Here is a 144,179-nt window from a genome sequence, read left to right on the forward strand (position 1 = left end):
GGTTTCAAAGAAAACGCCCAATCCTGGGGATGGCCGCGCAGCAAAGAGAAGACAATTTTAACCTGCTGCGCGGAGCTCCCCGATGAGTTAGGCTTCAAGGCAAAAAATAATTTACAATTATTCTTAAAATTCAGAAATTTAGACCGATCCCCAAAAAACACATCAGGAGTAGGGATCTTTGGCTCAGCAGCATGTGAATGAGCAAGATAGGCGGAAATTCCCCGCACTTCAGCAGTAAGCTGCTCCACACAATCAGACAATTGCTTAATTTCCATTGAGAAAAAATTCCCCCTACGGCCTCAGAGAAATAGAGGAAAAAATATACACACACAAAAAAAAATTGACACTTTTTTTTTTTTTTTTTTTACAATTCTTTCCTGCTATTTAGTACCCTAGAATCTGCGGTATGGCTGGAGATTCTGTTATGAATGAGTCACTGGAGGAGGAGAAAACAAAAATACAAGCTAAGTCCAGAAAACCGGAGAGGTTGGTAGCTATCGGATTGCAGACCCCTGATCCTATACACCACAACTAACAGCAGCCATGGGGGGTTCCTATGGTGCCCTAGACCCCTCGTCACAGCCGGAGAACTACATAAGCCTAAAGAAGGAAAGGGGAAATCTAAACTGCCCCAGAGCAGACCCCAAAGCAATAGACAGCCCCCAACATGTATTGTCGGTGAAAAACAGATGAAAACACAGACAGAAAGACAGGCTGAGCAAACGATGGGGCCCAACTAACTAGATAGGACAGGACAGAAAAGATGCTGGCTGCAATCCGCAAAAAACCCCGCCAAAAATGTCCCAACCGTCTGATTGGGAAAAGGGCCCTGAAGTCGCTAGACTTCAAAATCACTATATCAGCACTCAGGTATATTCTGAAAACAGAGCAAAGAGATCAACTGATCCGAGACAAAAATGGAATTCAGACAGTCCCAACCGGGACTGGCTGAATACAAACACTAATGAAACCAGACAAAATCTCATGGAATAATAGCAGGGCAAAAACTTAGCTTTTAGTAGACAGGAGCTAAGCTGGATGCAAGAGCTCAGAGCAGAAAGGATCACCAGCAGCCCTGCAGGGCGTCGGCTGCCTGATATCCACTCAGAAATTCCAGATGTCCAATCACACTCCGCCTGTTCAGATGACAGGTTCTTCCCATCCCAATCAATTTCACTACCTCTCTTCACCAGCAGAGGGAGTTCATCAGACATCAAAGGTGAAGGGGAGAATGAACTCACAACAGCTGTATATACATCACATAGGAGACACTGGGACTGCTGTACATGCATAACATAGGAAATATTGACACTGCTGTATATACATCACAGGAGACTCTGGGGTCATATAAATTACAGGAGTGGCTGGGGGGGCATAGACATCACAGGAGATGCTGGGACATATTCATCACCGGGGAGGCTGGGAGGAATGGACATCACTGAGGGGCTATATACATGACTAGGAAGCACAATACAGCACTGGGGATGTATATATCCCTGGGGGAATATACATCACTGGTGGGGTCAAATACATCATTGGGGATATATACATCACAGGTGTGAGGATATACAGCAATGGGGGCGATATACAGTACTCAGTGGTATATACACCACTTCTGGGGCAAATGCATCACTGGAGAATATACATATCACTTGGGGCATATACAGTCCTGGAGGAGATATACAGCGCTTGGGGAGGGGGGCTATACACTGGGGGGGAGAAGCATCGTCAGGGAGGCATATAGATCACCGGGCAGGGCTCATAGATCACCGGGGGGACACAGCCATCACAGGAGGGCACATAAATCACAGAGGGGACAGAGATCACATGGGAGCATAAATATCACAGGAGGGTACATAGCAGGGGCACAGGGATCACGGGGGGCATATAGCTGGTGGGTACAGAAATCATGGGGCAGAGAGATCACACGGGGAACAGAGATCACAGGGGGGCACATAGCTGGGGGCACAGGGATCACTGGGGGCACATAGCTGGGGGCACAGGGATCACAGGGGGACATATAGCTATGGGGCACAGAGATCACATGGGGCACATAGCTGGGAAGCAGAGATCACAGGGGGGCATAAAGTTGGGGGGCACAGAGATTATATTGGGGCACATAGCTGGGGGGCACATAGCTGAGGGGCACAGATCACCAGCAGAAAGTCACAGAAATCACCAGGCACAGAAATCACCAGCAAACAGGCACTGAGCTGCCAGCACAGAGATCGCTCTGGACTCTCTGACAGCAGATCCTCTTCTGGGTCAGGATGGGATAGCATTGGGCTCTAACCCCACCAGCCCAATCATCATTCATGTGCAGGCAGCGTTCTGTAATGAACGCTGCATGCACTTGGGGGTTAAAGGGCTGGCATCTGGCAGGATATAGCTGTCGCCCAAGCATTGCAGACTCCAGGGACCTGCCCGCAGGCCACATGAAAAGTCACCACATGTGGCCCGTGGGCCGGAGGTTCCCCACCCCTGCCTTAGCTGATGTAGAAATACATAAATCCATGCGACACATTCATTCGTACTCTGAGTGTGTCAAAGGCTGTGATAAGTTTATACTCCCAATTTTTTGTCTCTCTGAGATTTGAAGTTACCTTTTAATATAATGTAACCATAATCAGAGGACAATAAAACTTTCACACTCAACTGTTCAAATATTTACAGACAACTGTTTTCTCCCTGTCCCACACTGATAGTTCTGCATCATGTCACTTGTCTTATCTATTGCATTATTCCTGTGTCCTCTTGTGCATAAATATGTAACTCTTCAGACTTTGTTTTTCTATGCCTGATGAAGTGAACTGAGTAGTATTGAAAACTTGCAATTTGTTACCATCTTTTCAGTTAGCCATTAAAAGGTATCAAACACTAAAGGCTCTCAAATTGTAATATTTTTCTATTTACTGGCTTACACGGTACAAAGATATATATACCATATTTTTCGCTTTGTAAGACGTACTTTTTTCCTCCAAACTTGGGGGGAAAATAGGGCTGCGTCTTACAAAGCGTACATGCCTTACTGATTTCGGGAGTAGGCCGCAGGCTGGGATGAGGGGGTGTCCGGGTGCCCATAAATTTAGCAAATCTATATACAGTATGTGCAGAGTATCAAAATAGTGCAAAAAGTACAGGCTAAATGCTTAAAAAAAGATTTAATAAAGTGGAAAGCAAAACAGGAAAAAAAAGGTAACCAAAGGAAAGTATAAAGCTACTCGTGAAATGCGCGTCGGGGTACCCAGCCTGCTCACATAGTTAATGTGCCTGCACTATTTGCGCTATATTTTCCTTTGGTTACCTTTTTTTTCTTCCACATTTTGCTCTCTACTTTATTAAATCTTTTTTAACCCCTTCCTGCAATATGACGTACTATCCCTTCCATGTGCCCTGGGACTTAATTCCCAAGGATGGGATAGTACGTCCTAGCCGATCAGCGGCGCTCTCGGGGGAGCGCCGCTGATCGCGGCCAGGTGTCAGCTGATTATCACAGCTCACACCCAGCACTGCGTGCTTCCCTAAGACCCTCGGAGCAACGCGATGTGCTCGCGTTACTCTAAGGGTCTCCTCCCTGCAGGCCTCCAGATCCAAGATGGCCGCAGAGGCCTTCGGGGTCCTGCAGGGAGGCGGTTTTCTCAGTGCCTGCTTAGAGCAGGGGCTGAGAAAGCATCTGCAGTACCTGTCAGATCGCTGATCTGACACAGTGCACTGCAAAGTGTCAGATCAGCGATCTGACACTTTATAGTAATGTCCACCCCGGGACAATATAATAAAGTAAAAAAAAAAAATCATGTGGAAAAATAATTTATAAAAAAAAAATCCTAAATAAAAAAAATTCCCTAATAAAGTCTTTTTTTGTAAATAAAACAATAAAAATACACATATTTAGTATCGCAACGTCCGCAACGACCCGCCCTATAAAAAACTGTCCCCACTAGTTATCCCCTTTAGTGAACCCCTTTAAAGCATTGTTTTTTGCCTTTTTTTATCATCATACTGCCTAGCAAAAAGTGCAATAACACGCGATCAAAAAGACGAATATAAATAAACATGGTACCGCTGAAAACGTCATCTTGTTCCGCAAAAAACGAGCCGCTACAGATCATCAGCAAAAAAATAAAGTTATAGCTCGCAGAATAAAGCGATGCAAGAATTATTTTTTATATAAAATTGTTTTTATTGTATAAAAGCACCAAAACATTAAAAAAATGATATAAATGAGGTATCGCTGAAATCGTACTGACCTGAAGAACAAAACAGCTTTATCAATTTTACCACGCGGAAAGGTGTAAATGCCCCCCCCCCCACAAAAAAAAAATAAAAACTTCATGAAATGTTGGTTTTTGTTCATTCTGCGTCCCAAAAATCGGAAGAGAAAGCGATCTAAAAATGTCACGTGCCCGAAAATGGTACCAATAAAAACGTCAACTCGTCCCGCAAAAATTAAGACCTCACATGACTCTGGGTCAAAATATGGAAAAATTATAGTTCTCAAAATGTGGTGATGCAAAAACAATTTTTCCAATAAAAAGCGTCTTTTAGCGTGTGACAGCTGCCAAACATAAAAACCCGCCATAAATAGTAAACCTTTATCACCCCCTTAAGCTGGTTTCACATTTGCGGTTGTGTCCACAGTGTTTCTGCTGCATACATCCGCATGCGTAGTGTTTTCCTATCTTTAACATTGGGGACGCAGGTACATGCGTTTGTATGCTTTTTGCGTCGTTTGACGATGCATGCGTCGTTTCGTCTGGCTGGGCGTGGTAAACGCAACATGTTGCAATTTTGGAGGCATCGATTTGCCGCCTACAAACGTATGCAGTTGTTTGCGGAAGGAATGCGTCAAAACAATGCATTGCAGTCTATAAGAACGCATGCGTTCGCAAGCACACGCGTTTGTTTGCGTTTCTGAACGCATGTGTTTTTCCTGATTAAACCTGTCTAGACACTAATTAGCCACCTCCCACACAAAAGATAGATAAAAAGAGGGTGTGGGCATTGGCAATCCACAACTCTGCAGACTGGGAACAAGAAAAGAAGCTCTGAACCTGTGAAGAATCTCCACTTTGGGCAATGTAACTATAAAAGCCAATGTCTGTATTTTCTTTTTTCTCTCTTTATATGTACTAATAATTTCGGTCTCTTTTTTTCTTGCAGCATTCATCAGAATGTCTACTTCAGAGGAGTGCCCTGGCCCCGAACATACTGGACAGGAAAGTGAAGTGAGTACTCATCTCTATAGATTGGTAAGTATTCTCTGTCACATCTACACAAGTGGCAACATTTTTTTTTTCTTTTTCAGAACAGTTCTTCAACTGCAGCAGAGGCTGAGCAGGAGCAGCAAGGACAAGTTCGGGTGGCAAGGTGGCGTGTAAGTATACCTGACTGATTGTACTGTTTATTGTATCCTGACTGTACTATTCTTGCCTGTCCATTTCTTCACTTTGCTTATTTCTTTACCTTTTTGGTCTTGACTACTGTTGTTCTTTTTTTCTTGACTTTACTTATTATTGCCTGTTTTCTTTCTTTTCCTTTTTTTAATCTCTCCAACATTAATGTCTTCCTTTCTTTTCTAGGTTCCAGAACGGGATGAAGACCTCATTGAGAACGACGTCCTCATTTCCCTGGTCCATGAGTGAGTCCTGTTGTGGGATACCCAGGTTTCGCAGCACTTGGACAACGTGGTGATCCGGCGACTATGGAATGAGGTGGCCTAAGCGATGATGGATGGATGGGATGACGGCTCGGCTCAGGTCCGCAAGGCATTTCGTAAGTATTGCAATGCTGTGTGATGCAGCAGTGACCTTGACCGGGATCACACAACTGTGTGTGATGCGAGAAACTCCTATCACACACAGTTGTGTGATCCCAGCCAAAAGTCCATTTTTTAAATTTTTTTTACAGTGCTCAAAGTCAGAACACGCTGGCGTTCGATGAAGGATCGCTTCAACAAGTACCTTCGTCAGGAGGGCCGGGTTCCCAGTGATTCTGGAGCAAGGATCAGAAAATATAAATATCACCGCATGCTGGCATTTTTGAGACTGGTCCTTGCACAGCGAACGTATGTATTTGTGGCTTTGTGGTCTATTGGATTGTGTTGCATTGCCTAATCTGTATTTTTCTATTCCACAGGAGTTGGCACTTTTACTATTGTAAATGTTTGGTACTAGTGTTTTTCATTTCTTTTCACAGCACCTGGAGCAGCACCCTTGACCCTGGTTCCGGAGCGGTCCTTCATCGAACAGCCATGGACCCATCCCAGCCATCCACCAGCGAAGCAAGTGGGCCGGCAAAACAGACTGGAGACCAGGAAGCTGGTCAATCAGGTGTTCCCCTGTCCCAGGCCTCTGCCATTTCTTTTTCGGCGTATCCCCGCAAGCGGCCGAAGGCCTCGGACAGGACACTGATGCCCAAGTTTTTGCATTTGAGCTCGATCTTTCATGATGGACTCAAGGCGATGGTAGACAGACTGGATAGTTGCTTCAACCTTATGAAGACACTTATCCAGGATGTCAACCGAAGCCTTGACCAAGTGAAATCCAACCTCCAGAGGCCAGCACATCATTTTTTCAATCAAATTGAACAGGGCATGTCAGAACACCTTACTCCTGATCTCCAGCTGAATGTCATGCAGGCCTGCAGTGCTGCTTACGTGCAGGCTATGCAGCAGACTCGGTATTTTCAGCAGTCAGTGGTGGCATTTCCACCTGTGCCAACACTGGCACGCTTGACCTCATTGTCGAGCTCTGCTGCATACCACTGCATGGCCACCACCACAGCGCCACCACCATGCTGAGTGCTGTTGGACAGCCCACCGCCACCACCATGCCAAGAGCTGTTCCTGCTTGGACATCCTCCACCGCCACTAGCATGCAGCAGCACCAGTACCCGGACTCTGGCAGGACATCCTCCACCAGCATGCATGCAGCAGCATCAGTACCCGGACCCTGGCAGGACATCCTCCACCACCACCAGCATGCAGCACCTAGACCCTGCCAGGACCTTCACCATCACCACCAGCAGCACCCGTACCCTGCCAAGCCGGCCATCAGCACCAGGTCCCAGCAGCAGCACCTGGACCCTGCCAGGACCTTCACCATCACCACCAGCATGCAGCACCCGGACCTTGCCAGGCCGGCCATCGGCACCAGGTCCCTACCAGGCTGTGCACCAGCACCGGGCCGCAGGAAGACACCACACCGATGCTCCCCAGACACCACCGCAGATCCCAACAAAGGAGGAAAAAAATAGCTTAGTTACTCACCGATAACGGTGTTTCTCGGAACCCATGACAGCACCATGGAGAGAGGGGATCCGCCCTTCAGGGACAGGAACCTACAATAAAAATGGCGGTACCTCTCCTCCGCCTTCAGTTGGTTACAGAGCATCAGAGGGTCTCCAGGTTAGTTAAACAACAGAAATATATACACATTATAATATTGCTTATTTATCAAGAAGCACCGTGCCTAAACGGAAACACTCTACTAACAGTAAAACGTGCTCACCACACTCGTGAAGGGGAGGGGAATAAGTGGGTGCTGTCATGGGTTCCGAGAAACACAGTTATCGGTGAGTAACTAAGCTATTCTCTCTCACCCATGACAGCACCAGAGAATTACAGAGATTGGTAGCTTAGGGAGGGACCATCGCCTGAAGGACCCTTCTTCCGAAGGTCAGGTCAGACGTAGAGACTAGATCTAATTGATAGTGCCTGAAAAAGGTCAAAGGTGATGACCAGGTGGCCGCCTTACAGATTTGTTCTAGCGATACCTCAGATCTTTCAGCCCATGAGGTCGCCATCGCCCTTGTGGAATGGGCTTTCAGCCCTTCCGGGATGGTATTTCCACTGGATGAATATGCCAGGGCAATCACATCCCTTATCCACCTTGCCAGGGTACTCTTAGATGCCTTGAGCCCCTTCCAAGGACCCTGGAAACACACAAAGAGAGAGCCTTCCTTCCTATATTTTTTGGTGGCCTCTAAATACTGTACTAGGCACCTCTTTACATCTAAGGTGTGGAATTTTTCTTCCCCCTTATTTTTTGGATTTGGGCAGAAGGAAGGAAGGACTACCTCTTGGGACCTATGAAAATGCGATGATACTTTAGGTAGATAGGACGGGTCAGGTTTTAGGATGACTATCCTCTAGAATTTTTGTAAAAGGTGGCCCTGCTGATAAGGCTTGAATATCGCTCACTCTGCGAGCTGATGTTAGTGCCACCAGAAGCACCGTTTTAAATGACAGGATTTTTAGGGATCCCGAGTGAATAGGTTCGAACGGAGGGCCTGTCAGTGTGGAAAGTACAAGATTCAGGTCCCATGAAGGTAACTTTTGACTAGCTATTGGCCTAGATCTGGTTGCGGCCTTAATAAATCGTGCCACCCAAGGGTTACCTGCCACATCATGGTTATAAAGGGCGCCTAACGCCGCTATTTGTACCTTTAATGTGTTGACTGCCAGACCCTGTTCTAGGCCCTTTTGTAGAAATTCTAGGAACCTGTCAATCTGAACCCCGTCCTGAACCTTTGCCCCCGAAATGGATAAGAATTTTTCCATGTTCTGCCATAAGCTCTCATCGTAGCCGGTTTCCTACTTTTTTGTAATGTAGTTATCAGGTTCTCTGAGAATCCTCTGACCCTCATCAGCGCCCTCTCAAATTCCATGCTGTTAAATGGAGGTTCGCTGCCCGAGGGTGTAATACTGGGCCCTGCGATAGCAGGTCCGGGAGATCCGGTAGAATCCATAGGTCGGTTACCGAGAGCATTCTTAGCCAGGAGAACCAGGTTCTTTTGGGCCAGAAAGGGGCTATCAGTATCATTCTTTCCCCATCCTCCCTGACTTTTCTTAGGACCGCCGGAATGAGCATGATCGGGGGAAAGGCATATATTAGACTCTGTGTCCATGGGAGCATAAATGCGTCCAAAGCTAGAGGATTCCCCCTGGGGTCTAGGGAGCAGAAGGTTTCCACTTTTTTGTTTCTGAAATCGGCAAACAGATGTATATCTGGGGTCCCCCACATATTTACAATCTGCCGAAAAACGGACCACTTTAGGACCCATTCCCCTTGTCGTAATTGGGTGCGGCTCAGAAAGTCTGCCCTTTGACTCTCCGTGCCCCGGATGTGTAGTGCTGACAGAGATAGCAGGTTTGCCTCTGCTAGCTTGAGGACTCTGGAAGATGTGTCCATTAGGGCTTGGGACCTGGTTCCCCCCTGATGAATTATATAGGCCACTGTGACTCGATTGTCCGAAAGAATGCGGACATGATGATTCTGGAGCAGGGGTAGGAAAGTATGTTAGTGCGTAGCCCACCGCTAAGAGCTCTTTTTGGTTTGAGGAGGCTTCTAAATTTTGACCTCCCCACGCATTCTGAGCCACCTCTTTGTTCATGTGTACTCCGCATCCCGTGGGACTGGCATCCATGGTCACTGTGTGTTATTTTTGTTACCCAGGGGATCCCTTTGGACAGATTTTCTTGGTTTCCCCACCAAGCTAGGGAATGAATATTTCTTGAATTTAGGGTAATACGACCCTCTAGGTATCCCCTTATTGCTGACTGGTTGGCTAATACGTCCCACTGGAGATCTCTCGTGTGTAACTGAGCCCATTGGACTGCTGGCAGGCAGACGGATAGAGAACCCAGCAGTGACATAGCTTTCTTAATGTCATGGAGGGATTTTGGATTGCTCTTGCTATAATTTGAGCGATTTTCTCCTTCTTGCGGTCTGGGAGGCGACACTTTTGAATGTTTGAGTCTAGTGTTAGACCCAAGAATTCCTGTACTCTGCTGGGCTCCAATCTTGATTTTTTTCAGATTTAGAAGCCAGCCCAGGCCCTGTAGAGTTTCCATCACCCTGTCCCTCTGTTCTCGGCATTTTTGAGCCGAGCTGCCTGCTATTAAAAAATCGTCTAGATACGGGATTATTAGTATGTCTTGCTCCCTTATATGGGCCATCATTTTCTGCTACTATTTTGGTAAATACCCGCGGGGCTACCGATATTCCGAACGGCAGGGCTCTGTACTGGATTTCTTTCACCCTGCCCTTTATTGAGACGGCTAACCTGAGATATTTTCTGGAGTCTTTGTGGATGGAGACGTGATAATAGGCGTCGCTGAGATCTAACACCGTCATGAAGCAGCTCGGGAACAGGATTTTGGTGGTGGACCTGATTGACTCCATCTTGAAACTTTGATTCTTGACGTATTTTTAATTTTTTTAAAATTTATGATCGTCTGAAAGGTGCCGTCTGGTTTGGTTACCAGAAAAAGAGGGGAGTAGAACCCTCTGCCCATTTCCTGCAGGGGAACCTCCTGGAGGACTCCTTTTTTCACTATGAAAATTGAGGATGAATGAACTCATGGAGATCAACATCCAACACTGCGGAGACACCATCACATGTTTCTCAACGCAGTGATTCTGGAGCAATGCCCCCATCCCTTATGGGAAATGTGTAAAAACATGCAAAACACAAGCCGTGGAGACACCATCACATGTTTCTCAACGCAAGCAATGACTAGCCAGGTCTTTCCCCGGGAAGGAACAACCACGGGAAGGGCAGTCTCCAATGAAGGAACCCACCTATGCCAAAACATAGTATCCATCCACAGACAGCTGTTTTGGGGTATTGCCCCTCATCAGTGTGGAGTAGGAAACTGGCCAGTAGGAGCAATGAGTAGTAGAAGACAGTGAAAATTGAGGATGAATGAACTCATGTGTTTTGCATGTTTTTACATGAGTTCATTCATCCTCAATTTTCTCAGTCTTCTACTAGGCATTGCTCCTACTGGCCAGTTTCCTACTCCACACTGATGAGGGGCAATACCCCGAAACAGCTGTCTGTGGATGGATACCATGTTTTGGCATAGGTGGTTTCCTTCATTGGAGACTGCCCTTCCCGTGGTTGTTCCTTCCCGGGGAAAGACCTGGCTAGTCATAGCTTGCGTTGAGAAACATGTTATGGTGTCTCCGCGGCTTGTGTTTTGCATCCTTTTTTTACTAGGCCTAGGACCTCGCTTTCTAGAGCTTCCTGCTCTTGCGTACTGGATCTCAGTGGCGTTATTACATACTTTTGAGGTGGGAGATAGAGAAAGTCTATTCTTTGGCCCTCCTGGATTAGGTTTACTATCCATGGGTTGTTTGAGATTCGCCTCCAGGCTGGAAGGAAAAGGGTTAACCTTCCCCCCCCACCCTGGGCGAACTGTCACTTAGAGGGCTTTTTGTCTCGGGATGTGTTACCAAAGAAGAACCCTCTATCTCTTCTTCTGTCATCCCACTTTTGCTCCCTCGGTGGTCTCCTCTGAAAAAACTTCCTATTCCGAAAAGGCCTCTTAAATGCTGCCGGCCCCAAATTTGGGAACCCTTTCTTTCTTGTCCCCTGCTTTCTGGAGGTCATCTAACGTCTCCCCAAAAAGGAATTTCCCTTCATAGGGGATTGAACACAATTTCATTTTGGTCTGTAGGTCCCCTGGCCAACTTTTAAGCCACAGTGTTCTTCGGGCTGCATTTGAAAGTGCCGCTGTTTTGGACGATAACCGGACTGAATCGGCCGATGAGTCCGCTAAGAAGGCAGTCGCTCCCCTTATTACTGGGAGAGTCTAAGATCTTATCCCTTGGTGTCCCTTTCCTCAATTGCTTTTCAAGGTGGTCCACCCATACCATTAGGGCTCTTGAAGTACATGTCACCGCTATGGCTGGCCTGAGGTTACCTCCTGCTGACTCCCATGCCCCTTTAAGGTATGTGCCTTTTTTTCTAGGGGATCCCTGAGGGTGCCCATGTCCTCAAAGTGAAGGGCGAATTTCTTTAAGGCCTTTGCGACTGCTACATCGAGCTTCGGGGCTTTATCCCAAGATGTAGATGCATCTTCCTCAAAGGGATATTTTCTTTTAAGAGAAGGGACTGTAGTGTTTTTCCTGTCCGGCTTGTCCCATTCTTTTTTGATTAGGCCCTTAACAATTTCGTTTAGCGGGAATACTGTTTTTTCTGGCCTGGTCCCCCGAACATTATGTCCTGGACTGTTTTATCGGGCCTAGGGTCCAACACCCCCATGGTAGACCTTACAGCCTTCACGAGTTTGTCTACCTCTTCTAGGGGAAAGCAGTGACGCCCTCCCATTTCCTTGTCTGAGGAACCGGACTCCGAGGTTTTAGACGTGATTTCTCCCGACGTCGAAGAGTCCGACTGGGAAGTTACTAACGTGTCTTTCTTCCTCGTTTTGTCCCTATGCTTAAGGGATAAAAGGGCACTCTGAACCTCCGATTTGATTGCGGCCCTTAGATCGAATGCGAAATCCGGAGTTTCCTGACAGAGAATTTCTTTTGTGCAAGACTCACATCGTTTTTTCTCCCATGATATAGGTAGGGGTCTAGTGCAAGTAGGGCATTCCCTGTTCTTTTTTCCCTTCTTTCCCTAATAAGGGAAAGGAATTGTATTACAATGGTGAACATTCACGAACATCACTTACCCCAAAAGTACGCGGCTGCAGGTACCGATTCGGGAGATGGAGTCAGGTCCTGTATAGGCTGATCTCCTGGTGGCGATTTGCTCCTTGCCGCTGACGTACTGCGCCGCGTGGAATGACTGCTGGAACGGCCATCCCTGTCTCGTTCCTTTTGTCGGTGTTGGTGATGATGCTGCTGCTGCATGGCATGCTGCTCCTGTTGCTGGTCGCTATCCCCCATTGCTCAGGATCAGTTCCAGCCAGGAGTGTTTCTGAATCCACCATTTTAAATTTCCGGCCCCTGCGACGTCACCGCTCCCATCCTGCACCGTGTCTGCCCGGGGAGAGCGCTCCTGCGCATGGGCTGGTTCCAGGGACCCGGAAGCCGGTTCTGTTTCTAGGGCAGCGGCCATCTTGGTACATTTCTGTACCATGGCGCTGCCCGCACCTTTACCGGGTCCCCGCGAGCCCCGATCTCCTTTCCAGGGCGGCGACTCTGACGTCTCTCCGCCCCCGCTCACCTGGCAGCCCGCATCGGCCCCGGCGGCTTCGGGCACCGCACCCGCCGCGACAGGGGCCTCCCCGCTGCCGTGTACCGGTCAGGTCAGCCCCGGATCCGGACTTCAACACACGCAGGTACTGCCGTACTGTGGGTCACCCGTCAGGGACAGGAACCCAATTGAAGGCGGAGATGAGGTACTGCCCTTTTTATCTGTAGGTTCCTGTCCCAGTAGGGCGGATCCCCTCTCTCCGTGGTGCTGTCATGGGTGTGAGAAAAAACGCAGACTCTCGCACTCCCTCCCCCCTCACCTCCCAATGTGTCTGTGATGTCAGGTTTGTCTCTCCCTTCCAGTATGTCTCTCCCGTCCCATGCCTCCAGTACCATCCCTGACCACACTAGTTTCAGCGCCCCTTCTCCTGCAAACCCTGCGTCGTCTTGACCCAGCCAGGTGTCCCAGGTCAACACCCCCCAGTTCCGTCACTCTACCCCAATCCATCGCAGTCAATTTTTTATTTTTGTAAATAAATTTAATTTCTTTCTGCCCCTGATACTGTTTGGTTCTTTGTGTATTTTGCCGCCGGCAACACACACCGTGCGCCTTAAAAACACTGCGCGGTACACTTTAAGTATTGGACACCACATAGTTCCAGGAGTGACAGCTTGAACACTGCAGCTTTGCTTCTTGTGTCTGTCATGGAGCTATAAGCTTTTTTTTTTTTGCTTACAGTCTGAATCTACAATGCGCACATACAATACGAATGAGGAAAACCATTGTATGAACAGTTGTGCTCAAACCTTTGCCTGGCACTGTATATATGTGCATAATGTGTGTACTGCAGAGCTATCTGTGCATACATAATATGTGCTTCAGAGCTTGCTTCAAAGAAACTCTAATGGAGCCAAACTGTTAATTTTTAATGCCCATGAAAATGTGTGATATTAAACTGTGCTGTCTAAATTTGGGGTGCGTCCTAAAGTCTGAAGAAATACAGTGCATGTGTGTACAGTTGTGTCCAAAAGTATTGACACCCCTGCACTTTTGTCAGATAATACTCAGTTTCTTCCTGAAAATGATTGCAATCACAAATTCTTTGGTATTATCTTCATTTAATTTGTCTTAAATGAAAAAACACAAAAGAGAATGAAGCAAAACATTGATCATTTCACACAAAACTCCAAAAATGGGTCAGACAAAAGTATTCGCACCCTCAGCCTAATACTTGGTTGCACAACCTTTAGCCAAAATAACTGCGACCAACCGCTTCCGGTAACCATCAATGAGTTTCTTACAATGCTCTGCTGGAATTTTAGACCATTCTTCTTTGGCAAACTGCTCCAGGTCCCTGTTATTAGAAGTGTTCTATGGGATTCAGGTCTGGACTAGTGTTGAGCATTCCGATACCGCAAGTATCGGGTATCGGCCGATACTTGCTGTATCGGAATTCCGATACCGACTTCCGATATTTTTTCAATATCGGAATTCGGCATCGGAATTTCAGTTGATTGACAGCCTGACGTCATCATGATGCGCGGTGTGTGCGCATCATGATGCGCCGTCATTTCGGGCCTTCCGGGGGTTTCTGCCGGCATGCCGGGGGGCTGTGCTGGCCTGCCGGGGGGCTGTGTGGACTGCCCGGGGTCTGTACCGGCCTGCCGGTGGTCTGTGCACCCTGTGGGGGTCTGTACCGGCCTGCCGGGGGGCTGTGCCGGCCTGCCGGTGGTCTGTGCACCCTGTGGGGGTCTGTACCGGCCTGCCGGGGGGCTGTGCCGGCCTGCCGGGGGGCTGTGCACCCTGTGGGGGTCTGTACCGGCCTGCCGGGGGGCTGTGCTGATGTCCGGGGGTCTGTGCAAGCATCGTCCGATGGGACTACAAGTCCCATCTGGCGATGCCTGCTACCATGACAGTGATTGACACATTAGCCAATGATGGGACAGTAGTAGTCCCATCATCCGGCTAATGTGTTAAATGTTAAAAAAAAAAAAAAAAAAATACTACATACATACTACATGCATGCTACATACATACTACATGCTACATACATACTACATATATACTACATACATGCTGCATGCTACATACATGCTACATGCATGCTACATGCATGCTACATGCATGCGACATACATACTACATACATACCACATATATACTACATGCATGCTACATACATACTACATGCTACATACATACCACATACATACATGCTACATACATACTACATATATACTACATACATACATGCATGCTACATACATACTACATACATACTACATGCATGCTACATACATACTACATGCATGCTACATACATACCACATACATACTACATACATACCACATACATACTACATACATACCACATACATACTACATACATACTACATATATACTACATGCATGCTACATACATACTGCATATATACTACATGCATGCTACATACATACTGCATGCTACATGCATGCTACATACATACTACATACATACTACATGCTACATACATACCACATATATACTACATACATACAATACATTCATACAATACATACATAGACATACAGTACATATAACAGAGTAACATACTTACCAATACTTGTCACATTGTTCCCCGAAGCCATTGTCTTTTCCGGAATAAATATTAACATAACAAACCACAAAAATACTCACCCACGATCCGAAGCAGTCCACGAGTGTGTCCCACGACGATCTTGGGTAGAGAACTGCAGCATCAGATGATGCTGCCGTTCTCTACGGGCTGCAGGAATCCAATGACGGAAGGTAGGTATCCTTCCGCACTGTATTCCTCCGCCACTTAAGAAAAAAAAAAGGCCCTAGTCTCACTTTATGCCATTGCTGTGTGGGAAATTCCCACACAGCAATGGCATAAAGTGAGACTAGGGACTTTTTTTTTTTTAAGTGGCGGAGGAATACAGTGCGGAAGGATACCTACCTTCCGTCATTGGATTCCTGCAGCCCGTAGAAACGGCAGCATCAGCTGATGCTGCAGTTCTCTACCCAAGATCGTCGTGGGACACACTCGTGGACTGCTTCGGATCGTGGGTGAGTATTTTTGTGGTTTATGTTAAGTTAATATTTATTCCGGAAAAGACAATGGCTTCGGGGAACAATGTGACAAGTATTGGTAAGTATGTTACTCTATGTTATATGTACTGTATGTCTATGTATGTATTGTATGAATGTATTGTATGTATGTAGTATATATGTGGTATGTATGTAGCATGTAGTATGTATGTAGTATGTATGTAGCATGCATGTAGCATGCAGTATGTATGTAGCATGCATGTAGTATATATGTAGTATGTATGTAGCATGCATGTAGTATATATGTATGAATGTATGTAGCATGTAGTATGTATGTAGTATGTATGTGGTATGTATGTTGCATGTAGTATGTATGTGGTATGTATGTAGCATGCATGTAGTATGTATGTAGTATGTATGTAGCATGTAGTATGTATGTAGCATGCATGTAGTATATATGTAGCATGTATGTAGTATGTATGTGGTATGTATGTAGCATGTAGTATGTATGTAGCATGCATGTAGTATATATGTAGTATGTATGTAGTATGTATGTAGCATGCATGTAGTATATATGTAGTATGTATGTAGTATGTATGTAGCATGCATGTAGTATATATGTAGTATGTATGTAGCATGTAGTATGTATGTAGCATGCATGTAGTATATATGTAGTATGTATGTAGCATGTAGTATGTATGTAGCATGCATGTAGTATATATGTAGTATGTAGCATGTAGTATGTATGTAGCATGCATGTAGTATATATGTAGTATGTAGCATGTAGTATGTATGTAGCATGCATGTAGTATATATGTAGTATGTAGCATGTAGTATGTATGTAGCATGCATGTAGTATATATGTAGTATGTAGCATGTAGCATGCATGTAGTATGTATGTGGTATGTATGTAGCATGTACTATGTATGTAGCATGCATGTAGTATGTATGTGGTATGTATGTAGCATGTACTATGTATGTAGCATGCATGTAGTATGTATGTGGTATGTATGTAGCATGTACTATGTATGTAGCATGCATGTAGTATATATGTGTTATGTATGTAGCATGTAGCATGCATGTAGTATGTATGTAGTATGTATGTAGTATATATGTGGTATGTATGTAGCATGTAGTATGTATGTAGCATGCAGTATGTATGTAGCATGCATGTAGTATATATGTAGTATGTATGTAGCATGCATGTAGTATGTATGTAGTATATATGTAGTATGTATGTTGCATGTAGTATTTATGTAGTATGAATGTAGCATGTATGTAGTATGAATGTAGCATGTATGTAGTATGCATGTTGTATGTATGTAGCATGTAATTTTTTTTTTTTTTTTTACATTCAACACATTAGCCGGATGATGGGACTACTACTGTCCCATCATTGGCTAATGTGTCAATCACTGTCATGGTAGCAGGCATCGCCCGATGGGACTTGTAGTCCCATCGGACGATGCCTGCACAGACCCCCGAAGCCTGCACAGACCACCGGCAGGCCGGCACAGCCCCCCGGCAGGCCGGCACAGCCCCCCGGCAGGCCGGCACAGCCCCCCGGAGCCTGCACAGCCCCCCGGCAGGCCGGCACAGCCCCCCCGGCAGGCCGGCACAGACCACCGGAGCCTGCACAGACCCCCTGGCAGGCCGGCACAGCCCCCCGAAAGGCCCGTACAGACCCCAGAGAGGCTGTACAAGGGCAGGAAAGGGTTTTTCTTATTCCGATACCGGAAGTCCCATAGACTTGAATGGGACTTCCGGTATCGGAATCGGCGATACCGATACTTTTTTTAAAGATCGGCCGATACCATCCGATACGATACTTTGAAGTATCGGACGGTATCGCTCAACTCTAGTCTGGACTCATTGCTGACCACCTTAGAAGTCTCCAGTGCTTTCTCTCAAACCATTTTCTAGTGCTTTTTGAAGTGTGTTTTGGGTCATTGTCCTGCTGGAAGACCCATGACCTCTGAGGGAGACCCAGGTTTCTCACATTGGGCCCTACATTATGCTGCAAAATTTGTTGGTAGTCTTCAGACTTCATATTGCCATGCACACGGTCAAGCAGTCCAGTGCCAGATGCAGCAAAGCAACCCCAAAACATCAGGGAACCTCTGCCATGTTTGACTGTAGGGACTGTGTTTTTTTTCTTTGAATGCCTCTATGTTGATGCCTTTGCCCAAAAAGCTCTACTTTTGGCTCGTCTGACCAGAGAACATTCTTCCAAAACGTTTTAGGCTTTTTCAGGTAAATTTTGGCAAACTCCAGCCTGGCTTTATGTCTCAGGGTAAGAAGTGGGGTCTTCCTGGGTCTCCTACCATACAGTCCCTTTTCATTCAGACGCCGACTGATAGTACGGGTTGACACTGTTGTACGCTCGGACTGCAGGGCAGTTTGAACTTGTTTGGATGTTAGTCGAGGTTCTTTATCCAACATCTGCACAATCTTGCGTTGAAATCTCCTGTCAATTTTTCTTTTCCGTCCACATCTAGGGAGGTTAGCCACAGTGCCATGGGCTTTAAACTTCTTGATGACACTGCGCACGGTAGACACAGGAACATTCAGGTCTTTGGAGATGGACTTGTAGCCTTGAGATTGCTCATGCTTCCTCACAATTTGGTTTCTCAAGTCCTCAGACAGTTCTTTGGTCTTCTTTCTTTTCTCCATGCTCAATGTGGTACACACAAGGACACAGGTTGAGTCAACTTTAATCCATGTCAACTGGCTGCAAGTGTGATTTAGTTATTGCCAACATCTGTTGGGTGCCACAAGTTACAGGTGCTGTTAATTACACAAATTAGAGAAGCATCACATGATGTTTGGAACAGTGCCAATACTTTTGTCCACCTTTTTTATGTTTGGTGTGGAATTATATCCAATTTGGCTTTAGGACAATTCTTTTTGTGTTTTTTCATTTAAGACAAATTAAATGAAGATAATAATAACAAAGAATTTGCGTTTGCAATAATTTTCAGGAAGAAACTGAGTATTATCTGACAAAATTGCAGGGATGTCAATACTTTTGGCCACAACTGTATAATAGACACATACACAGTATATATGCAAACATACTATATACGAATGTATTGTAGGATATACATGATCATTGACTTTGGTTTACACAAAATTACAAATCTTTATTTAAAATATTAAAATTACGTAGACATCAAAAATCACTAGGAATAAATAGAGCTAAGTAGGTAATCCTTATATAAACACACAGTCGCACATAAATAGAAAGTTGTAAAACACATAAAGAAGTTATTTCTCCCACATGATGTCATCTTTCTTTAGCGTCATCTGAATCTTTTGCACACTTTTTAGCAGTTGGAGGGAGGCCTTGCTGCTAGGGGTTGGAGTGCTTTTTGACAGGGTTTCCTCATTTTTCCTTGGAGCAGCTGGAATTTCTTTTTTCCTTAAGGTAGTTGGCATATCTCCTTTGCAAGCCTCTCCTGCCACAGCTCGTCTGGCATTGGAGGAGAGTTTCTTCATTGACCGAGCTGCTTTCTTAAGCCTTATAACCTGAAAAAACAAAAAAGGTTTTTGTTTTTTTTTTAAAAGTAGGTAATAATTACAGCATTGGTAGCGACATGCATTCCCTACTTAAATGAGAAACTGTCAAAAGCAAAGTCGGCTGCTCCGGTCATTTGCGTTTCTGCCTTTTTCTAGCCCAAATATCAAGAGGCAAGAAAAACCTGATGAACATGTTTTGTTATGGAGAAACATAAAACACTGAGTTTTATGTGCGAATTTTCCGCATAGAATTGCATTAGATACAGGAAATCTGCAGGTAGAAAAGGGCATACGAGTTTTTAGTGCGATTCCACTGCAGATACGCACTAAAAAACATATGACTGTATCAATAAAGCTTTGTTATTGCCAATTACAGGATGTAATAAAAACTAAGCAGCTTTAATTAAAAACATAAAACACAACAAACCAAAAAGAGAAAATCCACGGCATATCTGTAAGCCTTTACTTTGGGCTGTTTTCCCACAATGAGTACTTGCTGAGTGCTTGATGGTGCAGGTTTTCTATAGTCTGAGTTTTTGTTCTGATGTTTGTAACCCTGAATTTACCCTTCTGGAAGGAAGCTAGATAGGGCAGATATAATGACGAGAACTGCAGGTCTGCACTATTTCTGTGCATGTATAAAAGGATGACATAATTTAGAAAATATTATTGTTACAAAGATTGCATAATGAGTGGAAAAAAATCAGTCTAATTTCTCACATTTGCTTGATGCCTTTTGAGCTTGAGAATTTGGTCACTTTTAGTTTCCATCTGTTTGACGAGACAATCCATTTCAAGCTCTAAATCTTCACGTAAATCATTGTCCTTTGTATCATTTATCTGTTTCAGCAGCTCCTGATAGTCACTTAAAAGGGAAATATATATATAATGAAAACATGAGTCATCATCTTATTACAACACATTGTATTTCAGACTTAAAAGGTTATTCCCAAAATATTAATTCATCACCTTACCATATGATATTACTGATCTCTGGGGGTCTAACCACAGATGGGGGCACTGGAACCAAGGAGGAGGTAATCATGATTGACCTTCGCTTCTCTATTTATGGGACTGGCAATAGCCATGAGCTGAGCTGTTCGGCTTTCTTCAACAATCCAACAGAGAGCAGCTCGAGCATGCACACCTCTGCTCCTTTCAAAATGGGGCCCTGTAGAGCCCAGTTCTTGGGTTTCAGACCCCTGATCTCTGAATGGGTCCTAGTGGTCAGACCCCCCCCCCCCCCAAGGGATCAATAAGTTATCAGCACCATGCTAATGGATAAGGTCAGAATATTGGACAAGCAGCATGAATTGATGAACCCTTTCCATCAGCTGTCAACAGTTAAAGGGGTGTTCCTATTTTAGAAAATCCTAGTATTCCAGCTGCAGTTTGTTTACAGAAGAGAAAAAACTTATTTCCTCACCAACCCAAGGTTCAGTTCTGAGTCTCTGCTGCTGCTATTAATGTCTGCTATTGTCTGCAGTGTTGACATCCCTTGAATAGCATTGCAGCCAATAACTGAGCAACCCAACCAAGCCCCGCTGAGCTCACCAATTGGCTGGATCACGATTGAAGTGATGTCAGTGCAGCAGACAAAAAGAAACACTGGGAACAGCAATAGAAACTCTACACTGGACCCAGGGAGGTTCAGTAAAGCAACTGTACCTTAGTTGATGAAATCTGTCTTGTGGTTGTTGTTTAATCTGTATTTGCAATTTTCAGTTAATGATATGATCGAGCTCCGGGACGGCCTGTGGGGGTGGGGTTATGTGGTGCTATGCTCCGGGACGGCCTGTGGGGGTGGGGTTATGTGGTGCTATGCTTAGCTATTCATCTGTATGGCTTCTGAAAGGGTCAGTGATCCCTCAGTGACCTGCCCCCTATTTTACACGCTGAATATAATCTGTTTTGAAAAAAATTTCACATTCAGCAAGAAGGCGCCGGCAAAAAAAATTCTCTCTCAAAATTGCACTGCCGGCACCATTTTGCTAGAGAAAAAAAAAAGTCTCCACCAAGACGGAACCAGCTGCGCATCTATTGGATCACCGTTAGATGCTACTGCGCAGGCGCTGCCATTTTGAGAATTTTCTTTTCTGAATACATGTACAGTATATCACGAAGTAAACTAATTACATGGACATTATAGATGCGATCATGCTGCAGTGCAGGCGCCGCTGGCTGCTGAATTAAATTTTGCCCCCCACAGGCCGCCCTGGAGTACGAGAATCTCATTAACACAAAACTGAAAATAAAGATTAAACAACAACCACAAGACGGATTTCATCAACCAAGGTATCATTGTAATCAGTATAACGGTGCCGGCCTGACACTGTCTGTAGGTTACTGCGCACAATCCTGCTGACAGGTTCAATTTAAATATCACTAAAGCAATTAAAAAGATTGCTGGCTTTTTTTTTTTTTTTATAGTTCAATTGGTACTCACAAACTCATTTGCTCTAGCTCGCCTTGGAGATCCAGCACTAAATCAGACAGGCTGTCCCCGGTAGCGTGTGCAGTGTACATTACTGAAGTTCTGTTGGCTCCTAGGCTACTAGGACATGGCTTGTGTCCTGCAGATCTCGAGCGCGGCTTGGCCAATGCAGGGCTCTGAGTTCGATGCTTCATCATGTGAAGAACACTCTGAACATTTGCGCTGAGGGAATGGCTTGTACTGGTAGACTTTACAAGAGAAAGAATTAGATGATACGTACAAAGCAGAATTATCAACTTCCTAAAAAACAGCCCTCACCTTTCCGGCTACAAATGGTAGATCTCCTGCCTTCACAGAAGTCTTCGGTTCCAAAGTACTACTTTTACTTTCAGCAGGTTTCTTCTACACAAAATAAAAATGTATTTTATAAAACAACAGTAGACTTAGTCTATTTTACAAAAGATGTTAGGTATCTGACTTGTCCTTTTCCATAAACACTTGTTTCCTTATGAGACAACATTTTGGATCATACTAAACTCCATTATCCTTTCATTATTTATTCTTTGAAATGAATGAATAAAGTGACCGCTTTACTCGCTGTCAGTCACCAGTGAAGGCGATGGTGAGGACAACCGAGACTGTTCTCCACACCAACGGAGCTCAGAGCACAGTTAATGTCAGTTTCTGAAGAGCAGAGCCACTTACTAGAACACTGCGCTTTTTGTTGTTTTTTTTGGTCCATTGCCTTACAAAAACTGGGATAAAAGGTGAAATTTGGTATGTTCAGAACATTTTCCTGCATGGTCCGTCACGGCCATTATACAGTACGCAGCAGAGGCACATTCATAAGATTATCTCAGCACAGGAACTGGGACTAAATGTGCTTTGCAATGCTGTCCGAGTATAGATCACAGTATTCTCATGGAAAAGTGGACCCATTAAAGTCACAAGAAAAACAAACCAACTACTAATCATTGATCTAAATACAGCCTTAAAGGGGTGTTCCCGTCTGCATAATCCTATCCCAATATGTAGTAGGAGTAATAATAATAATAATAATAATAATAATATTAGCAAATACCTCCAATTAGAACTCTAGTATCGTTCTTCTGATTAGCTATGTCGCTTACCCCGTCTGCAGGGCATCGCAGCAACTTATACATTCATGGTTACGACCACTAACAGCTATATTAGTAAATCAGAAGAACTATACTACATTTCTGATAGGAGGTATTTGCTAATAATATTATTATTACACCTACTACATATCGGGACAGGATCTTGGAGATGGGAATAAACATTTATGCTCAGATTGCATGCAAGATAAAACAACATCTAGGAATTTTAGGTGTAACATGGTGTACAGCTGTAGTCTTGGTATTTCACATACTGCCACAGGAAGAGGTCACTGAATTCCATGGACAATCATGTGAAGACCCCTCTGGTGGCACTTCCAAAAGATTGGCCATATTGAACACTTTTTTTTTTTTTTTTACCTGCAAAGGCTTCTTTGTCTTTACTTTCTTTTGGGAAGTATGTTCAGCAGATGCTGATGCAAGTATTGGATTCACTTCAGGGCCAGTTTCCAGCTAAAAATCAGATAATTCTTGTTATATTACAACCTCAGGCCTTTTTCCTGAGTTATTTTTTTCTAAATTCTGTGGAAGCATGGTTGAAAAGCAATGTCTGACTTTCATTTGGTTATTTTCATAGATTACTTTTGTCGGAGTCAAGTTCTTTCTGTGACCATTGTGGGGGTTTCTGTCATTAAACTAGGGGTACCAACAATTTTGACCACGTGTGTACTATGAGCTTTACTTGAGAAGATGGCAATTATGGGTAACTTCAGCAGGACCCTGTTTTCCATATTAACCCATTGATGCCCTACATCGCAGTGGGTCATTGGGGGCCGGTTTGCATTTGCATGCATCGGCAATGACATCTTTTAAATGCTGCTGTACCATGTGACCAGCACAGGAAGAAGACAGGAAGGAAGATGCAGATGCCGGGACTGAGATGTAGCAGAGCTGGATATGCAGATGCCAGGAGGGTGAGCCATGCCATTTTCACCTGTCCCCTTTCCACTGCTGCGCTCAGTCTCCCGGGTCCTCTGGCTGTGACTTCAGGTCAGAGGGTGCGATCACGTGTTTAGTGCGTGCCCTCTTCCTGAACAGTCACTGCAGAGAGCCGGCGACGCTGAGGAGCAGTGGGCAGTGACGAGATATATATATATATATACACACACACACACATATACACACTTTGAAGTTTTACCTTTCTTCAGTACTTTGTATGCAAAAATTAATTGTAGTATTGAATGACACACTGATCCCACAACAAAACAGCCCTGATATGGCTATGTTGACAAAAAAAAAAAAAAGTAATGGCTCTTGGAACAAGGGCAGGAAAAAAGGAAAAAGGGCAAAACACACCCAGGTCCTTAAAGGATTATAAACAAAACACAACAAAATTAACCAAGTAAAAGTGGCCCTGAGCTCTGCTCCCAGAATGGTTTGATGCAGCCATAAAACCCCAATCTTTGTACACTTTCTCAGTTTGCTTTAAGCGTTGCAATCTGAAATTAGAAAATCTGACCAAAATATCTGAAAGGACTCTCATATCTTACAATGCCTACTGAAAATGACCCTATTGATGTAACTAACCTGGCAGACTTTGTCCTGCAGTAATTTTCGATGTTTTTCCTCTGCATGTAATTTTTCCTCTAGGTGATGAATTTTGCTCTGAAGAGGTAAAATATTTTTCTGCATCAAATTCTACATAAAGCAACACATTTATTCTGCTAATATGCAATTATTTTGCATCTTAGACTATTACTAATTACTAAGTACATACTGAATGTAATATTACACCAATATGAATGAGAGGTGAATATTTTAGATTTTCTGCCACATCCTGAACCCCACTACACATTTAAAGAGAATTTGTTACAAGGTTTTTGAAACCCCATTTGAGAGCAGCATGATGTAAGGGCAGAGAACCAAATTCCAGCAATGTGTCACTTACTTGGCTACTTACTGCAGTTTTCACCTAGTTCTCTGAATGCTGAGCTTTGATAGACATGTCCCCCAACACGAATTGTCCGTTTTCTGTGAATACTGTCCAATCAGTGGTGAGGGTAGGGTTATATCGAGCTCATGAATTAGGAGGACTACAGGACAGCAGATTTACTAGTCCTCTAGGGACAATCTCCTGCTTACGTGATCAAAACCAGAGCAAACAGACCAGTAAATGACATCACCAGAATCTGGATCTCGGTCTCTAAATTATGCTGCCCTCAGATTAGGTGACCAGAGGTGAACAAATAAATTGAACTCGAATTTTACAAAAATCCACATTTGCCAAAATGCAGATTTTATTGCAATTGAAATATGTGCAGATTCAGCAAAACGTCAGCCGCTGGCCGTCAAAATTAAAAATAAAAATAAATAATAATAATAAAAAAATAGAAACAAATCAATACACTCCCCTTACCACTCACATCTCCGGCGCCTCTGCATTCGTGACGTCATCTTTGGGCCTTTCACAGTGTGCTGGACTTATGAGTGACATGGCGCTCGGGGGAGCTGCTCTTAAACCCGAGAAAAATCACAGCACAATACCATTTGACCTCCTGCACACCTGAGCAGAACCCTTCCTAAGCACTTTGACACCCGGATGTTTGGCACAGCGTGCGAGAACAGAAAATACTAATGCGAGCAGTGGGGAATCAGAGGATGTGGTGTAAGGGGAAGGAACTAACTAGGCATGTCTCCTCCGTGAAGGGTCCGGATCCGTCGGGGCTGTCACCTATACTGAGGGGTAGAAAGCTTGAGACCAGACCATACTCTGTGTTTGAGAAAAGGGGGCGTGGCTAAGTGGACAGAGTTGCAACGTGCGAGTGACCAGACAGTTTGGGCGGGAACTTCGGGTGCGTGGGACGCCTGTGAGGTAAAAATCAGCTGAGAGGCGTCTGGGCAGAGCAGAGCAGAGCCTGGGACGGCAGAGCGCTTTGACAGGAAACGATCGACTGAGACCGCAGACACAGCCGACAACGCTGCCATAGCCACCCCCACTGACAGCACTGACCGTTAGAGGCAAGGTCTGTGAACCGGACTTAGGAGTGTGTCGATTCGGCACAGCGAACCGGGCTGCCCATTGTAAACTGTGTTTGGGCAGTGCTGCAAATCTCCATAGTGTTGGGACTCACCGCTGAGGATAAGGACGTATCCCTTTTCATCACCTCATCTCCTGGACCCAAGACCTGCATCAGGATCCCGAGGATTCGCTGCCATCGTCAGGACCACGGGAGGACACCGCCAGCGTCAAAAGATACTACATCATTTACCTCAGGATTGTGACAGACCCCCACTGCGACGCAATCTAGGCAGCACCAGTCACAGACAGAAGTTCAACCGTGACTGGCGCCTGAGTGATAAGTTATATTTTATTGTATTGTTGGCTTTACTTGTCCCTGTTCCTTAAGTTATTCCCATTAGCCTTTTGCTGTATTAGGGAATATTATCCCTCCATTTTCTCCCTGCGTGGAGTTTCAATGTATAATAAACCCCTTTCACCCTTGGTCTGTGTACAGTAAACATATTTTTTTTTCATGCTCTAGGGTCTGGTGACAAGCCAGACGATATAAAGGGACATTAAATTTGATTAGAACAACATGCCCACAAAACAAAATTCCCAATAGAAACCATGCGAACAGGTGAATCTCTACTGGTGACATATTTCCAAGCAAATATACCGTATATAAGCCGAGATTTTCAGCCCATTTTTTTGGGCTGAAAGTCCCCCTCTTGGCTTATATTTGAGTCATATACACCAGGGGGTCGGAGGGGGAGGGGGGTGTCAGGTCATACTTACCCGTCCTGGCACGGTCTCTGCAGCCCCCAGCTTCTCCGCGATCTCCCTTCCTTCAGCGGTCACATGGTACCGCTCATTACACTCATGAATATGCGCATTTTCTTGAGTGTAATGAGCGGTACCACGTGACCGCTGAAGGAAGGAAAGGAGATCACGGAGAAGCTGGGGGCTGCAGAGACCGTAAGATGGGTAAGTATAGCGATACTCACCTGTCCGGGGTCCATCGCTACTTGCTGCTGTCTGGCACGTCATCTGTCAGTGTCGTTCAGACAGCAGAGGGCATGGTGACGTGGTTAGTGCGCGCTGCGCCCCCTGCAGTCTGAACGTCACTGACAGATGACGTTCCAGACAGCAGCTAGCAGCGATGGACCAGTGGACAGGTGAATATCTCAGGTGCCAGCAGTGACACCAGCACCTGGCCCCAGCAACGGAGAGGTGAGTATGTCATTTTTTTATTTTTAAATGCAGCAGCACATGGGGGCATAATCTATGGAGCATCTTATGGGGGCAGCATATAGGGGCATATTCAATGGAGCATCTTATAGGGGCAGCATATAGGGGCATAATCTATGGAGCATCTTATAGGGGAAGCATATAGGGGTATAATCTATGGAGCATCTTATAGGGGCAGCATATGGGGAAGTAATCTATGGAGCATCTTATGGGGCAGCATATAGGGGTATAATCTATGGAGCATCTTATAGGGGCAGCATATGGGGGAATAATCTATGGAGCATCTTATGGGGCAGCATATTGGGGCATAATCTATGGAGCATCTTATAGGGGCAGCATATGGGGGCATAATCTATGGGGGCAGAATATGGGGGCATAATCTATGGAGCATGTTATGGGGCAGCATATTGGGGCATAATCTATGGAGCATCTTATAGGGGCAGCATATGGGGGCATAATCTATGGAGCATCTTATGGGGCAGCATATTGGGGCATAATCTATGGAGCATCTTATAGGGGCAGCATATTGGGGCATAATCTATGGAGCATCTTATGGGGCAGCATATGGGGGCATAATCTATGGAGCATGTTATGGGGGCATAATATATGGAGCATCTTTATAGGGGCAGCATATTGGGGCATAATCTATGGAGCACTTATAGGGGCAGCATATTGGGGCATAATCTATGGAGCATCTTATGGGGCAGCATATTGGGGCATAATCTATGGAGCATCTTATAGGGGCAGCATATGGGGGCATAATCTAAGGAGCATCTTATGGGGGCAGCATATGGGTGCATAATCTATGGAGCATCTTATAGGGGCATAATCTATGGAGCATCTTATAGGGGCAGCATATGGGGGCATAATCTATGGAGCATCTTATGGGGGCAGCATATGGGGGCATAATCTATGGAGCATCTTATAGGGGCATAATCTATGGAGCATCTTATGGGGCAGCATACTGGAGCATAATCTATGGAGCATCTTATGGGGGTAGCATATGGGGGCATAATCTATGGAGCATCTTATAGGGGCAGCATATGGGGGCATAATCTATGGAGCATTTTATAGGGGCAGCATATGAGGGAGTAATCTATGGAGCATCTTATAGGGGCAGCATATGGGGGAATAATCTATGGAGCATCTTATAAGGGCAGCATATGGGGGCATAATCTATTGAGCATCTTATGGGGAAGCATATTGGGGCATAATCTATGGAGCATCTTATAGGGGCAGCATATGGGGGCATAATCTATGGAGCATCTTATTATAGGGGCAGCATATGGGGGCATAATCTATGGAGCATCTTATGGGGGCATAATCTATGGAGCATCTTATTATAGGGGCAGCATATGGGGGCATAATCTATGGAGCATCTTATGGGGGCATAATCTATGGAGCATCTTATGGGGGCAGCATATGGGGCATAATCTATGGAACATCTTATGAGGCCATAACCTTTATGGAGCAGCATATGGGGCTATCATGAACTGTATGGAGCATTATGTGGGGCTCCTGATCCAATATGGATATTCAAAAACATTTAACCTACTGATTTCTCAATTAATTTTACTTTTATTGGTATCTATTTTTATTTTTTAAATTTACCAGTAGCTGCTGCATTTTCCACCCTAGGCTTATACTCGAGTCAATAAGTTTTCCCAGTTTTTTGTGGCAAAATTAGGGGGTGTCGGCTTATACTCGGGTCGGCTTATACTCAAGTGTATATAGTAATCAAGAATTAGCCCAACGTAACAAAAAATATTACAATATATCCAGATAGATGTCTTACCTCTGCAATCTGCTGAGTGGCTGTGAGTCGGAAACATTCTTTTTCTAATAACTCAAGTTTTTCCAGCTTGTCCTGTATATTATCTTTCTTTAGAAAAGCCTATGGATACATGGAGAAAGGCCATTTAAGTGTAATGGTTCCCATCTCTGCAGAGCCAATATGTCTAGGTTAGTAACTATCTGAACAGAACAGGTCAGCTTTTCTTGTTTACTGCAATTAATTACACTGCATGAATAATGAGTTAAAGGGAAACTGTCAGCAGGACTGTGCTACTGCGCCGGTGGCGCCATCTTGAAGGAGGCAATTTTTTTTTCTCCAGCAAGATGGTGCCGCTGGCGCAGTAGATGCTATCAGATTGCCGATAGCGGCTACTGCGCAGGCGGCTCCATTTTCAGACAGATTTTTTTTTTTTTTTTTAATTATGTATGCTATCAAAAACAATAATACACGTTATAGATGCAATCATGCTGCAGAGTAGGATTCACCGCCATCAGAAGGTGAATATGGATAATATTATGTAAACTAGGGGGCAGGTCAGTGAGGGATCAGTGACCTGTAAGAAGCCATACACATGAATACCTAATCAAAGCACCACATAAAGACCCTCACAGCCGCCCCGGAGCATGGGCATATCACTACCTCAAAACTGAAAGATTAAACAACAACCACAAGACACATTTCATCAATCAACGTATCATTGTAATCAGTATAACGGCGCCGACCTGACACTGTCTGTAGGTTACTGAGCACAATCCTGCTGACAGGTTCTCTTTAATATTAGCACAAAAGAGATCCCGAGGGCCATGTAGCGAATGGGATACACAGACATATTATGTTACACACACTTATGAAATTCTTATTAATCTCCATCTGTGCTATTACATTTATATTAGATGTAACTGATATTACACGCAAAGGTACCTGCTGATCCATAATGGTGTTCTTATCCACTTCTGCATGTAGAACCATTTTCCTCATATAGCATAACTGCTTCTCGAGAAGCAAGCAACGTTCTTCAGCTGCATTTAGCTGGGTTATTACATCTAATATTGTGAAAAAAAACAATGGCAAATAATTTAGGAAGCATCAATGTGGGAGAATCTTAAGGTGCAGCTTGAAGCTCCTTGACTCCACTACAAAATCTTTACAAAGAACCCCCAAAATGCCACCATTTTTTACACTGCTGTCCTATAATGTGCTAGTGCACTTCAGCACCCTACCCAGACAAACGACAAGTGCGAAATCGAGCTTAGGCCGGGTTCAGCGAGGTGTATTTCATGGTTCATAATAGGGTTGCAATGCCCAGATTTACTGCGGGATTCCTGGCCCGAACATGCAGCATCGAAAACACACCTCAAGCACCTGTAAATTTGGGATTCGGACACCGGCCAGTCCGGCCATAGAAGTCTAGCAGGAAAAATACAAACTGTGAAATACACCCATTTGAAAATATCTTTAGTGCAATTGCTATATTCATACCTTACAATGTAGATGTATAATTGGACTACTTGCCAAATTTTCTGAAACTAAGTGTCTTCTCACACAGTAGATACACTTTTGGGCCCAAGGGTGTCAGCTACCTCTACTCCTACGTTAACTATTCCTTTTTTTAAAACCAAAATTTTGAGACATGGTTTGGCTCCATGTATGTACTTTAAACAGACAACGATGACTATGAAGGATACCTCTCTTGCTGAACATTTAGAAGTTTCTAAAAGATAGCATACTATGTAATCCATGAGAGTAGAGATGAGTGAATCGCATTGTGCAACCGTGGTCCAGGCCAGTGGTCTTTGGTAGTGCATAGGAGCTGCATGAATTTCCTTACCCAGGTTCAGCTTATGATTTGCTGGGCAGGCCAGTCGTCACCTGTGCACTGTATGTTGCATAGATGACGTCACACCAGGCCAGTGAATCAAACACCGTGGAGAATCAGGACGCTCAGGAAGTTTATGAAGCTCCTATCAATGGCCGGAAGACCTTGACAATGGTTGAGTGAAGCAATCTGCTCATCTCTACATGCAAGCCTTGTTGACTTTGTACGAATTAACACATAACTAATACATTTTAGTCTCAAGAAACCTTCTCAGTAAATATAGAGCTTACCATTTTTATGCATTACGGCTTCATGCTGAGCAGAGTCAGTCTTTTCTTTGTTAAACCAAACCTTCTTATGTTCCACTGTCTCCACAGGTAAGCTTGGTAAGTGGTTAGGGGCTTTAGACTTTTCTAGTTCCAGCCGGGAAATCTTCTCCTGAAGAGTCTTCAGTGCGGACACAAGAGCTGTTGTTAAAAAAGTCAAATACGGTAATTCAACTTCTTGTCATAAAAATGGAGACATTTAAAAAGAACCCAAAAATAACAATGATGTACAAATTAATGCAATATTACATGTGTATGTTAGATGGAGAAATGGAAGCTGGTCACACAGATTACATTAAGGGCACCATAATTTCCAGTTTCAGTGGTACTGGTCTACCGTCTAATGTCTATGGACGCTACCGACAATCCCCAACAGGAGATGATCAGGCTCTTGGAATTCAACATACCCAATCTTTTAGCTTTCAGGAGAGATAATCCATGGTTAATTGAGTCTGGTGGCAGCTTAGTCCCCTCTTTCCATGCAAACTCAGCCACCAGTGTATATCATGGAAAAGTCCGGAGACACAGCAATCAGATGTCTATGTGGCAAGTGCCTATTCAGCTAATGTGCATGGCTAGTCTTAAGGCCCCGTCACACACAGCGATATCGCCAGCGAGATCGTTGATTTTGTGACGCCACAGCGATCTTGCCAGCGAAATCGCTTTGTGTGACATGGATCAGCGACCGGCCCCCCTGCCAGGTATCGCTGATCGCGCTCCATCGTCCTGGGCCATTTTTTGATCGTTGGTCTCCCGCTGGCCAGCGCGCATCGCTGCGTGTGGCAGCGGGAGAGCAACGGTCAGCAACACTGCACGCTGGTTTCCAATGTAAACAGTGGGTATTTAGGGGCTGTGCGGCTCTTAGATACCCGTTGTTTACCTTGGAAACCAGCTTGCTCGCTGGTCCTGATCGCTGGAGGGGCTGTCTGTGACAGCTCACCAGTGATCAGCCTAACGATGTCCCAGCGATCCCATCCATGTCAGATCGTTGGTGGGATCGCTGGGACATCGTTATGTGTAACGGGGCCTTTAGTATTATGCATAACCCATGTATAGTGCTGTAGCAGACATTACCTAGCACATGCAGAAGTCAAGGTGAAAATCCCCACTTTTGTAAAACTCTGGTTACCTGAGCTATTTGGAGCCTCGAGTATATCATACGGCTGAGGACTGTGGTGATTTAAACCAGATATCACTTTTCTTGAAGATGAAGACTTTGACTCAAGAAGATCCGAAATTGGAATAGAATTAGGAGGGTAGCAAAAGCTGGCTAGGTAACTGTCCTTCAGCACAGAATCCATTTTAGGCTATAAATAAAGCAAATTAAAAATTAAAATAGAAATAATGGATTATTCGAAAAAGGTAAAAGGCATGATGGCAATCAGGCATACATTTTTCTGAAACGCTCCAGCATGTCAAAGAAGGTATAGTTTAACGCCTTCATGACCGGAGTTTTTTTCGGTTTTGCGTTTTCGTTTTTCACTCCCCTTCTTCCCAGAGTTATAAGTTTTGTATTTTTCCATCAATATGGCCATGTGAGGGCTTCTTTTTTGTGGGACGAGTTGTACTTCTGAATGACACCATTGGTTTTACCATGTCATGTACTAGAAAAAAAACGGGAAAAATCTTCCAAGTGTGGTGAAATTGCAAAAAAAACTGCAATCCCACATTTGTTTTTTGTTTGGCTTTTTTACTAGGTTCATTAAATGCTAAAACTGACCTGCCATTATGATTCGCTGGGTCATTACAAGTTAATCGACACCAAACATGTCTAGGTTCTTTTTTATTTAAGTGGTGAAAAAAAAATTCCAGTTTGCTTTAAAAAGAAAAAAAAAATTGCGCCATCTTCCGGTACCTGTAGCGTCTCCAGTTTTTTGATCTGGGTTTGGGTGAGGGCATATTTTTTGCGTGCCCAGCTGACGTTTTTAAAGATACCATGTTGGTGCAGATATGATCTTTTGATCGCCCGTTATTGCATTTTAATGCAATGCCATGGCAACCAAAAAAAAGTAATTCTGATGTTTTGATTTTTTTCCCACTACGCCGTTTAGTGATCAGGTTAATTTTTTTTATTGATAGATCGGGTGATTCTCAACACGGCGATACCAAATATGTATATGTTTTTTTTTGTTTTATTTTGAATGGGGCAAAAAGGGGGGTGATTTGAACTTTTATTTTTTTTTAAATATTTTTATAACCATTTCTCTTTAACTTTTGGCATGCGTCAATAGTCTCCATGGGAGACTAGAAGCTGCCATAGCCCGATCAGCTCTGCTACATAGAGGCGATGCTTAGATCACCTCTATGTAGCAGATTTACTGCACTGCTATGAGAGCCGACCACCAGGTGTTGCTCATAGCAATCCGGCATCAAAACCATAGAGGAGACCTCTGGTTGTCGTGCCGACACACCGGTGACCCGCGATCATGCGACATGGGTCACCGGTGAGCGTATTTCCGGCCCTATGGCCGGAAGCTCTTGTTAAATGCTGCTGTCAGAGTTTGACAGTGGCATTTAACTATTTAATAGCCGCGGGCAGATCGCTATTCCGCCCGCGGCTAATGCAGGCACATGTCAGCTGTTCAAAACAGCCGACATGTCCCAGCTTTGAGGTGGGCTCACCACTGGAGCCCACATCAAAGTGGGGGATACTGCCATCAGACGTACTATACTGTCAGATGGCAGTAAGGGGTTAAAGAACCTTCTCACACTGCACTGCTCTAGTTGATTGAAGTACTCCTATTTGTGCACTTAGCTAGAGTCCTGTCAATCACCTGGAGTGTGTGGGAAGAATCCGTCTTCAAACCCTATCTGATTCATGCTGTCCGTAGTTTCAGAAGCATGAATCAGCTGTCAGGTTCCACTTTTGACGGTGCGCCGTGCGCGCCAAAATCAAACTTTTCGGATTATGGCGCGCACGGCGCACCGTCAAAAGTGCGCAGCGCAGGTCAAAGCGCAACTAGCGCACGGCCTGCGCACGATCTGCGCACCCTATGCTAAAGATAGGGTGCGCCGATCGCAGGCGCCGCTGTGCGCTAGGAGGCGGCGCTACAAGGAAGGGGCGGGCACGCCGGGCAGAGAGCCGGCTCGGGGGCGGAGCTACCCCCGGCCGTGCGTGCGCTTAAAAAGCGCGAATGTGAAACCAGCCTAAGTGGATCTCTGGAATGACGGTCTCTGCCCCCACCCCTTGCTGTTTTTAGATTAAATAGCAAAAACCTGATAACAGATTCCCTTTAACAAAATAGTTTTATTCCCTAAAATGTAACAATTCTGGGGTCTTATCAGACTAGTCCTGGTTTATTAGCATACTTGTACAGAAAGTTGATTTTGCTCAAATATGTACAATAAACACAATCCTGTAATACCTGAATAAATGTTTAAAAGTGAACCTGTCAGCAGATTTGTGCATAGTAACCTACAGACAGTGTCAGGTCGGTGCCGTTTTGCTGATTAAAATGATACCCGGGTTGATGAAATCCGTCTTGTGGTTGTTGTTTAATCTTTATTTTCAGTTTTGTGTTAATGATATTCTTGTGCCCCAAGGTGGCCTGTGGTGGTGGTGGTGGGGGGGGGGTCTTCATGTGGTGCTCTGATTAGATATTCATGTGTATGGCTTCTGACAGGCCACTGATCCCTCACTGACCTGCCCCCTAGATTACATACTATTATATGCATTGAAGAAAAAAAACCCAGCACATTCAGCAGGTGCCGGTGCGCAGCATGACTACATGTATAATATGCAATAAATTGTCTTATTTAGTCATATACATTTATTTTGAAAATAAAAATCTATCTCAAAATGGCACCGGCCACGCCTACGCAATAGTATCAACGATCCGATACATACTACTCTGCAGGTGCCATTTTGCTAGAGGAAAAAAAAAAAAAGGCTCCACCAAGATGGCACCAGCGGCACCTGCGCAGTAGTATCTATTGGCGATCCGGTAGATGATACTGCTCATGCACAGCCGGTGCCATTTTGAAAAAGATTTGTTTTTTCAGAATAAATGTACCGTATTTTTCGCTTTGTAAGACGCACTTTTTTCCCCCCAAATTTGGGGGGAAAATAGGGGTGCGTCTTACAATGCAAACATATGTTTTTTTGTGCTGCCGCTGCGGGTGTCCGATACTTGCCGCCACCGCGCTGGGTCCTCCGGGTGCTGCCGCCGCCGCGCTGCGTCCCCCGATGTCTGCTGCCGCCGTCAGGCTCTGCCGTTCCATCCATGCCTGTGCGGTGGCTTGCTTCCTGGAAAATGGCCGCCGCGCAAGCGCAGATGGAGATCTCGTATTGAAATCTCGGGAGATGAGATTTCAGCTCTGAAATCTCATCTCCCGAGATTTCAATGCTGAGATCTCCATCTGCGCTTGCACGGCGGCCATTTTCCAGGAAGCAAGCCACCGCACAGGCATGGATGGAACGGCAGAGCCCCCCACGCATCACGGGACAGAGCCCGATGGCGGCGGCAGGCACCGGGGGACCCAGCGTGGCGGCGGCAGCACCCGAGGGACCCAGCGCGGCGGCGGCAGCACCCGGAGGACCCAGCGCAGTGGCGGCAGCACACCGGGGACAGAGTGGGCGACAGCACCCCGGGGACAGAGTGGGCGACAGCACCCCGGGGACAGACCGGTAAGCATTAAGACGCCTGGATTATAAGAAGCACCACCATTTTATTAAAAAAAACATTTTTTCCTATTTTTCTCCTCAAAATTTGGGGTGCGTCTTATAATCCGGAGCGTCTTATAAAGCGAAAAATACGGTATATGACTAAAAACAATTTAATGCATATTATACATACGGTCAAGCTGCAGCGCAGGTGTCGGCCGAATGTGATTTTTTTTCCCCCCAATACATATTATATTCAGTATGTAAACTAGGGGGCAGGTCTGTGAGGGATCAGTGACCTGTCAGCAGTCTTCAGTATGAATACCTAATCAGAGCACCACATGAAGACCCCACACAGGCCGCTCCAGAGCACAAGCAGATCATTAACTCAAAACTGAAACGAAAGATTAAACAACTACAAGACGGATTTCATCAACCCAGGTATCATTGTAATCAGTATAATGGCGCCGACCTGACATTCTCTATAGGTTACTGTGCTCAATCCTGCTGACAGGTTTCCTTTAAAACAGTCAGAGGCATGACAGGCTTCTTTTAAATGTGCTCACAACCTCTCTCTGATCAATATAAGAAAAAGTTTTTTACTAAGTGGATGCCCAGCTACCAAACCTGTCCGACAGCTTCCACAATATGCTCACTAATTTATAACATTTGTAGGTGACAGAATGAGATCATAGGATATCACACTGCAAGTCATCTGTTCAGTCAAAAAGAACAGGAAAAAACAAACAAAAAAACAACAACATGTTATAAAAGGGGTAGTCCGGCCTTAGGCTACAAGTCTGCAGTCAATCTATGTGGCTGGAGCTTTGTGAACCCTCACATCGCACACACTGCATGCTGTTAGAATTATCCGACGCCGGCACCAGGACTATAGATGACAGCCTCGCTCAATGCCAGTGTATTGAGGGAGGAAGTACAAGTTTAGTCGGAATGTGGCCGAAAGTACACAAATTGCATACTTGCAGTGGTCACATGACCATCCGCCCTGAGTGCTGGCACTGGAGAATCCTCAAAGCACGCCATGCGCGCAAAGTGAAGATTCACAAGTCTGCAGTCACACAGAGTGACTGCAGACTTGTAGCATAAGGCCGGACAACCTCTTTAAGTTACTTCTTTTTTCCCCATGCCTTCTGGCATGAAGTCATTGAATTCTAATTTATAGATCACTAACAATATCCATAAACCCAACACTGAATACCTAGAAAACACCAGAAGCATAAATCTCGTCCTTGTTTTCATTCTGCATGACTCATTGAGACTTTTCACTTAATGAAGAGAGACTTCACATTTCCAGGCATAAGGAACTATTTTAATTGTCTCATTGATTCTATTTTTAAGTTTTGAGATTTTTTTCCCCCATATTTCAGTTCGTCTTCATCATGGAAAAGCAGCCACGCCATCTGTGTAAGTAATCTGAAGCTTGCAGGAATTAGCATATTCTACCATAGAATAGACAGAAATTAAAACTAGTCTACGACAGATGGTGCAAGGATATCCTTCAAAACAAGGCTACGTCATATGTTGCCCATGAAAAGTGAATATGCAGATTTCTCAATATTTTATAAAAGACAAAAAAAAAACCTTACACTGTGATTTAAAAGGTGCACGAAAAAGCAAAAAAGAAAATCAATTGCATTAGTAAAGATTAAAGGGAAAAGGTCATGTTGTCATATAATGTAATTAAATAGCTGATATAGGGTTAAGGCCCCGTCACACATAGCGATCTCGCTAGCGATATCGCTGCTGAGTGACAAGTTTTGTGACACAATAGCGATCTCATCAGCGAGATCGCTGTGTGTGACAGCGATCAGCGACCGGCCCCCCTGCCGGTATTGCTGATCGCTGCAAGAAACCTCTGGACATTTTTTTCGTCGCTGATCTCCCGCTGGCCAGCACGCATCGCTGCGTGTGACAGGCGGGAGACCAGCGATTAGCTGGTAACTAACGTACACATCGGGTATCCAAGGGACGCGCGTCCCTTGGATACCCGATGTGTACGTTAGTTACCAGCGAGTTACAGGTGCCGCCGCCGCCTCACGCTGGGGACCAGGAGCCCGCGGAGTGTGTACCTTAAGTATGCCGCCGCATGCTGGGGACCAGGAGGAAGCAGGACGCCGCCAGGAGAGGCCGGGGATGCAGGAGCGCCCTCTGCTGGTGGAGGACTGGAACAGCAGGCACACTTGTCCGCTGCTCCCGGGCTCGCTCCTCACCTCAGCGTGCTGATCGCTGATGAAGCTGTCTGTGTGACAGCTCACCAGCGATCACATAGCGACTTACCAGCTATCCTGACAAGTTGATATCGTTGTCGGGATCGCTGGTAAGTCGCTATGTGTGACTCCAGCTTTAGAGGAAATCTATCAGCAGGATCAACGCTCCAAAGCAATCACGCAGGTCACAGAAAGTTGAATAAAATGATACTTTTATATCTGTAATCTGATGTTTTATTCCATAGAAATGCATGATTTTCTTACATGCAAAAGGCCTATTAAAGGGAATTTGTCATGTGAAAAAAAAAGCTCTTTGCCTGCAGATATGGGGTCATTAGGCATGTTAGTAACGTTCTGAATCTGCCTGGCGCCCACCCTGAACTTTATTCCTCCTGGCGGCGTTTGATGTTCACTCACCGCTCTGTGTATAGCGAGTAGCGGTTGTAACCGTGTCCCCGGCACCGATTGACAGTAGGCTCTGCCTTAGGACCGTCAGTGCGGTGGGCACGGTTACAACCATTGCTTTCTAAGCCCACATGACTGGACAGCGAGCACCAGGCACGTTCAGAACGCTATTATCCTGCATATTAACGCTATATTTGCACGTTAAAGGGGTTGTCCACTACTAGGAGAACCCCCTTCTGGAACTAAATGTTTGGCCCCGATAAAATAAAAAAAAACATTCTCCTTGCAGGTGCCGGCGCCGTTTCCGTGTGGGGAAGAGCAGTGCAGCAGAGATGATAGGAATGTAAGAGGACAACTGCAAAATGTGTTTGCTGTTCCACTCTGCTGTACACACAGTACACTCTCACTGCAGAGCTATGCATGATTGTGAGAGTGTCAGTCATTACATGTCTCACACTGGTAATGCCTTCTTTCATTTAAAATATACTTTGGATATCTCATGCAGATCTGTGTCCGCCCATAGACCTGAACAGGTCATTTACATAAAAGAAAATGTTGAAAGCTCTGGAATAAGACCAGGTATAATTTTATTCCACTTTCTATGATTCGCATGCCCACATACACGATGATAATAATAATATAAATAAAGAGATTATTATTATAGCGCTAACATATTCCGCATCGCTTTACAATTTGCACACATTATCATCACTGTTCCCGACGGGGCACACAATCAAAATTCCCTATCAGTATGTCTTTGGTATGTGGGAGGAAATCGGAGAACCCACAGGAAACCCACACAAACACGGGGAGAACATACACTCCTTGCAGATGTTGTGCTTGGTGGGATTTGAACCCAGGACCCCAGCGCTGCAAGGCTGCAGTGCTATCCACTGAGCCACCGTGCTGCCCTAAACATGATCTTAATAACAGAGTCCCAATAATCTGCAGGGTAACAGCATTATGAAATGTGCATGGCTGCAGTACTAAGTGTGGCACCCAAGTAAAACTGAACTTTATTCTTCCTGTAAGGGGGCTGTAAGCCCGGCCCGGCACTTTGCCTGACAGCCAACTCTACACTGGTGCACCGCTGTGCGTTTTGATAAGCAGCCAGATGACACTACATGATTATTATGCAATCTGAGCATGCGGCCGATCAGAATTCTTGTTCACCATATTAAATGATCTTATAGTTTGCACAAAACATACTCCTTAGCAGCATTGTCTGATGCACTGCCTGGGTAAACGGCCAATGCTGCCGAGAACAATGGCTGCCTATGTGCACAGAACAATCTATTATACGTTCACAGTGTCAGTACATCAGACTGTCTGGGTGTGTAAACAGCCCCCAAACATTTCATATCTGATGGTCTTGCTTACTATTACTAACAAATCCTTTTGGTCCTAATCAAGCACACAATGAGGGTGCGTTCACACGTTGCTTTTTTTTTTTTTAGCGTTTTCGCGGCTTTTTTTATACGCAAAAAACCCTGCATCTCATGCAATCCTATGGGATTCTGCAATGCTGTACTAATGCTGTGGATTTTTCCGCTGCGGAATCGCATAGCGGAAAAATCCGCAGCATGCTCATTCTTTTTGCGGAATCGCGGCGATTCCGCACCCATAGGATTGCTTTGAAACGCTCACTTTACACATGTGGCTATATCCACCATGCATGAAGTGAGTGCTTCATGTGCGGATGGTACCCAGGGTCCGGAGGAGAGGAGACTCTCATCCATGCCCTGGGTACCATAAACCTGTAAAAAACAGAATAAAAATAAAAAATATTGCTATTCTCACCTTCCAATGGCCACTGGAGTCCTTCCCGCCTCTCACCACGCTCCCAACATCTTCTGGTCCCAGTAATGCTTTGCTCGAATGACCGCGATGATGTCGCGCTCTCGTGAGTGTGACGTCATCGCAGGTCCTTCGCGCAAAGCATCACCGGGACCGGAAGATGCCAGGAGTGCCGCAGAGCAGATCGGGGGCCGTCGGAAGGTGAGAACAATAATATTTTTTTTTAATATCCTATCTTTTACTACTGATGCTGCATAGGCAGCGTCAATAGTAAAAAGTTGGTCACACTCGTCAAACACTATGTTTGATGAGTGTGACCAACCTGTCAATCAGTTTTCCAAGTGATGCTACGTATCGCTTGCAAAATGCTAGTTTTTTTGCAGGAATTCCGTATGTGAATTTCCCGCGGCAGGGAGTTGCAGAATTTCCAAGGAAAATTCCGCAGCAATTCTGCACATGTGCACATAGCCTTAGGCTATGTTCACACGTTGCCTTTTTTCATGAAAATTTTCAGCTGCGTTTTACAGTACCAGCAAAGTCTATGAGAATTCAGAAATCTCATGCACACATCTTGTTTTTTTGTCCTCAGTATTTTGTACAATACCTTGTTTTTTGCAAAATGCAGCATGTCACTTCTTTCAGTGTTTGCCAGCCATTGAAAGCAATGGGTGCTGCAAAAAAAACTCTGCAAAAAACGCGTATATCAGTTTTTGCTAAGTTTTGGGTGCCAAAGCCTGATGAAGCACAATTTTATTTTTTTTTATGCACTAAACTTTATCAACATGCACAAGAGACAAACGTACCCTAACAAAAATAGCCTTAAAGTCGTCACAAATACTGCTTTCAAGCTGTTCTTCTACATGGCTGCTTTATGGAGGGTGACCACCACTTATCTCTCCTCCCCATATTAATCACATTACAGAAGCCAAAGCTTTGTACCGGGCCTGGATAAACAAAATCGAGGAATGCTGCAAGCTTGAAGGACAACAATAATTCCTTCTTGAAAATATGGTCTCCAAGAATTAAATACCAATCTAAGTAATGTAGGTAAGGTAGAAAAACAAACAGAACTGAGGTCTGTGTGTTTGGGAAGTTGCGCTCGTCCATCATCCTGCCCGAACCCTTTCCCACCACGGCCACCAGCCTCTCGCTTGCCAAGTCCCCACCCCCTCTATAATTGCTATATATAACCATGCTTTAAGCTAGGGCTGCACGGTGACGTGTCACGGCACTGGAATAGTAGTGTCCCACTGCGACTGAGGCAGAGTAGCAAATGTTTCCAAATGCAAAGGATTTTCTGTCGCTGGTCGCAAGTCACACACAACTCACTTGATACAAACTTCAATGCAAGTCACATGCAACGGCGACTTGCTTTTCTGTGATTTTACTCTATTTTTTTTTTTTTTTTTAAGCACAGCAAATTTATTGTTTTAATATAGTTTTGTGAAAACAAGTCGGAGACAAGTTGCACTGCCAGAATTGTAGTTGTTGCACCACACATCGCCATGTAGCCAGAATCTTATTCTTACTACTTCCGTTATAAAGCAGTGACCACCATATTGTCTAGCCTTTTCTAGCTATATATTGTCCAGTGCTGCAATCCGATGTGCAGAGTGGCTCCATGGGAGTCCCCTAGCAAGGCTTAGTGTCCCCCTGCCTTGTAACGTCACACCTCTATCCATGAATGACTAAAGGCCCCTTTACATTTAGCGATGCACCAGCGATCCCGACCACAATATGACCCGGTCAGGATCGCTGGTGCATCGCTAAATGGTCGCTAGTGAGCTGCCAAACAGGCAAATCTCACAGCGATGTAGCGACGCAGCAGCGGTCGTTACTTACCTTTCAGACGCGGCGACCACGACGTCCTCCGCCCGTGTGCACGAGTCGCTCGTCGGCACCAGCAGGAAGCGCCTGACGAGAAATGGAGCTGCACGATCAGCAACAGACAGCGGGGGAGCCGGTCGGAGGTAAGGCCTCTTTCACACTTCAGTTTTTTGCATCAGTCAAGATCCGCCAAAAGAGCGGATGGCGGATCCGTTTTAGTACTCGTGACAGTGAGTGAGTGAGTGAGTGAGAGAGAGAGACAGACAGACATTTTTTTTGTGTCCGGCACCCAGAAAGAATTTCGGGTTAAATGAGTGTCTGGAGGATCCGCCACAGAAAAAAACGTTGCAAGCTCCGTTTTGAAATCTTTGAGGATGGAGACGGACAGGAACTTTTGGCGGATCCGCAAAAAAAAAAGGATGCAACGGACGGCAATCCGTCAGAATCCGCCAATAATGGAAGTCAATGGGGAAAAAAACGGATCCTCAAAAGAAAATTGCGGATCCGTTTTTTTCAAAACCTGGCGGATTGTGACTGATTGTAAAAAACGGAAGTGTGAAAGAGGCCTAAGTATCACACATAGCGATATCGCTAGCAATATCGCTATAACGTCACAAAATCAGTGACGCTTTAGCGATATTGCTAGCGATATCGCTATGTGTAAAGCCCCCTTTAGATGAGGTCTTCTACTTCTTCCACACAGGTGGCAAAGCCTCACACCTCCACAGGCTCTCTGCCGGCGGTGTACATCAATCATAGGCACGCTCTGGAAATGCCAATCAGATCACTCTGTGCACATCAGGATACAGCACTGGACATCTTCAAGCTTTATTTTTTTTGTTAATGGTATACTGGACTACCAGGGGGTACAGAGGGCCCATTAGAAATGTATTAAAAGTCTGGAGAATGTGATGACGACGGCTTTTACAGGGAAAACTCAATGACACGTTCCCTAAATTGGTTTACTGTTTCTTATGTAACCTGTTTTCTAAAATATAATATGCAAATTGCCTCTTCAGAGAAAAAGAGGACTTGAACTCTATAGCACCACCTGTTGGAAGTAGCGATTCTACAAGTCACAATCTACCCTTTAACGAGTCTTGTAATATGACTTGGGATAAAGCCAAATCAGAATCTCAATTTGCAGACACGGTGTTTCGGGCTATTGGCCCTCGTCAGTGCACAGCATGAGAACTGTCACTCTCCACAAGGAGAAACCTTACCCCTTAGACCTCAGTCCAGAGCCTCTCACCTAGCCAAATCAGTTCTCATACTTTGCACTGACGAGGGCCAATAGCCTGAAACACCATGTCTGCAAATTGAGATTCTGATTTGGCTTTATCCCAAGTCATATTACAAGACTCGTTAAAGGGTAGATTGTGACTTGTAGGATCGCTACTTCCAACAGGTGGTGCTATAGAGTTCAAGTCCTCTTTTTCTCTGAAGAGGCAATTTGCATATTATTTTCCCAGAGGAGCATTGCAAGGCGAATAAGCCTCCTTACCTTGCCAAGCCAGAGCTGGTATGTCACTCTCCACAAGGAGAAACCTTACCCCTTAGACCTAAAATATAATACAAATCGAATAGGAAAAAAAAAATATGATATAATTATCAATAATAGACATAGGGGAAGGGAGATCTGAGATATACAGGGTGGGCCAATTATAAAGTTGGATCCAAAATGGCCGACTTCAAAATGGCCACCATGGTCACCACCCATCTTGAAAAGTTTCCCCTCTCCCATATACTAATGTGTCACAAACAGGAAGTTGATATCACCAACCAGTCCCATTTTATTTAGGTGTATCCATAAAAACGGTCAACCCTGTACTCGCAACGTACCTATTAAGCTAGACTTACACTATAGACCGAACTATCATTCGGCAGACCGCCACCTCTCCAACCTTTATGAAACAGCCGCTGCCAGGATCATTTGCCATCGGCTTATCTCCTCACAGAAGAAAAGTACTGAATTCCAGTCGCCGGATCCTTGTGCCCCCAGATATAACCTGTAGGACAGTTAGAATGTCCTCAAACACATTATATTGTCGGCCAATCTTACCAAAATCAGCGATGTCGGACAACTTTAATGTAGGTGGGGGCCTTAAGCAAAGGGATGCAGGTCTGATAGCAATACATCAGCACAGATGCATGATCAACTCGGGTATGCATTAGCCAGGTTGTAAAATACGGTACCTTGCATTTATTGTAACCTATCTGCCATTTTAGTCCTAAAGTGCAGGCGTATATTAGACCACATTTTGCATAGAGCTGTTGTAAGGGCATACAGAGGTATATGGAGACTTTGCTATACCTCAGTAATGTCCCATTGTGTAACCATTCTCAGGTGCCACACACTGTGCAATGTTACACAGAGCTGCACTACTTTCCACAGCATCATACAGATTTAGCTTTTGATTTTTATCAATGTGTGGCTCATTCTCAGAATTGGTGGGGTAGTTAGGAGTCCCCTTGGGTTCACTTTTCTCCCTTCTCCCCCCTATAATAAAGTTATGTCACATCCTAGTAATAGGAATAACCCTAACTATATACCAAAAACAGGAAACGCGAGTGTGTTATTTCTTCCCAATGCTACAGTGGTAATTGGAGATTTCCCAGGATTAATTTACTATACTGTGTCAGAGCCAACATGCTTGTTTGTTCTGTTTTATTGGGAATATATCCAGTTCTTTCTGAGTCTCTCTGCAGAGCTTGTCTGTGCCAGTTCTTGTAGGAGTGCTTTCCATAGTTTCACAGCCCTAGACTGAAGAACAGATAGCAACACCGCAGAAGAAATGCTAGTCTAAGGGTACGTGCACACGCTGCGGAATCCGCTGCGGATTAATCCGCAGGGATTTTGCAAAAACCGCAGATAATCCGCAGGTCAAAAGACCTGCGGATTATCTGCGGTTTTGCCTGCGGTTTGGTCCTGCGGATTCACTATCTCCACAATGGTGGAGATAGGAACCCGCAGCGGTTTCCGCAGAAAGAATTGACATGCAATTCTTTCTGCGGATTCAAAACCGCAGCAAATCCGCGCGGTTTTTTCCGCAGCGTCGGCACAGCGTTTTTTTTTTCCCCATTCAAATGAATGGTACTGTACACCGCAGCTAAAACTGCTGCGTGTCCGCAGCGGCCAAAACCGCTGCGGAAACGCAGCGGAATCCGCAGCGTGTGCACACAGCCTAAGGGTATGTGCACACGGTGCGGATTCTGCTGCGTTGTACAGTACCTTTATTTCCTATGGAAATAAAAAAAAGCTGTGCACATGCTGCGGTTTACAATCCACAGCATGTCAATTGTTTGGTGCAGAAACGCTGCAGTTTTACACCTCATCCATTATGAGGTGTAAAACCGCAGGGCAAAACCGCAGGACTTTTGTCCTGCGGATTTACCTGCGGTTTTCTCTACAAAATCCGCACACCAAGAAAACTACGTGTGCACATAGCCTAAGGGAGTCAGATTCCTTGTAGGAATGCTCGGACCTGACACCCATAATGTGGTGGTGCACCATCTTGCCGGAAAAACTCAGGGAACGTGCCATCAAAGAGGGCAACACATTACAATGTAGCAATTACAGAGATCCAGTGGCATTGAGGTTTCCATTGATGAAGAATGGCCCCAATATCTTTGTACCCCATATACAACACCATACCATCAATTATGGGTGTCAGGTCCGAGCATTCCTACATGAACAGTTTCCTGGACAGTGGATTGGTTGTCGTGGGCCAGTTGAATGGCCACCAAGGTCTCCCGATCTGACCCCCTTAGACTTTTATCTTTGGGGTCATCTGAAGGCAATTGTCTATGCTGTGAAGGTGCGAGATGTGCAGCATCTGAGACAACGGATACTGGAAGCCTGTGCTAGCGTTTCTTCTGCGGTGTTGCCATCAGTGTGGCAAGAGTGGGAGAAGATGTTTCATGATGTGCTCCCATATGGATAGACATTCAGAAAGACAAAAATGGAGTAAACTACTCTAAAAAAAAAAAAAAAAAAAAAAAAAAAAGATCGAAAACTGTGTATAAAATCACAATACTTTATTATTGCATAACAAATTTTAAAATAACAGGAATAGTATACCATGAGGTCAAACAAAAATAATACAATTAAAAAATACTAGTGCGGGATGATCCCCACATAGATTTGGCAAAATCACAAACGCAAACATCCAAAGTCACTGTAAATGGTCAACTCAAATCTGCATATAGAGGAAAAGCTGTGCAAAAAGCAATACCATAAAGCACACTAGTCAGCCAGTTTCATGTGTAAAAACGTACACTCCTATCCAAAATCTATAACGTAAGAAACGCAATAGGATAATGCAGACCATACATATTGGCAGGAAGGTTTGAAAATGGGCATATTGAGAACAACGTGTTAGTGATGCACACTGCATCACTAACGACACATTGTGGACAGTTCAGTTGCTAAAAATGACATGACAGGTTCCCTTTTAATTTAAACTAAGGCTAATCCACCCAGGTTCACTGCACATGCACAGGAATTTGGATTACAGGACCTATTCCAGGGACTCAGACCCTTCTTGGCAAACCCAAAGCTGCCGATCCGTGGTTTGGATGGGATTATACAGACTTTCTGCATATGCAGGACTACATTGCTGCAGGTTTACTACTCCTCTAGTGATAATGTGCTTATCAAACAGTGTCTTTATCAAAACTACAGCAAACAGCCCAGTAAGTGACATCTCTCTGGAATCAGGGCCTCTGCCCTTCATCATGCTGTTATCATATCAGATTAGGTGGCAAAAACTTGGTGACAGATTCCATTTAAAGGGAATCTGTCACACCCCCCCAGGACATATATGACCTATTACAATGAGTCCTACGTGTATGCCTCATATTAATGGTCTTGTTGTGGAGAAATGTCATATTCTGTCTGTATGCTAATGATTTCTTCCAGGGTCTGGGGCGAGTGGTGCATTAAGAAATCCCTGCCTCCAGTCTTCATTATAATACCACCCCGCCCCCCCATGCATGTCAGTTATAGTCCCAGAATCCCACGCTCCATCAAAAATCCATTCCATACCTCATCCTCCCTTCTGTAGGCACTGCATTCTGGGATCTTCTGCTCAGGCAAGTCACTGTGACCTCTGGTGTGCGCGCCAATAAGATGCTCTCCCACTTCCTCCCTGCATAGTCATCGCTAAGTACACATGGTTCCGAGCGATGACTATACAGGGAGGAAATGGGGAGAGCATCTTATCAGCGCGCACTACAGAGGTCACAGTGACTCACCTGCACAAAAGATCCCTGAATGCAGCACCCACAGAAGGGAGGAAGAGGTTTGGATATCTGAGTGCAGGGCGCAGGCGCGGGATTCTGGTGCCGTAACGGCCGTTCATGGGAAGGGGGTAGTATTATAATGAAGACTGGAGGCAGGGATTTCTTACAGACACCACACGTCCTGGAGCCTGGAAGAAATCATTAGTATAAGGAAAGAATATAATATTTCTATACAACAAGACCATTAATATGAGGTATACAGGTAGGACTAGCGTAACATACTGTCCTCACACATGTACACTGCAGGATGGGGCATCAAATACCGCCACAGTACTGGGACCAGGACCCCCCGGGCTTCACAGCCAGTATGGGATACTGTATACTGTCCCCACATGTAGTGTACACAGCAGGATGGGGCAGCATATACCGCCACTGTACTGGGACCAGGACCCTCGGGCACCACAGCCAGTATGGGATACTGTATACTGTCCCCACACATGTACACTGCAGGATGGGTCATCACATACCGCCACTGTACTGGGACCAGGACCCACAGGGTAGCACAGCCAGTATGGGATACTGTATACTGTCCCCACACATGTACACTGCAGCATGGGGCATCATATACAGTCACTGTACTGGGACCAGGACCCACAGGGCAGCACAGCCTGTATGGGATACTGTGTACTGTCCCCACACATGTACACTGCAGGATGGGGCATCATATACCGCCACTGTACTGGGACCAGGACCCCCGGGCAGCACAGCTAGTATGGGATACTGTATACTGTCCTCACACATGCACACTGCAGCATGGGAATCATATACAGCCACTGTACTGGGACCAGGACCCACAGGGCAGCACAGCCAGTATGGGATACTGGGTACTGTCCCCACACATGTACACTGCAGGATGGGGCATCATATACCAGCACTGTACTGGGACCAGGACCCACAAGGCAGCACAGCCTGTATGGGATACTGTGTACTGTCCCCACACATGTACACAGCAGGATGGGGCATCATATACAGCCACTGTACTGGGACCAGGACCCACAAGGCAGCACAGCCTGTATGGGAGCACAGCCTGTATGGGATACTGTGTACTGTCCCCACACATGTACACTGCAGGATGGGGCATCATATACAGCCACTGTACTGGGACCAGGACCCACAGGGCAGCACAGCCTGTATGGGATACTGTGTACTGTCCCCACACATGTACAATGCAGGATGGGGCATCATATACCGCCACTGTACTGGGACCAAGACCCCCGGGCAGCACAGCTAGTATGGGATACTGTATACTGTCCTCACACATGCACACTGCAGCATGGGGCATCATATACAGCCACTGTACTGGGACCAGGACCCACAGGGCAGCACAGCCAGTATGGGATACTGGGTACTGTCCCCACACATGTACACTGCAGGATGGGGCATCATATACCAGCACTGTACTGTGACCAGGACCCACAAGGCAGCACAGCCAGTATGGGATACTGTGTACTGTCCCCACACATGTACACTGCAGGATGGGGCATCATATACCGCCACTGTACTGGGAAAAGGACCCCGGGTAGCACAGCCAGTATGGGATACTGTATACTGTCCTCACACATGTACACTGCATGATGGGGCATCAGACATATACCACTACTGTACTGGTAACACGACCCCCGGGCAGCACAACCAGTATGGGATACTGTATACAGTCCCCACACATGTATGCTGCGGGATGGGGCATTATATACAGCCACTGTACTGGGACCAGGACCCCGGGCAGCACAGCCAATATGACATACTGCATACTGTCCTCACACATGTACACTGCAGGATGGGTCATCATATACCGCCACTGTACTGGGAAAAGGACCTCGGGCAGCACAGCCAGTATGGGATACTGTATACTGTCCCCACACATGTACACTGCAGGATGGGGCATCATATACAGCCACTGTACTGGGACCAGGACCCATAGGGCAGCACAGCCAGTATGGGATACTGTATACTGTCCCCACACATGTACAAAGCAGGATGGGGCATCATATACAGCCACTGTACTGGGACCAGTACCCATAGGGCAGCACAGCCTGTATGGGATACTGTATACTGTCCTCACACATGTACACTGCATGATGGGGCATCATATACCGCCACTGTACTGGGAAAAGGACCCCGGGCAGCACAGCCAGTATGGGACACTGTATACAGTTCCCACATATGTATACTGCGGGATGGGGCATCATATACAGCCACTGTACTGGGACCAGGACCCCGGGCAGCACAGCCAGTATGGGATACTGTATACTGTCCCCAAACATGTACACAGCATGATGGGGCATCATATACAGCCACTGTACTGGGACCAGGACCCTCGGGCACCACAGTCAGTATAGGATAGAGTATACCGTCCCCACACATGTACACTGCAGGATGGGGCATCAGACATATACCACCACTGTACTGGTAACGACCCCCGGGCAGCACAACCAGTATGGGATACTGTATACCGTCCCCACACATGTACACAGCAGGATGGGGCATCATACACCACCACTGTACTGGGACCAGGACCAACAGGGCAGCACAGCCAGAATGGGATACTGTCCTCACACATGTACACTGCAGGATGGGGCATCATATACCAGCACTGTACTGGGACCAGGACCCCCAGGCAGCACAGCCAGTATAGAAATCTGTACACCGTCCCCACACATGTACACAGCAGGATGGGGCATCATATACCAGCACTGTACTGGGACCAGGACCCCGGGCAGCACAGCCAGTATGGCATACTGTCCCCACACATGTACACTGCAGGATGGGGCATCATGTACCGCCACTGTACTGGGACCAGGACCCACAGGGCAGCACAACCAGTATGGGATACTGTGTACTGTCCCCACACATGTACACAGCAGGATGGGGCATCATATACCAGCACTGTACTGGGACCAGGACCCCGGGCAGCACAGCCAGTATGGGATACTGTGTACTGTCCCCACACGTGTACACAGCAGGATGGGGCATCATATACAGCCATTGTACTGGGAAAAGGACCCCGGGCAGCACAGCCAGTATGGGATACTGTACACTGTCCTAACACATGTACACTGCAGGATGGGGCATCAGACATATATACCACCACTGTACTGGTAACACGACCCCCGGGCAGCACAACCAGTATGGGATACTGTATACTGTCCTCACATGTACACAGCAGGATGGGGCATCATGTACCGCCACTGTACTGGGACCAGGACCCCTGGGTAGCACAGCCAGTATGGCATACTGTCCCCACACATGTACACAGCAGGATGGGGCGTCATATACAGCCACTGTACAGGGACTAGGACCCTCGGGCACCACAGTCAGTATGGGATACTGTATACCGTCCCCACACATGTACACTGCAGGATGGGGCATCATATACCAGCACTGTACTGGGACCAGGACCCCGGGCAGCACAGCCAGTATGGGATACTGTATACTGTCCTCACACATGTACACAGCAGGATGGGGCATCATATACCAGCACTGTACTAGGACCAGGACCCCGGGCAGCACAGCCAGTATGGGATACTGTATACTGTCCCCACACATGTACACTGCAGGATGGGGCATCATACACCACCACTGTACTGGGACCAGGACCCCCGGGCAGCACAGCCAGTATGGGATACTGTATATTGTCCCCACACATGTACACTGTAGGATGGGGCATCATATACAGCCACTGTACTAGGACCAGGACCCCGGGCAGCACAGCCAGTATGGGATACTGTATACTGTCCCCACACATGTACACTGCAGCATGGGGCATCATATACAGCCACTGTACTGGGTCCAGTACCCACAGGGCAGCACAGCCAGTATGGGATACTGTGTACTGTCCCCACACATGTACACAGCAGGATGGGGCATCATATACCAGCACTGTACTAGGACCAGGACCCCGGGCAGCACAGCCAGTATGGGATACTGTATATTGTCCCCACACATGTACACTGTAGGATGGGGCAGCATATACAGCCACTGTACTGGGACCAAGACCCCCGGGCAGCACAGCCAGTATGGGATACTTTATACTGTCCCCACACATGTACACTGCAGCATGGGGCATTATATGAAGCCACTGTACTGGGACCAGGACCCCCGGGCAGCACAGCCAGTATGGGATACTGTATACTGTCCATCCACCCAGCTCTCCTGCTCTCCTGCTGTCTGTCTATGAAGGACACACAGTGCGTCACCCAGCTTTGCACATAGACTTGCCTCTGCACCTAGCATTCACATGGTATGCCTTTCAGCTAACCCCAGCTTACCCCAGTGTTATTTATGTCCTTGTTTACTCTGGCTTGATCATATACATCTGGTCCACTCTTAATTGTCTGGCCAAGATGAGCAGAGACCACTCCTCTCTGCTTCACACCTGACTGCACTTAGTTGTACATATATTGCAGAGTACAAGTCTGCATTGTGATTGCTATAAGTGTGTGCTAGAAGTGTGAAGATTAATTTAAGAATTAAAACCAGAATTGAACCAGAAGGGAACTGAAGGTAACTGTACAGTCACTGTAAACAATGTTTCTGTTTGTTTTCACTTTCACCCCAATAATCCTTCACTTTCTGCTAATTCCCCTAATCCCTACTCCTAGTAAGGAACTGTTCATCTCTTCTTCAATCCTCCCCATCCACCTCACCTCCGCCTCAAAACTGTTCCTTAACATACAATCCTCTGTCTCCAAACACAGACAGCCCCCTCATGCCCTCTCCTGCTCCCACCTGCTAACACTTTCTCTGCTCCTTCTCACTGCTGGTGATATCTCTCCAAATCCTGGTCCTCCTCACCACATTCCCACAGTCATTTCTACCTCCCATCCACGCTCTATCACAACCTTCCGTAACCTCTCCAACCTTATACCCATTCACCCAGCCCCCGCTTCCCCAGTCCCACTAACAGGAGCTCTGTGGAACGCTCGCTCTGTCTGCAACAAGCTTTCCTACATCCATGATCTTTTTGTTACTACCAAACTCTCCTTCCTCGCCATCACCGAAACCTGGCTCACCCCTTCTGACACAGCCTCTCCTGCTGCACTTTCGTATGGCGGCTTCCACCTTTCTCACACCCCCCGCCCCAGCAGCAAACATGGTGGAGGAGTTGGTTTTCTCCTGTCAGATACCTGCTCCTTCACCCCAATCCCACTGCCACCCTCTGTTACCCTCCCTTCCTTTGAGGTGCACTCTGTGCGCATCTACTCCCCCTCCAACCTCCAACTGGCTGTCATCTACCGCCCCCCAGGGCCAGCCACCACCTTCTTTGACCACTTCACCACCTGGTTACTTCATTTCCTTTCCGCGGACATCCCTACTATCATCATGGGCGACTTCAACATCCCCATTGACACTTCCCTCTCAGCTGCCACTAAACTTCTATCTCTCACTTCCTCCTTCGGCCTCACTCAATGGTCTTCTACAGCCACCCACAAAGATGGCCACACACTGGACCTCATCTTCACCCGCCTCTGCTCCCTATCTAACCTCTCTAACTCACCTCTTCCTCTCTCTGACCACAACCTGCTCACATTCTCTTCCCTCTTCACTCCATGTCTACAATCCCCACCCCACAAACTTTCACACCCTCGCAGGAATCTTAAACACCTTGACCTACACTCATTCTCCGAATCCCTCCTCCCTCTTACAGATATAAGTTCCTTACACAATGCGGATGACGCTGCCGCTCTATATAACACCACAATAGCTGTAGCTTTGGAATCCGCTGCCCCACTTACACATACCAAAACTCGCAAAATCAACAGACAGCCCTGGCACACCAGCCTGACCAAAGAGCTGAGGCGAGCTTCCAGGGCTGCTGAGCGCAGATGGAAAAGATCCCACTCCAACGAGCATTTCATCGCATTCAAACAGTCCCTCACTACTTTCAAGACCACACTCGCCACAGCTAAACAAACCTACTTCTCATCTCTCATATCCTCCCTGTCTCACAACCCTAAACAGTTATTCAACACCTTCAATTCTCTCCTCCGCCCCCCAGCACCTCCTCCCTCCCCACTCATCTCAGCTGAAGACTTTGCCTCATTTTTCAAGCAGAAAATTGATAACATCAGGGACAGTTTTGGTCAACAACCCCCAGAGCCCTTCCTCCCGACTTCCCAGCCCTCCACCTTCAAAACCAACTTCTCCACCATTACAGAAGATCGACTCTCCACTCTACTCTCAAGATCACATCTCACCACCTGTGCACTCGACCCGATCCCATCCCACTTCATCCCAAACCTCACCACAGTCTTCATCCCAACCCTAACCCATCTCTTCAACCTATCACTAACAACTGGTGTTTTCCCCTCAAGCTTTAAACATGCCTCCATCACACCTATCCTCAAAAAGCCCTCTCTTGACCCATCCTCTGTATCTAGCTATCGCCCTATATCACTTCTCCCATACGCCTCCAAGCTACTGGAACAACACGTCTACCTTGAACTGTCCTCCCATCTCTCTTCTTGCTCCCTCTTCGACCGCTTACAATCTGGCTTCCGGTCACACCACTCCACTGAAACTGCCCTTACTAAGGTCACCAATGACCTCTTAACTGCCAAGAGCAAGCGACACTACTCTGTCCTCCTCCTCCTGGACCTGTCGGCTGCCTTTGACACAGTGGACCATTCCCTATTATTACAGACCCTCTCATCCCTCGGCATCACAGACTTGGCCCTCTCCTGGATCTCATCATACCTAACAGACCGGACATTCAGCGTCTCCCACTCACACACCACCTCCTCACCTCGCCCCCTATCTGTCGGAGTCCCACAAGGTTCAGTCCTAGGGCCCCTGCTGTTCTCTATTTACACCTTTGGCCTGGGACAGCTCATAGAATCTCATGGCTTTCAGTATCATCTTTATGCTGATGACACACAGATCTACATCTCTGGACCAGATATCACCTCCCTACTAACCAGAATCCCTCAATGTCTGTCCACTATTTCATCCTTCTTCTCCACTAGATATCTGAAACTCAACATGGACAAAACAGAATTCATCATCTTTCCCCCATCTCACGTGACCCCCCCTACGAACCTATCAATTACAGTAAATGACTGCCCACTCTCCCCAGTCCCACAAGCTCGCTGCCTCGGAGTAATCCTTGATGCTGATCTCTCCTTCAAACCACATATCCAAACCCTTTCCACTTCCTGCCGACTTCAACTCAAAAATATTTCACGCATCCGTTCATTCCTCACCCAAGAATCTGCAAAAACCCTAGTCCATGCCCTCATCATCTCTCGCCTTGACTACTGCAACCTCATGCTCTGCGGCCTCCCCTCAAACACTCTCGCACCCCTCCAATCTATTTTAAACTCTGCTGCCCGACTAATCCACCTGTCCCCCCGCTATTCCCCAGCTTCTCCCCTCTGTCAATCCCTTCACTGGCTCCCAATTGCCCAGAGACTCCATTACAAAACCCTAACCATGACATACAAAGCCATCCACAACTTGTCTCCTCCATACATCTGTGACCTCGTCTCCCGGTACTTTCCTGCACGCAACCTCCGATCCTCACAAGATCTCCTTCTCTACTCCCCTCTTATCTCCTCTTCCCACAATCGCATACAAGATTTCTCTCGCGCATCACCCCTACTCTGGAACTCTCTACCACAACATATCAGACTCTCACCTACCATCTAAACCTTCAAAAAGAGCCAGAAGACCCACCTCTTCCTACAAGCCTATAACCTGCAGTAACCACCGATCGACCAAACCGCTGCACGACCAGCTCTACCCTCGCCTACTGTATTATCACCCATCCCTTGAAGATTGTGAGCCCTCGCGGGCAGGGTCCTCTCTCCTCCTGTACCAGTTATGACTTGTATTGTTTAAGATTATTGTACTTGTTTTTATGTATTCCCCCCTCACATGTAAAGCGCCATGGAATAAATGGCGCTATAACAATAAATAATAATAATAATAATAATAATAATACTGTCCCCACACATGTACACTGCAGCATGGGGCATCATATACAGACACTGTACTGGGACCAGGACCCCCGGGCAGCACAGCCAGTATGGGATACTGTATACTGTCCCCACACATGTACACTGTAGGATGGGGCATCATATACAGCCACTGTACTAGGACCAGGACCCCCGGGCAGCACAGCCAGTATGGGATACTGTATACTGTCCCCACACATGTATACTGCAGCATGGGGCATTATATACAGCCACTGTACTGAGACCAGGACCCCGGGCAGCACAGCCAGTATGGGATACTGTATACTGTCCCCACACATGAACACTGTAGGATGGGGCATCATATACAGCCACTGTACTGGGACCAGGACCCCCGGGCAGCACAGCCAGTATGGGATACTGTGTACTGTCCCCACACATGTACACTGTAGGATGGGGCATCATATACAGCCACTGTACTAGGACCAGGACCCCAGGGCAGCACAGCCAGTATGGGATACTGTGTACTGTCCCCACACATGAACACTGTAGGATGGGGCATCATATACAGCCACTGTACTGGGACCAGGACCCACAGGGCAGCACAGCCAGTATGGGATACTGTATACTGTCCTCACACATGTACAAAGCAGGATGGGGCATCATATACAGCCACTGTACTGGGACCAGGACCCCGGGCAGCACAGCCAGTATGGGATACTGTATACTGTCCCCACACATGTACACTGCAGGATGGGGCATCATATACCACCACAGTACTGGGACCAGTACCCACAGGGCAGCACAGCCAGTATGGGATACTGTGTACTGTCCCCACACATGTACACTGCAGGATGGGGCATCATATACAGCCACTGTACTGGGACCAGGACCCACAGGGCAGCACAGCCAGTATGGGATACTGTATACTGTCCTCACACATGTACACTGCAGCATGGGGCATCATATACAGCCACTGTACTGGGACCAGGACCCCGGGCAGCACAGCCAGTATGGGATACTGTATACTGTCCCCACACATGTACACTGCAGGATGGGGCATCATATACCAGCACTGTACTGGGACCAGGACCCACAGGGCAGCACAGCCAGTATGGGATACTGTGTACTGTCCCCACACATGTACACTGTAGGATGGGGCATCATGTACCGCCACTGTACTGGGACCAGGACCCACAGGCAGCACAGCCAGTATGGGATACTATATACTGTCCCCACACATGTACACTGCAGGATGGGGCATCATATACCAGCACTGTACTGGGACCAGGACCCACAGGGCAGCACAGCCAGTATGGGATACTGTGTACTGTCCCCACACATGTACACTGTAGGATGGGGCATCATGTACCGCCACTGTACTGGGACCAGGACCCACAGGCAGCACAGCCAGTATGGGATACTATATACTGTCCTCACACATGTACACTGCAGCATGGGGCATCATATACAGCACTGTACTGGGTCCAGGACCCACAGGGCAGCACAGCCAGTACGGGATACTGTATACTATCCTCACACATGTACACAGCAGGATGGGGCATCATATACCATACCGCCACTATACTGGGACCAGGACCCCGGGCAGCACAGCCAGTATGGGATACTGTATACTGTCCCCACACATGTACACTGCAGCATGGGGCATCATATACAGCCACTGTACTGGGTCCAGTACCCACAGGGCAGCACAGCCAGTATGGGATACTGTGTACTGTCCCCACACATGTACACAGCAGGATGGGGCATCATATACCAGCACTGTACTAGGACCAGGACCCCGGGCAGCACAACCAGTATGGGATACTGTATACTGTCCTCACACATGTACACAGCAGGATGGGGCATCATATACAGCCACTGTACTGGGACCAGGACCCACAGGGCAGCACAGCCAGTATGGGATACTGTGTACTGTCCCCACAAATGTACACAGCAGGATGGGGCATCATATACCAGCACTGTACTAGGACCAGGACCCCGAGCAGCACAGCCAGTATGGGATACTGTATACTGTCCCCACACATGTACACTGCAGGATGGGGCATCATATACCAGCACTGTACTGGGACCAGGATCCACAGGCAGCACAGCCAGTATGGGATACTGTATACTGTCCTCACACATGTACACTGCAGGATGGGGCATCATGTACCAGCACTGTACTGGGACCAGGACCCACAGGGCAGCACAGCCAGTATGGGATACTGTGTACTGTCCCCACACATGTACACAGCAGGATGGGGCAGCATATACAGCCACTGTACTGGGACCAGGACCCCCGGGCAGCACAGCCAGTATGGGATACTGTATACTGTCCCCACACATGTACACTGTAGGATGGGGCAGCATATACAGCCACTGTACTGGGACCAGGACCCCCGGGCAGCACAGCCAGTATGGGATACTGTGTACTGCCCCCACACATGTACACTGTAGGATGGGGCAGCATATACAGCCACTGTACTGGGACCAAGACCCCCGGGCAGCACAGCCAGTATGGGATACTGTATACTGTCCTCACACATGTACACTGCAGGATGGGGCATCATGTACCGCCACTGTACTGGGACCAGGACCCACAGGCAGCACAGCCAGTATGGCATACTGTATACTGTCCCCACACATGTACACTGCAGGATGGGGCAGCATATACAGCCACTGTACTGGGACCAGGACCCCCGGGCAGCACAGCCTGTATGGCATACTGTCCTCACACATGTACACTGGAGGATGGGGCATCATGTACCGCCACTGTACTGGGACCAGGACCCACAGGCAGCACAGCCAGTATGGGATACTGTGTACTGTCCCCACACATGTACACTGCAGGATGGGGCAGCATATACAGCCACTGTACTGGGACCAGGACCCCCGGGCAGCACAGCCAGTATGGGATACTGTATACTATCCCCACACATGTACACTGCAGGATGGGGCATCATATACCGCCAGTGTACTAGGACCAGGACCCCCGGGCAGCACAGCCAGTAAGGGATACTGTATACTGTCCCCACACATGTACACTGCAGGATGGGGCAGCATATACAGCCACTGTACTGGGACCAGGACCCCCGGGCAGCACAGCCTGTATGGGATACTGTATACTGTCCCCACACATGTACACTGCAGGATGGGGCATCATATACAGCCACTGTACTGGGACCAGGACCCTCGGGCACCACAGCTAGTATGGAATACTGTATACTGTCCTCACACATGTACACTGCAGGATGGGGCAGCATATACAGCCACTGTACTGGGACCAAGACCCCCGGGCAGCACAGCTAGTATGGGATACTGTATACTGTCCCCACACATGTACACTGCAGGATGGGGCAGCATATACAGCCACTGTACTGGGACCAGGACCCCCGGGCAGCACAGCCTGTATGGCATACTGTATACTGTCCTCACACATGTACACTGCAGGATGGGGCATCATGTACCGCCACTGTACTGGGACCAGGACCCACAGGCAGCACAGCCAGTATGGGATACTGTGTACTGTCCCCACACATGTACACTGCAGGATGGGGCAGCATATACAGCCACTGTACTAGGACCAGGACCACCGGGCAGCACAGCCAGTATGGGATACTGTATACTGTCCCCACACATGTACACTGCAGGATGGGGCAGCATATACAGCCACTGTACTGGGACCAGGACCCCCGGGCAGCACAGCCAGTATGGGATACTGTGTACTGTCCCCACACATGTACACAGCAGGATGGGGCATCATATACCAGCACTGTACTAGGACCAGGACCCCGGGCAGCACAACCAGTATGGGATACTGTATACTGTCCACACACATGTACACAGCAGGATGGGGTATCATATACAGCCACTGTACTGGGACCAGGACCCACAGGGCAGCACAGCCAGTATGGGATACTGTGTACTGTCCCCACAAATGTACACAGCAGGATGGGGCATCATATACCAGCACTGTACTAGGACCAGGACCCCGAGCAGCACAGCCAGTATGGGATACTGTATACTGTCCCCACACATGTACACAGCAGGATGGGGCATCATATACAGCCACTGTACTGGGACCAGGACCCACAGGGCAGCACAGCCAGTATGGGATACTGTATACTGTCCTCACACATGTACAAAGCAGGATGGGGCATCATATACAGCCACTGTACTGGGACCAGGACCCCGGGCAGCACAGCCAGTATGGGATACTGTATACTGTCCCCACACATGTACACTGCAGGATGGGGCATCATATACCAGCACTGTACTGGGACCAGGACCCACAGGGCAGCACAGCCAGTATGGGATACTGTGTACTGTCCTCACACATGTACAAAGCAGGATGGGGCATCATATACAGCCACTGTACTGGGACCAGGACCCCGGGCAGCACAGCCAGTATGGGATACTGTATACTGTCCCCACACATGTACACTGCAGGATGGGGCATCATATACCAGCACTGTACTGGGACCAGGACCCACAGGGCAGCACAGCCAGTATGGGATACTGTGTACTGTCCCCACACATGTACACTGTAGGATGGGGCATCATATACAGCCACTGTACTGGGACCAAGACCCCCGGGCAGCACAGCCAGTATGGGATACTGTGTACTGTCCCCACACATGTACACTGCAGCATGGGGCATCATATACAGCCACTGTACTGGGACCAAAACCCCCGGGCAGCACAGCCAGTATGGGATACTGTATACTGTCCCCACACATGTACACTGCAGCATGGGGCATAATATACAGCCACTGTACTGGGACCAGGACCCCCGGGCAGCACAGCCAGTATGGGATACTGTATACTGTCCCCACACACGTACACTGCAGCATGGGGCATCATATACAGCCACTGTACTGGGACCAGGACCCCCGGGCAGCACAGCCAGTATGGGATACTGTACACTGTCCCCACACATGTACACTGTAGGATGGGGCATCATATACAGCCACTGTACTAGGACCAGGACCCCCGGGCAGCACAGCCAGTATGGGATACTGTATACTGTCCTCACACATGTACACTGCAGGATGGGGCATCATGTAACGCCACTGTACTGGGACCAGGACCCACAGGGCAGCACAGCCAGTATGGGATACTGTATTCTGTCCTCACACATGTACACTGCAGCATGGGGCATCATATACCGCCACTGTACTGGGACCAGGACCCACAGGCAGCACAGCCTGTATGGGATACTGTATACTGTCCCCACACATGTACACAGCAGGATGGGGCAGCATATACAGCCACTGTACTGGGACCAGGACCCACAGGCAGCACAGCCAGTATGGGATACTGTATACTGTCCTCACACATGTACACTGCAGGATGGGGCATCATGTACCGCCACTGTACTGGGACCAGGACCCACAGGGCAGCACAGCCAGTATGGGATACTGTATACTGTCCTCACACATGTACACTGCAGCATGGGGCATCATATACAGCCACTGTACTGGGTCCAGTACCCACAGGGCAGCACAGCCAGTATGGGATACTGTGTACTGTCCCCACACATGTACACAGCAGGATGGGGCATCAAATACCATACCGCCACTGTACTGGGACCAGGACCCCCGGGCAGCACAGCCAGTATGGGATACTGTATACTGTCCCCACACATGTACACTGCAGCATGGGGCATCATATACAGCCACTGTACTGGGTCCAGTACCCACAGGGCAGCTCAGCCAGTATGGGATACTGTGTACTGTCCCCACACATGTACACAGCAGGATGGGGCATCATATACCAGCACTGTACTAGGACCAGGACCCCGGGCAGCACAACCAGTATGGGATACTGTATACTGTCCTCACACATGTACACAGCAGGATGGGGCATCATATACAGCCACTGTACTGGGACCAGGACCCCCGGGCAGCACAGCCAGTATGGGATACTGTGTACTGTCCCCACACATGTACACAGCAGGATGGGGCATCATATACCAGCACTGTACTAGGACCAGGACCCCGGGCAGCACAACCAGTATGGGATACTGTATACTGTCCTCACACATGTACACAGCAGGATGGGGCATCATATACAGCCACTGTACTGGGACCAGGACCCACAGGACAGCACAACCAGTATGGGATACTGTATACTGTCCTCACACATGTACACAGCAGGATGGGGCATCATATACAGCCACTGTACTGGGACCAGGACCCCCGGGCAGCACAGCCAGTATGGGATACTGTGTACTGTCCCCACACATGTACACAGCAGGATGGGGCATCATATACCAGCACTGTACTAGGACCAGGACCCCGGGCAGCACAACCAGTATGGGATACTGTATACTGTCCTCACACATGTACACAGCAGGATGGGGCATCATATACAGCCACTGTACTGGGACCAGGACCCACAGGGCAGCACAGCCAGTATGGGATACTGTGTACTGTCCCCACAAATGTAGACAGCAGGATGGGGCATCATATACCAGCACTGTACTAGGACCAGGACCCCGAGCAGCACAGCCAGTATGGGATACTGTATACTGTCCCCACACATGTACACAGCAGGATGGGGCATCATATACAGCCACTGTACTGGGACCAGGACCCACAGGGCAGCACAGCCAGTATGGGAAACTGTATACTGTCCTCACACATGTACAAAGCAGGATGGGGCATCATATACAGCCACTGTACTGGGACCAGGACCCCGGGCAGCACAGCCAGTATGGGATACTGTATACTGTCCCCACACATGTACACTGCAGGATGGGGCATCATATACCACCACTGTACTGGGACCAGTACCCACAGGGCAGCACAGCCAGTATGGGATACTGTGTACTGTCCCCACACATGTACACTGCAGGATGGGGCATCATATACAGCCACTGTACTGGGACCAGGACCCACAGGGCAGCACAGCCAGTATGGGATACTGTATACTGTCCTCACACATGTACACTGCAGCATGGGGCATCATATACCGCCACTGTACTGGGACCAGGACCCCGGGCAGCACAGCCAGTATGGGATACTGTGTACTGTCCCCACACATGTACACAGCAGGATGGGGCATCATATACAGCACTGTACAGGGTCCAGGACCCACAGGGCAGCACAGCCAGTATGGGATACTGTATACTGTCCCCACACATGTACACAGCAGCATGGGGCATCATATACAGCCACTGTACTGGGACCAGGACCCTGGGCAGCACAGCCAGTGTGGGATACTGTGTACTGTCCCCACACATGTACACAGCAGGATGGGGCATCATATACAGCACTGTACAGGGTCCAGGACCCACAGGGCAGCACAGCCAGTATGGGATACTGTATACTGTCCCCACACATGTACACTGCAGGATGGGGCATCATATACCAGCACTGTACTGGGACCAGGACCCACAGGGCAGCACAGCCAGTATGGGATACTGTGTACTGTCCCCACACATGTACACTGTAGGATGGGGCATCATATACAGCCACTGTACTGGGACCAAGACCCCCGGGCAGCACAGCCAGTATGGGATACTGTGTACTGTCCCCACACATGTACACTGCGGCATGGGGCATCATATACAGCCACTGTACTGGGACCAAGACCCCCGGGCAGCACAGCCAGTATGGGATACTGTATACTGTCCCCACACATGTACACTGCAGCATGGGGCATTATATGAAGCCACTGTACTGGGACCAGGACCCCCGGGCAGCACAGCCAGTATGGGATACTGTATACTGTCCCCACACATGTACACTGCAGCATGGGGCATCATATACAGCCACTGTACTGGGACCAGGACCCCCGGGCAGCACAGCCAGTATCGGATACTGTATACTGTCCCCACACATGTACACTGTAGGATGGGGCATCATATACAGCCACTGTACTAGGACCAGGACCCCTGGGCAGCACAGCCAGTATGGGATACTGTATACTGTCACCACACATGTACACTGCAGCATGGGGCATTATACACAGCCACTGTACTGGGACCAGGACCCCGGGCAGCACAGCCAGTATGGGATACTGTATACTGTCCTCACACATGTACACTGCAGGATGGGGCATCATGTACCGCCACTGTACTGGGACCAGGACCCACAGGGCAGCACAGCCAGTATGGGATACTGTATACTGTCCTCATACATGTACACTGCAGGATGGGGCATCATGTACCGCCACTGTACTGGGACCAGGACCCACAGGCAGCACAGCCAGTATGGGATACTGTATACTGTCCTCACACATGTACACTGCAGCATGGGGCATCATATACAGCACTGTACTGGGTCCAGGACCCACAGGGGAGCACAGCCAGTACGGGATACTGTATACTGTCCTCACACATGTACTCAGCAGGATGGGGCATCATATACCATACCGCCACTGTACTGGGACCAGGACCCCCGGGCAGCACAGCCAGTATGGGATACTGTATACTGTCCCCACACATGTACACTGCAGCATGGGGCATCATATACAGCCACTGTACTGGGTCCAGTACCCACAGGGCAGCACAGCCAGTATGGGATACTGTGTACTGTCCCCACACATGTACACAGCAGGATGGGGCATCATATACCAGCACTGTACTAGGACCAGGACCCCGGGCAGCACAACCAGTATGGGATACTGTATACTGTCCTCACACATGTACACAGCAGGATGGGGCATCATATACAGCCACTGTACTGGGACCAGGACCCACAGGGCAGCACAGCCAGTATGGGATACTGTGTACTGTCCCCACAATTGTACACAGCAGGATGGGGCATCATATACCAGCACTGTACTAGGATCAGGACCCCGAGCAGCACAGCCAGTATGGGATACTGTATACTGTCCCCACACATGTACACTGCAGGATGGGGCATCATATACCAGCACTGTACTGGGACCAGGATCCACAGGCAGCACAGCCAGTATGTGATACTGTATACTGTCCTCACACATGTACACTGCAGGATGGGGCATCATGTACCAGCACTGTACTGGGACCAGGACCCACAGGGCAGCACAGTCAGTATGGGATACTGTGTACTGTCCCCACACATGTACACTGCAGGATGGGGCATCATGTGTCAGCACTGTACTGGGACCAGGACCCACAGGGCAGCACAGCCAGTATGGGATACTGTATACTGTCCTCACACATGTACACTGCAGGATGGGGCATCATGTACCGCCACTGTACTGGGACCAGGACCCACAGGCAGCACAGCCAGTATGGGATACTGTATACTGTCCCCACACATGTACACTGCAGGATGGGGCAGCATATACAGCCACTGTACTGGGACCAGGACCCCCGGGCAGCACAGCCTGTATGGCATACTGTATACTGTCCTCACACATGTACACTGCAGGATGGGGCATCATGTACCGGCACTGTACTGGGACCAGGACCCACAGGCAGCACAGCCAGTATGGGATACTGTGTACTGTCCCCACACATGTACACTGCAGGATGGGGCATCATATACCGCCAGTGTACTAGGACCAGGACACCCGGGCATCACAGCCAGCATGGGATACTGTATACTGTCCCCACACATGTACACTGCAGGATGGGGCAGCATATACAGCCACTGTACTGGGACCAGGACCCCCGGGCAGCACAGCCTGTATGGGATACTGTATACTGTCCCCACACATGTACAACGCAGGATGGGGCATCATATACAGCCACTGTACTGGGACCAGGACCCTCGGGCACCACAGCCAGTATGGAATACTGTATACTGTCCTCACACATGTACACTGCAGGATGGGGCAGCATATACAGCCACTGTACTGGGACCAAGACCCCCGGGCAGCACAGGTAGTATGGGATACTGTATACTGTCCCCACACATGTACACTGCAGGATGGGGCAGCATATACAGCCACTGTACTGGGACCAGGACCCCCGGGCAGCACAGCCTGTATGGCATACTGTATACTGTCCTCACACATGTACACTGCAGGATGGGGCATCATGTACCGCCACTGTACTGGGACCAGGACCCACAGGCAGCACAGCCAGTATGGGATACTGTATACTATCCCCACACATGTACACTGCAGGATGGGGCATCATATACCGCCAGTGTACTAGGACCAGGACCCCCGGGCAGCACAGCCAGTATGGGATACTGTATACTGTCCCCACACATGTACACTGCAGGATGGGGCATCATGTACCGCCACTGTACTGGGACCCACAGCCTGTATGGGATACTGTATACTGTCCCCACACATGTACACTGCAGGATGGGGCAGCATATACAGCCACTGTACTGGGACCAGGACCCCCGGGCAGCACAGCCAGTATGGGATACTGTATACTGTCCTCACACATGTACACTGCAGGATGGGGCAGCATATACAGCCACTGTACTGGGACCAGGACCCCCGGGCAGCACAGCCTGTATGGGATACAGTATACTGTCCCCACACATGTACACTGCAGGATGGGGCATCATATACCATACCGCCACTGTACTGGGACAAGGACCCCCGGGCAGCACAGCCTGTATGGGATACTGTATACTATCCCCACACATGTACACTGCAGGATGGGGCAGCATATACAGCCACTGTACTGGGACCAGGACCCCCGGGCAGCACAGCCTGTATGGGATACTGTATACTATCCCCACACATGTACACTGCAGGATGGGGCAGCATATACAGCCACTGTACTGGGACCAGGACCCACAGGGCAGCACAGCCTGTATGGGATACTGTATACTGTCCCCACACATGTACACTGCAGCATGGGGCATCATATACAGCCACTGTACTGGGCTCTACACGGGTCATATGATGGGAGCCCTGGTCCAGCACTGTAGCTGCTGTCAGGTGTTCGCGCCCACCAATGGAGGAGAACGTTACTGTAAGCTGCAGAACGAACAGCACGACCTTCCATTCCGCTCTCACGCACCGTTGCAGGCTCCACTGCGCGCCCTACAAACGCTCCACAACCTGCCGCACGCGTAACGCAGCACAGCACACAGTCATACCTGTAAGCCCGGACACTGCGATACACAACGGCTCGGTGGAGTGTACACCAAGCGCTGGGGGCGGGGCCTGCGTTACCCAGCAGACACCGACCCGCCCACATTCAGTCACATAGCCCGTTCACTAATGAAATCGCGCGTCTCATCAGTGCACATTATACACGCATGCTGATTGGAAAAGCGGGCACATGGCCGTTTTTTTGTCTGTAATCTCATTGGTGGAGCGGGATAGAGGGAGGGGGGTGTTTGTTCTTGTGCATCGTCAGTGAGCTGTTATCACCTGTGGTAACAGTGCAGCGGCCTCAGCCTGTGTGGGGAGCCCGCTGCTCTCACTGTCTGCTGCCTGTGTACGGCGGTGTGTGCTGTCATGGCGCTGACATTAACCCTTTCCCGCTGCAGCTGATTTTTATTTTTTTCGCCTTTGTTTTCTTCCCCTTCTTCCAGGAGTCAGAACTTTTGTTGCTTTTCCATAGCCATATGAGGGCTTTTTCTTAACCCCTTCACCCCCAAGGGTGGTTTGCACGTTCATGACCGGGCCAATTTTTACAATTCTGACCACTGTACCTTTATGAGGTCATAACTCTCGAACGCTTCCATGGATCCCGGTGATTCTGACATTGTTTTCTCGTGACATATTGTACTTCATGTTAGTGGTAAAATTTCATTCAAATAACTTGCGTTTATTTGTGAGAAAAACGGAAATTTGGCGAAAATTTTGAAAATTTCGCAATTTTCCAACTTTGAATTTTTATGCCCTTAAATCACAGAGATAAGGCACACAAAAAACTTGATAACTAACATTTCCCACATGTTTACTTTACATCAGCACAATTTTGGAACCAAAATTTTTTTTTGTTAGGAAGTTATAAGGGTTAAAAGTTGACCAGCGATTTCTCATTTTTACAACACCATTTTGTTTTTAGGACCACATCACATTTGAAGCCACTTTGAGGGGTCTATATGATAGAAAATACACAAAAGTGACACCATTCTAAAAACTGCACCCCTTAAGGTGCTCAAAACCACATTCAAGAAGTTTATTAACCCTTTAGGTGCGTCACAGGAATTTTTTTGAATATTTAAAAAAAAATGAACATCTAACTTTTTTTCATAAAAAAAATACTTCAGGTTCAATTTTTTTTATTTTACCAAGGGTAACAGGAGAAATTGAACTGCAAAAGTTATTGTGCAATTTGTCCTGAGTACGCAGATACCTGATATGTGGGGGGGAACGACTGTTTCGGCGCATGGCAGAGCTCAGAATGGAAGGAGCGCCGTTTGACTTTTTCAATGCAAAATTGGCTGGAATTCAGATTGGACGCCATGTCACGTTTGGAGAGTCCCTGATGTACCTAAACAGTGGAAACCCCCTACAAGTGACCCCATTTTGGAAACTAGACCCCCCAAGGAACTTATCTAGATATGTGGTGAGAACTTTGAACCCACAAGGGCTTTACAGAAGTTTATAACGTACAGCGGTACAATTAAAAAATCATATTTTTTCCACAAAAATGATCTTTTCACCCCAATTTTTATTTTCCCAAGGGTAACAGGACCCTAAAAGTTATTGTGCAATTTGTCCTGAGTACGCTGATACCCCACATGTGGGGGTAAACCACTATTTGGGCGCATGGCAGAGCTCGGAAGGGAAGCAGCGCCATTTGACGTTTTTGGCTGGAATTGAGATCGGACACCATGTCGCGTTTGGAAAACCCCTGATGTACCAAAACAGTGGAAACCCCCCACAAATGACACCATTTTGGAAACTAGACCCCCTAAGGAACTTATCTAGATGTGTGGTGAGAACTTTGAACCCCCATGGGCTTCACAGAAGTTTATAACATAAAGCCATACAATTAAAAAATCATATTTTTTAAACAAAAATGATCTTTTCACCCTCAATTCTTATTTTTCCAAGGGTAACAGGACCCTAAAAGTTATTGTGCAATTTGTCCTGAGTACGCTGATACCCCACATGTGGGGGTAAACCACTATTTGGGCGCATGGCAGAGCTCGGAAGGGAAGCAGCGCCATTTGACGTTTTTGGCTGGAATTGAGATCGGACACCATGTCGCGTTTGGAAAACCCCTGATGTACCAAAACAGTGGAAACCCCCCACAAATGACACCATTTTGGAAACTAGACACCCTAAGGAACTTATCTAGATGTGTGGTGAGAACTTTGAACCCCCATGGGCTTCACAGAAGTTTATAACATAAAGCCATACAATTAAAAAATCATATTTTTTCCACAAAAATGATCTTTTCACCCTCAATTCTTATTTTTCCAAGGGTAACAGGACCCTAAAAGTTATTGTGCAATTTGTCCTGAGTACGCTGATACCCCACATGTGGGGGTAAACCACTATTTGGGGGCATGGCAGAGCTCGGAAGGGAAGCAGCGCCATTTGACGTTTTTGGCTGGAATTGAGATCGGACACCATGTCGCGTTTGGAAAACTCCTGATGTACCAAAACAGTGGAACCCCCCACAAATGACACCATTTTGGAAACTAGACCCCCTAAGGAACTTATCTAGATGTGTGGTGAGCACTTTGACCCCCCCAGTGCTTCACAGAAGTTTACGACGCCCGGGCGTGAAAATAAAAAATTCGTATTTTTTCCACAAACATGATCTTTTAGTCACCATTTTTTTATTTTCCCAAGGGTACCAGGAGAAATTGGACCCCAAAAGTTGTTGTCCAATTTGTCCTGAGTATGCTGATACCCCATATGTGGGAGAAAACTACTGTATGGGCACACGTCGGGGCTCGGAAGGGAAGTAGTGACGTTTTGGAATGCAGACTTTGATGGAATGGTCTGCGGGTGTGATATTGCCTTTGGAGAGCCCCTAATGTACCTAAACAGTGGAAACCCCCCACAAATGACACCATTTTGTAAACTAGACCCCCCAAGGAACTTATCTAGATGTGTGGTGAGCACTTTGACCCCCCCAGTGCTTCACAGAAGTTTACAACGCCCGGGCGTGAAAATAAAAAATTCGTATTTTTTCCACAAACATGATCTTTTAGTCACCATTTTTTTATTTTCCCAAGGGTACCAGGAGAAATTGGACCCCAAAAGTTGTTTTCCAATTTGTCCTGAGTACGCTGCTACCCCATATGTGGGAGAAAACTACTGTATGGGCACACGTCAGGGCTCGGAAGGGAAGTAGTGACGTTTTGGAATGCAGACTTTGATGGAATGGTCTGCGGGTGTCATGTTGCCTTTGGAGAGCCCCTAATGTACCTAAACAGTGGAAACCCCCCACAAATGACACCATTTTGTAAACTAGACCCCCCAAGGAACTTATCTAGATGTGTGGTGAGCACTTTGACCCCCCCAGTGCTTCACAGAAGTTTACAACGCCCGGGCGTGAAAATAAAAAATTCGTATTTTTTCCACAAACATGATCTTTTAGTCACCATTTTTTTTATTTTCCCAAGGGTACCAGGAGAAATTGGACCCCAAAAGTTGTTGTCCAATTTGTCCTGAGTACGCTGACACCCCATATGTGGGAGAAAACTACTGTATGGACACACGTCGGGGCTCGGAAGGGAAGCAGTGACGTTTTGGAACGCAGACTTTGATGGAATGGTCTGCGGTTGTCATGTGCGTTTGGAGAGCCCCTGATGTACCTAAACTATTGAAACTCCCCAGAAGTGACCCCATTTTGGACACTAGACCCCCCACGGAACTTATCTAGATGTGTGGTGAGCACTTTGAACCCCCAAGTGCTTCACAGAAGTTTATAACACTCGGACGTGAAAATAAAAAAATCATTTTTTTTCCACAAAAATGATATTTTTGCCCCCAATTTTTTATTTTCCTAAGGGTAACAGGAGAAATTGGACCCCAAAAATTGTTTTGCAATTTGTCCTGAGTAGGCTGATACCCTACATGAGGGGGTAAAACACTGTTTGGGCGCATAGCAGAGCTTGGAAGGGAAGGAGCACCATTTGACTTTTTCAACTCAGAATTGGCTGGAATTGAGATCAGACGCCATGTTGCATTTGGAGAGCCCCTGATGTGCCCAAACAGTGGAAACCCCCAATTCTAACTCCAACCCGAACCCCAACACGCCCCTAACCCTAGCCCTAACCCTAGCCCTAACCCTAACCCTAGCCCTAACCCTAACCTAACCCTACCCCAACACACCCCTAGCCCTAACCCTAGCCCTAACCCTAATGGAAAAATGGAAATAAATACATTTTTTTTATTTTATTATTTTTCCCTAACTAAAGGGGTGATAACGGGGGGTTTGATTTACTATTTATGGCGGTTTTTATGTTTGGCGGCTGTCGCACGCTAAAAGACGCTTTTTATTGTAAAAATAGTTTTTGCATCACCACATATTGAGAGCTATAATTTTTCCGTATTTTGACCCACCGAGTCATGTGAGGTCTTATTTTTTGCGGGACGAGTTGACGTTTTTATTGGTACCATTTTCGGGCACGTGAAATTTTTTGATCGCTTTTTATTCCGATTTTTGGGACGCAGAATGAACAAAAACCAGCGTTTCATGAATTTCTTTTGGGGGGGGGTGCGTTTACACCGTTCCGCGTGCGGTAAAATTGATAAAGCGCTTTTATTCTTCGGGTCAGTACGGTTACAGCGATACCTCATTTAGGTCTTTTTTTATGTTTTTGTCGGTTTTATGCAATGAAAACTATTTTATATAAAAAATAATTATTTTTGCATCGCTTTATTCTGCGAGTTATAACTTTTTTATTTTTTTGCTGATGATGCTGTGTGGCGGCTTGTTTTTTGCGGGACAAGATGACGTTTTCAGCGGTACCATGGATATTTATATGCGTCTTTTTGATCTCGCGTTATTGCACTTTTTGTTTGGCGGTATGATAATAAATCATTATTTTTTGCTTCGTTTTTTATTTTTATTTTTTAAGGGGTTCGCTAAAGGGGTTAACTAATGGGACAGTTTTATAGGGCAGGTCGTTACGGACGCGGCAATACCTAATATGTGTACATTTATTGTTTTTTTTTTTTATTATTTTAAAAAAATGAATTTATTGGGGAATATTTTTTTTTTTTTTTTACTAATTTATTTGGCGATTTTTTTTAATTTATTTTTACACTTTTTTTTAAATTTTTTTTTACTTTATTACATAGTCCCAGGTGGGACATCACTGTCCTGTGACAGATCGCTGATCTGTCACATCACAGATCACTGTGACAGATCAGCAATCTGTCACAGGCAGTGCACAAGGCTTCCTCATGCCTGCGCTTTGCAGGCACTGAGGAAGCCAGCTTCCCCAGGCCCCCGAAGGCCCCCGTCGCCATCTTGGATTCGGGGGCCTGGAGGATAGGAGTCCCCCGCAGCAGCGCTGCACATTGCGCTGCCGTGGGGGGCTCAGGGAAGCACGGAGGGAGCCCCCTCCCTGCCGATGCTTCCCTTTAACTCCCGGTACACCGCGATCGCGTTTGATCGCGGTGTGCAAGGGGTTAATGTGTCGGGGGCGGTCCGTGACCGCCCCTGACACATTGTGCCGGGTGTCAGCTGTGATAATCAGCTGACACCCGGCCGCGATCAGCGGCGCTCACCACGTGGGCGCCGCTGATCGCGGTAGACGTACTATCCCGTCCCCGGTCATACGGGCCCGGGTACCGTGGACGGGATAGTACGTCTCATGTCAGGAAGGGGTTAAAGGACGCTGTGTAGTTTTGAAAGACCACGTATTGTATTGTAAAATGGAAAAAAAATTGAAGTGCGGATAAATGGTTTAAAACGAAACATAATATTGTCATTGTTTTTTTTTGTAGGGGTTATTTATACAGCAGTCATTGTGTGCTAAAATGATTCTGCCGATTGTTACGATTATGGCAATACCAAACTTGTGCAGTTTTAGTGTCTAACCCAAAATAGTTTTGTGGCGCCATTTTCTGAGACCCACTTTCTGTTTTGTTTTTTTTTTGTTTTTTACTGCCGGTATACAGCAAGACACATGCATGTTTTTCTCAATATCTGGACTTAAATGGAATCTGTAATCCACCGGGACGTATATGACCTATTAATATGGGTTGTCATAGGGGCGGCCATACCGCATGTGCAGCCGGTGCAGCTGCACTGGGGCCTGGAGTTGGAGGGAGGCACCTGTAGTGCAGCTAATAGTGAGGGCAATTTGGCCTGTATAGGCTAGTTTCACACTAGTGTATGGCCAAGGTGCTGCAGGCTTCCTCCGTGAAGCTGCGGCCTCACCTCCCCTGATCAGCTCTGTCAGCATGCAGCCTGCGTACCCTATTTTTAGCATTAGGTACGCAGGCCGTGCCGATGAATGCAGATGCCTCCGCATGCGTCTTTTTGACGGTGCAGCGACCTGCGCCAAACGCAGCATGTTGCATTTTAGTGGGCTCCAGGGGCGGAGCTTCATGGAGGAAGCCCGCAGCCCTCCGCACCCATACGCCAGTGTGAAACTAGCCTTATCCAGCCCTGAGGCTCCGGGGGCCAGATTGCCCTCATGTGCGGCGGGCAGGATGAGATGCCTGCAAGAGAAAATGGTAGCAGAGCTGCAGCAATCCATACTGCCCATACTTCCTGTCTCACACAGCAGTCAGCGGCGCGGCTGGATGACATCATCATTCAGCACCACAGCTGTGCCAGAGAGAGGAAGCTGCCTGTGATGCTGCGGTAGAGCGTGCGTAGAGGTGAGAGATGCTGTGTGTGTAGAGATGAGTGGTGGTGTGCGTGCGTAGCGCTGCAGGGGAATGTGCAGAGAGGTGAATGGTGCTGTGTGTGTCTGTGTAGAAGAGGGCAATGATGGGGGTGGTGGAAAGGGCAATAATGGGGGTGCTGGGGAAGGAGGAATTGATGGAGGTGGTGGAAAGGACGATGATGATTGGCAAAATGGCAATGATGGGAGTTGTGGGGAAGGAGGCAATGATTGAGGTGGTGGACAATGAGGGGTGTGGTGGATTGGGATGGGAGGAAAGGGGATTTATAATGGGTTTAGGAAGAGGGTGAGGTGGAGGAAGACATTATTATCGCTTATTATGTATAGCACAGTCCCTTAGTATATAGTGTACTTGCTTATTATGTATAGTACAGTCCCTTAGGATATAGTGTTGTGATACAAATGGGATATGCATGAGTGAGAGACTGGTATAGATAGGCATCCAGTCAATAAGGTAGTGATTGCAGTACATTGAAACATCCATTTGGATACTATGGATTGTGACCGGAATCTGAACTTTTCCTACCATGAGGAGAGCACACACTCAGGAATGTGAAAAGCAACCACCTGCTCAGGCATTGTTGTGGGAGTTGGAAGGGAGGAATGTGAGAACCAAACCAACTGAGATAAAGGAGGAATGTGAAAAAAAAGTTACTACGCATGACAGCGCGTGATCAAGGTGAAACCTGATTCACTGCGCATGTCAGTGCGTGATCATTCCAATTAATATTATAAAAAGTACTGACCTCCTCAGCGGGTAGGGACTTTCCAGACGATTCAAGTGGACGCACTTAGTCTGTGATGCTGACCGAGGAAAACCCCTTCCCGCTGATCGAGGTCCCCCGATGTGAAGGGTGATGCTACAATAACTCGGTAATTATTATTGATGCTGAAATCTTTCATGTCATAACTGTCATTTTTTAAATCAATGAGACTATTCATGTGCTATGTAAAACAAAATGATTGCTTGCTAAAATAAAAGATTGTCAATAATCTTTGCCTGGTTGGGATGCCAGTGAGCGCTACGTAAGTTAAGGTAAATAACCTAATTTGGGAGAAAATTTAGCAAGACATAAATTGGCGTAGTCGGCAGGATTTTTCAAATTTCAGGCTTTTGAGTCTATTTGGCAGAAAGCCAATTTTGGAAAATCCTAAATAACTTTTTGCCTGAATATAATTTTGAAATTCTATTTTTGTCAAAATACGGAATATTAGTTAAGGTTTCTTTGTGCAAAAAATCAGCATTTGGCATTTTGCCAAATTTTTGTTACAATGTTCAGGCGAAGTAATAAAGAAAAGTTGAGGAAAAACCGGAGGTTCCTGGCTGGACCGAAGCTCTGTATGATACAATAGTGCATGAATTGGGGAGTAGTGGACTTGCAGAGGCATAGGATAATAAGCTCAAGGGCTTAGAGCCCCATGATGTTGTTAAGTTACTCGAGGGTGTCCCTGCAAAGGCAGGTGATGCAGTTAACCCCTCGATGTTGTTAAGTTACTCGAGGGTGTCCCTGCAAAGGCAGGTGATGCAGTTAACCCCTCGATGTTGTTAAGTTACTCGAGGGTGTCCCTGCAAAGGCAGGTGATGCAGTTAACCCCTCGATGTTGTTAAGTTACTCGAGGGTGTCCCTGCAAAGGCAGGTGATGCAGTTAACCCACTGATGTTGTTGATGTACTCAGGGGTGTCCCTGCTAAGGCAGGTGATGTAGTGTCTTTAGGACGGCGCATGTGGATTCTGCTCAGTGCTTACCGTGTTATGCATGACTGGAAGATTAACATGCAGGAGAAATGCTCTCAGTTAAAACAAAAGATAACAGAAGTAGGAGGGCAGAAAGTGGTGTTAGAATGTAACACCTGGTTGTAAAAAGACAAGTGAGAACATTATCAGAATGTAGCTGGAAAAAAAAAACTGCAGTAAAAGTTCCTGGAATACTGGAAAAGAAAATGGAAAAGCAGTCAATATGCTGTTTTCCTAGCAATAGCTTTTGAAAAAGGGAGACAATGTCATGTTTTCACTGACTCATGGTCAGTGGCAAATGGTTTAGCAACATGGATGATGGGATGGAAAAAGCATAATTGGATGATTCATGGTAAAGAAATTTGGGGTAGGGAAGTGTGGCAATATTTGGAGGAAATGGTGCAAGAGACACCTACCACTGTCTTTCATGTTGATGCTCATATGCCAATTGACTCACTTGAACGTTTGTTTAACTCTGAAGCAGATAAAGCAGCTGCTATTCGACAAAATACTACTGAGATTGATGCTGAAGAAAAAGAAGCATGGCTGCAAGGTACAGCCGTTTGGGCTCATCAGAAAAGCGGACATCTTGGAGAAAAAGCCACTTACAGGTGGGCGCAGGAGAGAGGTGTGCCTCTGACACTTGACATAATAAAACAAACTATACAACATTGCCCAATATATCAACATTCACAAAAACGAGAGGTACCACACACCGTAATGGGACACATAGGCAGAGGCCAGTTACCTGCTCAGATATGGCAAATGGATTTCATCGGCCCTTTGTCAGAGAGTAGGGGGTGTAAGTATGTCTGTACTGCGGTAGATACATATTCAGGACTGATGGTGGGCTTTCCGTGTAAAGCAGCCACCCAATGGAGCACAGAGCGGACCTTAGAGATAATAACACAGTATTATGGGGTCCCCTTACAAATTCAAACTGATAATGGATCTCATTTCACTGGAGATGCCATTAAAAAATATGCTCAGGACAACAATATACAATGGGTATATCATATACCTTACTATCCACAAGCAGCAGGTTTGGTGGAAAGAATGAATGGATTATTAAAATCCACATTGAGAAAACTTAATCAATCTGATACACAGTATGGACAATGGAGAGACAATTTGAGTGAGGCTTTACAGATAATTAACAACAGGCCTATCACAGACTCTATGACTCCTCTCATGAGGATGCTTACACCCAATCTCACCATACATGAGGCACACCTGATAAGGTCCGTCATATGGTGGAAAACTGATCAAGAAGCACGAATACCGGAACGAGCAACTCCACATTCAGCAGGTTTGGATTTGAGTGCATTGGAAACTGTTGTGATCCCACAGGGGAAAGTAAAACCAATAGCTACAGGATTGGGGTGTCAGATTCCAAAGGACCACTATGGACATATAGCCACTAGGTCTAGTTTGGCATTAAAGGGGGCCATGGTGGTGGGAGGAGTCATAGATGCAGATTATCAAGGAGAAATCAAAGTATTAATGATAAATTTGGGGAATGAGCCTCTAATTTTGGAGAAAGGACAGTGTATTGCGCAAATGCTTTTGATTCCAATAAATTTGTCAGATGTGCAAGAGGGAACAGCCCCTTCAGAATTAACGATCAGAGGCTCAAAAGGTTTTGACTCTTCTAACATCACTAATGTGGGAGCCAAAATCTGGGTTCAAAATACCCAAGGACCGCCTTCAGAGGCTGAAGTGATAGCAATAGGCAAAGACCATACCCTGTTAATTATGAGGCCAGGAGTGGAAAAATGGGAATATATCCCACAAGAAAAATGTTATTTAAGAGAATAATGTTGATTATTGATTTTATAGATTCCAAATCTTCAAATATGGTTAAGTGGAATCCTTGGGCTCGCGTGTTTGGACAGCATCGGTGCCTGGACTCCTGGAATCTGTCTGACTACAAAATTCAGGAAGGAGTACGTTCCGAGGCCAGGAGATTGGAAGGAATACAACCGAACCACCCCGAATGAAAATGCCGGATGTGGAGGTTGGGGAAAACTCACCACTCAAGTGATTTTTGACGTTAATCTCACCATAACTGCAAAATATCCCCGACCATGGTATTATAATGGGACTAAGTCTACTATATACTTAGCTGATAGTAAGGACACTTTGAATATTCAAGCTGAAGATCATATTATTTGTTGGACAACTGAACAATTAACCTTTGATCAGTCGATATGGGATAATTATAGTTCAAAAGGGGAGAATAAAACTGAGTTCACTTTTACTTTAAACAAAACTATGATTATATTTTGTGGTAATGCCACCAATCGTCAGATGGTAGCGATGACAGGACAGAAATATCCGCCTTGTAATAATCACACGGGAACCTATAACGGAACAGGACTATGCTGTGGGATACCTAGTTTATCATGTATATCATGGAGAAGGATACTCCGGGTGTATCTGATGTCACAGACTAAAGCTGATCCAGGACAGATGAAGAAGATTCCCACATCATGTGTAAAAACAGGAACTCAATCGCAGAAGACTGTTGTTGCAGCCAAAATAATCTTCCCACCTACTCCTGCATGCCATTATAGGGGTAAAAGGGCATGGTATGATACAGTATTGGGAGGAGTTGGGGCTGTGACTGGGACTTTGAACTCATTTGATATTGAAACTTTGGCAAATAAAATGCATAATGCCGGAAAAGATATCCAAGATGCTTTGACTATACAAGGTAGATGGATGCCTACTATTTGGCGTCCTTGGAAGCAGGCATTACAAATGGATACTTTTCTTTTACAAATGAAAAATGTTTCAGATACCTTAAATTTAGAAATTAATACTAATGTTATTATAATAGTTAACTGGACAATATGTACGCTGCAAGCTATATATCAAATTCAGCAGAAAAATAATATGCAAACTCAACTTATGACCGGGAATGAGTTAGTCTGGAGGACCGTATTTAAAAATACAATCCCCAAGGTTTCCTGGTTAAGATTAGAAGCTCCTAAGATGGTTTGCAACGACACTTTGCGTTCAGGACTATTGATTGTTTATAATGTAACCAATCAACAAGTAATGTGTAGATTTGTAGTGATGCCATTATTATTAGGTATTCCTGGACAACAGTGGTTATGGATGCCCAAGTTTAATGGGTTATATATTGATAAAAATAATCGTACTCATGATTTAAGTTTATGTGAGGATACTTTAGAGGGGAAAATTTGCAGGTTACAATCAGCCGTATATGAACCATGTTTGTTACAAAATACTATGAATGTATGCGAATTCATCATTTTGCCAACCTCATATAGAATGTTGATTTAAATAGCCCCACAAGAGGTATGTGTAATAACGGATGTTCCAATAATCTCTGGAATGATAGTACCTTATGTGGGATGCCTAAGAAATGTAACCGCACTACAATGGGAAAATCGAACTTTTCTGTTAAGCTCAGATGTAACAACTGCTGCCACTATTGAGTGGGAACCAACAACATTAGAAATCAATAATTGGGAGGTAAATTTAACGAAATTGAAACATATAATTGAACAATCAGAAGAAGGAAAATATATGATTACTCAATTAAATAGAACTATACAAATGCATGTGATAAGCACCACTATTATAGCAGATAAGATTGTAAAAATGGGATCGATTATTGCTGATGCTACCTCATCATTGGTATGATATTTTTCTAGGGTATTCGCCCTCAGCTACCAAATTATTGAATTGGCTGATTCATCCCGTGTTGGTGATGGCTATTGTAGTGATTCTATTATCCATATGGAATTGCTATATAGCTTACAAAATGTGTTGCAAGAAACCACAAGTGCTCATGGTGTCCTATAAAGATGGTGTTTAAAAGACTGCAATCAAGGACCGATTGTGATACAAATGGGATATGCATGAGTGAGAGACTGGTATAGATAGGCATCCAGTCAATAAGGTAGTGATTGCAGTACATTGAAACATCCATTTGGATACTATGGATAGTGACCGGAATCTGAACTTTTCCTACCATGAGGAGAGCACACACTCAGGAATGTGAAAAGCAACCACCTGCTCAGGCATTGTTGTGGGAGTTGGAAGGGAGGAATGTGAGAACCAAACCAACTGAGATAAAGGAGGAATGTGAAAAAAAAACAAGTTACTACGCATGACAGCGCGTGATCAAGGTGAAACCTGATTCACTGCGCATGTCAGTGCGTGATCATTCCAATTAATATTATAAAAAGTACTGACCTCCTCAGCGGGTAGGGACTTTCCAGACGATTCAAGTGGACGCACTTAGTCTGTGATGCTGACCGAGGAAAACCCCTTCCCGCTGATCGAGGTCCCCCGATGTGAAGGGTGATGCTACAATAACTCGGTAATTATTATTGATGCTGAAATCTTTCATGTCATAACTGTCATTTTTTAAATCAATGAGACTATTCATGTGCTATGTAAAACAAAATGATTGCTTGCTAAAATAAAAGATTGTCAATAATCTTTGCCTGGTTGGGATGCCAGTGAGCGCTACGTAAGTTAAGGTAAATAACCTAATTTGGGAGAAAATTTAGCAAGACAAGTGTATTCACTTGTTATGTATAACACAATCCTAAGTTTCCTCTTTTGTTATGTATAACGTACCATCCTCTCTAGTTATATATGATGCTGTCCCTTATTATATAGCTTCCTCTGCTATTATGTGCAGTGCTGTCTCTTATAGTGTATTTTTGTTATTCACAGCACCCTCTTTTATTACATAGTCAAAAATTTTGATGTGAGTGCTGTATGATGGCTGCCGGACAAGTCCTTGAGGGGAGATATGTGTCATCGCGGCTATTAGCTATGGTGATGTGAACTCTGAGGTGTGCTCCAGCACATCCAGTGCTGAGAGGAATGTTTGGGCGACTTCAGGGCCAGGTTTTACGAGCGGTCATAAGAGAATGACCGCTCACATATCCCACTCTGGGGGCGTGTTTTGATGAATAAAATGGAGGTCAATTGCCTCATTCAGTGTTTGTGGCCGGAAGTGTGGAGAACTCCATTGTGTGTGTTGTAAAAGACACTGACCTGTGCGGGCGGACCCTATGTACTACAAGGACTGTGTACCTTTTTTTTTTTTTCACTGTTTGTTACTCTGTAACGGGAAAGACAATTCATTTTTTTTCTAACCAGAGAAGTTTATGCCATTTGATTAAACTTGCTGGGACATTTCAGTGATACCGCTTCCTTTGCCTACCTCAACAACAGCTGAGTGAGTACAGATCCCTACAGTGCGTATTTAACTCACAATCTAATGTGGCGCCCCTGAGGCTCAGTCGCCACTGAGGTACTGCACCTTCTCCTAAGGTGTAGTGCCCCACCGCTTAGGTAAGTTGGGAACTCCTTTCCACACTCCAACATCTGCATCCCACACACAGGATAGTTCAGTAGGTCAGCCTAGCAGCTTCAGGCTAGGGGTAGCAGAGCACCCTTCGTGGAACCCTGCTTCGTAACACGAGATGTGCTGGGAGGTGGGTGGAGTTAGTATAAAAGAGAGGGAAAGTTGGGATTTGTAGGTCAGTCTGGGGTGAGTCCCAGAGAAGTTCAGTTCTGAAGTTAGTTTTGAGTTCAGTTTGAGGCCGGGGTCACACTGGCGAGGAATACGGTCGAGTGAGAGGCGCTAAAAGCACGCATTAGACACGGACAAATGATTCTCTATGGGGTCACTCGCACCAGGCGTATATTTCTCGTCCGTATTCTACGCTCCGTGCCAATCGCAGCATGCTGCGATTGTCAGCGTAATACGGCCGTAGTACGCCAATGCAAGTCTATGGGTGCGCAAAAAATACGGATTACACACGGACCACACATGTGACTTGCGAGAAATACGCACCAGGTGTCTTTTAGCAAAGCCGGCAATTCCGTGCGCTATACAGTAAACTCACACTGACTCCGCACACCTCGCACACACACGGCTCTGCTCCATACCCCTTGTACAGACGCAGCTACACTCCACACACCCCATACACAAGCGGCTCCACTCCCCGTACACACACAGCTCTGCTACATCCACCCTGTAAACCCCTCCTGACCCCACACAAACTTCCCCTCATCCAGCACCATGACAACCAGCACAGTCCTGCATACACTGAGGCCCCTGATTATGTGACCCATGACGCCTCCCCTCCTGTGACGTCATCACAGGTCCTGTGCGCACAGAGCAGCCCAGCGACGTCATTGCTGGGATTTAGCAGTGAGTGAGGGGCTGTGGTGGGTCTCTCTGGGAGGGCGAGGATGGGGTCAGTGCCTGGGGTTGCGTGGTGGCTCAGTGCAGTGTGGGAAAAATAAGCTCCCGCCCGGGACAGCGGGGCAGGCAGTCAAAATTGGGACTGTCCCGCTAGATCTGGGACGGTTGGAAGGCTTGTGTATATATATCAGTGAGATAGCAGAATAGGTGAAAATTCAATTGTCGGCATGTGTAAAATCATTACAGAACCCGACAGGATATGAGACATGGTGTTAGGGACAGCGGAACGCACTAAATATAAATAATAGGAAGTGTGTTCGCCGCCCGGGGTCCACCGTGCAGTAGGTGTAACAACCGCTGCTGAGTAATGGCAGACTCGCTATATGTCGGTATACTGCGCTCGGGTTAAACATCACCCGAGGTGCGCAGAGCGGACTCTGCTAAACTCACAGAGGAGCTTTAGTATAAATAAAGCATAAATGCTGAGCCTGATAGCTTCACAGGTCTCAGCTGGCGTGCACACACGGTATATGGTCACAGGACACGGCCCAAGGCAGAGGTCGGTGTCCGTCTTGACCTACCGTGCGTGCGGCGTCGCTACCGCGGACGCCAGTAAGTGCTGCTAACTGCAGCGCGGCGGTAACTACTGCTGCTGTACGACAGTGCCGTGAGGCATAACACTATCGGATGCTAGTGTAGTGGTGCGGTATGCACTGTGGCGTATGGCTTGCCACTGACTGGCGCTGACTATAACTCTAATTCCCTATCCACATACGTAATATCAGAGGGAAGGGGTTTCATATGAGTCAGTCACCAGAATCATACATCCATCACCATTCACACATAGCAAGTATAGTCTATACTAGCGCATGGGCGAGCGGCCATTCGGGCCTTTTACAGCCATGCGCTTCCGGGACCTTCCAGACCTCTGAAATGGGCCAATTAGATCATGTCAAGGACCTGAGCACGTGACCCCAGATCTCCACTGGGAGATCATATCGTGGGCATGCCCAGTAGCGCGGCGAGAGGACTTAGCCTCTGAAGTGGTTTCCTGCAAAGCAGGTTGCGCTACCATTGCTGGTCCAGAGGTGGCAGCAACATCCAGACTCAGAGAGCTTGTCTGAGCAGGGCGCCTGGATCACTGAGATTGCTGTGCAGGTCCCTGAGTGGTTGGAAAGGAATGGGAGACCGCTGGATGTATGGCTCTGGATTCCCGCTGTGCAGCTGCAGGAATCCGACGCCTAACACATGGTTTACATATAGTACACCATTGCATATCCGTTAGATTTATATATGTCCCTCACTAATGATGTTAGTTGTGTGTGTGTAAAATTTTGGAGCAGTAGGTGTTAAATTAAATGATTAATTCACTGACAAAACTTGTGTGGGCTCCCGCGCAATTTTCTCCACCAGAGAGGGTAAGCCAGTGACTGAGGGCAGAAATTAATAGCCTAGAGAGGGACTATTGTTTTCGAGCCCCCCCGGCTAAAAAAAAATCTGCCCCCAGCCACCCCAGAAAAGGTGCATCTGTAAAATGCGCCAATTCTGGTACTTACCCTCTTCTTATTGCCCTGTATCGGGTGGCATATGGGGTAATAAGCGGTTAGTGTCACCTTGCTATTGTAAGGTGACATTAAGCCTGGTTAATAATGGAGAGGTGTCAATAAGACACCTATCCATTACTAATCCACTGAACATTTTGAGTGACTACAGCTGATGTCACTTAGGCTGTGCTGACTCCCCGTCTGACCCGCTGTGAACTGACAGTGTGGGAAAATGTTCAGAAACTGTCCTACGCTAATGAGTTCATCTCCAGTCAGGCGGGGAGGCTGCGCAGGCAGCTTTTCCTTCATTCCTCCGTGGCTTATGGCCAGTCGCATTAGCACCGCTCCCGGTTGTAAACTATTTAACCCCTTCAGATGGATTGCAGCCTGGGACTTGACTGTACAGCGGACAGGTATGGGATATTGTTGCTTTCTTTGGGGGATTTTTTACAGTAGAACGATGGCTTTGATTGGATTGGGAGTTAAATAAAGATGGAAAAAATATATGTTTATTTCATTAAAAGTCTTTATTCCTAATGTGTGTGTGTGGTTTTTTTTTTTTAACACTTGCAGACTAGTGGATTAGAAATGGATAGGTGTCTTATTGACATCTAGATCTCCATTATTAACCATGCTTAATGTCACCTTACAATAGCTAGGTGACATTAACGCTTTATTACCCCCATATGCCTCCCACTACAGGGCAATGGGAAGAAAGAGGGTAAGTGCCGGAATTGGCGCATCCTACAGGGTGGCTAAAAACAATGGTTCCTCTCTAGGCAATTAATTTTTGCCCTCAGTCACTGGCTTGCCCTCTCTGGTGGAGAAAATTGCACGGGAGCCCACGCAACTTTTTCCGGTGAATTAATCCTTTAATTTAACACCTACTGCTCCAAAATTTTAAACACACACTACTAAAATTATTAGTGAAGGACATATATAAATCTAACGGATATGGAATGGTGTACTATATGTAAACCATGTCTCATATCCTGTAGGGTTCTGTAATGATTTTACAGATGCCGACAATTAAATTTTCACCTATTCTGCTATCTCTAATCTCTCCAGTATAGCGCAGTGAATTGCCTGCTTTTCTAAAGGACACCGGTGCGTATTTCTCTCAAGTCACACGTATGGTCTGTGTGTAATCCGTTTTTTTCTCACACCCATAGACTTGCATTGGCGAGTCTCGACCGTAATACGGTGCAAATCGCAGCAATTTCCTCCGCACGTATAATACGGGTGAGAAAAAAACACATGATGGGAGCTGCCCCACAGATTAACATTGGTCTGAGTGCTATGCAATTTTTTTTTTTTCTCGCATAGCGTTCGTCCATATTTCTCTCTAGTGTGACTCCGTCCTAACAGTCATTGCTCACTATCCAGTAAGCACGGCTGTAATCAATCCCTATCACTTTGACTACAGCAGAGCAGGCTGTCAATTATTGTGCTGGGTAGTGATTAAAGTGCCCACATTTTTCCAATCTATCAAAATATAAAATTGTTTAAACTGTACGCGAAATGTTGCAAAGATAAAGAAAAACTCAAAGTGCCAAAATTGCAGATTTTTCGTCAGCCCCAAAGCAAAAAAAATGCAAAAAAAGCGATAAAAATATTATGGTATCAATGAAGTCTGTCCCTTGGCACACAGAAAAAACAAGCCCTCATATAGCTTCATCCACGAAATAAAATATATACAGTGGGTATTGAAAGTATTCAGACCCCTGTAAATTTTTCACTCTTTGTTTCATTGCAACCATTTGGTAAATTCAAAAAAAGTTCATTTTTTTCTCATAATGTACACTCCTCACCCCATCTTGATGGAAAAAAAACAGAAATTTAGAAATTTTTGCAAATTTATTAAAAAAGAAAAACGAAAATATCACATGGTGATAAGTATTCAGACCCTTTGCTCAGTATTGAGTAGATGCACTCTTGAGCTAGTACAGCCATGAGTCTTCTTGGGAATGATGCAACAAGTTTTTCACACCTGGTTTGGGGATCCTCGGCCATTCTTCCTTGCAGATCCTCTACAGTTCCATCAGGTTGGATGGTGAACTGGTATTGAAACTGGTATTGAAACCAATCAAGGCCGACTAACCCCCTAAATACTGCTGTCAATAGCGAGCGCAGTATCGAAATGTTTAAAAGGGGATTAAAAGACCCACTTTGACAGGATCGACCACCGATTGTTGCCATTGTACCCCAAAGTTCATCTGATAACCCCAGGTTACAGTGGCCTGTCAGACCCAGCTATAAGCCAGGTCTAAGGCTGCGTTCACACGTCGCGTTGTTTTCGCGGCGGTTTTTAACGCGTGTTTTTGCTGTGAAAACGCAAAAAAAAGCATCCCATGCATTCCTATGGGATTCCGCAATGCTGTGCTAATGCTGCGGACTTTCCCGCGGCGGAATCGCATCGCAGAAAAATACGCAGCATGCTCATTAATTTTGCGGAATCGCGGGGATTCTGCCCACATAGGAATGCATTGTTCTGCTTTCTTTCCGCATGTGGCTGCGCCCACCATGCGAAAAGTAAGCAGAACATTTGCAGATGGTACCCAGGGGATGGAGGAGAGGAGACTCTCCTCCAGGCTGTGGGTACCATATCAATGTAAAAAAAAGAATAAAAAATCGGGTTATAGTCACCTTCCGGCGTCCCGCGCAGCCTTCCCGGGCCTCAGCGATGCTCCCGTTCCCAGTAAAGGCTTGCAAGACCTTTGATGACATCGCGGTCTCGCAATACTGTAGCGGTCCCTATTCCTCGCGAGATCGCTACAGTATCGCGAGACCGCGACGTTATCAAAGGTCTCGCAAGGCATTACTGGGAACGGGAGCATCGCTTAGGCCCGGGAAGGCTGCGCGGGATGCCGGAAGGTGAATATAACCCGATTTTTTTTTATTTTTTTAAATTATTTTTAACATTAGATATTCTGACTCATGGATATGTAGAACGTATGGTACCTGGATAGACCTCTCTTTCTGGGCCCCTTCCGTATCGACCTGTACTCACGTTCATACCGATTAATCAGACAGCTTAACTCAGCCACGATCTCATGTAAGAAGACTCCAGGAAAAGAGGGATGCTTTAACTGAAATTCTTGTATTATGATGAAAGCAGCAGGTAAAAAGGAATATTCTTCAGAGGACATGCAACAGGATGCATACAGATGGAGGGACGATCACAAAATGGAGAATAAAGGAGGGGACAAACATACATCACAGGACTACAGGGAGAGAGTTGGAACAAAATACAGGGAAAGGCAAACTTCTGCCTTAGCAACAGAGATGCAACACAAACAATGCAAATATTAAATGATTTCCCAAGTCATGGGACATGACACTCCCCGTCTGAAATCCTTGGATTTCACGATGTCCGTAATTCTTCGAAGTCGTTCGAACCTGAAAAACAAGAGAAAAGAAAAAAAACATGTATGCAATAATAAACATCAAACATTTTTAAAGTCCAACTCGTTGTTGTTGACCCGTAGATCACATCGGAAGATAAGTCCAAGTCTATGAACCCATCTTCGGATTGGGGAAGCCGGAAACATGCCAACTCTTCCACCAACCCAGCAATCCAATGGAAAATGTCAATGTTCAATAAAAAAAACTGGGGAATGAGGAGGAATGCTCCCCGCCGTGAGCAACGTCCAGGAGCAAAGTTCAGTTCATGTGACGTCCTCCTTTGGCAGTAGCAGCACGAGATCGGTAACCGGACGGAGGAAGGTTCGGGTAGAGCCCCCTTTTGTCACCTTAACTTCTGTCTTACGAGTCTTTCCGTCCTCGCTGGGCATGACCTTGGTGATAAGACCCATTGGCCAGTCGTTACGATGAGCCTCTTTGTCTTTTATGAGAACAAGGTCTCCTTCTTGGAGATTGGGACTGGGTGTCTGCCATTTGTGACGGTTTTGAAGCAGGTGCAAGTATTCGGTCTTCCAACGGTGCCAAAACACGTTGGCTATGTGTTGTACTTGCTTCCACTGACGTTTGTAAATGTCCTTGTTATCGAAATTCCCGGGAGGAACTGTAGCAGCTCCAATCTTCTGTGTAAGAAGTGTAGCTGGGGTAAGAATCATTGGAGCATCGGGGCCAGGTGATACTGGGACCAAAGGTCTAGCATTTATTATGGCTGACACTTCTGCGAGGAAAGTGACCAGAACTTCATGAGTAAGAGGAAGTTTATGGTCCAGCAACATGGAGTCAATTGCAATGTCCATTTCGTCTCTTACAACTTCAGCAATTTCTACTGCCAGTACTGCAGCGCAAAGTTCGAGTCTGGGTACAGAGTGTGCAGGCTTCGGAGTTAATTTGGCCTTACCCAGGATGAAACCACAATGCACCTTATCAACTTCTAAGGTCTTCAGATAAGCTACTGCGGCTATGGCTTCTGTAGATGCATCACAGAAAATATGTGTCATGATCTGAAGTGATCTGACAGTTTTAAAAGCACTGTGTGAACTTTTTTTCCTTTTGGCAAGTTTCCAAGGTGTCTTGACTGTCCCCGGTGGTGGTTAGTGGTATTGCACTTTAGGTTTTTGTGCACTTGATTGTGGATCAGGTGCGACACCCTATAAAGGTGTGCTCAGGGTGTGCAATCACTGCTGGTGATATTGATTCTTTCATTTGAGTTGGTGAGAGCCTGGTGAAAGGATGGAGCTGAGGAGGAGTCCTGCGCAGCTTAGCCAGGGGGGACCTGTGTCAGCGATGGTGTCTGGACGAAGGGCTGGCATGGCGTGGTGGAGTCGCAGTGATGGTGTCAGCGGGAAGTGTCTGCATGGTCTGGTGGAGTGGCTAATATGGAGAGTGGCACTCACCATGTGGGACTTGGCTGCTGAGCTGGACTCAAGCATGCTTGACTTCGTGGCAGAAGCTGAACTCATCCTTGGGACTCTGTTATTAAGCTGCAGCAACTGGTGGTGGACTCTGCTCCTAGGCAGCACTAAGGTGAAAGATCCTGTTATGGTGATGGATCCAGGTGGAGGAGAAGACGCACGCAGGTGGAGGGCTCTGTTGCAGGAGCATAAGCACAGAGCATAAAGCGAAGTGGTGTCCCCCTGTATTGTCTCTTTCCCTCATGTGTGTTATTAGTGCAGTGGTGGGATTAGTCTCCGCACCGACCTATTCCCTAGTGAGGGTTTAGGCGCAGGGCGAGCTAGGGCATTGAGGTACGCGTGCGGCGCCCGGTGCAAAACCGGCATAGGGAACGTTAGGAGTGCAGGGACACTGGCTCAGGGGAGCTCAGGAGGTCTCCAATTCCCTTTTCCCTATTGCAGGGCCCACCACTGTTAATGTTTCCCAGGTCCCCCCTTTATTATTTAAATTCGCCTTACTGGAGGCGGGGTTTCCAGATTTTATGTATAACGTGTAATTCCCAAATTCGCCAGGTGGAGGCGGCGTATCCACCAGCACGTTTTATTATTTAAATGCGCCCCACTGGAGGCGGTGTATCCAGGGTCACGTGTGTTATGGGTTCGCCTTGCGGAAACATCTGCGTCCTGACACACGTGATCATGACAATATGGACTTCTCTTCTGATTGCAGCCAAAAGATGATCTTGGAGAATAACAACGTGGGACTTGGAGTTGCTCTAAGAACTTCAAGGACTTCTTCCATGTCTCCCACCTTTGCTGTTTCTGAGTCGGAAGCGGGGTGTCCCAATCAGTGTTCTTGGCAGTGAGCTGTCGTAACAGTATCTTGCCTTGAATAGTGATGGATGCTACAAACCCGAGAGGATCGTAGATGCTGTTTATGACAGATAGGACTCCTCGTTTGGTAAAGGGTTTGTCACAGGGCGACACTTGGAAGGTGAAGGTGTCCTGTTTCATATCCCACAGTAGACCAAGGCTGCGCTGCGTGGGAGGAACATCAGAACCTAGGTTGAGGTCCTTTAGGTTCGTGGCATGGTCCTCAGATGGAAGCGCGCTCATTACTTCTTGACTGTTAGAGATGATCTTGTGGAGTCTGAGGTTTGATGTGGATAGCATTTACTGTGTCCTGGAGAGTAGGTCAATTGCCTCTTCACTTGTGGGCAAGGACTTGAGCCCGTCGTCTACGTAGAAGTTCTTCTCTACGAATTGACGAGCATCGGATCCGTACTCTCTCTCACCTTCCTGGGCTGTCCGTCTCAGTCCGTAGATCGCCACAGCAGGTGAAGGACTGTTGCCGAAGACATGGACCTTCATCCGGTAGTCTATGACTTGATTGTTGACATTGTTGTCTTTGTGCCATAGGAACCTAAGATAGTTTCTGCTGTCTTCCTTCATGATGAAACAATGAAACATCTGCTGGATGTCGGCCATTATAGCAACAGGTTCTTGTCTGAAGCGGATCAATACTCCAAGGAGGCTGTTGTTCAGGTTGGGTCCATTTAGTAGCAGGTTGTTGAGAGAGAGGCCTTCATACTGAGCACTGGAGTCAAACACCACTCTGATCTGGTTAGGCTTGCGAGGGTGATAGACACCAAAGGATGGAAGGTACCAACATTCTTCTCCTTCCTTCAGTGGTGGCGCAGGTTCAGCATGATCTTTGTCAAAGATGTTCTGCATAAAGTCAATGAAATGCTTCTCCATCTCTGGTTTCCTCTTTAGGGTACGTTTTAAGGATGAGAACCTTGCAGCTGCTTGCTGCAGGTTTTTTGGCAACCTCGCTCTTGGGAAACGAAAGGGTAAAGGAGCTACCCAACTGTTGGAGTCATCTTGAACAAATTCTTTGTTCATAACCTTTATGAATTCTTTATCTTCCCTTGTGGGTGCTAACTTGTTGTCTTCACTTGTGGAATCGAACACTGTTGACCCGAGGTTTTCGTCCCAGGGCTGGAGCGTGATCATGTTGTTGAAGGATTCCTGTTGCCTCTTGGTGTTGCTCACTTTCTCTTTCACCCAGTAATGATGTGGGCATGGCTGAAAATGAGTGCTGCGACCATTTGGCAAGATGTGTGTTTTGTAAGAGGAGATGTTATTAGGTCTCTTCATCTTGTGTATGCAAACATCGCCTATAATTACCCAGCCTAGATCAAAGCGTTGGGCAAATGGTGCGTCGTGCGGTCCGTTAATTTGCTGACGTACCTTGTGCAGCCGGAGAATGTCTCTGCCAAGCAGAATCAGGATATCTGCGCTGTTGTTAAGGGCTGGTATCTTGTTTGCTATCCCCTTGAGATGTGGGTGATGAAGAGCAGCCTCTGGCGTTGGGATCTCTTCTCGATTGGATGGAATCTGGTTGCACTCGACAAGTGTAGGTAAGGGTATCTCCACGGTGTTGTCAAGGGATGTCGCTATGAGACCACTGGCCCTTTTCCCAGAGACCTCTGTAACACCGCTGCAGGTACCTAAGGTGTAAGGGTAAGCATTTCCCTTTAAGTTAAACATATCAAAGAGTTCTGACCTTGCAAGTGATCGGTTGCTCTGATCATCCAAGAGGACGTACACCTTCACGGCTTTCTCTGGGTGACCGTTGGGATATACGTTCACCAGGCAAATCTTCGCACAGGACTTGTCCCAGAGACCTTCTCCGCAGACTTCTGTGCATGAAGAAGATATTGTGGTATGACTTGCAGTTTGAGCTGCATCCTCCCCGCCATGGCTCGTGGTGGGGGAAGGAGTACGTGTAGAGTCAGGACGGTATGGGTGGAGTTCTTGTACGTGATCCTCACTGTCACACGCCATACACTTAATTGTAGTTTTACAGTCTTTAGCAAGGTGTTCAGTAGAAGCACAACATCTGTAGCATACCCCGAACTTCTTTAGAAGTTCCTTGCGTTCTTGGAGCGGTTTCTTCCTGAAGAAGGGATGTGGCTTCTTGTGGATGGGACACTCACGATTTGGGTTCTCTATCTTTTCACCCTTGTTGCTCTTGCCTGGGGCTGATGTTGGTAAGGGAAGAATATCCGTCTTCTTCACTGACACTGGACCCCTGCGGTTTCTGTCATTCGAGCGTGTGCTCACGTATTTAGAGGGAGGTGAAGCTGGGCCACTGGATTCTCCATAGGAAAAGCTTGGGTCGTTCTTACGCTCTGCAATGTCTTTTATAAACTCACAGAAGTAGGAGAACAGAGGAAATGACACTTGATGGTCTTTCTTGTATTTTGACCCTATTGCAGTCCACTTCTCTTGTACATTGTATGGTAGCTTGGAGATAATGGGGTTTACTCCACGAGCAGTGTCCAGGTAGCTAAGGCCAGGTAGGTGGGTGTCTGCCTTGGCCAGCTGGAGCTCTAACAGCAGGTCACTGAGCTCTAGGAACTTTGAACTGTCCTTGCTGGATATCTTTGGAAAACTCTGTAGTCGCTTGAACAGTGCATCCTCTATGGCTTCTCTCTAGTCTTTCCCATGCAGCCATGAGACCAGCCGTTGGATTACTGATATGTACAGACCTGAGTTTCTTGACACGCTCTGTGGATTGTTGTCCTAACCATCTGATCAGCAGGTCCAGCTCTTCCGCAGCAGTGATGCCGAGGTCACCAGTTACGGTTCTAAAGCCACTTTTCCAACCTCTGTAATTTTCAGGTTGGTCGTCATACCTTGTGAGACCGGTTTTAGTAAGTTCACGGCGAATCATGTACCTTGCGAAGTCGGACATGTCTGTTCTTTCTGACTTAGGATGCACAATTGTAGGCTGAGCGGTGTTGTACATAGGGGTGGAGACGTCTTGGCCTTGAAACATGGGGAAGTATGGAGTGGTATATGCATTTAGTCCAGCAACTGGTTTGGTGGGTATAGTTTCTGCTACATGTGGAGGTGGCATTGTGTGGTTGTCGAGGGTATAATGACCTTGAATGCAGGATTCTGTAAGTGGATCGGCATCCTGGTGCTCTAGAGAAGCGTCAACACCATCAAGAGTGTTAGTGATGATCTGCGGTTCGCCATCTTGGCTTAGCACGTAGTCTCTTGTGCGTTCAATAGGGTCTTCTGCCTCCATTTCACACAAACTGACGCTGTCTCTTTGACTCCCACTGACAGCCTGCTCGAGTACCTTTAATTCTGCCATGGCTGTTGCATGCTCACATTCCTTCTCTAGAGCTTCCTTTTCCGCTTTCACGCGTGCCGCTTCTGCATCCATTTCTGCTCTATTTTGTGCAGCAGCTGCGTCCATTTCTGCTCTCTTTTGTGCAAAGGCAGCTTGTACCTTAGTAGTTTCAGCCTTAGCACGTGCTCTTATAAGCTGCTCAGTAAGAGTAGAATATTTTGATGAACTTGACCTAGATGAACGTTTTGAGTGCTTACACGATTTGGATGAGCGAGTTGATGCATCTGGTGTCCGTGCGATTCTAGCCTCTATCTTGGCTTTAATGTCACGTACAGTGCAGTCTCTTTCAGAATTAAGCTGCTGGAAACCTTGCAATTCATTTAAAGTCTCTGGGAGATTCAGTTTCTTCAGGAGAATAATGTATTGGTCACTCTTCTCCATATACATTTGGTATGCTGTGCATAATTGTTCTAGGACTCCCTCTGGTGGTAACTCATGAGAAGCAGGCCTTGATACAGTGTCTATGTGACTCAGCACTTTCTTCCATACTGAAGACACATCACTATATAATTCACATTTTGCAGTCTCTAAGTTCTCCATAACTTTCCATGTGGGTTTGACTGTACGTTTTCCCCTTTCGCTAGATGGTGGATGGGGGTCTGGGTCTCTTTCCTGTGCTTGTAAGTCTGGTAGGGACATTGTATTCCTTGCTTCAGACATGATTAGATTGCAGGCAGGAAGAGTTGATGATTGGGGTTATACTTCCCACTGTTCAGCAACAGGAAATACACAGAGACTCTGCACAGAGTTGATACTTTGTATCTAATGCTGGAGCAGCTGCAGGGTCCTGTGTAATGATGGGAGTTATATTCCTCTCTGTTCAGCTGCAGTGTGTGGCTTCTATGCACACTGGGGTCTGGCTGGAACTGGGTTACAGTCTATCTGGGAAATGTCCTTTTCCACTGAGATTTAGCACAGACCTTGAGTTACTGTCTCTGAAGGCAGGTTATTCCTTTTTACTATTCTGACTCATGGATATGTAGAACGTATGGTACCTGGATAGACCTCTCTTTCTGGGCCCCTTCCGTATCGACCTGTACTCACGTTCATACCGATTAATCAGACAGCTTAACTCAGCCACGATCTCATGTAAGAAGATTCCAGGAAAAGAGGGATGCTTTAACTGAAATTCTTGCATTATGATGAAAGCAGCAGGTAAAAAGGAATATTCTTCAGAGGACATGCAACAGGATGCATACAGATGGAGGGACGATCACAAAATGGAGAATAAAGGAGGGGACAAACATACATCAAAGGACTACAGGGAGAGAGTTGGGACAAAATACAGGGAAAGGCAAACTTCTGCCATAGCAACAGAGATGCAACACAAACAATGCAAATATTAAATGATTTCCCAAGTCGCGGGACATGACATTAGATCTTTTTACTACTGATGCTGCATAGGCAGCCTCAATAGTAAAAAGTTGGTCACACTCGTCAAACACTATGTTTGACGAGTGTGTCCAACCAGTCAATCAGTTCTCCAAGCGATGCTATAGATCGCTTGGAAAACGCTAGCATTCTGCAAGCTAATTACGCTTGCAAATTGCTAGTTTTTCCGTGGGAAAATCGCGGTAATTTAAAATGCGATTTTCCCACAGAATGGAATTCTGGAATTCCTGCAGAAGTTATCGTGGGAATTCTGCAATGTGTGCACATAGCCTAACAGACACATTCAGTGAGTCACTAACAGGTCTTAGGCACTACAAAAAGGCACACCAAAGACATGAAAACCTGATTTGCCACTTAAAACGCAGCCTTTGTGATAAAACAAAAAAGTGCACATAATTGGTATTGCCCTGTCCATAAAGACCAGCTCTATTAAATTGTGTTATTTTGTTTAGTGAACAAACTAATTAAAAACATGCCACATATGTTGCTTTTTCATCATACTGACACACAAAAAATTGAATAAAAGGTGAGCAAAAAGTCATACGTAAAAAATAGTATGAATTAAAATGCCAAATCATTCTACAAATAACCAGCCCAAAATTGGGTTATTCAGCAAAAAAAAAAAATTACCACTCTCAGAATGTGACGATGCAAAAATTCATTTTTGTAAAATATTGTTTTTAATCTGTAAAAGTTGAATTCAGTGTTGCGGTAATTGTACTGACCCGAAGAATAAATCTGTCTTATGTCTTAAATTTACTGCATGATGAACCGTGCACAAATTTTTTTTTTATAAAAACAATAACTGAATTGCTGGTTTTTGTTCACTCTGTGTCTGAAAAATCTGAATAAAAAGCAATCAAAAAATGTTATGTTCCCGAAAATGGTACCAAAAAAATCTCCCACTCCTTGCACAAAAAATAAGCTCTCATATAGCTCTGTTCGCAAAAAAAAAGTAACAGCTTTCAAAATTGGGCGATGAAATAAATATTTTTTATAGCAAAAAAACATTTTTACTGTGTGATAGCTGCAAAACATAAAACACGGTGAACCACGCAAAACTAAAACTAAGAACTATTCTTAGAATCATAGAATCATAGAATCGTAGAGTTGGAAGGGACCTCCTGGGCCATCTGGTCCAACCCCCTGCTCAAAGCAGGATTTGCTAAATCATCCCAGTCAGATGTCTGTCCAGCCTCTGTTTGAAGACTTCCATTGAAGGTGAACTCACCACTTCTCGTGGCAGCCTGTTTCACTCATTGATCACTCTAACTGTCAAAAAGATTTTTCTAATATCTAATCTGTGTCTCCTCCCATTCAGTTTCATCCCATTGCTTCTAGTCTTTCCTTGTGCAAATGAGAATAAAGTTGATCCTTCTACAATGTGACAGCCCTTTAGATATTTGTAGACAGCTATTAAGTCTCCTCTCAGTCTTCTCTTTTGCAAACTAAACATTCCCAAATCCTGCAACCTTTCCTCATAAGACAGGGTTTGCAGACCGGTCACCATTCTGGTCGCTCTTTTCTGAACTTGCTCCAGTTTGTTGATGTCTTTTTTAAAATGTGGTGCCCAAAACTGGACACAATATTCCAGATGAGGTCTGACCAAAGAGGAGTAGAGGGAAATAATGACTTCTTGTTCTTGTACTGTTGTCTATTTGTTCATTCTGCCTCTCAAACTTTGAAATTAGGCTTGGGTGACATTTATCCTGCGCTCTCTGCTGAGCACTTACATCGGGATTTCCATCTAAACCCCCAAAATGCAGATCAGACAAAACTCCCAAAGGAACCACTCACTATAATGAGACAGATGGAGTCACTTTTGACATGTTATTTTAGACATCTTTTTAGCTCAGAAGTGTGGACGACTAAAAATATGAATCCCACGGAACGATCGCCAGAGTCCAAAGCATCTCAATCTGCCTCGTTATAGTTAGCTGCTTCGTCAAGGATGTTAACTGATTCTTTTTTTGTGGGATTTACATGACGTAAGCGCTCATCATAGAACACAAGGATATGATCCCAGCCTTATACCGAAAGCAATCAAAAAATGTTATGTACCCCAAAAAAGTTAACAATAAAACCCCTAACTTATCCCTCACAAAACCAGCCCCCATTCAAGTCCGTCATCTGTCACTGGAAATATAGGGGTTCTCACATTACAGGTAGAACAAAGACTCTGGAAAAGCGATATGGCTCCCGCCACCTCAAATAAAATCCAGTGAAATCTACGCTCCCAAATCTAAATGCCTCCCTCCTTCTGAGCCCCACTGTGCTTAACCCCTTCCTGCCATCCGACGTACTATCCCGTCCACGGTACCCGGGCCCGTATGACCGGGGACGGGATAGTACGTCGGCGCGATCAGCGGCGCCCACGTGGTGAGCGCCGCTGATAGCGGCCGGGTGTCAGCTGATTATCACAGCTGACACCCGGCACAATGTGTCAGGGGCGGTCACGGACCGCCCCCGACACGTTAACCCCTTGCACACCGCGATCAAACACGATCGCGGTGTACCGGGGGTTAAAGGGAAGCATCGGCAGGGAGGGGGCTCCCTCCGTGCTTCCCTGAGCCCCCCACGGCAGCGCAATGTGCAGCGCTGCTGCGGGGGACTCCCTTCCTCCAGGCCCCCGAATCCAAGATGGCGACGGGGGCCTTCGGGGGCCTGCGGAAGCTGGCTTCCTCAGTGCCTGCAAAGCGCAGGCATGAGGAAGCCTTCTGCAGTGCCTGTGTCAGATCGCTGATCTGTCACAGTGATCTGTGATGTGACAGATCAGCGATCTGTCACAGGACAGTGATGTCCCACCTGGGACTATTTAATAAAGTAAAAAAAAAAATTAAAAAAGTGTAAAAATAATTTAAAAAAAAATCGCCAAATAAATTAGAAAAAAAAAAAAAAATATTCCCCCAATAAATCCATTTTTTGGAAATAATAAAAAAAAAAAACAATAAAAGTACACATATTAGGTATCGCCGTGTCCGTAACGACCCGCCCTATAAAACTGTCCCATTAGTTAACCCCTTTAGCGAACCCCTTAAAAAATAAAAATAAAAAACGAAGCAAAAAATAATGATTTATTATCATACCGCCAAACAAAAAGTGTAATAACGCGCGATCAAAAAGACGCATATAAATATCCATGGTACCACTGAAAACGTCATCTTGTCCCGCAAAAAACGAGCCGCCACACAGCATCATCAGCGAAAAAATAAAAAAGTTATAGCTCGCTGAATAAAGCGATGCAAAAATAATTATTTTTTATATAAAATGGTTTTCATTGCATAAAACCGACAAAAACATAAACGACCTAAATGAGGTATCGCTGTAACCGTACTGACCCGAAGAATAAAACCGCTTTATCAATTTTACCGCACGCGGAACGGTGTAAACGCACCCCCCCCAAAAGAAATTCATGAAACGCTGGTTTTTGTTCATTCTGCGTCCCAAAAATCAGAATAAAAAGCGATCAAAAAATTTCACGTGCCCGAAAATGGTACCAATAAAAACGTCAACTTGTCCCGCAAAAAATAAGACCTCACATGACTAGGTGGGTCAAAATACGGAAAAATTATAGCTCTCAATATGTGGTGATGCAAAAACTATTTTTACAATAAAAAGCGTCTTTTAGCGTGCGACAGCCGCCAAACATAAAAACCGCCATAAATAGTAAATCAAACCCCCCGTTATCACCCCCTTAGTTAGGGAAAAATAATAAAATTAAAAAAATGTATTTATTTCCATTTTTCCATTAGGGTTAGGGCTAGGGTTAGGGCTAGGGGTGTGTTGGGGTAGGGTTAGGGTTAGGGCTAGGGCTAGGGTTAGGGTTAGGGCTAGGGTTAGGGATAGGGTTAGGGTTAGGGGCGTGTTGGGGTTCGGGTTGGAGTTAGAATTGGGGGTTTCCACTGTTTGGGCACATCAGGGGCTCTCCAAATGCAACATGGCATCTGATCTCAATTCCAGCCAATTCTGAGTTGAAAAAGTCAAATGGTGCTCCTTCCCTTCCAAGCTCTGCTATGCGCCCAAACAGTGTTTTACCCCCACATGTAGGGTATCAGCCTACTCAGGACAAATTGCAAAACAATTTTTGGGGTCCAATTTCTCCTGTTACCCTTACTTTCACACATCAGGTTTTCGGCGTCAGGCGCGATCCGGCGTCGTGCCGGAACGCCGGATCCGGCAAATGTTTAGTAAAACCGGATGTGACGGATCCGGTTTTCTGCCGGATCCGTCTTTTTCTTGACAGACAAAACCGGATCCGTCTCATCCGGTTCATCCGTTTTTCTATCCGTTTTTCGACGGATTACGCCGGATCCGGTTTTTAAAATTGACCCTTGTGGCCTTCCGAACGGGATTGGCTACTGGAAAACTATATATAGCATGTTCCTACAGCCCTTCTTTGACAGGTTGTAGAGGAGAAAGTGCAGGTTGGAGAGAAGAGCAAGTTACTGGCGAAGATGGATGTTGTCATTGGAAATATTTTGAAGAATTTGGCGGATTTTATAGCGGAGGCGATTCGTTTGAGTGTGATTGTTCTGGAGAAGGAGAGAGCGAGACAGCAGCGCATCAGGCATCGTAGACGACGTTTGTGGATCCATCCCATCACAGCCAAGAGAATGACGCGTGGGGTCTATTCTACACTCTGCATGGACCTTCGACGAAACCCGGATACATTTTTTGGATATGTTAGGATGAAAATGGAGAATTTTGATTACTTGGTGGAGCGCATTGCACACCTCATAAGAAAAGCGGACACCTATTGCCGCTTCTCTGTTTCACCCGCAGAGCTTCTGATGGTGACTTTAAGGTAAGCCACATTTATTGGATGTGATTGCATCAGAGCACACTTTCACTGCAATCTTGTTGGTGGTAGTTTGTATCTCCAAGTGTTATAGCTCAGTTTTGGTATGTAATGCTGTGATTTAAAACTAATTTATTGTTTTTTAATTCCCCACAGATTTCTTGCAACTGGAGAATCCCTTTCGTCACTGCATTTCCAGTACAGACTCGGGATTTCCACCATATCTGGAATTGTGAAGTACACATGCCGTGCACTGTGGGACTCCTTAGCTGAAGAGTTTTTACCAGAGCCCACAACAGAGAGGTGGATTGAAATTGCTGACAAGTTTCAACAGATATGTCAGTTTCCCAACTGCTTGGGCGCTGTGGACGGGAAACATATCCGCATTGTAAAGCCAGCTGGATCGGGATCGGAATATTTCAATTACAAGAAATATTTTTCAATTGTCCTCATGGCCATCGCTGACGCGGAATACAAATTTATTGCGGTTGATATTGGGGCCTATGGCCGCTCCAATGACTCTCAAGTTTTCAAACTGTCTGCCATGGGGCGTAAACTGTATGGAAACACCTTCCAGTTCCCACCACCTAGACCGCTGCCGCAAACATCTGGTCCACCTATGCCATTTGTCTGTGTAGGGGATGAAGCCTTCCAGCTGTCAGAACACCTTTTGAAACCGTACTCTAGCAGAGGATTGACAAGACCAAAACGCATTTTTAATTACCGCCTCACAAGAGCAAGAAGAATGGTTGAATGTACCTTTGGTATTCTGACAGCCAAATGGCGGGTCCTATTGACTGCGATCAACCTCAAGACAGAAACTGTGGACGAGGTGATCAAAGCGTGCGTGGTACTCCACAATTTTGTTATCTGCAAGGAACCCATTTCCATTGAGGACACCTCTGAAGAAACCACCTTGCAAGATTACCATGACATTACCACTAGAAGTTCTGTGACGGTTTCAGTAATGAGGGACAATTTTGCACTATACTTTATGTCACCTCAAGGCAGAGTACACTGGCAGGATGACAGAGTGTGAAAGATTTGTGCCCTAACCAAACTTGTGTACCTTCTGTACCAACAGTATATACCTTTGCCAACCAACATTGGCTATCTTGTCATGGTCTCTATTTTTAGCTTTAGGCCACAGGTGTGTACCTGGTTGTGTTTTATGCAAAGTATTTCACCTTTTAACAAAAGTTGTGTACATTGTTAGGAAATCACCAACAATAAACACAACTTTTTAGGTGAAATACTTTGCTTCAAACACAACCAGGAACACAACTGTGGCAAAAAGCTAAAATTTACCCACAGTTATATACCTAGTTTTGAATACCATTTCACCTTTTAAATACCCTGTATTTAACCTTTTTCGCCGCAGAAAGAAATGACAGACAACCAGTGTAAAATAATTTAACTTTTATTGAAAAATGTTTTTTTTAGTAAACTTTTTTAAAATTTTAATAAACTTGTTTAATAAAGCTTTGAAACCATAAAACTGGTCATTTTTATTTAAATACACACATTATAAATCTGTGTAGTGTGTGGTGGAAATACTGCTGGAGGGGCTGCGGGACACTTCGACACTGGGAGTGTGGAGAGAGGACTGGGATCGTGGTGGGGAAGGAACAGTTAGAGGTGAAGGTGTGGAAAAAACTACAGAATGGGTGGACATGTGGGAAGCAGAAGAGGTGGTGGGTGGTGGAGTGGAGGGTTGGGCAGGGACTGTAGGAGCAGATGATGTTGATGGCAAGTTGTATGGGGAAGGAGTTTGGTACGGGGCAGGTTGCTGGAAGTGGGGAGATGTCTGGTACGGGGCAGGTTGCTGGAAGTGGGGAGATGTCTGGTACGGGGCAGGTTGCTGGAAGTGGGGAGATGTCTGGTACTGGGGAGGTTGCTGGTACTGGGGAGTTTGCAGGTACTGGGGAGGTTGCTGGTACTGGGGAGGTTGCTGGTACTGGGGAGGTTGCTGGTACTGGGGAGGTTGCTGGTGCTGGGGAGGTTGCTGGTGCTGGGGAGGTTGCTGGTGCTGGGGAGGTTGCTGGTGCTGGGGAGGTTGCTGGTGCTGGGGAGGTGGATGGTATGTAATAGGAGGGGGAGGATGGAAAGTGGCTGGAGGGGGTGTAGATGTAATAGGAGGGGGAGGATGGAAAGTGGCTGGAGGGGGTGTAGATGTAATAGGAGGGGGAGGATGGAAAGTGGCTGGAGGGGGTGCAGGTGGAGGAACTACTGTAGTGGGAGGAGGAGGTTGGGAGGTAACTTGCTGGAGAGCAGCGTGGCATGAATGCATTACATGCATCTGCTGGGCAGGAGAGAGCGTTTCCATGCGCTCCACAACAGACCTGAAAAAGGTGTGGTTTGGCGAAGATCTTGCTTCTGAATGCATGGTTTGCAGAAGTGTCTTCACCTCCAGAATGCTGGAGTTGATCTGCTGATAGCCTGCGGAGATTTGCTCTGACAAGACTTTTAGACAGTTCTGGAAAGATGCATTCAGATGCAAGAACTCTGGCGCATAAGTCTTTTCCTGACCCCTCTGCCGCTGCCGCCCAGTACCCGCAGGTGTACTAGAGGTGGCAGGGGCAGAAGGGTGGGGTAAAGGGAAAGCGATCTCCTCACCAGCAGCTTCATGTAATGTAGGCGGCCACGATGCTCCTGTGCTGGTGGATGGGACAGATGGGTCGAATGTGTGGGAAGGCTGGGAAGGTGCAGATGTACCGGGGCGGTCAAAGTGTCCCTCGGTGCTGGTCTCCTCAGGGATCGCCTCAGAAGGGTCCAATCGTGCAGGCTCCCGAGTGCTGCTCACCGTGCTGTGGAATAAAGAGAAAAAAAAACAATTAAAATAGTGACATGGTATGGCCCTGGCTGAAAAAAAAAAGTTACATCTAAACATTTTTTTGTCACATGTGGTGTGTAATATTTACCTTCTGGTGAGCATTGTCTCCCGGAGGAACGACAGGGCTCGTGCGTACTTGTACTTGCTCCTGCGTCCTCCAGATCCACTCGGGGCCCGCATCTCTTTATTGAACTCCTTCTTGAAACGATCCCTCACAGACCGCCACCGCTTCACAATTCTCTCCCCTGAAACGAGAAAGGACAAAGTGGTTAGTATACAACATCAGTGTTTCCCAAACTCCAGTCCTCATGGTCCCCAGGGGTCATGTTTTCAGGATTTCCAAAGTAAATAGAAATCCTGAACACATGATCCGTGGGGACCACGAGGACTGGAGTTCGGGAAACACTGGTTTAAATCAAGCAACCGGTACTGTATATACTTACGCTCTTTAATCTGGGCCCGAGCTTCGAGGTCCTCCCAGCGGCCCACAAGGAGAGAACAGATTTCCTCCCAGAGTCGTCGGGTAACGATCAGGTCAGCGTGGTGGCGGTCAGCCATATTCCAGAGCGGCTCCCTTTCTCTGACGAGATCGATGAGGCGGTCCACATCAATCCCTCCATCCTCACCATCAGAGTCGGGAGCACGCTGTGAAGGCTGTTAAAGAAAAAGACAAAAATAACATAATTAGCCTCCACAAAAGAAATGAAATAAAAAGTGCAAAAAAAACAAAGCAAAAATATTTATACTTACACGCTGGTGACCGCCGCGTTGCTGTCGCCGACGACCCTGGGAGGCACTGCGAGGACCTCTTGGCCGAGCACCAGATTGGGAAGACTAGAGAAGAAAACAAAAAATGTTATGTCTTTGGATGTAGGCATTTGTTTGCTGTGTGTGGTCTGCAGAACATTGTTTTCTATGTGTTGTGTGTAGTGTGATGTTGTGTTTCTGCGTTTGATGCAAAAAACTTACCAATTGTGAGCCCACTCCAAGTGTCTGTCCACCCCTTCCTTCTTCTTCTGGGAGCTCCTCTTCATCTTGTGATTCCTGTTTTGAAATAAAAGGCAATGAATACACATATATTACAGAGATGATGGATTTTGGAAATAAAAACTTACCGTCAAACGCTGACGATGCGAGGGAGGGCTCCCAGAAGATGTGCTGTCTTCCTCATGGCCAGACTCCATGGCTGTGGGTGGTGTTTCTGCTGCTGCCATTGCTGCTGCTGCATCTATTGGGCGGCTGTTGAATAAAGAGAAACAAAGGGCCAATGAATATCTTGATATTCCATAGCCCTAGTTTGGAGGAATGGGGGATTTGATAATTACCGTCTCTCATCTGCTGCTGGACTCCCCTCCCGATGTTCAGCATGCTGCTCCATTTGGGGTGGTGCTGATGGTGCTGCTGCTGCAGATGTCTGCTGCCTTCTCCTGCTCCTGGTTCTTGGCTTGGGTAGCATGTTGGGTGTGGCTGAGGGTCCCATTGTCTTGCTTTTATATATGTCCTGTGGGCAGAGCTACTGAGCATGCTCAGACCAAAGAAACCGGATCCGGCCGCCGGATCCGGCTGTCGCCGGATCAGGCGCATTGCGGCGCTCATAAGCTTTCATTGTATGAAAAAGCCGGACACGCCGGATCCGGCGTGTCCGGCTTTTTCGCCGGAGACAAAAAACGTTACAGTAGCCGTTTTTTCCAGACGCCGGATCGCGTCACATTGCCGGATCCGGTGAAAATCTGATGAAACGCATGGCCATCCGGCTCGATCCGGCTCTAATGCAAGTCAATGGGGGGGAAACCGGATCCGGCATTGCATTTCGCCGGATCCGGTTTTAGTCAAAAGCGCCGGATCGCGCCTGACGCCGAAAACCTGATGTGTGAAAGAGGCCTTAGGAAAATAAAAAATTGGGGGCAAAAATATCATTTTTGTGGAAAAAAATGATTTTTTTTATTTTCACGTCCGAGTGTTATAAACTTCTGTGAAGCACTTGGGGGTTCAAAGTGCTCACCACACATCTAGATAAGTTCCGTGGGGGGTCTAGTGTCCAAAATGGGGTCACTTGTGGGGAGTTTCAATAGTTTAGGTACATCAGGGGCTCTCCAAACGCACATGACACCCGCAGACCATTCCATCAAAGTATGCATTCCAAAACGTCACTGCTTCCCTTCCGAGCCCCGACGTGTGTCCATACAGTAGTTTTCTCCCACATATGGGGTGTCAGCGTACTCAGGACAAATTGGACAACAACTTTTGGGGTCCAATTTCTCCTGTTACCCTTGGGAAAATGAAAAAATTGGGGACTAATTGATCATGTTTGTGGAAAAAATACGATTTTTTTATTTTCATGCCCTGGCATTATAAACTTCTGTGAAGCCCTTGGGGGTTCAAAGTGCTCACCTCACATCTAGATACGTTCCTTAGTGGGTCTAGTTTTCAAAATGGGGTCATTTGTGGGGGGTTTCCACTGTTTTGGTACATTAGGGGCTCTCCAAAGGCAACATGACACCCGCAGACCATTCCATCAAAGTCTGCATTCCAAAACGTCACTACTTCCCTTCCGAGCCCCGACGTGTGCCCATTCAGTAGTTTTCTCCCACATATGGGGTATCAGCATACTCAGGACAAATTGGACAACAACTTTTGGGGTCCAATTTCTCCTGGTACCCTTGGGAAAATAAAAGAATGGTGACTAAAAGATCATGTTTGTGGAAAAAATACAAATTTTTTATTTTCACGCTCGGGCGTTGTAAACTTCTGTGAAGCACTGGGGGGTTCAAAGTGCTCACCACACATCTAGATAAGTTCCTTGGGGGGTCTAGTATACAAAATGGTGTCATTTGTGGGGGGTTTCCACTGTTTAGGTACATTAGGGGCTCTCCAAAGGCAACATGACACCCGCAGACCATTCCATCAAAGTCTGCATTCCAAAACGTCACTACTTCCCTTCCGAGCCCCGACGTGTGCCCATACAGTAGTTTTCTCCCACATATGGGGTATCAGCATACTCAGGACAAATTGGACAACAACTTTTGGGGTCCAATTTCTCCTGGTACCCTTGGGAAAATAAAAAAATGGTGATTAAAATATCATGTTTGTGGAAAAAATACGAATTTTTTATTTTCACGCCCGGGTGTTATAAACTTCTGTGAAGCACTGGGGGGGTCAAAGTGCTCACCACACATCTAGATAAGTTCCTTAGGGGGTCTAGTTTCCAAAATGGTGTCATTTGTGGGGGGGTTCCACTGTTTTGGTACATCAGGAGTTTTCCAAACGCGACATGGTGTCCGATCTCAATTCCAGCCCAAAACGTCAAATGGCGCTGCTTCCCTTCCGAGCTCTGCCATGCGCCCAAATAGTGGTTTACCCCCACATGTGGGGTATCAGCGTACTCAGGACAAATTGCACAATAACTTTTAGGGTCCTGTTACCCTTGGAAAAATAAGAATTGAGGGTGAAAAGATCATTTTTGTGGAAAAAATATGATTTTTTAATTGTATGGCTTTATGTTATAAACTTCTGTGAAGCCCATGGGGGTTCAAAGTTCTCACCACACATCTAGATAAGTTCCTTAGGGTGTCTAGTTTCCAAAATGGTGTCATTTGTGGGGGGTTTTCACTGTTTTGGTACATCAGGGGTTTTCCAAACGCGACATCGTGTCCGATCTCAATTCCAGCCAAAAACGTCAAATGGCGCTGCTTCCCTTCCGAGCTCTGCCATGCGCCCAAATAGTGGTTTACCCCCACATGTGGGGTATCAGCGTACTCAGGACAAATTGCACAATAACTTTTAGGGTCCTGTTACCCTTGGAAAAATAAGAATTGAGGGTGAAAAGATCATTTTTGTGGAAAAAATATGATTTTTTAATTGTATGGCTTTATGTTATAAACTTCTGTGAAGCCCATGGGGGTTCAAAGTTCTCACCACACATCTAGATAAGTTCCTTACAGGGTCTAGTTTCCAAAATGGTGTCATTTGTGGGGGGTTTCCACTGTTTTGGTACATCAGGGGTTTTCCAAACGCGACATGGTGTCCGATCTCAATTCCAGCCAAAAACGTCAAATGGCGCTGCTTCCCTTCCGAGTTCTGCCATGCGCCCAAATAGTGGTTTACCCCCACATGTGGGGTATCAGCGTACTCAGGACAAATTGCACAATAACTTTTAGGGTCCTGTTACCCTTGGGAAAATAAAAATTGGGGTGAAAAGATCATTTTTGTGGAAAAAATATGATTTTTTAATTGTACCGCTGTACGTTATAAACTTCTGTAAAGCCCTTGTGGGTTCAAAGTTCTCACCACATATCTAGATAAGTTCCTTGGGGGGTCTAGTTTCCAAAATGGGGTCACTTGTAGGGGGTTTCCACTGTTTAGGTACATCAGGGACTCTCCAAACGTGACATGGCGTCCAATCTGATTTCCAGCCAATTTTGCATTGAAAAAGTCAACCGGCGCTCCTTCCATTCTGAGCTCTGCCATGCGCCGAAACAGTCGTTCCCCCCACATATCAGGTATCTGCGTACTCAGGACAAATTGCACAATAACTGTTGCAGTTCAATTTCTCCTGTTACCCTTGGTAAAATAAAAAAAATTGAACCTGAAGTATTTTTTTTATGAAAAAAAGTTAGATGTTCATTTTTTTTTAAATATTCAAAAAAATTCCTGTGACGCACCTAAAGGGTTAATAAACTTCTTGAATGTGGTTTTGAGCACCTTAAGGGATGCAGTTTTTAGAATGGTGTCACTTTTGGGTATTTTCTATCATATAGACCCCTCAAAGTGGCTTCAAATGTGATGTGGTCCTAAAAATAAAATGGTGTTGTAAAAATGAGAAATCGCTGGTCAACTTTTAACCCTTATAACTTCCTAACAAAAAAAAATTTTGGTTCCAAAATTGTGCTGATGTAAAGTAAACATGTGGGAAATGTTAGTTATCAAGTTTTTTGTGTGCCGTATCTCTGTGATTTAAGGGCATAAAAATTCAAAGTTGGAAAATCGCGAAATTTTCAAAATTTTCGCCAAATTTCCGTTTTTCTCACAAATAAACGCAAGTTATTTGAATGAAATTTTACCACTAACATGAAGTACAATATGTCACGAGAAAACAATGTCAGAATCACCGGGATCCATGGAAGCGTTCCAGAGTTATGACCTCATAAAGGTACAGTGGTCAGAATTGTAAAAATTGGCCCAGTCATGAACGTGCAAACCACCCTTGGGGGTGAAGGGGTTAAACCACAATAAGCGGCCACATGTTTGGCATTACTATAGCAGAGAGATTCCCAATTAACAATTTACCATTATTGTAATGCCAAACATTGCCGCTTAGTGTGGTTTAAGCAAAGTCTCCAGAAACATAAACTGGGCACAATGTATGAGGGTGCTACAATATACGGGGGCTGTACACTGTACGAGGGCACAATATATGGGCACTAAACTAGCAGATTTGAAATTCTCCGGAATAAAGCCTGGCATGGATGTTACAAAATTGTCACTGCAGACATAGTTGAATTCATTGAGAGGTGCAATTTCTGCAATAGGGTCACTTTTATTTTTTTTTCTGCTATTCTGTCCCCTCGAATGTCGCCCGCAAACTATTTTAGCAAAAATGTGCTCCAAAAGGTAAATAGTGTTCCTGCTTTCTCACCTCTGACATGCAGCCTAAGGCCGGGATCACACATGCAAGGAATACGGCCGAGTCTCGCATCCTAACACCTGGCACTGCCGCCGGCACTCAGGAGCGGCGCGTGTGGCTCCATGTATTGCTATGTGGCTGCACGCTGAGTGCCAGCGGCAGTGCCGGGTATTAAGATGCGAGACTCGGCCGTATTCCTCGCATGTGTGATCCCGGCCTAACAGTAGCTTCTGACTATATATGGGGTATCACCCTGCCATGTGCTTAAGCAGCAGTTTTTTCCACATATGGGGTATCATCACGTTCAGAAGAAATTGCGTACCAAATTTTGGGGTCCATTTTCTCCTTATATCCGTTGTGAAAATTACAAATCTGGGGCTAACACAACATTTTGAGAAAAAAAAAAACGTAATTTTAATTTTCACATCTACATTTTAAAACGTTCTGTGAAACAACTATGGGTTCAACATGCTCAGCACACCACTAGATGAATTCCTTTATGGGTCTACAATGTAGTTTACAAAATGGAGTCACTTGTAGGGGTTTCTGCTGTTTTGGTACCTTGGCGGTTCTTCAAATGAGACCTAGTGTCTGCATCTATTCCAGTCAGATTTACATTCCAAATTCCAAGTGTCGCTTCTTCCCTTCTGAGCCCTGCCATGTGTCCAAACAGAAGTTTTCAACTACATTTCAGGTATTTCTGCAACTCAGAAGTAAGTAGGCAACAAACTGTGGGTCCAGTTTTTCATGTTTCTTCTAGCAAAAGTGAAAAATTGGAGATAAAATAATATTTTTGTGTAAAAAAAAAAATAATGACCATTTTCAATATGACAGCCTAATTTTTTCAAACTATGTGTGCTACCTATAAGTTAAAAATGCTCACTATACCACTGGATCAAATATTTGAGGGAAGTAGTTTACAAAATGGGGTCTCTTGTGGAGTGTTTATGCTATTTAGGCACCTTAGGAGCCGTGCAAATGGGGCATGGTGCCCACAATCACAATCTACAGTATTTCGTCCAAATTTGTGTTCCAAAATTCAAATGGTGCTCTTTCCTTTCCGAGCTCTGGCATTTGTCCAAACAGAGGTTTTCCAATACAGTTGTGGCCGAAAGTATTGACACCCCTGCAATTCTGTCAGATAATACTCAGTTTCTTCCTGAAAATGATTGCAAACACAAATTCTTTGGTATTACTATCTTCATTTAATTTGTCTTAAATGAAAAAACACAAAAGAGAATGAAGCAAAAAGCAAAACATTGATCATTTCACACAAAACTCCAAAAATGGGCCAGACAATAGTATTGTCACCCTCAGCCTAATACTTGGTTGCACAACCTTTAGCCAAAATAACTGCGACCAACCGCTTCCGGTAACCATCAATGCGTATCTTACAATGCTCTGCTGGAATTTTAGACAATTCTTCTTTGGCAAACTGCTCCAGGTCCCTGATATTTGAAGGGTGCCTTCTCCAAACTGCCAGTTTTAGATCTCTCCACAGGTGTTCTATGGGATTCAGGTCTGGACTCATTGCTGGCCACCTTAGAAGTCTCCAGTGCTTTCTCTCAAACCATTTTCTAGTGCTTTTTGAAGTGAGTTTTGGGTCATTGTCATGCTGGAAGACCCATGACCTCTGAGGGAGACCCAGCTTTCTCACACTGGGCCCTACATTATGCTGCAAAATTTGTTGGTAGTCTTCAGACTTTATAATGCCATGCACACGGTCAAGCAGTCCAGTGCCAGAGGCAACAAAGCAACCCCAAAACATCAGGGAACCTCCGCCATGTTTGACTGTAAGGACCGTGTTCTTTTCTTTGAATGCCTCTTTTTTTCTCCTGTAAACTCTATGTTGATGTCTTTGCCCAAAAAGCTCTACTTTTGTCTCATCTGACCAGAGAACATTCTTCCAAAACGTTTTAGGCTTTTTCAGGTAAGTTTTGGCAAACTCCAGCCTGGCTTTTTTATGTCTCGGGGTAAGAAGTGGGGTCTTCCTGGGTCTCCTACCATACAGTCCCTTTTCATTCAGACGCCGACGGATAGTACAGGTTGACACTGTTGTACCCTCGGACTGCAGGGCAGCTTGAACTTGTTTGGATGTTAGGCGAGGTTCTTTATCCAACATCCGCACAATCTTGCGTTGAAATCTCTTGTCAATTTTTCTTTTCCGGCCACATCTAGGGAGGTTAGCCACAGTGCCATGGGCTTTAAACTTCTTGATGACACTGCGCACGGTAGACACAGGAACATTCAGATCTTTGGAGATGGACTAGTAGCCTTGAGATTGCTCATGCTTCCTCACAATTTGGTTTCTCAAGTCCTCAGACAGTTCTTTGGTCTTCTTTCTTTTCTCCATGCTCAATGTGGTACACACTAGGACACAGGACAGAGGTTGAGTCAACTTTAATCCATGTCAACTGGCTGCAAGTATGATTTAGTTATTGCCAACACCTGTTAGGTGCCACAGGTAAGTTACAGGTGCTGTTAATTAAAAAATTAGAGAAGCATCACATGATTTTTTGAACAGTGCCAATACTTTTGTCCACCCTCTTTTTTATGTTTGGTGTGGAATTATATCCAATTTGGCTTTAGGGCAATTCTTTTTGTGTTTTTTCGTTTAAGACAAATTAAATGAAGATAATAATACCAAAGAATTTGTGTTTGCAATAATTTTCAGGAAGAATCTGAGTATTATCTGACAGAATTGCAGGTGTGTCAATAATTTTGGCCACAGCTGTATATAGGCCCCTCAAGGTCCATTTAAATCTGAATAGGTCCCTAAAGAAACAGGTTTTAAATGTCTTGAAAGAATGACTTTTAACCCTTCTAAAAACCTAACAAAACAAAATCATGTTTGAAAAATGATGCAGATATAAAGTAGACATATAGAAAATGTTATTGATGATTTATTTTGTACAGCATGATTAACTGGTTTAAGGATATAAAAATTGAAAGTTTGAACATTCTGAATTTTTAAAGATTTTCTCCCAAGATTCTGATATTTTCACAAATAAACGCAAAAAATATTGTCCTAAATTTACCAGTGGCATACAGTATCAGAATCACTGGGATACATGGAAGCGTTCCAGATTTATTACCCCATAAATTGACACTGGGCAGATTTAAAAAACTGGCCTGGTCAAGAAGGTCAAAATTGTCTGTCACTAAAGAGTTAAATTGCATGTATAAGTGTGTGTATAGTTAAGGATTATATACAGTTTTCTAGGTTAACAGTGGCATTGTATCTGTCATGGTCACGCGTGTCTGGACGCAGATGTTACCGCAAGGCAAACCCATAACACACGTGACCCTGGATACACCGCCTCCAGTGGGGCGAATTTAAATAATAAAACGTGCAGATGGATACACCGCCTCCTCCTGGCGAATTTAGGTATTACACGTTAATATAACTTCTGGAAACCCCGCCTCCTGTCTGGCGGATTTAAATAATAAGGGGGACCTGGGAAACATTAACAATGGTGGGCCCTGCGATAGGGAAAAGGGAAGTGGAGACCTCCTGAGCTCCCCTGAGCCAGTGTCCCTGCACTCCTAACGTTCCCTATGCCGGTTCCGCACCGGGCGCCGCACGCGTACCTCAAAGCCCTTGCTCGCCCTGACCCTAAACCCTCACAAGGGAATTGGTCGGTGCGGAGACTAATCCCACCACTGCACTAACAACACACATGAGGAAAGAAGACAATACAGGGGAAACACCACTTAGCTTTATGCTCTGTGCTTATGCTCCTGCAACAGAGCCCTCCACCTGCGTGCGTCTTCTCCTCCACCTGGATCCATCACCATAGTGCAGCCTTGGAGCAGAGTCCACCACCAGTTGCTGCTGCTGCTTAGTAACAGAGTCCCAAAGATGAGTTCAGCTTCTGCCACGAAGGCAAGCATGCTTGAGTCCAGTTCAGCAGCCAAGTCCCACATGGTGAGTGCCACTCTCCATAGTCGCCACTCCACCAGTCCATGCAGACACTTCCCGCTGACACCATCACTGCGACCCCACCACGCCATGCCAGCCCTTCGTCCAGACACCATAGCTGACACACGTCCCCCCTGGCTAAGCTGCGCAGGACTCCTCCTCAGCTCCATCCTTCCACCAGGCTCTCACCAACTCAGAATCAATGAATGAATCAATATCACCAGCCATGATTGCACACCCTGAGACTCATTTATAGAGCCCCACACCTGAATCATAATTACAGAGAACTTTAAACTGAAAACCTAAGGTGCGATACCACTAACCACCACCGGGGACAGTCAAGTCACCTTGGCAACTTGCCAAAAGGAAAAAAAGTTCACTCTGTGCCTTTAAGACTGTCAGATCACTTCAGATCATGACAGTATCCTATTGTATTGATGGCCAATCCTAAGGAAAGGCAATCAATAAAAAGTAGTGACTAACCCCTTTAATTTACAATGTTTAGTGTGCCGTCTGATCTTGACTCGACAGCCCACATCCATATTATACACTGGTCGGAACGAGCCCTTAGTCTGACTGAAATGCTGTCATGTTGAACACCACACCTAGTCATGTCTTGTCGGCCAAACTTCCCTATTTTTCGGATTATAAGATGCACTTTTTTCCCCCAAATTTTGGGGGAAATGGGAGTGCATCTTATAATGCGAATATACCTTACCGGCCGCAGTGGAGCAGGGTCCCAGGGTTGCTGCTGGAGGAGGCAAGAGTGGCGCGTTGCTGCAGGCCGCAAGCTGGGATGAGGGGGTGTTCGGATGTGAGACGCTGCAGGTGTTCAGTGGTGCGGGGGCTCCGCTGACATTTTCTGAAAGCTCAGAGCACCAGCACTTCAATGGTTTACTATGCGGTGGAGTCTGGGAAAATGGCTTCCGGGGACGGCGCATGCGCGGATGGAGATCTCAGCGCAAAGATTTCCATCTGCGCATGCGCTGCCACCTGGCAGCCATTTTCCAGGAGTCCACCGCATAGTAAACCATGGAAGTGCTGGTGCTCTAGGCTTTCACAATGTCGGCAGAACCCCCGCACAACTGAACACCCGCAGCGTTGCACATCCGAACACCCCTTTCTCCTAGTCTGGGGTCCACAGCATTGCTCCACTCCTGACTCCGCCAGCAGCGACCCTGGGACCCTGCGTCACCACAGCCAACCCCAGGTAAGCAATAAGATGCCTGGATTGTAAGAAACACCACCATTTTATTAAAAAAAAGTTTTTCCTATTTTTCTCCTCAAAATTTGGGGTGTGTCTTATATTCCGGTGCGTCTTATAAACCGCAAAATACATGTAGCTTGTGTGCCCAAGGCAAAGGTTCCTTCATTCATGGGTCAGGCAGGAGGCTTCTTTCTGGCACTGCACTTAACCCCTAATAACATGATTTTTGTCTGATAACCTCATTAATGTGTTTCCATTCAAGCAAAGTCATCAGTGTCCTGGGACATCACCAGTGTAATATAACAACTTTTCAAACTGTCTTTGTTTCCTATAGCAACCAATTACAGAGCAACTATCATTTTACCTGAGCTTATTTACCGGATTATATGGCTTATCAGATAAATAATGGGTTACTAATAATGTGACTTACCCTGACTCATTCATTTCCAACAGTCCCATAGACAATGTTCTCCTCGGCCCTTATTGACACATGGTAAGGTTTTTATGCTAGAGGTTAGGACCGTCCCGTACAGGGCCACCATGATGTGGTGGTATGGCTTTTTTTTTTTAATCAAAATTATGTTAGCCAAGCACCCTATATTACTTTCATTTAATTTACTTACTATAGGCTATTTGCTCTTTTTTTTATCTTAGGTTTTGTCTGATTAGTGGCCAGTGAGAACATGCGCCTACACGCTGCATGCTCGCCAACTTATATTCCAGTTAGTTTCTATTTTTTTGTTTCCAGTCAAGACTCTACTCTCATGGTTGCAGAACCCTGTTCTCGGGATCGTTGGGGGTCCCAGTAGTTAGCTCCCAGTTATCAGTAACATATCGCCTATCATATGAATGGGAGATAATTCTGGGAATAACAAATTGGTTGTGAGTAGTGATGAGCGAACGTGCTCGCCGCTACTCGCTACTCGCCCATGTATCCAGGGCTGCCACTAGGAATTTCGGGGCCCATACTGGCAAAATTTTTGGGGCCCCTTTTAGACTCCGCCCAGGCTCCACCCCAGCCCCGCCTTCACTCCTCATACTGTCCACAGTCCCACCGCTCTCTTGGAAAAACTCCACTTCTCACCAATCACACATTAACAGTTCCCATCACCAGATCACACATATAGCCGGCAGCTTTTGCTTTGGCCAAAAGATTTTTAAAGCCACCATCACAACACTGTAGACACTTTTGGCCGAGCCCTAATCTACTGTAACCTATTAAATATTTGTTAAAATATGCAATACAATTTAGGTACAGTATATTTTTATTTATTTTTTCAATTTTTAAAATGACCAATAATATCACATAAAAGGGACAAATACCATCGCACCATGTCCAGACCACATATTACCACCACTGTTGTGAACTCATTTTCTGGTCTGCCTCTGGTTTCTGGTGAGGGAGCTGGTTGTGCTGACAGAGGAGTTGTGACTTCTCTTTCCGGGCTCCCTCTGGTGGTGGCAGGAGGTAATGAAGCTGATCTAATTAACAGAGACCTGCCACCTGATAATGAGAAAGAGGATTGGACATCTGGCGTCTCAGACTGGATTTAAGACAGCCGACTCCCTATTCCCATGCTGGTGATTTTTCCCTGCCTCCTGAGGTCTTAGTTTACAGCTCAGTTCCTGCCTTCTCAAGCTAAGGTGTCTCTGCTAATGTTCACATTTGATTTGGTTTGGTCTATTCAGTTTTTTGTGTGGTCAGCCAGCCCCGGCTGGGGCTGTGCTGAATTTTCACTCTTATGTTACTGTATGTGCCAGTTTGCTTTTTGTCCCTTATTAGATTGGCCTCTTTTTGCTCTGTTCTCAGAATATGCCAGAGTGCTGATATAGTGGGAGAAGTCTAGTGACTTCAGGGGTTTTTTGCTATCAGAAGTGTTGGACATTTTTGCAGGGTTTTTTGGCTTGATTGCAGACAGTATCTTTCCTTTCCTGTCCTTTCTAGTTAGTGTGGGCCCCAACGTTTGTTCACCCTATTTTCCTACCTGTGTTCGTGTTTTCATCTTGTCTCACCGTCAATACATGTGTGGGGGCTGTTTATTCCTTTGGGGTCTGCTCTGGGGCAGTTTTAGATTTCCCCTTTTCTTGCTTTAGGCTTATTTAGTCCTCCGGTTGTGACGAGGCATCTAGAGTCATCGTAGGTACGCTCCACGGCTGCTGTTAGCTGTGTGATTAGGATCAGGGGTCTGCAATCCGCGTAGTTACCAACCTCTCTGGTTTTCTGTGACTTAGCTTGGTCTTGTTTTCCTCCTTGGTGACCCATTCATAACACACCACATAGCGACCTATAATACCACATACAAGGAACAAATACCGCCACACCATGACCAGACCACATATTACTACCATAGTGACTGAATAATATCATACAAGGAACAAATACCACCGCACCATGACCAGACCACATATTACCACCACATTGACCAAATAATAGCACATGCAAGGGACAAATACCACAACACCATGTCCAGACCACATATTACCACCACATAATGACTGAATACTACAATGCTGATCAGTAATAAAAAAACACAATACCATCACCATAAGTGCCATTATTCACAGGAGATCTGTACTTAGTATGCAGTGTCTGTGTACAGGTAATACAGTGATCAGTGACATTATACACAGGAGCTCTGTATATAATGTACAGGTAATACAGTGATCACTGGTGACATTATACACAGGACCTCTGTATATAGTATAAAGCATATAGTGTCAGTGTAGAGGTAACACACTAACTCACCAGTGATGTATCTAGGTGAAGTCCTTCATCTTTGCTTTTCATCTTTCATCCAGCACAGACCGCCATCACGTCTTCCAGCCAGGACTCGTCTCTGCAAGAAATAACACAGTTAACAAGAGCAGAACACATTACTTATTTTTTTCCCAACTTCTATATTACATCACATAAAGAAAGAAAGGCAACAGTGTCACTCTACACAGTAACAGGACCATCCCCCCATTTAAAACAGTATACTCAAAAAATAAAATAAAGACATCACTGCAGTAATAATATCCCTTAATTAGCCCCTATGGTAATAATATTCCCTGTTGTGAACTCATTTTCTGGTCTACCAGTTGTGAGTTCTCCTTCCGGGCTCCCTCTGGTGGTAACAGGAGGTAGTGAGGTTGATTTAATTAGTAGAGATCTTCCACCTGATGATGAGGATAACGATTGGATCTCTGGAATCTCATACTGGATTTAAGACAGCCGACGCCCTATTCTGGTGCTGGTGATTCCTTCTGGCTTTTCAGGTCTTGGTTTTCAGCCCTGCTCCAGTCATCTCAAGCTAAGTGTTTCTGCTAATGTTCACACTTAATTTTGTTGGTCTATTCAGTTTTTTGTGTGGTCAGCCAGCCCCGGCTGGGGCTGTGCTGAATTTCCACTCTTATTTATCTGTATTTGCCAATTTGCTTTTTGTCCCTTATTAGATTGGCCTCTTTTTTGCTGTCTCAGAATATTTCAGAGTGCTGATATAGTTGGAGAAGTCTAGTGACTTCAGGGTTAATTTTGTTATCAGAAGTGTTGGACATTATTTTTGTAGGGTTTTTTGGGCAGACTGCAGACAGTGTCTTTCCTTTCCTGTCCTTTCTAGTCAGTTTGGGCCCCATTGTTTGCTCAGCCTATTTTCCTGCCTGTGTTTGTGTTTTCATCTTGTTTCACCGTCATTACATGTGTGGGGGCTGTCTATTCCTTTGGGGTCTGCTCTGGGGCAGTTAGTTTTCCCCTTTTCTTGCTTTAGGCTTACTTAGTCCTCCGGCTGTGGCGGGCATCTAGATTCATCGTAGGAACGCTCCACGGCTGCTGCTAGTTGTGTGGTTAGGATCAGGGGTCTGCAATCTGCATAGTTGCCAACCTCTCTGGTTTTCTGTGACTTAGCTTGTTTAGTTTTCCTCCTCGGTTACCCATTCATAAGAATTCCCCATCCTGGCTCCCGTGTGTCTCATTCCTGGCTTCAGCCATATGTTCTCCCATCCCGTCCTCATGAGTATCCATTGTGCCCCATATGATCTCCCCATCTGTCTCCATCGTATCCATCCTGCCCCATGATCCTGCACCCTCCTGTGTCTCACATTCTGCCCCTTCTTGTGTCTTACTGTCACATTCTGCCCCAGTGTTTCACATTCTGCCACCTCCTGTCTCACTGTCACATTCTGCCCCGTGTCCATTCTGCCCCCATCATGTCTTGCATTCTGCCCCCATGTCTGCATTCTACCCCCATCATGTCCAGCATTCTGCCCCATCATGTCCAGCATTCTGCCCCATCATGTCCAGCAATCTGCCCCCATCATGTCCAGCATTCTGCCCCCATCATGTCCAGCAATCTGCCCCCATCATGTCCAGCATTCTGCCCCCATCATGTCCAGCATTCTGCCCCCATCATGTCCAGCATTCTGCCCCCATCATGTCCAGCAATCTGCCCCCATCATGTCCAGCAATCTGCCCCCATCATGTCCAGCAATCTTCCCCATCATGTCCAGCATTCTGCCCCCATTATGTCCAGCATTCTGCCCCCAGTATGTCCAGCATTCTTCCCCCATTATGTCTGCAATCTGTCATGATCCCAGTGCAGGTTTTGACCTGCACGTCAGGGGTTAATGTCTTGGGCTCAGTGCAGACTTGACCTGCACGCCGGGGGTTAATTATTGTAGCCTCTCTTTGGCTCAAGGAGGGCTTCTTATAGCCCTGGGAGACTCCAATCCCTGTCAGTTATACTTTTGCCTTTGGCCGAGTGTGGTGACCCCTGTGTGCCTGTGTCTTCTGATTGTCTTCTAGTTTGCTTATATGGTTCTGACCCGGTTCTGTCCCCTGTTGCGAGTTTGTCTCTTGATTCTGTACTGTTTATCTGCTTCTCTGGTTTCTGACTCATTGCCTATGTCCTGACTAGTCTCTGATTGCCTCTCATGTACTTTGCTGTTATCTCTGTGTATGACTCATTGCTTACGTTCTGACTACTTTCTGCTTGTCCCTCTGGTACCGCACTGCCCTGTGTATGACCCCCGTTTGTCTGATTTGAGGATTCCTGTAGTAGAATCCTGCACTTATCTCCAACAGCAGGACGCTAAGCCCCGCCCCCTGCAGTCACATGATTGTAGGTCCTTCACTGCTTTCTACCTTCAGTGACACAGGTCCTGTGAGCCTGGAGCACGCATCGTCACCACTGCTGCCCCGCTCCACAGGTATCTTTGGGCACAGGTTTGTACTCAGGACATGCACACTGGCTCAGTGAGCAAGTGCAGTATGGTGTTCCTGACACAATCTGCCCCGGGCCCCCCAGATCGCAGCTTTCAATTAAAAAAAAAAAAGTTCTTCCTTACCTGGCTGCGCTCCAGCGGTGGGCGAGGCTCCCTCCAGTCCAGGCTGCCGAAGCGCTCACTCACCGGCTACTGACAGTGACGTCAGACGCCGGCGACGGGCACGCTGCGGCTGTTAACTATTGACATGCGGGCCAGTAATGTCCTGATGGCGGCCCTGCGTGTATCACTGTTCTCAGTGTACTCGGAGAGCACCAAGCATTTCAGGGATTACTCGGAGCGAACTCGGGTCTCCACCCAGCTTTTTTGGCGGACAATGAAACGCCGATGCCATCTTTGTTGTGGTCGTGCAGTGACTGGCTGGCCGCACACCATCATCAGGGGTATAAGAGACCAGACTCCTCCCTGCTCGGCGCATTCAGCTCTGGATTGAGAGAGTGTAGGGAGAGCGGCTGCCTTGATAGGGTCAGAATTGAGGATTTATTAGTTAGTGTTGGGTCTACTATCGTAAACTACTCAAATCCAGCTAAACCAACAGTCATTCTAAGGAGTGTATAGGTTCCAGTGTTAGGTAGGCAGGGTAGTGTATGTCGCTCTATACTCATCAGTGCAAGGCCTGCAGGCACTGTATGTGTGTATATACATATCATTGCATAGATCAAGAGGGTCCAATCCCCTTCCTGTGTTCTGTCTGCTGCTGCTACCTGTATGATATATTCAGGCTCTGTCTGGCCTGGCGGGGTACCGGATAAATGCCCGGTGGGCCCCAGGGGTTGCTGGGGGCCCTTTAAAAATGCTGCCCCTTTAAGCGTGTGGGCCCTTTAAAAGCGCGTCCCATGATTTGAAGTGACGCGCGTGTGCACATACCATAGCGCGCGGCGGCACGGGCCCGGCGTACCCCCGTCTGAGGCGCTGAGATGGCGTTGGGTGACCCCCTTGCTGGCTCTGGCTCCAGTTCTCTCTGATGACTCACGCTGCCCCAGGACCTTGCCTCATGAGTCGTGACGTCAGAGCGACAGCGCTGTTCTTGATGGCTGCTTTCTGGGTGCCAGCGTGTGAGACGAGGACGCCGCCGAGCTCTGCTCTCCCTGCTGCTGCTCCCGCTCCTACTCTGCTCCAGTCCTGTCAGTAGAGTCTAGAGAGTGGATGATGGGTGGTCTGTGTCCCTGGAGAGGAGGGGGAACAAAGAGTCTCCATGGAAGAGGCCAGAGGGGTCTGGAGGAGGAAGAGGAGGGAAGAGGGGACCGGAGGAGGAAGAGGAGGCCGTAGGGGTCCGGAGGAGAAAGAAGAGGCCAGAGGGGTCCGGAGGAGGCCAGAGGGGTCTGGAGGAGAAAGAGGAGGCCAGAGGGGTCCGGAGGAGGAAGAGGAGGCCAGAGGGGTCCGGAGGAGAAAGAAGAGGCCAGAGGGGTCCGGAGGAGGCCAGAGGGGTCTGGAGGAGAAAGAGGAGGCCAGAGGGGTCCGGAGGAGGAAGAGGAGGCCAGAGGGGTCCGGAGGAGGAAGAGGAGGCCAGAGGGGTCCGGAGGAGGCCAGAGGAGGCCAGAGGGGTCCGGAGGAGAAAGAAGAGGCCAGAGGGGTCCGGAGGAGGAAGAGGAGGCCAGAGGGGTCCGGAGGAGGAAGAGGAGGCCAGAGGGGTCCGGAGGAGGAAGAGGAGGCCAGAGGGGTCCGGAGGAGGAAGAGGCCTGTGCTGTGTATATCATGTGGGGCTGTGCTGTATAGCATGGTGCTGTATACCATGTGGGGCTGTGCTTTATACCATGTGGGCCTGTGCTTTATACCATGTGGGGCTGTGCTGTATACCATGGTGCAGTGCTATATACCAATGGGGGCTGTGCTGTATACCAATGGGGGCTGTGCTGTATACCAATGGGGGCTGTGCTGTATACCATGTGATGCTGTGATATATACCATGTGGGGCTGTGCTGTATACCAATGGGGGGCTGTGCTGTATACCTGTGGGGGGCTGTGCTGTATACCAATGGGGGGCTATGCTGTATACCAATGGGGGCTGTGCTGTATACCAATGGGGGCTGTGCTGTATACCATGTGATGCTGTGCTATATACCATGTAGGGCTGTGCTTTATACCATGTGGGCCTGTGCTTTATATCATGTGGGGCTGTGCTTTATACCATGTGGGCCTGTGCTGTATACCATGGCACTGTGCTGTATACCAATGGGGGGCTGTTCTTTATACCAATGGGGGGCTGTGCTGTATACCAATGGGGGGGCTGTGCTGTATACCATGTGATGCTGTGATATATACCATGTGGGCCTGTGCTTTATACCATGTGGGGCTGTGCTGTATACCAATGGGGGGTTGTGCTGTATACCAATGGGGGGCTGTGCTGTATACCATGTGATGCTGTGCTTTATACCATGTCGGCCTGTGCTTTATATCATGTGGGACTGTGCTTTATACCATGTGGGCCTGTGCTGTATACCATGGCGCTGTGCTGTAGTATACCAATGGTGGGCTGTGCTGTATACCATGGTGCTGTGCTGTATACCATGTGGGGCTGTGTTATATACCATGGGGGGTACATTATACATTATATTCTATGGGGGAGGCTGTGTTATATAATATGTATAATATGGGGGCTACATTATATTTTATGGTGAGGTGGGCTGTATTATATTCTATGCGGGGCTACATTATATTCTATGGTGGGGCTGTATTATCTTTATTATATTCTATGGTGGTGATCACATCATACTCTATGAAGGGGCTACATTATGCTATATGAGGAGGCTACATTGTATTCTACGGGGGCTGCATTATATTTTATGGGGGGCTAGGTTATATTGTAGGGGGGCTTTATTATACTTTGAGGGGGCTACATTATATTCTATTGGGGCTGCATTATACTATATGAGGAGGGCTACATTGTATTCTATTGAGGGGCTACATTACACTATATAAGGGGCTGCCATATATTCTATGGAGGGGCTGCATTATACTATATGAGGGGGGCTGCATTATATTCTATGGGGGTTACATTGTATTCTGTGGGGTGGCTACATTATGCTCTAAGGGGTGGCTGCATTATACTATAAGAGGGGGGCTGCATTATATTCTATGGGGGTCACATTATATTGTATGTGGGCTGCATTATACTGTATCAAGGACTATGGGGAATACATTATACTATATGAAGAACTATGGGGTGCATTATACTATGGGAAGTGGATAGTACTACATGGATGACTGGTGGTGTATTATACTATATGGAGCACTATGAGTAGTGTATTAAACTATTTGGAGGACTGAGCAGTGTATTTTAATATATGGAGGACTATGAGGAGTGTATTATACTATATGGAGGACTATGGGGCAGATTATATTATATGGAGGACTATGGGGGACATTATATTATATGGAGGTCTATGGGGGACATTATATTATATGGAGGTCTATGGGGGACATTATATTATATGGAGGACTATGGGGGACATTATATTATATGGAGGACTATGGGGGGTAAACTGTAGATGTGCTGCTGATAACATGATACTGTATGGGGACAGATTGATCCATTAGTGATTGTTCTGTCCCCATCATTCTTTCTCAGACGGTGGAAAGAGGCCTGGAAACAAGTATTGAACGACTTCAATATTGTCGATCACACTCATTTAGCGTCCTGAACTCAGCACATGTAACTACAATCAAAATGCTTCTGTGTGCAATATGTTAGCATTTGGGGCCCCATTTTAAAATTGGCCTAGGGCCCCACTTTGCCTAAAACCGGCCCTGCACATATACATGACATGATGCAGCATCACAGATCACAATCTCTGCCAGGGCTTCCTATATAAGATACACACACACCACACTCTTATATGGCCTAATATGTCATATGAGGCCTCTATACCGACTGTACAGACCACACCATCATCCTCCTGTATGCCGTACATAGGCAGAGAGTGCGGTCTGTACAGTATCTAAGAGGTCAACACTCAGTCTTATAGGGAACCTAATAGGAGGCTAACAGTCTGCATGTCTCATAGGAGGCTTAATAGGAGGCCGACAGTCTGTATGTCTTATAGGGGGCCTAATAGGAGGCCGACAGTCTGTCTTATAGGGAGGCGTAATAGGAGGCCGACAGTCTGCATGTCATATATGAGGCCAATATGCCATACATACTGCAATATCGGCATCCAATATACATACCTCCCAACTTTTGAAGAAGGGAAAGAGGGACAAGGGCTGCACCTCCGACCACACCCATTTTACGGACTATTCACACCCATGTCCACTCCCTACCCGCCCCCATTTAGCACTGCTGATCACACTGACTGGTACCGAGGGCACAATGGCTAGCATTATGGGTACAGTGGCTGGTACTGTTGGCACACTGACTGGTACTGAGGAAAAGAAAGAAAACAGAGAGCGAGAGAGAATAAAAAGAAAACAGAGAGAACGGAGAGGGAAAGAAAGAAGGGGAAAAAAAAGAACAGTGAGAAAGAAAGAGGGGAAAGAAAGAAGAAAGAGAGAGAGAAAGAAAAGAGAGAAAGAAAGAGCGGACAGAAAAAAGAACAGAGAGAGAGAAAGAAAGAGAAAGAAAGAACGAACAGAGAGAAAGATGGGAAAGAAACAGAACAGAGAGAGAAAGAAACAGAGAAAAAGAAAGGAAGAACAGAGAGAAAGAACAGAGCAAAAGAAAGAACAGAGAGAAAGAGAAAGAATAAGGGGAAGGAAAGACCAGAGAGAGAGAAAGAAAGAGAAAGAAAGAGAACAGAGAGAGAAAGAAAGAGAACATAGAGAGAAAGAAAGGAAGAACAGAGAAAAAGAAAGAACAGAGAGAAAGAAAGAGGGGAAAGAAAGCACAGAGAGAGAGAAAGAATAGAGAGAATGAAGGGACAGAAAAAACAGAGAAAAAAGAGAGGTGAAAGAAAGAACATAGAGAGAGAAAGAAAGATTAGAGAGAAAGAAAGAGGGAAAAGAAAGAACAGAGAGAGAGAGAAGAGGGGAAAGAAAGAGCAGAGAGAAAGAAAGAAAGAGGGGGAAGAAATAAAGAATAGAGAGAGAAAGAAAGAGGGGAAAGAAAGAACAGAGAGAGAAAGGGGAAATAAAGAACAGAGAGAGAGAAAGAAAGAGCGGACAGAAAAAAGAACAGAGAGAAAGATGGGAAAGAAACAGAACAGAAAGCGAAAGAAAGAGGGGAAAGAAAGAACAGAGAGAGAGAAAGAATAGAGAGAATGAGGGGACAGAAAAAACAGAGAGAAAAAAGAGAGGTGAAAGAAAGAACATAGAGAGAGAAAGAGAGAACACAGAAAGAAAAAGAACAGAGAGAAATAAACATTAGAGAGAGAAAGAGAGGGGAAAGAAAGAACAGAGAGAGAGAAAGAGGGGAAAGAAAGGAGAAAGAGAAAGAAAGAGCGGACAGAAAAAAGAACAGAGAGAAAGATGGGAAAGAAACAGAACAGAGAGCGAAAGAAAGATGGGAAAGAAAGACCAGAGAGAGAGAAAGAAAGAGAAAGAAAGAGAACAGAGAGAGAAAGAAAGAGGGGAAAGAAAGAGAACACAGAGAGAAAGAAAGGAAAAACAGAGAGAGAAAGAAAGAAAGAACAGAGAAAAAGAACAGAGAGATAGAAAGAAAGAGGGGAAAGAAAGAACAGAGAGAGAAAAGAAAGAATGAGGGGACAGAAAAAACAACAGAGAGAAAAAAGAGGTGAAAGAAAGAACATAGAGCGAGAAAGAAAGATTAGAGAGAAAGAAAGAGGGAAAAGAAAGAACAGAGAGAGAGAAAGAGAGAAGAAAGAGGGGAAAGAAAGAGCAGAGAGAAAGAAAGAGGGGGAAGAAATAAAGAATAGAGAGAGAAAGAAAGAGGGGAAAGAAAGAACAGAGAGAGAAAGAGGGGAAATAAAGAACAGAGAGAGAGAAAGAAAGAACAGAGAGAGAAAGAAAGAGGGTAAAGAAAGAGAACAGAGAGAAAGAAAGAACAGAGAGAAAGAAAGATTAGAGAGAAAGAAAGAACAGAGCGAAAGAAAGAACAGAGAGAAAGGAAGAGGGGAAAGAAAGAAAGAGGAGAGAGAGAAAGAAATAAAGATTCTATAAAGATAATCTAGCAGCCTGGTTCACATTTTAGTGCCCACCTGAGCCTCCTGATGCAGGAGATATCATGATCCGCTCACATGGCCAACATCCCCGAGTCCAAGGCGATCCCGCTGTCCACGCTGTCGGAGGAGGACACAGTGATGGATCTGAAGCATTCCCTGAAGTGCCTCCATGGTTCCGTCACAATCTACTCCCAAAATTACCTCATTTCCGGTCAACTTCCAGCACGTCATTTCCGGTGGAATGTCACGTGCGAATTTTAAAGTGCTCCTCGGGGCTTCGCCGTGTACTCCTGTGTCCGTGGGAAAAGTAACTTCCCGGCCGGGGCAGACTCAAAATCGGGACTGTCCAGCTGGATTCGGGACGGTTGGGGGGTATAAATGCTCCCCACCATACACCTTGTACACACATGGCTCTGCACACCTCATACACACACGGCTCCGCTCCGTACACCTCGTGCACACACGGCTCCACTCAGAACATACATGGCTCCACTACGTAAACCTTGTACACATGCGGCTCTGCTCCGTAAACCTTGTACACATGCGGCCACGCTCTGTACACCTTGTACATACATGGCTTCACTCTGTAAACCTTGCATACATGCGACTTTGCTCCATACACCTCGTACACAAGCGGTTCCACTCCGTACATCTCATACACACGCGGCTCCACTCTGTACACCCCGTACACACACGGCTCTGCTCTGCTCCATACACACACGGCTCAGCTCTGTACACTTCCTACACACAAGGTTCCATTTTGTACGCCCCGCACACACGCGACTCCGCTCCGTACAACCTGTACACACATGGCTCCGCTCCATACACACGCGGCTCCACTCGGTACACCCTGCACACACACGGCTTGGCTCAGCTCCGTAAACACACGGCTCACCTCCGTACACTTTGTACACAAAGGGCTCCGTTCCGTACACCTCGTACACACGCGGCTTGCTCCATACACCTCGTACACACGCGGCTCCGCTCCGTACACCTCCTACACACGCGGCTCCGCTCCGTATGCATCTCTGCTCCGTACACAGGTGGCTTTGCTTCGTACACCTCGTTCACACGCGGCTCCGCTCCGTACACCTCGTACACACACGGCTATGCTCCATACACACACACACAGCTCTGCTCCATACACCTCATACGCACGCGGCTCCGCTCCATATGCATCTCTGCTCTGTACACCTTGTACACACATGGCTTTGCTTCGTACACCTCGTACACACGCGGCTCCGCTCCGTACACCTCGTACACACGCGGCTCCGCTCCGTACACCTCGTACACACGCGGCTCCGCTCCGTACGAATCTCTGCTCTGTACATCTCGTACACACGTGGCTCCGCTCCATACGCATCTCTGCTCTGTACACTTTGTACACACGCGGCTTTGCTTCGTACACATGCAGCTCCGCTCCGTACACCTTGTACACACACGGCTATGCTCCATACACACACAGCTCCGGTCCATACACCTCGTACACACCCGGTTCCGCTCCATACACATCTCTGCTCTGTACACCTCGTACACACGCGGCTTTGCTTCGTACACCTCGTACACATGCGGCTCCGCAACGTACACACACTGCTCCGCTCCATACACATCTCTGCTCTGTACACCTCTTACACACGCGGCTTTGCTTCGTACACCTCGTGCACACAAGGCTCCGCTCTGCACACCTCGCACACACGCGGCTTTACTTCGTACACCTCGTACACACACGGCTCCGCTCCATACACATCTCTGCTCTGTACACCTCGTACACATGTGGCTTTGCTTCGTACACCTCATACACACACGGCTCCGCTTGATACACATCTCTGCACTGTACACCTCGTACACACGCGGCTTTGCTTCGTACACCTCGTACACACGCGGCTCCGCTCCGTACACACACGGCTCCGCTCCATACACCTCGTACACACGCGGGTCCGCTCTATAAGCATCTCTGCTCTGTACACCTCGTACACGCCTCTCAGCTCCATACACCTTGTAAACCCCTTCTAACCTCACACATAAACGTCCTTCACTCAGCACCATGACGACCAGCACAACAGAGAGAGTCCTGCATACACCAGGCTCCTGATCACTGCAGCCCCTCACAGCCTGGACGTCAATTTTTTTTGCGTGCGCCGAGATGCCTGGACGGACCATGTAACGTTTTATGTGCTGAAGGATCCGCATTTTTATAGTGCGCATGCCCGGAGGAATGAAGTCAGGCGGAAATTTAACCCTGAAATCATTTTTTCTCTCTCTCTCGTCAGCGGTTCCTTTAAAATTTTTCATTCGGCGGATCCGTCAAAAAAATGGTCCGGTGCCATCCATTCACTTCAGTTAATAACAGATCCGCTATCCGCCATTTTGGCGGATTTTAACTGACACAAAAAAACTGATGTGTGAAACAGGCCTAAGCTGTAGTTCTCTTCTCTGTGCGCACAGGACCTGGGATGATTTGAGTAAACAAATCTCATTATCTGCAAGTGTATGAGCACTGAGATTAAATTTTTGTTGTTGCGATTGTTGGGGGGTGGGGAGGGTTATTTGCGATGATGATAATTTGTTCTTTTTGATTCCTACTCTCCCTATCTAAAAGATAGCACCCATATTCTAAAACTTTTAGAAAATGTAGTATGGCAGGATCACTATATCATGGGGACCCTGGACATCACCTCATTATATACAGTGATCCAAAACAAAAAAGGATGTGAATCAGTAGAGTTTTTTATATCCAAGAATGGCATGATACCCAAGGTACAAAGGGATTTTATTTTGGATTGTATCGAATTCATTTTAACTCACAATTATTTTAAATTTGGGGCGAACTACTACTCCCAGAAATGGGGCACAGCTATGGGCACCAGGTTTGCCCCTAGTTACGGCAATCTTTATGTGGGAAAATGGGATCTAGAGACCATTTATATGGATGGTGTACTACGGGCGAACCTGGTGCTTTGGCGTCCTTTTATCGACGATATTTTTTTAATTTGGTCTGGTGGTGACATTTTATTGAACGAATTTTTAAGTGAGTTAAATAAAAATTGTTATTTTTTAAATTTTACTGCCACCACCAGCCATAAGGATGTAACTTTTTTAGATATGAGGGTTTTCATTGAAGAGAACACTATCCAGACACAAATATACCATAAACCTACGGATTCTAATAACTTCATTTCTCTGGAAAGTTGCCACCTTCCAAAATGGCTTCTTAATGTCCCTAAGAGTCAGCTAATAAGAGCCCATAGAAATTGTTCTAGTCAGCAAGATTTTGAGAAGGAAGCTGAGTCCATGAATATTATGTTCAAACAGAAAGGGTATGATATCAAATTGTTGGAAAGGACCACAGAGATAATTAGGAAAACACCTAGAGAACATCTTTTGAATCCCATAAAAGAGCAAATGCAAGATGATTTTTTTGTTCGAAATGAAATTCCCATCATCTTACAATACAATTCCAATGTTAGAATTATTAGAAATATTGTTAAAAAACACTGGAATATTTTACAAAACGACAAAATTATTGGGGAATTGTTGCCTGTGAACCCCAGATTTGTGTTCCGAAAGGCAAATAATTTTGGGAATATGATTGCACCTCCAATCCCAAGAGTTTTGAAAAGGAATAATAGTGTTGAATTAAATCCTGTAAGGGTTTTTTTCCCCATGTAAAAAATGTGGACCCTGTAAAAAATTGAATACTAAGAATCAAAAAGTTGATTAGCAATAAGGGCATTGAAAACAGAATAATTGATTTTATTAATTGTGATACTAAAGGGGTTATCTATGGGATCACTTGTCCATGTGGCAAATTGTATATAGGAAGAACTATTCGCCCATTGCGTGTACGAATTGCTGAACATCTTCGTAATATTACAGGTCAACAAAAAAAAAATTTTTTTCTGGTGTCCAAAATATTTTAATGAATTTGGGGTATTTTTGGGGTGCTGATTCTGAATATGCTATCAGTTTTGCCAGATTGGCTCAAGTTTTTGAGATTTTTGGTATCTTATTTATAGCACTTGTTGGTAAATGCGACGCATCATCTCATTAATTTCTTTGGATTAGTACTTGAACTGAGCAGTTCTCAATATAGTTTTGTGTTAATTAGTGTTCTAAAAGTTTGTTCATAGCTTGATTTTTGCACTAACTTTATGTTGTTGTCTGTTTTCCAGTGAAAAGCATGAACTCATCAAGAAGAAGTTGTCTTAACGATCCAGACTCATTCTGTTACATTTGTGGTGAATATACACTGCCAAAACATAGAAGAAACATAACAGACTTCGTTAAAAAAGTGTATTTTGCCTATTTTGGGGTTATGCTTGGGGACCAAGACAAGTTTTGGGCACCACACATAGTGTGCAAAGCATGTATCGAATTATTACGAAAATGGAGCAAAGGACAAAGAACAAGCTTCAAATTTGGTGTTCCAATGGTGTGGAGAGAGCAAAAAAATCATCATGATGACTGTTATTTCTGTGCAGTGCAAGTACAAGGATTCAATAAGCATAAGAAACGAAAATGGGAGTATCCTAACATGGAATCTGCAAGAAGGCCTGTCCCTCATTGTGAAGATGTGCCTGTACCTGTGTTTACCATGTTACCTGACCTTCCCCCACCTGATGATGATGAAATGCAGGGTATGGAGCTAAGCATTAGTTCTGGAAGTGAACTAGAATATGAAGGAAGTTTCAGCACACCTACGCAATTTACCCAAGGAGAGCTCAACGATCTAATAAGAGACCTCAACCTCTCAAAAAGTGCATCCGAACTTTTAGCTTCAAGGCTAAGTGAAAAAAATTGTCTGACGCCTGGAACTAAAATTACATCTTACAGGACCAGAGAAGAAGCACTTCTTCCATTTTTCTGTGAAGATGACCTACTTGTATATTGTAAGGATATTCCTGGCCTGATGCTGCAAATGGGTTTACAAGTATATCGTCCTGTAGACTGGAGGCTTTTCATAGATAGTTCTAAAAGGAGTTTGAAATGTGTTTTGTTGAACAATGGCAATCAGTGTGCATCTCTTCCAGTAGCTCACTCAACTAAACTTGCAGAACAATACCAAAATGTCAAAATGGTCTTGGAGAAACTGTGCTACCATGAACATTCGTGGCTGATATGTGTTGATTTAAAAATGGTCAACTTTTTACTTGGACAGCAAAGTGGATACACAAAGTATCCTTGCTTCATCTGCATGTGGGATAGTAGAGCAAAACATCAGCACTGGGAGAAACTGAATTGGCCTCCAAGGGACACCTTGACAGTAGGAGCATCAAACATAGTGAACGAACCTTTGGTGGACAGGGAAAAAATCATTCTACCACCACTTCACATAAAGTTAGGATTAATGAAGCAGTTCGTCAAGGCATTAGACAAAGATGGTAATTGCTTCATGTACATCTGCAGATCTTTCCCTGGTCTTAGCAGCGAAAAACTGAAGGCAGGAATCTTTGATGGTCCTCAAATTCGGAAACTCATTAAAGATTCAAATTTTCCTAAGGAAATGAATGACATTGAAGCTGCTGCATGGTGTAGTTTTGTGTTGGTAGTGAAGAACTTCTTGGGAAATCAAAAGGCAGACAATTATGAAGAACTGGTACAAAACATGCTATTGAGATTTAGAAATCTGGGTGTACACATGAGCATTAAATTGCATTATCTTCACAGTCACTTGGACAGATTTCCAGAAAACCTTGGAGATTTTAGCGAAGAACAAGGGGAGAGATTTCATCAGGATATTATGGTGATGGAGGAAAGGTACCAAGGCAGATGGGACAGACATATGATGGCTGATTACTGCTGGAATCTACAGCGTGACTGCCCCAATAGCTCACATAGAAGAAAATCATATAAAAAGCGCTTTTCCAGCGATTAAATGTCTCCTATCTTTCATGTCTTGTTCATTTTTGAAGATTACTTTCTAAAACTAGTTAAAATAAACTAAAATCAACATTTACTTTGTTAAATTTATTGTATTCATGACAATATCAATAAAATTAATGCGCGTGTAGCAAATTACGTCTTTTTTTTTTACACATTTTACGAAAAATCTCAAAAACTTGAGCCAATCTGGCAAAACTGATGACATATTCAGAATCAGCACCCCAAAGTTACCCTAAATTCAATGAAATATCTTTGGCACCAAAAATGCTGTTGACCAGTGAATTATTAATAAATTTACCGGACATCCCCTTTCTAACCACTTTTTTTAAACATCATGGAGGCTCTATTAGGGGCATTACGGTAACCGGCATCAAGATGGTTAAAAAAAGCTGGAGAAAAGGCAATTTTATTGCACAGATGTCAAGAGAGGAAAGTGAATGGATTTTTAAAATGAACACTCTCATACCTAATGGCTTGAATAGCGAAATTGAATTATTCGCTTTCAATAAGTAAAATTCTTCCACCATACAGGCTGGGTATATAAGTGTCACCTCTATGACATGGATCATCCCTGAAGAAGGAAGCAGTAAGCCTCCGAAACGCGTAGGATTGGTTCTTGGTCCTGTCAGTATTTTCAGCCGATCACGTGATTCATCACGTGATAGTGACGTCACGCAAGGTCCTGCACCTTGCCGGCTTTTTTTCATATCTCCCGCCGCTGGATCTGCTTTTTACTGGCGGCACATTATCGGAGATTAGGGCTATTGCTACCGGCCGGAGCATCGCCCATTACATATCACCTGATTACATCTGAGGTGAACACGATTTATCCTTATTACCTTTTGCCTGCCACTTTCTAACATCTATGTAACTACTGCCATTGAGGAACGCACCATTATTCCAGCACGCAGGAGCATGGTAGGAGAAAATATCTCCGTTTGCTGAACTCTCCATTAACGCATTATTGGCATTGAGGAGCGCGCCATTACCTCAGCATATAGAAGTAAGGTAAGAGAAACATCGACGTACGCTGAACTCTTAATACCGCATGTGGTACGAACAGTGACTTGGATGGTCAGTCAAATGGTTTCCTTGTAGTGAGAGACCTATTGTTGCTGGCATTATTTTTATAAATCCTGAGGAGATTTAATTGTTTTGACATCACTTTGTTAATTGTTGCAGTAAGAGATTTATTTAGATCGGTGCTATCTTTATAAACCTCTAGGAGAGAGTATTGTTCTTTGAGATCATTTGGTCAAATTAATTATGGTTCATTATTGATCTTTTAGGAGAGATAAATTTTATTCAAGTGGGTTATACTAGCGCAATTATTTTTATATAATTTCTAATTGTTTTATTATTCAGACAAAAAGGTGGTGTTGTCTGACAATTTGCAGCTTGTATATCCCTAACGCAGCGCCACTGGTTATATAATATTTCCTTCACAACTGTGATACCGTCTGCTCAGCGTGAATGGCCTGAGGACAGGGAGGAAGAGGAGGAGGACACCTTCGTCAGTCGTCTTTTGGTGACGACACAGAAGGCTTGCCTATTACCAGTCTGGCACGCATGGCTGACTTTATGTTGCGCTGCCTTTCCCTTGACCCTCGCATTGTCAAAATATTGGGTACCAATCATTACTGGCTAGTGACACTTTTAGACCCACGCTACAAGGATAACTTTCAATCTCTTGTTCCAGAGGCAGACAGGTGTACCAAAATGGTGCAGTACCATAGGGCCATTGTTGCAGAATTATTAAAAAAATCCCATCTCAAAAACGCTGGCTGCAGAGATAACAGTTCGTTGGCCAACCAAGGAGGACATGTGACACAGACACAAGTCCACTCCAGCAGAGGCAGGGGAACACTGGCAAAGTTCTGGGACAGTTTTCTAAGACCCTCCCATCGTACTGGCGCTGAGGCATGAGGTCATCTCACAAGGAATGCAATGTTTTCTAAGATGCTGAGGGAGTACCTTGCTGACCGTACCAACGTCCTCCGTGATTCCTCTGTGCTTTTTAATTATCGGGTATCCAAGCTGGACACGTGGCATGAACTGGCTCTCTACGCCTTGTAGGTCCTGGCCTGCCCTGCCGCTAGTGTTTTGTCAGAGTGTGTTTTTAGTGCTGCTGGTGGCATTATCACAGATAAGTGCATTCGCCTTTCAACGGAAAATGCAGACAGGCAGACTCTTATAAAAATGAACAAGGGATGGATTGGGTCTGACTTCTCGACACCACCAAATGATGAAAGCGAAACATAAACTCCAATGTAGTGTTTTTTTGGGAGGTGTATTCTCATGCACCTCTTCACAACCAAGCATGGGTATACGCTTCCTGATTTTGGCTATTTAGTGTCCTCCTTCTCCTCATCCTCACCGTTCACCACCACTCAAACACCAGGGTGAACGTATTCTGTCATGCTCCAGCCAGTCTATTTTTTGGCAAGGGTGTTATTATTATTATTATTTTTTATTGTTATAGCGCCATTTATTCCATGGCGCTTTACATGTAAGGAGGGGTATACATAAAAGCAAGTACAATAATCTTAAACAATACAAGTCATAACTGGTACAGGAGGAGAGAGGACCCTGCCCGCGAGGGCTCACATTATGATGCCAGTCACCAAAATATAAAAAATATGTACACCGCCAAGGGGAAATGTTTGGTATCCCATACACTAAGTGTATGGGTATTTCAAGTCTATGAGACCCGCTCCTAGAAATTGGGTCTATTATTTAATCGGGCCTTCCTCCACGCCTCATCATCCACCCCCACTAGATCAGCAGGGTTAATGTGTTCTGTGGTGTTACAGCCAGGGTCGAATTCCTAACAAGGGTGGGAGGTTTTTCTGGGCATAAAATACTTGATATGGAAAAGGTGGAGGTGTACCCACAGGGGAAAATGTTTGTCAGCCCAATACACTTAGTGTATGGGCAGTACAAGTCTAGGAGACCCGCTCCTTTTTAATGGGACATTTTTTGTTAAGAGGCCCGCCTCCATGTTTCTTCCAAGGGGGATTGGGGTTATTGGGGTGCATATGACTTGGCAGCAGGGCAGGCCTTACAGTCAATGCCTAAGAAAACAGAATGTGAGTACAAAATGAATAATGTGAAGTGGATTTTCCTGTGCCCATCCAGTATGTGTGTTCAAAGGCTTATTGGGGTGTATATGACTTGGCAGCAGGGCAGGCCTTGCAGTCAATGTGTAAGAAAAGAGTTTGGGTTTACGAAATTAATAATGTGAAGTGGATCTTCCGTTGGCCATCTAGTACGTGGCTTGAAAAGCTTATTGGGGTGCATGTAACTTTGGGGCAAGCCAGGCCTTGCATTCAATGCAACATTTTTTATGGAAGCCCTCCTGGACATCTCGTGAAAGGGGTATTGGGGTGCGTCGTAATTCTTGCCAGCCCATCCACTCACTGCATAGGCAATAACAGTTTAGGAGACCCACTGTTTAATAATGGCCCTTTAAGCTGATTAATGCTGCCTGATGCCCCTATAAAAGTATAGGCTCTGTGACTTTAAGAGTCCCTCATTCATAAATGAAACAAGATATGTCTGCTTATGTGTCACACACCACATGGCCAGCTAGGGTTGTTAAATGTTACAATAACATTTCCCAGTGAATGCATTTGTATTGATTGAAAGCAATGTTAAAGTTGAAAAACGCTGCGTCTGAACAGAGCCCAAGTGGGGGAGGAGCATTTTGGTCTGGGGTTAATTATTTTGCCTTATATACAAATCATTAACCTGGAAAGGATGTACCTTAACATACTTCCCAGCAAAATCCGTTTTGGTTTCGTTTTGGTATGTGTTTTGGTGCACCGGTAAAAATGGCATGAAACTCTGACAACATTGTTTACAGCTGTGAACTAGGAGTCAGGAATGCTTCCCATACTGTCCCCGTGTCATTTCAGCAGCATTTCCATCATTTTCAGATGTTTTTAGACCTTAAAAGGACCCCGGGGGGATTGTGGCAAAAATGCTCGGGTCTCCCATAGACTTACATTGGACTCATTGTTCTGTCCAAGTACCCGAGTATTACAATTTGCTCGACCCGAGCAACAAGCACCCGAGCATTTTAGTTCTCATCCATCACTAGTTGTGAGCCCTCGCGGGTAGGGTCCTCTCTCCTCCTGTACCAATCCTGACTTGTACTGTTTAAGATAACTGTACTCGTTTTTGTTATGCATGCCCCTTTTCACATGTAAAGCGCCATGGAATAAATGCTGCTATAATAATAAATAATAATTTGATACCTCCTGGAAATTTCTTTACAAACTTGAGAGATGATGCAGTCTTCATAGTCTGGTAATGTAAATGGGGACATGACTGCTGTGTGTATAGCGCCCTCTGCTGTATTCTTTTATACACAGGCTTATTTATTTTTTTTTTTTTATTATAAATATGCCTGTAATAAACTACTATGTAAATGTATAAGGACATGTTTACTACAGAGCCTAAAATGTGCTTTACCTATAATGTTACATCTACTGAAGTGGAACTTTGCAGCTGCTCGGTACAACCTGTACGCTGTATTATGACCTTGTGCTTATAAATAATCTTTAAGATTAGCTGATAAACCTAATCCCTCTGCTGATGACTAAAACAGGAGTCCCAAACCCTCAATTGTTCCTCACTGATCAACTGTAAGACTATGTGCACATGTTGAGGATTTGTTGTGGATCCGCAGCGGTTTTTCTGCACGGAATTGCGACAAATGATTGCTCAGTTAAGGTTAATCAATGGGAATCCAGAATTGGTGTGCATATGCTGCGGAAAATCCCGTCCTGATTCTCAGCATGTCAATTCTTTGTGAGGATCTGCAGCGTTTTTCCCCCATTGACTTTCATTGAGGTACTCAAATCCACAACAAATCCACAGGTGTAAAAATGTTTACGGATTTCATGCGGATTTGGCTGAAAAATCACAGCAGATTTTTAAAATGCAAATAAATCAGAAGGAGGACGAGTGTGTGGGCAGAGAATAAAAAAACAGAGCCAATCCTGATGGAAACACATCAACAATGAAGGTAGGACTTGAAAAAGGATAAAGTACAAAAGATTATATTGTCTGCATCATCAGCATAGCTTACCCAAAAGTAAACTGCCAGTGCACTGCCCCAGGAGAACCCCCGGATGCGCGTTTCGCGTGCAGCTTTTTCAACAGGGTTCCCTATTACCTATTATGTATTTTTTTGAATAAACGGAATTATATGTTTTACTTTGAAGTCAGCACTCCTTTTTTTCCTTATCAATATTTATATGGAGTTTCTTCTTGCATTTTTTAGATTATAATTTCCTTTAATTAATGGCTATGCGCTTGGCAGTGATGATTTTCCTAGCTGTTATTGTTCCTGTGAATTTGTTCATAGTAATAGTACATGGCCCATTACTCCCAGCAAAGCTCATGGATTAATTGCACATACACTGCAGTCCCATTTTCTTTGTCTCCCACTTCCATTGAGTCCTGTTATATGACTGGTGCAGTGTCCCCCTTTTCCATAAGCAGATCCTTCTTTTGATTGTTGATAGAGAAGTACAGTACTCCTTTTACAGTACTCCCAACAAAGTTTTTGTGCTCTTCCTATATTACAATCAATATTATATGTGCTTACAATTGCTCATTTTGCCTTTCTACCCAACTATTTTGTCTCTCTTCTCTGCTATAGGTAGAAATAGGAAGTCTCATTTCCCTGTATATGTCATCCCCCTTTTCAACTCCTGACCCAGCTGCTCTGTTCTGCCCTCATGCCAGGAACTTTTGCAGTGACTCATACAGGGTAAAGTGACCTCCTATTTCTACATAGAGCTTAGAAGGATTCTGCTAGTCAGTTACTAATCACATGATGTCATAGACCTACCTAACGGAAAAGAAGAATTAGCTGGGTAGAAAGGCAAAATGAGCAATTGTAAGTACACAGTGCTATATAATATGATGATTGCAATATATTTTAATGAAACGCATTTTCATGGTAGTGCTTCTTTAAAGATGCCTACCTAAGAGAACATCTGTCACCAGGTCTAAAGTAGCAATGTTTGGTCTTATTTTATTTCTGCTGTTCCCTTGAGTATTCAGATGTTTATTTTGTTTTAATCTGCCATCCAGTTCAGAGATATGGGCCTTTTTAGTTAGTGCTGTTATGGCCTATACCAAGGATGTGGAGCCCTCAGGATTCTATGGGGCTGTATCTTTAGGCTACTTTGCATTATTATTATTATCATTGAGTGTCATGCCCCCTTGGTGAAGACCATAGATGGGAGTACTAAATAGAAAGGTCCATATCTCTGGAACCATATATAAAACTAAAACTGGAATACTCGGGAGTAGTGGGAATAAAGCAAGAGCAAAAACTGGCCACTTTTGAGCTTATGACAGGTCATCTTTAAGCTCATGGTCACAAACGGACCTACGGTAGATGCTGTCATGGACAGCCAAACTTTTTACACTTGGCAGTAGTTGGAAGCATCTACAGGCAGTATGTATGTATGAATTTAGATTATGTGGTTATGGAACTGCATTGAAATTTGGGATTGAAATTTCTTAGTCAGGGTTCCTTTTAAAATGTTATTCATATATATTTTATTGCAAATTACTTATTAATAGTACTAAAAAAACCCTATGAAACTTGGCATGCTGCACTTTATTAAATACAAAACCCATCAAGCCCTCAAAAATACATTTATTTTCAAAGAACATTATGTTTATTGCTTACATTAATTAAAAAAATGGAAAATCTGGGCATAGACAATCTTATTAAGCGCTGGAGAGTGATACCAATAACAAGTGATGTATTGTAAATCTGTGCAAAATTAATACATTGCAATGCTCTGGATATACTTAATACACTGTAGTACAAGCCTTTCAGGTCCTTAACCCCTACTGGATCAGACAATTAGTTGTTTTTTTTTCGTCTTTATTCTTTCATTTATTACTCCCCTTCTTGCAAGCGCCATACATTTTTCCATTTACATAACTATATGATGTATTGGTACATAAGGGTGTGCTAAAGAGTTAATATATTCAGTGCAGTGCAAGTGTCATATTGAGCCATTTTTAATATACAGTATCTATTTACAGGAATTAATATAATAATGTCACATCCTGCAGTGTTTCCATTATTTCCTTTACTTACACATTTTTTCCATGTAAGCTGATATCAGACATTTTTAAGGAATCTATCTGCACAATCTGCCCACACCTTCCCCTAAATTGTTTCTTTTTCGAAGAGTAAAATGACTGTTTAATGTCATCTACACCTTTACTTATACAATACTGTATGTTGGCCCATGGATTGAAAAATCATTGTTTTGAATGATAGGTAAATGATGTTTAAGTGTTTTGAGTATATTAAAGCACTTCCCAAGACTCTGCCTTTCCGGCTCTATTCTAGCGCCACCGTCTTCTGCTTGATTGATAGCTCACTGAATTGCTGTCAGTCAAATAGAGGAATGAGGAGCTGGATGGCAAATAGAGCGAGGGAGGAAGAAGCTTGGGAAGGGCTTTGACACGCCCAGAGCACTGAGTTAAAACAGTGATTTTTTTTCAGTAATAGTGCATCATATTTTATCAGTAAAGGTGTGAAAGACATTATCTAACAGGGAGCAACAAGATCATTTAAACAGTTTGAAGGGGCAGCGGATTGTTCTGACAAATTTACTTTACAGTGACTGTCCATTTATAAGCTCAAAAGTAATTTATAAGTGGGTAACTATAGGTGATATTACATGATATTTACTTTTCTCACATCTTGCTGCTTGACAGCTTTTTAGTTAATCTCCATTAGTGCAGATCTATGACCGGTAACCACAGTTCACCTACAATGTCTACATGGAGTCTTAGGCTGGTTTCACATTAGCGTTTTTTTGCGCAGAGCATCATGCGCATCCGTGCACATGCGTCATGCGTACCTATGTTTAACATGGCGTACGCATGGTCTTGCGTTTGCATGCGTTTGTCTGCGTTTTCGTGCGCATGCGTTTTTCAAGGTGTGCGTCTAGACCTGTTGCATTTTTGGGTCCGTCCAAAGCCGTCAAAAAATACGCATGCATACGCTTGTGCACGCAATGCGTCAAAACAACGCATTACATTCTATGGGAATGCGCAAGTGTAGGAGGAGAGGCCTCTGCCGAGTACCCGGGCCGGAACCAAGGGGACCGTCTTCTAGGTTCCTGGGGGATCTGTTTCCAGGGAGCGGAATTAGGGGATGGACCTCTGAGACTGACAGGGCAGTTGGGGGAGGAGTCCAGATAAAAGGGGCAGAGAGGGCCAGACTGGATGAGATAGCAGAACGGGAGAGAAGGAGACTTGGTGAGGGCCAGAGAGTGAGGGCCACGAGCAGCAACCAGAGAGGAGGACAGCGACAGGAGGGAGACTCTCGGTGGACCGCAGGGAGACGGCGCCGAGCCTACCGGCAAAAGGAGACTGCTGCCTCATTCCAGCTCGCGGCCGCGGCCTACTCACAGTCCTCTGCAGCCGACGCCGCCTCACACCAGCTCGCGGCTGCGGCCTCCTCACTGCTGCCCGCAGTCGCTGCCGCTTCACTCCCGACCGCGGTGGTTACTTATCCTGTGCCGCCCGCAGCTGCCACCACCCCACTCCAAGCCTGTGGCCTATCAACCACCACTTAACACCGCCGCTGCCAGCCACTGTCAGGGGGTTGCGACCTCCACTCTCCCACTCCCAGGCGGTACTCCGCTGCCTCCGCTGGGGGACATCCCGCCAAGGAACTCTCCACGGGCCTGTTGTGCCGCTGCTTCTTCTGGGCGTTGGAACGCCAGAAGACTACGCCAGATCCTCAGCGGCTGGGCCCAGTGGCTGCGACGCTGACACACCGTTGAGCAGGACGCCGAGGGACGTCAGGACGGATAATTGACGCATAGTAACTAAGGAGCCATAGTCAGCCATTCCACTGCCCTATAGTAACCGGTCTTTGCTGGAGTAGTTGTGTTCTCTAAATTCTTGTTTTATGTGTATTTGCTCCCTGTGAGGACAACTACTGTTATTCTGTTTGGTTACTTAAAATAGCCCTAACGGCATTCATCTATAAAAGTTACTATTTAAAGTTTCATCTGTCTCGCGTCTCGTCACTTCATCCTGCATACCTGCTATTACCACATTTGGCGTAGTCGGCAGGATGCAGTCTCCGAGCGCGGACAGCGGCACCCCAGGCCAGAGCGGGGCCATAGACACAGCAAACAACCAGGGCCCCCAGTCCAGCATTTCTCTGGGGGCTATGCTAAACAACCTGCCCAGGTTCTCCGGCTCCAACACCACACTGTGGAGCTGGGCAGAGCGAATGCGAGGCCTCTTCCGAATGCATCCGATGACCCCTGACCTGGAAGCCGAGGTAACTCATGGCATTAGAAGGGGAGGCCCGGTATTCAATAATGTTGAGGCCCCCGGGACACCGCAACACCTTTGGTAAGGTGTTGCGGATACCGGAAGAGACCCATGGGGATCCGACAGATGTGGGAGAGTTGAGGACCCGGTTGTTCAGTCGAATGCAGGGAGAGGGGGAGACTATCACCCAGTATATGAATATCCTCCAAGAATTATACACGGCCACTGAGCAGAAGGACGGCGTAGGGGTAGGACCCATAGACATTACCCTACGCAACCTGTTAGTGACTGGACTCCAAGACCCGTTGATAAAGCAGGCATTACGGGTGCAGGTCCAAGTGAACCCACATTTAGCTTTCTCTGAGGTGGGAGTCAGGCACGTGCACGAGAACAGGAGCAGGGAATGACGGTCCCCGTGGGGAAGGTCCGGAGTGTGAAGGCCGCTGTGACTGCTGTCGGAGAGCCCCAATGGATAGAAGAGATGAAACAAGAGCTGAAGAACATTAGGGGTGAGTTGGCCGAAGTGAAGAGAAGAACTGAGGTCACGTCTAGGCGGCCTAGTTTCAATCTCGGGGCCTCGCAATGCCCGGAGTGGCCGGCCCTTACAGCCCCAGTGCTATGAGTGCGGGGAGCTGGGCCACTTCGCACGAGAGTGTCAGCGGCGTGGGAGACGCCCACCTCGGCCGCCATTAAAGTGGAGGCCTCCGGGCTGGGGGGATGCCGCTCGAAGCCAGAAGCCACGACATGGGGTGGTGGAAGTCCCGAAGATCTGGTCGCAAGGTGTCCAGTGGTATGGGCAGAAGTCGAGGGCCGTGCGGTACGGTGCCTAGTGGACACAGAGTCGCAAGTAACGATCATGCCTGCAACTTACTTTTGGCAGCATTTCCCTGAGGCAGTGAGACCCCAGTGGGGACCCATGATAAAACTGGAAGCCGCCAATCAATTACCGGTCCCTGTCGCCGGGGTGGTTTGGGTGCAGATGACGCTGTGTGGTAAATCCCTCAGATGCCTGCCGGGGAGTGGTCCTGACTCATGGGGAAACCAATAACAAACATTCAGTTATTCTAGGCATGAACATCCTGCGGGAGTTCGGCAATTTACTCCTCAATGACCCCACGCAAGAGACTCTGAACCAGTGGGGTTCCCGCACGCCCAAAGGGCAGGTCTTCCAGCAGTTGGTGCGGGAGGTGCGATTTCTCCAAGACTGCCAGGAGGGTGAGGCACTGGGCAAAGTCATTGCGCCAGCGGCTCCCAAGCTCATACAGCCCCACGGGCAGACAGTGGTGGCCCTGTCCATCTGGGCCCCAGTGCCTTTGGAGGGCGTGGAGATGCAGGTGGAGCCATGCTACTTGGAACGCCTGCCTCCTGGCATACTGGTGGCCCGCTCCCTGGCCACTGTGCAGAGAGGGACTGTCCTGGTGCGCTGCGTCAACCTAGAAGACCAAGACATCATCTTAAGGCCCCGGGTCGAGATGGCCAAGCTGGTGAGGCCGTTGGAAGAGGTGCTGCCAGCCCCTATGGTCCAATTGAAGGTGCAATCCGAGGACCCTTGGGCAGTGACTATTCGAACTCTGCTGACTGTCGAGTCCTCGACTCAGGAAGAGGGCCGAAACATCTTGGAAAGAATGCAGGCTGAACTCTCAGGCCTGGCTCCCGCACAACTTCTCCAGGTAGAAACACTACTAGGACAGTATCACGGGGTATTCGCTAGTCACGAGGATGATTTTGGATGCACCACAGCCATCACACACGAAATTCCCATGGCAGGAACGGCCCCCATACGGGAACGATACAGACAAATCCCTCCACAACTATACCAGGAATTTAAAACTCTACAAGCCCAAATGCTGCGGAAGGGGGTCATACAAGAGAGCCAGCGCCCCTGGGCGGCTCCCATCGTGTTGGTCCGCAAAAAGGATGGCACCCTCCGGTTCTGCGTGGACTATAGAAAGCTGAATGCCTGTACCATCAAAGACTCGTACCCGTTGCCTCGCATAGAGGAATCCCTGTCTGCCTTGGGGAAGGCGAAGTACTTTTCAACTTTAGATCTGGCCAGCGGGTATTGGCAGGTGCCAATGTCGAAAGAAGACAGGGCTAAGACGGCGTTCATCCTGCCCATGGGGCTGTTCGAGTTCAATCAAATGTCGTTAGGGCTGGCCAGTGCCCTGCGGACCTTTCAGCGGCTGATGGAGCGGTGTCTGGGGGATCTCAACTTCGAAGCCACGTTGATATATCTGGACGACAATCATCTATGCACCCCGTTTGAAGCGGTCGGGAATGAAGCAGCAGCGGCTGGGGCAGGTGCTCGGCCGGCTGCAGAAGTACGGGTTGAAGGTGAAGCCCCAGAAATGCCACCTGTTTCGCACCCAGATTGAATATCTGGGGCATGTCGTCTCTGCTGACAGTGTTAGACCGCCCCTGGAAAAGGTTGCTGCCATACAGGGATGGCCTACCCCCGAAACGATAAAAGACGTGCGGGCCTTCCTGGGGCTGACCGGATACTACCGTCGTTTCGTAAAGAATTTTGCACGCCGGGCCCGAGCCCTGCAGGACTTGCTAAAGGGGGCTCCTGCCGGGGCGAATGGACGGAAAATGCAGTGGCAACAACCGCAAGAAGAAGCCTTCCAAGAACTTAAGGCTGCGCTCTCGAGTGCCCCGGTGTTAGCTTATGCGGATTTCTCGCAACCGTTCATACTACACACCGACCGGAGCCTCCACGGGCTAGGGGCTGTGTTGTCACAAGTTCAGGACGGCCAGGAGAGCGTGATCGCTTATGGTAGCCGATCACTTCATGACTCCGAGCAAAACCCTGACAATTACAGCTCCTTTAAGCTCGAGCTCTTCGCGGTAGTATAGGCCATGATGGCGCGGTTCTCAGAGTACCTGGCGGGCTCCGAAATGGTGGTGCGGACCTACAACAACCCGCTGGCCCACTTGGAAAATGCCAAATTGGGGGATCTGGAGCAGCGATGGGTGGCCAGGATGGCCATGTTCAACTACAAGATCGTCTACAAAAGAAGAGCAGAAAATGTGCACACGGATGTCCTCTCCAGGATTCGGCACACCACGCCAGGGAAAACTCGAGACGACGAATCGGAAGGAGAAGAAACACTGTATGCCCTCACCGTCGCCGTGCTCACGGCTGCCACGCAAGAAGAACCCCCAAGGGGTATGCTGGAGCAATCATGTGACAGATGGATCCCACAGCAGCAAGAAGATGAAGAAATTGGGCTCCTACGCTGATGGGTGACCACCGGCAGACTACCCACCGACGCCCAGAGACAGACTTAGTCTCAGGATATGTTGCTAATGCTACTCCAATGGGAGACACTAGTCATCAAGAAAGGACTGTTGTATCGTAAGGCGGTATCACGGGCGACGTCTGCGACAACTTGGCAGGTAGTCGTGCCCAGAGCCCAACTCGGTGTACTGGAACGGGAAGCCCACGAAAAGGGGGCTCACTTCGGAGTCCAAAAGACCTTGCAATGGTTGCAGCAGATAGTTTACCATCCGCGCTTGCACGCTGCAGTGGAAGAAACTTGCCGAGCCTGCCGCCTATGCGAGCTAGCCCTAACGCTACGAACAAGATCAGTTCGTATGGCAACAAGAACTTTTGTCTGAAAAGGCCAACCCGAGCCGATGGGGGAGTGTAGGAGGAGAGGCGTCCTCCGAGTACCTGGGCCGGGACCAAGGGGACCGTCTTCTAGGTTCCTGGGGGATCTGTTTACAGGGAGCGGAGTTAAGGGATGGACAGCTGAGTCTGACAGGGCAATTGGAGGAGGAGTCCAGATGAAAGGGGCAGAGAGGGCCAGACTGAGTGAGTCAGCAGAACAGGAGAGAAGGAGGAGGAGACATGGTGAGGGCCAGAGAGCGAGGGCCTTGAGCAGCAATCAGAGAGGAAGACAGCGACAGGAGGGAGACTCTCGGTGGACCGAAGGGAGACGGTGCTGAGCCTACCGGCAAAAGGAGACTGCTGCCTCACTACTCCAGCTCGCGGCCGCGGCCTACTCACAGCCATCTGCGGCCGGCCTCCTCACTGCTGCCCGCAGCCGCTGCTGCTTCATTCCCGACCGCGGCAGTGACTCATTCTGTGCCGCCCGCAGCTGCCACCGCCCCACTCCAGTCCGATGCGCTGCACACAAAGACGCAAATGTGAAACTAACCTTAGGTAGTCAGACACCCCCTGCTTCACCATTGGCTCAGGCTGCTGCTGTTTCCCTTCCCCTGCAGCTATGTTTGGCTGCTGTGTATAAACATAAGTCTATTAGGCTGAGTTCACACGTGGCGTTTTTTTTCCGTTTCCGTGGCGGTTTTAACCGCGCGATTTTGCCGCGAAAAATAAGCATCCCATGCATTCCTATGGGATTCCGCAATGCTGTGCTAATGCTGCGGTTTTTACAGCGGCGGAATCGCTTCGCGGTAAAAACCGCAGCATGCTCATTAATTTTGCGGAATCGCGGCGATCCCGCACCCATAGGAATGCATTGTTCCGCTTACTTCCCGCATGTGGCTGTGCACACCATGTGGAAAGTAAGCAGAACATTTGCGGATGGTACCCACGGTCCGGAGGAGAGGAGACTGTCCTCCGGGCTCTGGGTACCATATCCCTGTAAAAAATAGAATTTAAAATAAAAAATATTGTTATTCTTACCTTCCGGCGTCCCGCGCAGCCGTTCCCAGTAATCCTTTGCGAAAATGCCCGCGATGGCGTCCGTTCTCGCGGGATCGCGAAGTCTCTCGGTCATTCGCGTGACGGCATTTTCGCAAAGGATTACTGGGAACGGCAGCGCGGGACGTCGGAAGGTAAGAATAACACCATTTTTTTTTTTTTTACATTTTATCTTTCACTACTGATGCTGCATAGGTAGCCTCAATAGTAAAAAGTTGGTCACACTCGTCAAACACTGTGTTTGACGAGTGTGACCAACCTGTCAATCAGTTCTCCAAGCGATGCTACAGATCGCTTGGAAAACGCTAGCATTTTGCAAGCTAATTACGCTTGCAGAATGCTATTTTTTCCGCGGGAAAATCGCGGGAATTTAAAATGCGATTTTCCCGCGGAATGGAATTCCAGAATTCTCGCGGTAATTTCCGCGAGAGTTCCGGTACGTGTGCACATAGCCTTACAGGATGAACAGCTAATCAAAGATTAATAAACTGCAATGACAAAAAAAATCAGATTATCAATCTAACTCCAACATGTGCAAGGAAGCAGAAGAGCCGTTAATGAGAGGGCACCTGGAGGGTTACTCATATCTTCCAAGTGTAGGCCATACGCTTCATGTTGTGTTGGGAAGGCCGCTGTTGTGCCAGTGCCCGATGACTTTCTGTAACCCAATAAGTTATATGGCATGCACTATGTTTGTACAGAAGTGCTTCTATAATGGCAGATGTTGAGATCCACTTAGTTTTAGTGTCTGTAACTGTTTCCACTCCTTACAGGAGAACTTCATGGAAAAATCCTGCTGCTTCTTGTTACTTGAGCCATATGAGGACCTATGTTAGAGAGAACTGCTTAAACACCTACCAAGACAGACTCATTTCTTTCCCTCCCAGAGGATACAAAATGTCCAGCACATCTGCGTCGTCTTTGGTTACAAGAGCAGAATTTGTTTAGAGCTGTGACAGTAACACAACACGAGCCTTTCCTAGAAAAAAAGAGACATAGACACTAAATCGGTTGTCTTGGCAGAGTACATTTTCTTGGCAAACTTCACACTATTCCAGTGGTTTGGGCTCAGCCATCACCGAGGCAAGGGCCAAAGCCACTGGTATTTTACTAGTTTGTTATTATGCATTGCGTTCATATGAAATGGTATGTCACCTGATATGTGCAAAATAGTATGGATTTGGTTACAGAGTAGGTTGCAATGTAACTGTATACAGCTGTCTGGAGTTTTATTAAAGGGTTGGCCTGAAACACAAATTGATTTTAATCCTGAATGCCTATTATTTTCATGCAATAATCTAATATTTTTGCTAATACGCTTTAATTAAGAATTCACTATCCTTCCCTCACTAAACTATCTAACTGCTCTATTTTTTTCTACTTCCTCTCTGATGATGCTCCGTTTGGGAATCCCAGTGCAGGGGCAGAGACTACAGTCACTTCCGACTTATGCTCAGCAGTAGGTTCATGCCACTGTGCAATAGGAACAGTGACAGTGCGCTCTCTGGCCATCTCTGATCAGATGTAACGAGATGGGTGTTGAGCGCAGTGGAACAGCAAAGTACAAAGTATGTATTCTTTATTTTATACAGAACCCCATAAACTATATTGATGAAGTTTGATGAGAGTAGAACATGCACTGTCTCACTGACAGGCTGTGCCATTTTATAAACATTAGTACAATTTATGCTTGTGTTGCATACACAAGAATCTGTGCATCTTCAC

General features: G+C 46.2%; 1 protein-coding gene across 1 annotated transcript; it reads right to left on the reverse strand.

Annotated features, from left to right (window-relative positions):
- Window positions 1-19,100: 19,100 nt before the first annotated feature.
- CEP57L1 (centrosomal protein 57 like 1) lies at window positions 19,101-66,421 on the reverse strand. The gene is made up of 11 exons (XM_073576040.1): window positions 66,282-66,421; window positions 32,328-32,505; window positions 31,163-31,339; window positions 29,978-30,099; window positions 29,057-29,155; window positions 24,600-24,677; window positions 23,433-23,525; window positions 22,255-22,338; window positions 21,949-22,184; window positions 20,223-20,367; window positions 19,101-19,511 (listed from the first exon to the last, which is right to left on the reverse strand). Exons 2-11 carry the CDS (start codon window positions 32,497-32,499, stop codon window positions 19,251-19,253), a joined length of 1,467 nt encoding a protein of 488 aa, XP_073432141.1. The 5' UTR covers window positions 32,500-32,505; window positions 66,282-66,421; the 3' UTR covers window positions 19,101-19,250.
- Window positions 66,422-144,179: the final 77,758 nt, after the last annotated feature.

The sequence above is a fragment of the Dendrobates tinctorius genome, unplaced genomic scaffold (assembly GCF_039654945.1).
Source record: "Dendrobates tinctorius isolate UK_male_01 unplaced genomic scaffold, ASM3965494v1 ptg000046l, whole genome shotgun sequence".
NCBI lineage: Eukaryota > Metazoa > Chordata > Amphibia > Anura > Dendrobatidae > Dendrobates > Dendrobates tinctorius.

What these genes read in the sequence shown, in the direction of transcription:
- CEP57L1 (XM_073576040.1), bottom strand. Translation starts at nt 32,499, where the DNA reads ATGGATTCTGTGCTGAAGGACAGTTACCTAGCCAGCTTTTGCTACCCT. An exon ending in CGAGGCTCCAAATAGCTCAG is followed by an intron (nt 31,340 to 32,327) that starts GTAACCAGAGTT and finishes TTTTAACAACAG; the next exon opens with CTCTTGTGTCCGCACTGAAG. An exon ending in GAGCTAGAGCAAATGAGTTT is followed by an intron (nt 20,368 to 21,948) that starts GTGAGTACCAAT and finishes TTCCCTTTTAAG; the next exon opens with TGACTATCAGGAGCTGCTGA.